The 144,179-nt window shown below is 44.2% G+C and overlaps 3 protein-coding genes across 4 annotated transcripts in view; all 3 read left to right on the top strand.

Moving 5' to 3' along the window:
• IL18RAP (interleukin 18 receptor accessory protein) overlaps window positions 1-5,385 on the top strand; it is a 19,116-nt gene extending 13,731 nt beyond the window's left edge. Inside the window, exons 9-10 of the mRNA XM_074983263.1 lie at window positions 3,278-3,448; window positions 4,931-5,385. Of these exons, the coding sequence (XP_074839364.1) occupies window positions 3,278-3,448; window positions 4,931-5,385 (626 nt within the window). The remainder of the gene's footprint in view (window positions 1-3,277; window positions 3,449-4,930) is intronic.
• Window positions 5,386-22,055: 16,670 nt separating this feature from the next.
• On the top strand, window positions 22,056-65,550 carry SLC9A4 (solute carrier family 9 member A4). The gene is made up of 13 exons (XM_074983262.1): window positions 22,056-22,317; window positions 27,086-27,549; window positions 30,609-30,868; window positions 35,985-36,202; window positions 39,380-39,582; window positions 40,431-40,517; window positions 41,285-41,355; window positions 44,201-44,362; window positions 50,239-50,335; window positions 56,236-56,367; window positions 57,189-57,276; window positions 60,839-61,167; window positions 65,542-65,550. Exons 1-13 carry the CDS (start codon window positions 22,056-22,058, stop codon window positions 65,548-65,550), a joined length of 2,382 nt encoding a protein of 793 aa, XP_074839363.1.
• A 25,504-nt stretch (window positions 65,551-91,054) lies between these two features.
• SLC9A2 (solute carrier family 9 member A2) lies at window positions 91,055-143,718 on the top strand. 2 transcript variants are annotated; one of them, XM_074991390.1, is made up of 14 exons: window positions 91,055-91,471; window positions 102,112-102,575; window positions 105,847-106,097; window positions 118,208-118,425; window positions 121,194-121,396; window positions 122,266-122,355; window positions 125,415-125,485; window positions 125,972-126,133; window positions 127,191-127,287; window positions 128,150-128,281; window positions 131,186-131,276; window positions 137,719-138,031; window positions 141,149-141,191; window positions 143,170-143,265. In XM_074991390.1, exons 1-14 carry the CDS (start codon window positions 91,237-91,239, stop codon window positions 143,227-143,229), a joined length of 2,430 nt encoding a protein of 809 aa, XP_074847491.1. In that variant the 5' UTR covers window positions 91,055-91,236; the 3' UTR covers window positions 143,230-143,265. The 2 variants fall into 2 exon arrangements, with proteins under 2 accessions (XP_074847491.1, XP_074847484.1); XM_074991383.1 differs by lacking the exon at window positions 141,149-141,191 and having other exon boundaries at window positions 143,170-143,718.
• Window positions 143,719-144,179: the final 461 nt, after the last annotated feature.

Here is a 144,179-nt window from a genome sequence, read left to right as displayed (position 1 = left end):
AAAAAGAAGTTCTCACTCAGCCTGTGATTAAAGCCTATGATCAGAGGTGCATGTGCTTGCAGGCAGTTGATTGAGGAAATGGAGACATCCAATCATTTATTTTCCTATTTAATCAACCTGGTTTCTCACCGTTTCCATAGCAATTTCGCCAGGCTGTGTCTCCCAGGTGCTAAATTCTGTACAAATAAATAGGAAGTGGCTACCCCAGCTCCATATTGCTTACAAAACCTGGAGGGGTGGAGCAGTCTAGTGGTTTCTACCTGCAAGATCTTTTTCTGAAACACATCTGGCTCTTGATGCAAGCAGCTATATTCAAAAAGCAATTAACAAATTACTATTAGCGCATCCCACACCTGGCATAAGGAGGTGTTGATTCTTCCCAGAAAGATAAAGCACCATTTATTCATGTGGTTATTGACTGTCTGTTCCAAATGTCTCTCACAATCCCTACCCCCTTCCTTCCCTGCTTTGCAGGCTGTCCTTCCCTCTTCCTGTTCTTACCATCCCTGTGCTTACTGACCCTCCCTTCACTGTCTCCTTTCCTTTCTTTTGTCTCTTATTTAACTAATTCTGGTCTCCACAATGCTTAAAACCGTCCACACGATTGCAGCACTAATGTGATGTTTCCCAGCTGTCAGCCTGGTCACTTTGCTTGTACCTTACATCTCTTCCCATCAACTCTTTGTTCGTCCATTTGGATTGTAAGCGCTCTGACCCAGAGACAGCTTGTAGGGTGCCTCACACAGTGTGACCCTGAGCTCAGTTGCTTCCTTAACAGTACCACCACCAGTAACAGAGAGGAAGCCGTGCTAGTCTATATACTATCAAAACAAAAAGCAGTCAAGTAGCACTTTAAAGACTAGAAAAATGGTTTATTAGGTGAGCTTTCATGGGACAGACCCACTTCTTCAGACCATAGCCAGACCAGAACAGACTCCATATTTAAGGCACAGAGAACCAAAAACAGTAAGCAAGGAGGACAAATCAGAAAAAGATAATCAAGAAGAGCAAATCAGAGAGTGGAGGGGTGGGGGGGAGGTCAAGAATTAGATTGAGTCGTCTGCATACTTGACAATCTAATTCTTGATCTTCCCCCCCACCCCTCCACTCTCTGATTTGCTCTTCTTGATTATCTTTTTCTGATTTGTCCTCCTTGCTTACTGTTTTTGGTTCTCTGTGCCTTAAATATGGAGTCTGTTCTGGTCTGGCTATGGTCTGAAGAAGTGGGTCTGTCCCACGAAAGCTCACCTAATAAACCATTTTTCTAGTCTTTAAAGTGCTACTTGACGGCTTTTTGTTTTGATATCACCAGTAATGATTTTGAGGACTGGTGTTTGTATAATATGGCTACAGTGACCTCCACTGGTAAAATGAGGAAATGCAAACTTCTAGTGCAAAGGATTCTTTAAGATTTATAAAGGGACCATAACTCAGCCTTCAAATCCATGAGTTGAAATGTGCGTGCCTACATTTTTTTTTGGTGCGCACTTTCTGGGACTTAAGTTTCTGAACATGCTACACTTAGAAGTAGTTGCACAAACTGTAATTACATGTACACATAGTTCTTTAGGGGCACTGACTGTGCCTCTCTTAGGACAAATGTAGACAGACAGAATATAATCAGAGATTAGCAATGATAACCTTTCTTACAGGGTAGATAATGCAAGGTGCTAAGCACACTGGCCTTAATTCAGTAAGGCACTTACATGCATGTTTAACTATCAGAATGTGAGTCATTCCACAGACAACAACGAAGCCAGCATCTTGCAGACTTGACCCCCTATACAGTACTTTTGCTCTGTGTACTAGGCAACACTGTTCACAGCTGTCCCAACGTCCATTACTTCCTTGCCCATTTTTAATTATTATCTTGTTCAAACTTTTATACCCTCCTAAGTTTGTTTCTAAATAGAAATACTGGTTACATTTTTATTTTTTAAATAAAAATGCATCTGTGTGTGCATTATAGCCAAAGACACATCCAAACTAGAACCCAGACTTTCTCAAAGCCTGGGAAAATCTGGATCCGGATTTGAAATCCACAGCTCAGGTCTCGCTGCAGTGGGGCAGAAGAACAACTTGGAAGCGGATCACTTCAACGTGTGACATGGTATTTGGATCTTGACCTGAACTTTGCATCCTTCCTGTGTCCATTTACAACAACATCTGCATTTTAATAGTATTATATGAAATAATGCGTGTGATTTTATGGCAACACGGTGTGCAAGAGAGATGGGCTTTTGCTTTCAATGAAATGCACAATATTTCAGAAGCAGCTTGTGCTTTGGGAAGTGCCATAGTTTCTCTTGAGTAGTATCACCGTTTGATGTGATAAGAATGAGACATAAATGTTGACTACTGCACAGAGCAAAATTTTTGACTCCATCACTACAATATGCAGTTTAATTGGAAAGGGACAGATATTCAAGTGGTCACAGAGCAAGAGATGTGACTTGTTTTCTGCATGCTTTTAGAAATTAAGCAAAGGGCCTAATTTGTCATCTCTTTGCATTTCATATGGTCATTTACAGAACAGTAGCATTTTGCCTTTGCATGTCTACAAAATCTGCAAGGCAATGGAGAAGCAGGACTGATCATGAAGTAACTGATTTGATTACATGATTTGACAGCTGTTTTTTCATAATCGAGTATATTCAGTTAAACATTTATATATCCTGAGTATGAGAATTTAGCATTATTCAAGGTGGTAGGCAATGTTTCCACTAAGTTTTTCCATTCATGGGTGGAATAAATTTGTTATTTGCATCGAGGCATGTGCAGATTTGAACCACCAATAAAAACACATGCTGCTGGTTATGGGTGCTCTGCTAATCAGCTGAGCAGTACCTGAATCTCTCCTGGATGGCTGCCCAAGTGCTCAGCTTGCATGGAACACTGGTGATAGGTACCTCAGAAAGAACTTAACTTCTTCAAGGGACAAATGGCCTTCAGCCACCTGAGATTGAGCAATAACAGGTCTGTGATGCCCTTGGATGTCTGGGGCTGCACACATACCTCACTGACTGGCTCAGCTTGTGTCTACCCTACACCGACAGGTGCAGGTAACCCATTGAACCCCATTCATGATGGGGATCGGGGATTGCAATTATTCCCCATGAACAAGGAATTCCCAGTAACTGCGGGTCATAAGCTCGCGTTAATTAAGTCCCTGCCCCTTTGTACACCAACTTCTTAGAGGGGCAAGTGGCATTCAGCCACCCAAGATTGATTAATTAGATTAAATGATCTGCAAAGTTTTAATTTTATTTTCTTTTAGATTGCAAAGAATTTGATGCATTTGTGTCCTATGCAAAACAAGACTCCTTTGGAAGTGATTCCACTTTTCGTAATGAGGAACAATTTGCTCTGGAGATCCTTCTGGAGGTGTTGGAAAACAAACATGGGTACAGATTGTGCCTTCTTGAAAGGGACGTTCTTCCAGGAGGAGGTAAGGTCTCACCTGACTTGTAGAATATATCAGGAGACACCTCTTTCCTGCAGTGGATTTTAATTTTCAAAAGTCTTATAAAAATGCCAAATATGTGATTTACTCATGGAAGTTCTACTCATTTCACTGAGTCGCAGCCCCTCGAGTCTCAGGCTATGTCTACACTGTCACCTGTGTTGGCAGAACTATTTGACCCTCACGTAATTTACACTGGCATAAGTGGTAGTGTGCACAGCACTGTGGCGGCAGGTGAACTTGTCACATCGTCATAGCTTACAGCGCTCATGGAGGGAGAGAGGGGGCTTTTTTGGTGATGGGAGAATTCTCTCCCATTGGCACAGAGAGCCTTCAACCAGAAGTGCTGGAATGATGGAGCTGTATCCGTGCAGTTATGACGCAGCCCTGCACATGTAGACAGGACCTAGTCATATAGAACATCCATGTGGTCACTGGGGACACATCAGGGATGGGGCAAAGGTCTTTTTCAACAGAGGACCACTACTCTTGTATAAGCATTTTTGTGCAAAGAGATTTGCTTGACAGTCAGGCTAAAGCTTGCCATGAATTTTCCAGTGGAATAGTTTGCCACTTGAAAATGCTGAATAGATGAAATCAAAAACTGTTTGATTTTTGTTAGAATTTTCAGTAGGAAATGATTTAACTGTTTCATTTTAGTAAGGTTAAAATAGTGCATTTTGACTTTCTCATTTTAACTTTTCTATATTTATGATATGCAAAAATCAAAATGTGTAGGCTTTTTATATATTATAAAGTATAAATATTACATGTGTTTATTGTTTTGGCCAGCTCCATTTATCTTTCACTCTAAGGAGGGAGTAAACTGTGTTAAAAATATGTGTGTGTCCATTGTCTTTCACTACTGAGTACCTGTGAAGAAGAAAACAGCAAACCAGAAGGCTCAGACCTTCGGTGGGATTCCAGGGACTGTGCAAGCGCAGCTAGGGAGGCCTGTGGAAGATGGTACTAGTTTCAGGGCCTACGTCATTGAATTGCAGGGTCCCCACTGCTGAGAGGGGTTTAGTTGATTGGAGATCTGCACGAGATTCCACGGACTTAGAGACCCAGAGCTAGGAACAGTACCTGAACTCTGCCTGGCATAGCAAACTAAGAGCATGTGGGGTTCAGCACTGACATCTCTGCACTATAAGCTGAGGAGCAACCGGAAGGGATGCTCAACTGTATCTCTGACTGCGGTTGTCAGAAAAAGGAAGATGTTAATCCAGGTGTCATTGCCAAATTAATTAGTACCGACTTTCTAAACACTTCTGTCATTTCAGCTGTGTTTTCTTCTTCTTATGATGTAAGTGCCATTGCTGGGTACTGTTGTTGCATTTTCCTCCAGTGGGGGCTGTATTTACTTGGTAGTTAATAAGATTCTATTTAATTTTTTAAAGTATTTTTGGTGCCTGTGGTTGAAAAACCCAACATGTCAGCTAGCACTAATCACTACTCTTTTTTCAGCTTACACAGATGATGTTGTAACGGCTATTAAAAAAAGCAGGCGAGTTATAATTATCTTGAGCCCTGGATACATCAATGGACCCAGCATCTTTGAACTGCAGGCAGCGGTGAACTGTGCATTGGAAGATAACATGATAAAACTGATTTTAATTAAGTACAGGTCATTCCAAGAGCCTGAGTCTTTACCTCCAATAGTGAAGAAAGCTCTTAAAATTTTGCCAGTGGTTACCTGGAAATCCTCTAACTCTTCCTCACCAAACAACCAATTCTGGAAATACATGCACTATCACATGCCAGTGAAGAATAACAGGAGGTTAGGAAAAAACAGTCTAAAGTTCTTTTCCAAGGGTTGTTTAGCATGGATGTCAATAGCGAAAAAGCCACGTGAAGAAATCAGGAATCTAAGAAAGGACGAGGTGATTGTAATGGACCTTCCAATATCTACTATCACCTGACCACAAATTTCAGGGCTTTTGTCTCATTGACAGCTCGTTCTAACAACAAGTCAAAAAAACCAAAAACAAAAAAACTTCCCATAATGTGACAACTGTAAAGTCTTTAGTAAAAGTAAGTGGGACTGGATGCACCTACGATATGTCTTTTATTGTTATATTTAATATTTATTATTTGCAGCAAAGTTGCAAGAGGGGAACTCAATTAGAATTTGGGCTCCATTGTAGTAGATGGGGTACAAAACTAAGACAAACAAGAACTTCTATTGTAATATATAATTAATAATATATATTATCAATATCATTTCTAAACAGAACACACCATGTACCTAGACTTTCCTGTGTGGAGGAAGTTAAGCATAAAGCAATGCAAATGGGACTTTCATTTGCTTACCTCTGCTGTATTAAGTCATTGATAAAACTCCCACTGATTGCGGCGGAAGCAGAATTATATCAAGGTTGAGCATTCTTGAAATTCCAACCCAGGACTCTTTAGTATGTGTTCTTCTGCCTTGATGCTGAAAGTAACAATTTATCCATTTGAAAGTCTGCGCTGTGTTTTCCTTTGATGTTTCTCTATTTTTCTTGAAAAACTACAATAAAAAATAACTCCAAAGGAATTTTGCAAAGTAACTTTTCCTATACAGCCCAGCAAGGCTATCCATACGGGTGCCAGTACTCCCCACCCAGGGGTGAGTGTGTGTGTGAACCCTGGGGGGGCAGGGCGGCTGATACTGTGGGGAAAGAGATTACCAACTCTCCTGGATTGCAGGAGTTAGCAACCTGAAGCAGGGCTGTCCGGGAGGCATGAGATGGAGGACCAGCAGGGAAAGTGCTGCTTCTCTCCAGCTGTCTGCTGTATGGCTGCCCCCTGCTGAGTCCTCCAGGCCGTGAAGGTTGCTTGCCTCCGCCTGATGAGTGTGGGCTGGGCACTGAGCTGGGGGGTGTGGGAACAGTCAGACTGGAGCAGAGCTGGGCTAGGGGTGGGACAGGCGGTCAGAGCCCATAGGCAGCATGCAATTGCATAGGGTACCATGGAATTAGGGGGAATTTGGAGCCCCAGATTTCATGGTGCCCTATGCAGCTGCATGTTTTGCTATTGATAGGCTAGTAAGGCCACAAACCAACATCCCTTTTATCAGTTACCCACCTACCTGCACCTCGGAACCCTCCTGTTCCATTTGAGCACACCCCCAAGTCAGGTCACAGGCCTCAAGGGGCTACCTTTCTCAAGTGCAATCATGCAGTTCTCTCACTCTCACACAGGGCCATGGACAGTTCTGCTGAAAGGGCCAAAAGAGCCAGCTGCCCTGAGGCCTGGCAATTCAAAAGGACCTGGGGCTCCCAGCCACTGCTACTGCTGGTGCAGCTCTGGGTGGCTCTGAGGGCTGCATGGGGCAGTAGGTGGCATGGCATGCTGTGGGCGGTGCTGAGAGCTGGCTGCCCCCAGCTCTGCCCCTTCTACCCAAAGCCCTGCACCTTCCAGGAGCACAGAGTTGGGCCTTGCACCTTGCCCAGGGGCCCAGTAAATTTGTTGGCCTCCTGTGGGCATCAGTCACCCTAAGGATAGCTATCCCAGCACATCTGCCATGTTTGGTTCTTGCAGTTCTGCTCCTGCTGGGGTAATGACTGTGGTATCCAGTGACCTGACAGCCCTCCCGAAGCAGAGTATTGCTTATTTAGAGCGAAGCATTCAAGAGAAAGCACATCTTAATTTCATAAACAGTCTCTGCACCTGCCGCCTATTCCTGGGAAGGTCCCATCTGCGACAGGCGCAACTATAGGAGGGCCTGTATCCCACAACAGTCTGCTCTCCCCAGAAACAACTCACTTACCACTGCTTCCACAGTAGGGTTGCTAATGTGGGTTGGATGTTTTCCTGGAGATTTCATCACAGGACGTAATGTTCAATTAAAGATTAGTTGCGGGAGAATCCAGGACAATTCAGGAGGGTTGGCAACTGGTGTTTCCGCTAATCTTTTCTATCCATATGTGGAATACACATTAGCTACGTCTACACGTGCACGCTACATCGAAATAGCCTATTTCGATGAGTAACGTCTACACGTCCTCCAGGGCTGGCAACGTCGACGTTCAACGTCGACATTGTGCAGCACCACATCGAAATAGGCGCTGCGATGGAACGTCTACACGCCAAAGTAGCACACATCGAAAGAAGGGTGCCAGGCACAGCTGCAGACAGGGTCACCGGGCGGACTAGCGCTTCCGGGGCAACAGCTAGCCGCTCCCTTAAAGGGCCCCTCCCAGACACACGCAGCCTGCACAGCACGCGGTCTGAAGAGCCATAGGCACGCACACCTCGAGCGACGCAGTCATGATGGACCCCCCAGCAGCAGCAGCAGCAGCAGCCAGAGGTCCAACCAGCCGCCCCTGCAGGAGCGGTGCTTGCCCTGCTCCATGCCATGCAGGAGGCAGCTGAGCACCTCCTCGCCACAGAGGAGGAGCTGCCCACAGGGGAGGAGGACACAACCCCCAACCCTGCAGCACCCTGCCCCGCCCCCCGCCTCATACGCCACCAGCTGTGGAGCTACCCCACGAGCACCGACTGGTGGGAGCGGCTGGTGCTCGGAGAGTGGGACGACGACCACTGGCTCAGGAACTTTCGCATGAGCCGGCAGATATTTCTGGAGCTCTGCCAGTGGCTCACCCCCGCACTCAGGCACCAGGACACCGCCATGTGGCGTGCCCTCAGTGTGGAGAAACGGGTCGGCATCGCTGTCTGGAAGCTGGCCACTCCAGACAGCTACCGATCCGTGGGCCAGCAGTTTGGCATCGGCAAGGCCACCGTCAGGGCTGTCCTCATGGAGGTAAGAGGACCCACGGGGGGGTGGGGGAGGCAGCTCTGGGAGGGCAGGGGAGGGGAGGGGGGCCCTGGCAGGGGAGGGCCACACACACCCTGCTCACCCCTCATTGGTGCTCTCCCATGTGCTTCCCCTGCAGGTCGTCCACGCCATCAACGCCCTGCTCCTCCACAGGCTCGTGAGGCTTGGGGACCCGGATGTCGCCATCACGGGCTTTGCCACCCTGGGCTTCTCCAGTTGCTTCGGGGCTCTGGATGGGACTCACATCCCCATCCGCGCCCCGGAGCACAGTGGAGGACTCTACATAAACAGGAAGGGCTACCACTCAGTGGTCCTCCAGGCCTTGGTGGACAGCCGGGGCCGTTTCCTGGACATTTATGTGGGCTGGCCTGGCAGCACCCACGACGCCTAGGTATTCCGGAACTCGGGCCTGTGCCACCAGCTGGAGGCGGGGACCTACATCCCCCAGCGGGAGATCCCTGGGGGGGACACCACCATGCCCCTCTGCATCATCGCAGATGTGGCATACCCACTCCGGCCCTGGCTCATGCACCCGTACATGGGCCATCTGTCTGCCAGCCAGGAGCGCTTCAACCAGCGCCTGAACCATGTGCGCCAGGTGGTGGAGCGCACATTTGGCTGCCTCAAAGGGCGCTGGAGGTGTCTCCTCACCTGCCTGGATGCGGGCCCCACCAACATCCCCCAGACTGTGGGTGCATGCAGTGCACTACACAACCTGGTGGAGAGCAAGGGGGAGGCCTTCTTTCACGGCTGGGCTGTGGAGGCCGGCAGGGCCGATGTGCAGCCACCCGCTGCCCTCAGTTTCCAGGTGAACCCCGAAGGGACCCAGGTCCGGGAGGTCCTGTGGGCCCAGTTCGATGAGGCCGCAAGGTGAACGCTGGCAGGCCCTCCACTGCCCACCCCCCCCATCCTCCACAACACTCTCTGCCCCTACGCCCACACCACAGAGCACCCAAGAGCACCCACCCCCACACTTTTCTTGTAAAAATAAAAGCAGACAGTTGTTTGTCAAATCAAACATCTTTTGAACTCTTATTATAACGGAAATTCTAACATATATGTATATATTATAAAAACAGGGATAACATGAAAGGGGAAGAGAAGGAAGGGGAGAACTATTTACATGGGGGGGTAAGGATCAGCACTGGAAAACGGGGGTCACAAATACAAACTATTTACAGCAAAAAATAATTTAAAAGTGGGGGGAATATATACAAAGGGGGGGGCATGTCCTGGGCCCCACACCCCTACAGTCCAGCGCTGGGGGTGGGCGGCTGGGATCCCCGCCTCGGCCGCAGCCCTGGCCAGGGCTGGCTGCGGGCCGGGCGGACCAGGAGATACGGCCGGCGAGTGTCATCTGGCCCCAGGTCCCCCTTGGTGGAATGGCCCTCGGTGGTGGGTGGTGGTGCGACGGCGGACGGCGCAGCGGCTGGTGCAGTGGGTGGAGCAGTGGGTGGAGCAGGCAGGGCAGGTGCAGCGGCGGCCGGCGCAGCATGGGGGGCCAGGTAGTCCGCTATGCGGTTGAATGTCTCCATGTAGGCCCCCCATGCCTCCTGGCGCCAGGCCAGCGCCCGCTCTTGCAGGTGGAGGCGGTGTTGCTCCACCCGCAGCCACTGCTTGGCGACCTCCACCTGCCGGTGGTGGAGGGCCAGCAGCTGGGGGTCCGTCGCCAGCGGGTGGTGGTGCTGGGTCCGCCGTCTTGCCCGCCGTGGGGCCGGTCGGTCCTCCGCCGAGGGGCTGGCCTGGAGTGATGGCCCCGGAGGGCTTTCCGGGACCACTGATACCTCGCCGGCGCTCTCCGGTCCTTCCAATGGTGCAGCTGCGGAACACAGGAGCGGGGGAAGAAGAGTGGAGACAGGCGTTAGTGTGGGCCCCGAGCCGTGGCCCTTGTCCCCCCACCCCTCTGCTGCAGGTTCCCCATCCCCGTGCCCGGGAGATGTTGCTGTGATGGGGTTCAGGGGTCCCCCTGCACTGCACCCCGTCTGCTGGCAGGAGTGACTCTCACTTCACTCAGCAGGTACAACAGGAGAGGTTTATTAGGCAACAGATGCCCAGTTTCTCCCAGAAGCGACAGTACAGCAGTCAGACGGTCCTTCCAACCTGTCCTGGGGAGAAGACCCCGAGGGGTGCCCCTCTGGGGTGTAGCTTTCCCCCTCCTCAGGCTGGCTGCCTTCTAGCTCTCCCTTCCCCTAGCCTCTAACTGCCGCCCCCGATTCAAACCCAGCTCGGCTCCTCCCTCCTCTTTGCTCAGGGCAGAGGTGTAACCTGCCAGTTGTAGCCCCAGGATTATCCTTAGCCACTGGGAGCTATTCAGCTTGTTTCTCATATCTAGCCTGAGTCTCACATTTGCACTCCCCCGACTCCATCACATGCTGCTGCTGCTGCTGCTGCTGGGTGTCCCACCCCCCTACCCCCGGGGGACCCTAGAGATTCCGCTCCCCCCAGCCCCGGGGATGGGGCATGGCACTGTCATGATGAGGGGGGCAGGGGCTGATAGACTCTTCTGAGGGACATGCCACTGCTATCCTTGGGGCCATGGTCATCTGGGCATGTGGAGGGCCCTGGTCATATCTATTACCCCCGCCCCTCAACCCCAGGGGTGTGCACCGGGGGGGGTACATTCCTGATGGTCCACTCCCACGCTCAGGGGACACCCGGGGGGCGGACACCCGGCTGGAGCTCTGGGACGGCATCATTAGTTGGAGCCCGATGTCGCTGGAGGAGGAGTCTCCCTCCTCCTCCTCCTCCTGCTCCGGTGCCCCGGGGGTGGGCTCCTGGGGGGTCCCTGGGGTGCGGGGCTTGCCTCCGGGGTGGACTCCGCCTCCGGGGCCTGCTGGGGCTCCTCAGCCGAGGTGTCAAGAGTGGCCAGAGGGGAGGAGGTGTGCCGGGGGCCCACGATGTCCCTGAGCTCCCTGTAAAAGGGGCAAGTGACGGGGGCGGCCCCAGATCGGCTGGCCGCATCCCGGGCCCTGGCGTAACCCTGCCACAGCTCCTTCACTTTACTCCGTACATGATCCGGAGTGCGGGCAGGGTTACCCTGGGTGGCCAGGCCCTTGGCCAGCTGAGCGAACGCATCCGCGTTCCGCCTCTTGCTCCCCATTACCTGGAGCACCTCCTCGCTCCAGAGCCCCAGCAGGTCCTGAAGCTCGGCCTCCATCCAGGAGGGGCCCTGCTGCCGCTTCACTGCCTGGCTCCTGGGCTGGGAGCCCTGGCTCCCCTTGGGGGGGGTCCCCTGAGGGGGCTGGGGGGGCTGCCGGGTGGCCATCGCAGCTGGGTGGGTGTCTCTAGCTGGCTGAGGGACGTGCAGGCTGGCCGCGTGTCTGGGCTGCCGCCTGCACGTTCTCTCAGTTTCCTGCACAGGAAGGGAGGGGGTGGGGAGCTTTACGGGGCCGCTCCACGTGGCCACCATTGAGCTCAGGGGCTGGAGAGAGCTTCTCTCAACCCCTCAGCTGATGGCCACCATGGAGGACCCCGCAATTTCGATGTTGCGGGACGCGCAACGACTACACGTTCCCTACTTCGATGTTGAACGTCGAAGTAGGGCGCTATTCCCATCCCCTCATGGGGTTAGCGGCTTCGACGTCTCGCTGCCTAACGTTGATGTTCACTTCGAAATAGCGCCCAACACGTGTAGCCATGACGGGCGCTATTTCGAAGTTGGTGCCGCTACTTCGAAGTAGCGTGCACGTGTAGACACGGCTATTATGTGCACTGGAGCATGTGCGAATGTGCAAGTCGGAGAAACAAAACTCCTTGCTGTGGGTACTCTGCTAATCAGCAGGGCTGCTTGGAATCTCTCCTGAGCAGCTGCACAATCGCATGGTTTACAGGGAACACTGTTGGCAACTCTACTCCAGAGTTCATCTCTCTCCATAGAGTTTCCTTGTAACTAGCTAGCCACCCTTTGGTAGGCTCCCATTATCTGCTAAACAGCTGTGCAACTTTTTGCTGGAGCCTGGAAGTCCTCTTCCCCACTAGCAGCTCTGCCACTGTCTTGCACAGGCCTCCCTCCCAAGTGTTTGTGGGGAAATGCTGTAGCTTACAAACATATATTTTTGCCTCCTGCTTTTGTTCCCAACAGCCCCCTATTGTGCTAGATGAATATATTCACACAGAAAAGTCAAATAATTCAATATGGGTGTATAGAGTTACTCTACCTAACTGACCAAGTCGCATTCAATGTACACAAAACGGCCATAGTTCTGCATTCTTAGATTATCAGGGTAGTTTTATAGCTGTGACACCTATGACCTAGATGGGCTGTGAGCAGTTCTGCTGCTGTGGAGCCCGATGAATCTCAGTCCTCTGGCAGCTGGTGTTTCCAGCTGAAGTGTGTGTCTAAAATGGGTACCCACAGCATGCCATAATCCAAATCATTCGCCAAAATTACCACAGGCTCCCCAGCAGCGGGAAGCATTACCAAAAGAACTGGGACTCGATGTTTACAGAATATCCCTCTTTCTTTCTCTTCTCTTCTGTACACATTTTCCTTTTCTCTCTTTCTCGTGTTTCCACTTCTCCAGCCCGAGCAGGAGGTAAGTGCTGCAGGCTGTGTTACTGTACTACAGTAAATGTAGTGGAAGCAGTGGTCCCTCCTCACTGTATCTTTGGAAATGACACATCTGCTCTCCCAGGCAGTGAAACTGGTGCTGCCAGCAAAAGGCCAGAAAAGTTGAGTACCAGAGATCCTTGTGCAGTTCATGGGTAGCAGCTTCGGACAGAGCGGCTGATGCTGGCTAGCCTTCCAGTCAGGGATAGCTGTGGGATGTAGGCAGCCATAGAGCAGCCCAGGCAGGACTGCTCACTTTCTGTGTGGAACATGGAAGCTCCCAAGTGCAGGGCCTCATGTTAACTTTTTCCAGCCCTTGAATACTGGGGAGTGGGAGATGACTTTGTCCTTGGTGTCCCTTGGGGAGACCAGTGCAGAAACATCGCAGCTGGTTCTGGTGCTGACAGTTGAAAACGATGTTGAAAAATTGGAGAGGGAGCAGGAAAGAGCCACAGAAGTGATCTGAGGGCTGGAACGAATGCCTTAGCGAGGTCTGAAGAGCTCAGTCTGTTTGTCTTAACAAAGACTGGTCTCAGAAGGGAGCCATGTTAGTCTGTAGCTCCACCAAAAACCCAAGGAGTCCTGTAGCACCGTAAAGACTGACAATTTCATTTATTAGGTAATGAAGAAGTGGTTTGGGAGTGGGCCGGGCTGGGGCAGTGTGGCTGGAGGCTGCAGACAGGCAAGGAGAGCAGGTGGTGGTGGGGAGGATCGAACCAGCCCAACCCTCCCTGCCATTTGCCATTTGTTATTTCTTCTTGCTCACAAAGTTCTCTGAGAGCCCCTAGCAGGGGCAGCAGCAGCAGCGCCAGCAGCCATGGGTACTGGGCAGGCAGTGCAGACCCCCGAGTGTGACAGTGGGTAGTGGACTGAGCAGCTTCTGCCCTCTCATTCTGCCTGAGATGGGGGTCTGGGATACTTGGGTCCCTGGATCATTTTGATTAATCCAAATGGCACATGAACCATGATTTGGTCACCGGCATCCAAGGGAGCATGACTCCTTACGTCACCACAGGGAAGACAACCCTGTCAGAAAATTCCCCACTGTCTTGTGGGTAGGTTTGGGAGAGCCAAACGGTATTGGAGTAAACCCAGACAGAAAATCCAGAGTGGAGACCCTAAGGCGGTTAGCAGGGAGGATTCATCAAACCTGCTTTCCAGCATCTCCTTGCAGTTGCCTCAGTTCCAAACGTACTGACTTCTGTCTCCCCTTTGGATTCAACCGGGGCAACTGAGAGGGGGACAGTGTCACCTGGGCAACGCACTTGTGCTCCAAACACTAGCCCAGGCCATGCAGTGTGTAAGAGGGTGCCAAACGGAGAGGACACTCCATACTTGCTAAGCATGGAAACAACTTGGGAAGTGGCAGTTACAGGTTATAAGCCCTCCTCAGCTGGTGAAAAGGAGGACACCATGGGTCACTTTCATTGGCGGGAGGAGTAATCGCACTCTACTGGTCAGCTACCACCCGCCTCAAGTCGAGCAGGCCCCGGTCAATAAGGTGCTGACCTACCACATCTGCCTTCCTCACTGGGTGCGTGGGGGTAGACCAAAAATCTGAAAGTAGATGTAAATGACGTACCCGCCAAATATGAAATAATAAATAAACTTGCCTCCAACTCAGTAGCTGGAATGTGAATCTGCCCATGACCTTATGAACCCTGACAATATGCAAAAGAGCAGTCACAAATCAACAGCTACACAAACTAAATGTTGACATCACTGCTCTCCAGGAAACCACACTGGCAGCTGCTAGGTCAGTGAAAGAAACCAATTACGCTTTCTTCTGGAAGGGCTTGAGTTCAGAGGAACATCACCTCTAGGGAGCTGAATTTGCTCTTCAGAACTATCTGCTGAAATCTATCAATACACCCACAGATGAATCGGAATGTATTACATCCCTGCAGCTCTGCACAAAGTCAGGATATGTCAACATCATAAATGCTCATGCACCCATGTTGGCATCATGTGCCAAAGACAAGGATCGCTTTTCTTATAATCTTCAGCAAGTTATTGACTCCTTTCCAAATGGCAAACAACTGGACATCCTTGGTGACTTCAGTGCAAGAGTTCAACGCGACTATCAGTCCTGTTCCATCTGCCTCGGTCATCATGGTATGGGGAAAATGAACAAAAATGGTCAAAGACTTCTCAAATTCAGCTCTGCATCAGCAATACTTTCTTTAACTTGAAAGCGTGTCACAAGGCTTCATGGTGCCACCCCAGATCCAGCCACTGGCATCAACTTGACCTTGTACTGGTACACAGGAAACATCTCAACACTGTCAAAATTACATGCCCATATCACAGGGCAGATTTTGCCATTGATCATTCCTTGATCATCAGCAGAGTGAAAATCATCCCAAAGAAACTCTTCATGACAAAGGAATGCAATAAGTCAAAAATCAATATTCTCAATACCACAGATGCGCTGAAATGCTCTGTCTTTGCAGATGATCTCACTCACAAAATGAAACACAAACCTGAGAAACAAACTGTTGAAACATGGTCCACACTCAGAGATGCAATTTATGAATGTGCCAAATCTTCCTTTGGAACATGTAAATTCGCTAACAAAGACTGGAGTGATGAAAATGCTGACATTCTGAGGCCTCTTTTTGAAGAAAAACACAAGGCACATCTGAATAACATACAGAACTCATCTCAAAGCCCAAGAGATCAACTTTGACACACAAGATCTGTTCTTCAGAGAGAATCCAGGCAGCGTGCGAACATGTATTGGGGCTGACCTATGTTCCAATGTACAAAAGACATCTGATTTGGGTGACTTGAAAACCATGTATGATGGACTGAAATCACTCGAACGAAACATCACCAAAGTTGCCCCACTGAAGAATTTAAATGGACAGGTGATCACAGACAAAAAGCTGCAGATGCCCAGATGGGTGGAACAATACTCGAGTCTATTCCCACGAGTGTACTATACAACCTGAACTTGACAACTTCATCCCAACTCTTCCAGAAATGTCTGAGCTAGATGCAGAGACTACGGGGTAGGAACATTCTCAAGCTCTTGATGCTCTCTCCAATGGAAAAGCACCAGGAAGCAACAGAATTCCAGCTGAAGTCCTGAAGGCAAACAAGGCTGGGCTCCTCCCCTTCCTCTATGATTTATTCCTAAAATGTTGGAGAGCAGGTGATGTTCCACATGACATGAAGGATGCAAACATCATCACTCTCTATAAAAACAAAGGCTACCAGGGTGACTGCAACAACTACAGAGGTATCTTGTTACTGAGCATCACATGCAAAGCATTTACCTGTGTCATTTGCAAATGCCTGCAAAAACTCACAGATTGGATCTATCCAGAAACACAATATGGTTTCAGGGCTGGCAGGTCAACAATGGACATGATTTTGTCACTTCAACAACTGCAGGAAAAATGTAGAGAACAAGGAAAGCCGTTTATTCATAGCATTTGTGGACTTAACAAAGGCGTTTGACGCAGTTAGTAGACCAGGACTATGCAGAGTATTAATCAAGATTGGCTGCCTACTGACCCTATCAAGCTGATAACATCCTTTCACAAAAACATGAAAGCAATAGTGCAATATAATGGATCTACATCGGAACCATTTGCAATCAACAATGGATTCAAACAAGGATGTGTTCTTGCCCCTACCCTCTTCGGCATGTTCTTCTCAGTTTTACTAAATTGCGCATTTCAAAACTCACGCAATGTATTTCTCCAAACAAGATTAGATGGCTCTCTCTACAACCTGGCAAGACTCAAGGCCAAAACTAAGGTCAAGAAAGTCATCAACAGGGAACTTCTCTTCACAGATGATGTAGCTGTTGTCGCTCATAATGAAGACACTCTACAGTCACTGATGAATTCTCTGTTCAGAGCCTTCAAGTTGTTTCCCCTTGACATAAGCACGAAGTTGCATTCACTCAACGTATACCTTGGCGACCCCCTGTCTTTCTGGATAACAACTCATTAGATGTGGTTCAACAATTCTGTTACCTTGGATCTACTGTCACCACAAACCTATCCATGGACAAGGAACTGAACATCAGAATTGGGAAGGCAGCTGCAATTTTTGGCAGACTTATGAAATGAGCATGGACCAATCCTAAAATGACAATGAAAACAAAGATACTAATCTACTAGGCAATCTAGTAGGCATGTTTATTAGCATCCTGCTAGATGGTTCTGAGGCATGGACCACCTACTCGAACCAGGAAAAAAAACTGAACAACTTCCATCTTCCCTACCTCTGCAGAATTATGAATGTCAACTGTCAAGATAAAGTTTCAAATGCAGATGTCCTGTCAAGATCTGTCATACCCAGCCTCCTGGCAATCCTCAACAGCAGAAGACTATGATGGCTTGGTCATGTGAGAAGGATGGGGATGACCGTCTTCCCAAAGAAATCCTCTTTGGTGAACTGTCATGTGGGTTGAGGACAAGAAGAAGACTGAAGCTAAGATTCAAGGATACAGGCAACAACACCATGAAAAAGTTCAACATTGATCCAAAATCCTGGGAATCTACATCATCAGATCGAAATACCTGGTGACAATTGCTACGACAGGGCATATCATCCTTCGATAGTATATGTGCAAGCCACGCAAAACAACTTCATCGTAGAAGGAAAAACTAAGAATTCAGAAATAGACTGACCTGTTTTTACTGCAATCAACCACGCAAATCCAATATTGGCCAGATAAGCCATGACAGAAGTTGCAGACTCAAACACTGCCCATAGCTCCTCACCACCACTGCTAACCACTGTCTCTCAAGATGAAAAGGGGATATAAAATTATTTTTTAATATATTTCCCCTTTTATATGAAATAACTATTATAAATATATAAACCTGAGGGGGCACAATTTCATATTGTTGCCTCAGGAGCAAAATTAGTGAGTTATGGCACTCCTCTCTCCCCCTCCCCCCGGTTTTGAATTGCCTTGTGTCACCAAGTCTTTCTGAATTGTCAAAATGGGTCCCTGTCTGGAAAAGGTTGGGAACCACTGGTGTTAGATGCTCCAGGTGTCCTCTGTCAAAAGACAGGGCTTCCAGTTTACCAGGTACCCCTGTTTGCTGAGCTTCCGGTCAGCCATTATGTTGAGAGAGTGGCTGGGCAGTCTGGCCACCCTCTGTCAACTGAGTGGATTGCACTTTCTATCTGCTTTTGTGTGTGGACATGATCCATTGACAGAACTTTTGCCAGAGATCTCTTCCGACAGTAACTTCTGTTGACAGATCGCTGTAGTGTAGACGTAGCCTAAGGTTAGAAGCAATGCATTTACTGAAAAACAAGTGAGGGAGTTTTTGATCCTTTAAACAATATTAAGGTTTCATATAATCTTATGCCAGAGCTTAAGTATCTTACAAATGAACATTTCAGAGTTTTCAGTTTTTGTTTTGGTTGAGATGTGGTGTATTATCTTGTGTTTTTCTTAATAATATCAGCTGAAGAATTTCAGATGACAGATATTGCATTCAAATGGTTTGCTAGTTTAGTTAGTGGCCTTCAGCATACTTTTGTTAAAATTACAGCATCTGACTTATAAACCCATCCATGGCACCCAGGTTACAAGCTTATACTGTTTTAGTCTAGTTCACCAAAGAATATCATATAAGATCTCAAAAAAACCCAACAACTCATATTACATGAGTTATTAACATTGCTGTGAAATGCATGTACAGATATTATGTAAGGAGCTATATATATATGTTGAATATATATTTTTAAAGTATATATTAAGGCAGAAGTGACAAAGAGGTTTCTGCCAGGTAAAGGATATCACCAGTCCCCTTCAGGTAACCTGTAAATTATGCATTGTATGTTCCACAGGTGAAGCCCCCTTACATACAAATTCAGTGGCAGAATGTGAAGTCAACAGAAAGTGAGCTCACCAGAGAATAAACCATGAGGGTGTCTTCCTTTCTCTGGGGACAAAAAATGAGTGCTATAAAGAAAAGGCAAAAGGACATCTTTTTCTCCTACATTTAGGAAGTGAACAGGCAGCTCATTTATATTCATGAAAATATCATCTCAATTTTGCTTGGTTAAAAATGCTGCAGGAGACATTTGAGGTGAAATAAACTCATTTAGATGGGACGATAGCCTGTATATTCTCAATTAAGTGTCTTATCCTTTTGTTTTATACATATCCTGATTTTTCCATTATTCTCATTGACTCTGTCTTGAATTTTGAGCTAGTGGTAAGAAGGCTAATGTTGGTTTTGCTATAAATATATCTAAGTGCTGTGGTATTAACAAGGAGCTGATCCTGAGTTAAATTGTTCAAGATGTAACAGCAACGAAGGGTCCTGTGGCACCTTATAGACTAACAGAAAAGTTTTGAGCATGAGCTTTCGTGAGCACAGACTCACTTCATCAGAACAATATGAAGTGAGTACTTTTTTATTGTTTTTTTTATTGTTCAAGATGGTGAGTACTTTTCCCTTGGAGGCAGCAGACCTGGTATTATGGTAAGTGTTCAACAGAGAAGGGGCTGGAAATGATAGGGGAAAGTGTCCAAGGTGCACAGGGATGGAAGTGGACCTGCTATTAATCTGCAAAGGCAAAGAACCTCTGGCACAACCCACAGTAGAGTGTTTGGATGGCTAACAGATTGCTGATGTCAGGAAGCTGAAAACCTGTTAACCACAAACAGTTTTCCCTCTTGCTGGAGGCAGGAGGTAAAAAGTAACCTTGTTGAGTCCTGGACACTTTGAGAATCGTCTCATGCACTTCTGGGTTCATTGCATTCAGGGACACTGCTGCTTCCCAGCCTGAAATGTTCAGAGAGAAACGTTCTCAACATAGGAAAGTAATGCCAGGAAAACTTGCAAAGAACAGAAGACGGTCAGATCCCCAAAAAGCTTTTACATGCCAAACTTTCAACCCTGTTTTATTAACACAGTTGGATGATAAGCTGTAGAAATACACTGATGTGTAGGAAAGGTTTGCTTTTTGATAGACAAGAAGTTGAAAAGACTTAGCTGCAAAGATCTAAACAGGTCTGCTTGAAACTTAGCAAGCAGCTCTCCTGAGAGCTCTCGGCCAGTCTCTGTCAGTTTTTGTAGATGAATCTTTAAGGATGACTTGAGAACAGATGTGCCCAACAACCTCATTAGATATATTTGCAAGAGGTGATTTCCTGTAGCACAGAAACCAGCACTGTGTATTTTAGGATCTTATCATCTCCTGAGAACATTTAGCCTAGTTACACAGCCAAGCATGATATCAATGGCATTATTCTTCATCCTGTCTCTCCCCTCTGAGTCAGATTTTCTCCCGGGTACCTGAACTCGTTTTGATTTTTCACACCTGTAGAAGGAACAGGCCTTTGTTCAGTCCTGAACACACCTTTGTTAACCTTTCTGTACTGCTGCTACCATGCTGGGATTGGTATCTGTTTATTAATGGGAGAGAGGGGTGGATTCAGGATTTGTGGGGCTCTGGGCCAGAGCAAGAAGAGTGACTTCTCCCTCTGCACCTCTGCCTGAAGTCACCACCCACCACCCCACCAGGGAGTAGGTTCAGGGTGCAGGAGCACTGGGTGAGAAGATGGAGGTGGGGCAAGCCTCTGAGCTCCAACCCTCCTCCCTGCAGGAGCACTGGGTGGGTGGAGCAGATCGTGGCATAGGGGTGCCCATTTTACCAGGGCCACCCTCAACTGGCCAGGGCTCATGGGCACAGGCCCCATTGGGTCAGTGGCTAATCTGCCACTGATGGGAGGCTCCTCAGGCAAGATCCACGCAGGGAGCATTGCAAGTCCTAATGTTTAGGCGCCCTGCCACTTTAGTAGAATCCACAGCCCCAGGTTAGGCACCCAGGCTCCCTATACGATGTATGGGGAGAGCTAGGCGCCAAAGAAGAGACTTCAAAGGCTGTCAAGCTGAGTGGAGCACCACCTAAACTAGCCAATAGGAAATGCTGAGGAGCAGAGTGGGTTCTAAGTGCAGCCCTGCAACAGGATGGAGGGTCCCTAATCTGAACTGAATGAGGGGTCTGCTTGGGGTTGGGATTCATAGCAGAGAATCTTCTGCTATAGCTAGGCACATTGTGAGCCCTCGCCTGCAAAAATTGAGGAGGTGATGGTGCCACCTCCCTTATAACCATAAACTTGGTGGGTAGGCCATCTCCAGGGTGTGGAGACGCAGGTTCAAATGCCCCAGTTCTACCTGACGTGGAGCAGGGCTGTGATGTGAATGCATCTTGTACCTGAGTGCCCTTCCCACGGGGCTATGGGGCATTGTGACTGGGTCTCTCTCCGTCTTTCCTGTTGGAGCAGCTCTGCACATGGAACATTAAAACATCCACTGGGCCAAAGAGCATGCAAGGGTGACTGTATAGGAGCACAGTGTACTAGGATAGGGTAGGATAGTAGTACACTGCATAGGAGAGTGCTCACCTCTGATGGCAGAGACTCGAGTGCGAGTCCCTGCTTCCCTGCACGTTTTGTTCAAGGTGGAACAGCTTCAACAGGAGAGATTCAGAGAGACCCAACTCCAAATATCAGAGATTTACTAGCTGTGTAAGTGCTTGTGCTTAGTGCTAAATCTGTGCCTGTGCACTCACTACCATCTACCGTGTTCGGCTTCGTGTCAATATATTGTATACATTTAAAAAGAAACAGCAAATTCAACTGCACAGTGCGCTACAAATGTAGAGTGCAACTTTGTGGCTGTCCACTAGATGTCACTAACAGAACCTCCGCAGAGTCTCTTTACATATGAACTGCTTTATTACAAGTGAAGTGAGTATATACCATTAATCAGATATTTGAGTTACCAGGTGCCTTGACCACACAGAGTACATGGAGGAGAAAGGGAGGGCAGGGAGATGAGATCTGGAGCTGGTGAGTCCACCTGTTCAGCATGCTGGGATCCGCCCCTTGTGGTTCTTTTTTACACTTGTTATGCTTGTTGAATGAGTTCTGTTCCTTGTTGCCTTGTTTTTTTTTCTCTGTTGTGTTGCAGGGAAAACTACTGAGCCTAGAGCAAGTATAAAAATCTTTAGGGGAAGAGAGATTTTATTCCTGAATAGTGCAACATTGCTGAAAGTTTTTATTTGGATTTCAAAAGCCTGAAATACCTGTGTCTTCATCTGACTCTGGATCCTTCTGTAATTCAGATACAGAAAGACACACTGATCTTGGGACTTTTAAAGTGATAACTTGATAGGTAATTTCCTAAGGCAATCTTCAAGGTTCAGGTCAGTGCAGATTGCAAACATACATACATTCACGCATACGGTCTGTATTACATATAGGATAAAAGAACATTTCTGCCCCAGATATGGGCTGTCTGATATTTATGCGTGGTAATTTTTTGAACTGGTTGCTGTTGCTGCTGATTCTGGAGTGCCCTTCTGCTGCTACTTATTCTGATTTACCCAACCTAAGCAGTAACTCAACAACTCATCATAAGCCTGATCAGCGTAATGCTGAGAGCTCTGCTCAGGACGAAAGAATGGATATTTTTACAGTGGATTATAACTTTGTGCAAATTCCTTATGAAGTTACACTTTGGATACTTCTTGCATCCCTGGCAAAAATAGGTAAGTAGAACATGGCTAGTTGAGATCTTTCTTTCTTCCTTTCTTTTCCTTTCCTTTTTAAAGCTTTGTAGACGAGAAGTTAAAAGCAAGCAATAAAACATGTTGGATAGCTAAACAATTTTACAAATGTATAAGTGCATTTCTAAAGGATTGAGATTATCTTTGTATGGCCTTTGCTGGAAAAACCAAATGTCTCAGTTACCATGAAACCTACTCTGTAGGCACCATTAAAATGTTATAAATGATACCATGTGTACCAAGTAAGGTCTCTGAAACTCTCCTATGATAGCTTTTCCATAGGGTTTCCACAATGTGACAATTTTAAAATTTTACTAAGGTGGGATTTTTCTAGGCTACAAGTCAGTTCTGTCTGTCGTGGGTGAAGCTAGCAGTCACCCCTTTTCAGCTGTTTCTAACTTTAAATGTCACAAGATATCAGGCATATTTGCAGCATTAAGTAGTGTCCTGAACGTCAAACCTGTTTAATCTGAGGGGAGAAATGGGGGAATAGAATGAAATATTTTGCTGGAGAAATTTTGAAATGTTTATCATTTGAACTTGCTCAGATGGAATTTTACAGATTGGCCTGGAAGTGATGGACTGGTGGACAGCATGTAGGCTAGTAGTCAGGGCACAAGATAAAAACACACACACAAATTATTACACAGAGGTAGCCATGTTAGTCTATATCTTCACAAAACAAAAAAGCAGTCTGGTAGCACTTTAAAGACTAACAAAATAGTTTATTAGGTGATGAGCTTTCATGGGACAGACCCACTTCTTCAGATTTGGAATTTCTGAATTCATACAAATCACATTATTTAAACACATGCATATTCTGCAGGTACTTATATGTACAAATAAGAATGAGAGAATTTTATTTGTAGTATTGGGTCCATATTTATAACAATGATGAGTCATCATATATCCTATATATATAAATGTATTAATAATAATTAGCATTTATATATTAGTTTCCACAAGGCACAACAAAATTAGCATCCACTGTGCCAGGTGGTGTACAAGCATATAGTAAATTGCAGCTCCCACCCCAAAAAACTTTCATATAATTTCTGAACATTCCCAGAACGGTTGGTAGGTGAGACTGATTGACTCCTGGAATTTGCTTTGGGATATAGAACGTTTCCTGCCTCAGTCACCCAGCTGAGAGGGAGCACCAATTTTGCATCGTTGGTTGTTCATGGATTCATAGATTCCAAAGCCCTGTGGTCACCTCATCTGCCCTCCTATATAACATAGGCCATAGAATTGCCCTCTAATAATCTCTTGAGCGTAACTTTTAGAAAAACATCCAATCTTGACTTTCTTCCCCAGATCTCAGACAATCTTATGCCAGCCCCCGTGATTCAGTTCAAACCGGTCACAATCCACTTTGGGGTTCCAACCCACAGTTTGAAAACTGCTGGCCCAGCTTCAATTCCAGCCATTGGATCATTCTGTACTTTTCTATACTGGATTGATAAGCTCATTAGTAAATATGTGTTTCCCACACTGGTACTTCTATATTGAAATCAAGTCATCCTTTAGCCATTCCTTGGTTAGACTCAAGGGCTGTTTCTACACGTGCCACTTTCTCTGAAAGTGGCATGCTAATAAACGGTCCGAAGTATGCTAATGAGGCGCATATGTAAATTCCTGGTGCCTCATTAGCATAAGGTCACATGAGCTGGAGTCCAGAAGAGCATCATTAGCATTACATCCATGCCTCATTAGCATATTTGGACCATTTATTAGCATGCCACTTCTGGAGAAAGTGGCATGTGTAGAAACAGCCACAGAGCTCAACCTAGTTAGTTTACCACGTTAAGGAATGTTTACTAATCCTTTAACCCAGGGGTGGGGAACCTTTTCTGGGTTGGAGGCTACTGACCCACAAAAAAATCGGTCAGGGACCTCGCAAAACTGAGAAGCAATCCCTCTCCCCACTAGCAGATTCTGTAGAGCACCCCCTCCCCAAAGCTCTGGTGTAGGGCCCAAGAGGAGAAGTTCAGTGTGGGTGCAGGATCTGGGTGGCAGGGAGGATGCAGCATTGCATTGGAAGCTCCTGTTCAGCTGATTAGTTCGTTATCTCAGCAGCACGTTGGATCAAATGGAGACCAGTTTCTCTGTTCCACATATGTAGGAATTACTGTACTAGACACATAGACCATCTAATCCAATCTCCTGTGTCTGTGGACAGAAGCAGATATTTCACAGGAAGGTGCAAGGAACCCCAGAGTATACAAGATGGGATTATCTGTTCAGAATTCATTAGCTATTATTTCACCTTTATGGTTGTAAATTGTTCACATCAGAAATGGAAAATAGTGAAAAACAGGGTGATTCAAATTGCTATTTTTGTTTTTAAAAAGTTCTCCATGATTTCAAGTTATTTGGACAAACCTTTTCTTCTTCGTCTTCTCACCCTTGCGTCTGGTAGCTCAGTAAGTGTTAAAAGGTCATGAACTGTGAGAGTCATGTTTGAAGCTTAAGGCACAGAAACCTCACCATTTTTTATATAGTAGTTGTTATACACTTCACTCACACCACTTGACCTAGTTGAGGTCAAATAGGAAATAAGAACAATGAAATCAGTGGACTTGCAATGATGTAAAATTAGTGCCAATGAGAGGAGATTTCATACCCCAAGGGTTACTTGATAAAACCAAACATGGTCTTGAAAAGTTACTGGCAAAACAACCTTTGATTTTAGTGGAAGTAGGTCTGAGTCCAGTTTGAATTCTACACTATTCAGTTACGAAGAAAGTGAGTGTTGAACTCCGTCAAAGCTGTGGCATTTTCTCCATTTGCTGATGTTTGCAGGGAGCTGTTTACTTGTGGTTCTATCTGATAATGACATCCCAAAGTCTGTACCGTACCCAGAAACCTTATGTAAGAACAATATCGAAGGGCCTCAGAAACATTCAGTTTGTGGACATTTCTCCATAGAGATTTGCCCTTCTGTGGAAGGGATCAGGGATTCTAACCCTTTTATAGCCACAGCTCACCCAAAATTTGTGCAGTTCTCAAGAGATGGATCGGAAGCAGGGGGGTTTCCTTGTATCTAAGGCTATATCTACACTAGAGCATAATGTCAATTTTAAGGGAGCTAGGTCAATTTTATAACGTACCTGTCTTTACCAGAAATATTATTAGGCTGATTTTAAGGGATCCTAAGGTTGACTTTTCTACTCCAGCTTTGTCACAAGGAGTATCACTAAATTCAAATTTACAAAGTCAACTTAATGCTAGTGTAGGCACAATCTTATTTAATTCCATTTTGTTGGCCTCCAGAAGAATCCCACCATGCCCCCATGTGTCCATTCTGATTATCACTTTCCCTTCCACTGTTCTCCAGGTGAGCAGGAAGTAGGAAACAGGAAGTAGGAATCAGCCCGGGCTCTCTGACTGGCCCCCTGCATCACATGGGCTCCCCTCTACCACGTGGCTGCTGGGTCAAAATGAACTGAATCAAAATACCACTATCAAAACAAAGCATTTCAACAATACCAAAAAACAACTTTTCAATAGCTCCAAATTGAAACTTTTCAGATTTTTACTTCTGCATTTAACATTTCTCAGGTCTGGCCCGCTAGCCTTGTAATGGCGTGGCAGGGGCAGGCTCAAGCAAAGTGGCATGAAAATGCATTTGACAGTTTGTTTTCAATGGGAGCAGGAATCGAGGGCAATGCACCCTGTCATGATGACATCAGACACCCACAACCAGTTGCGGTGCATTTTTTTTTCCCCATAACACATTGGCACAGAAACCTGAAATGCAATGGGGGTGCAGGAACTGTGGGATAAGTACCCACAATGCACTGCTGACACAACTGAACTTAGCAAACGTATGGGGACACACTATGTCAACTTTCTAAACATATGGACACTCACCACCAACTTTATAAAATCTAGTGATATAAAGTTGACTTTAATAAATTAAACTTTACTTCCTAGTATAGACACAGCCTAAGCTGTTGCGTGGTCCCTATGACTTTCTGCAACCTTTGAATAGCATTCAGCCAAAGTCTTCCCTGAAGGTGATTGCCCCCCTAGATCCTCATCTGGAAATTGGTGTCCCATTAAATGGAAAAGGAAACATATGTGTTAATTTGCCTCATGGGTTTGGAAACAACAGAATTTACAGAGTTTGGCCAGAACACCTATCTAGATCCCTTCCCACTCCTGAGAGGCTCCTTCCGCTTCTGCGAATGATGACCTTTGCCCAGCCATCTTAGAAGGGCTACTGCAAGTTCTGAAAGAAGAGAGGAATATCGTACATAGATTACTTTCCCACTTCAGCAGCTACTCCACTCTGACCCAAGACTTAAGTTCCACTATTGGGCACAGATGTGGAGTTTGGTGTAATCAGATTTTACTTGGGTTTCACATCATCTTTTACTGCCATTGAGGATGTAATTTTATGTATTAATTTTCCTTGAGACGGTAGACCAGTTGTTTAAAATTATTTCTCCACGCTGAAGAGGCAGACATACATTAAATCAAAAATCTAAAATGAAGGAAGATAAAATATGTTCTGGGCCAAATTCTCCTCCCAGTTATGCTGATAGAAACCAGAGAAATTTCCTTTGGAAGTGAATGGTACTGCTATGGGTTTAAAGTAGTGTGACTGAGAGTAGAGCTTGGCCTTCTGAATGCAACATACTGCTAGCTGAGGAAAATATTTGTCTGAAGTCAGGGAGAATTGGCAATGTGGTAGCACAAAAAAACTTTTCAACTCAGATCATTTCCCCGTGTTCTATTCAAGGTTTTCACCTCTACCACCAATTGCCACACCTCATGCCAGAAAGCTGCCTTCTGTTAGCTGTTGGAGCACTAGTTGGAGCAATCATTTTTGGCTCTGATCACAAATCCCCACCAGTTATGACGACAAATATTTACTTCCTGTATCTTCTCCCACCCATTGTCTTGGAGGAGGGGTACTTTATGCCCACTCGCCCCTTTTTTGAAAATCTTGGGTCCATTCTGTGGTGGTCTATATTGGGATCCCTCCTGAATTCATTTGGCATTGGACTGTCTCTCTATGGGATCTGCCAGATCGAAGCCTTTGGTCTCACCGATGTCAACCTGCTGCAGAACTTGCTCTTTGGCAGCATGATTTCAGCTGTGGATCCTGTGGCAGCGCTGGCTGTTTTGGAAGAGGCCTCCATTAATGAGCAGCTTTACATGATGATATTTGGAGAGTCTCTGCTAAATGATGGAATAACTGTGGTAAGTTTGCTTTTGCTGTTCAGTTTTTCTGACATTTCAGTGACAGAGTGTCTTGGTCATAGAGGAGAACCAGGAGGAATCCCACTGTTAATGCATTTATTTATTTATGGCTGCTGCTGCTGCTGCTGCTGCTGCTGATAATGTATATATTTCACTGGTGCCTAAGTGCTCCAATCAGGGATCAGCACTCCATAGTGCTGAGAACTGTACACACACATATCACACCTAGATCATAAACACTAAACTAACCAATTAAAAAAACACATTGCTATAACACTGCAGGAAGTGACAAGAGAATCATGTTCCATATTTATTATGCAATAAACTCTGATCCTGCTCCCACTGACGTGAACGGCCATGTTATAATTGCTTCAGTGGTACAGGGTCAGATCCTAAGCATTGAGAAGTGCCTTACTAATGGACAAGTAAATAAAAGAAATGGTTCTGCTGCAAAGCACTCAGGCCATGGTTTCCCATCAAGGCTAGTGCTTTGGAGGAGTTCAGTTTTGTGCGTGTGATAAAGACACACAAAATCAATCTCTGTAGGATCTGTAGTTGACTCCCTGGACTCCTGCTCTTGCGAAGAGTAAGGGAAGTTGGAAGGAGAAACATTCCCGTTGACCTCCCACAGTGAGGGCAGACCTTACAGTTGACTGCAGATATGTCCATTCTAGCTACACAATTGCCGCAGCTAGAATTTGAGACAACTTTAGAAGGGCCTGATTTTCTGAGAGCACTTGTTCACCTTTTCCTGAGAATCAAATCCCTTGAAGTTTGTCAAGCTGACTCCAAAGTGGTGTTGGTAGACAAATAAACAAAACTGCAATTTTTATGACAAAAGGGGTGGTACTTGTGAAATTCTTTTTGGGTTCTCCACCAGTTCTCCCAGAACTTGAGACTCCAACAATCACATGCCACTTTTGAAAGTCGTGGACTTATGCCCTCATCTAGCAAGGCTCTTCTGTACCTGCCTAACTTGAAGCATGCAGGTTGTACCATTGAAATCAATAGGACTGCTTGTGCTAAATTTCAAGTAGGGGCTTATTAAATGCTTTGCTAGGGTGCGTTCTTTATTTAGAATCTAAAACACAGGAGTTCAGAACACAGCAAAAAACAATTCAGACCCTTGTTGAACAGCAAGTGCTATTGGAAATTTCATGGAAGACTCATGGTTGAAAGTCTTCATAGCCCATGTTACTTTTAGGAGTGATTTTTAAAAAGACAGAGATAGAGACTAATTTCATCCCTTGAGACCTAATTGTTATTAAATGATCACAGGCTCCTAATTCCTCAATTAAGTTGCAAAGATTTTAAAGTTAATGATGCATGTAAACATCCTTGCTACTCAAACGTATACATCCATTGCTTAGGTGATAGCTCACTAATGACTGATGTCCCTTTGTTGTGACAGTAGCTTTTTAAAGACATTTATTTTTAACAGGTTGAATGAAGGGAAAGCAGCTAAGACTACTGCTGTGTTTGCATTTTAAACAAGAAATTAATATATTTACTAAAAAAGTACAACTTTAATGGAAAAAAGTCCCTAAAAACTCACAAAATCTGGAATTGGAATAATGGTTTGGAAAAGTGACTTGAGTCCAAATTATGGTTACCTTACCCATTCAAGCTGTGCCATCATGTTCACAAGAACTCTGTGCATGAGAAAGGTAAAGGGGCTCAAAACTTCCTCCAGTCAGCTCTTCTATTGCCTGCTATGAGTTGTGCATTAGCAACATAATGATGCTGACAGTGTGTGTGTAGGGAGGGAGGGATAAAGTCAATGAATATAAATTAGGTATATACCTAAGGTATCACTGTAGGCAAAGATACAATGAATAATATATTTTGAATTCAGAAAAATACAAGTGTCTGCTCAGGCGCAGCCACTGGAACATAAAAATATCACCCTTTCAAGCTATGCCTGTGTCATTGTGTTAACGACAAGTTAGAAAAGTTGGAGAATTGTGTTTTAAAATATGTTAGACACAGAGTATGATTGGGCATTTGTGCTCAGTTCAGATGTTATCGGTCAATTAACTGGTTAAAGATTGTGAAATAATACAAAACCAAGCAAATATTTAAAGCACTAGTTCATTAGAACAGTGACCAAAAAGACTAAGCCTTTATGGGCTCCAAAAGGCTTAACCTAGATATTTAGATCTAATTACAAAACCAAGTTATTCACATGAGTTATTTTAATATAAAGAAGGGCAAAACACAATGAAATAAGATTCTGGAAAGAATGGCACTGTGACACAACCGAACAAGTAGGCTGCCACCTGCACTAGGGTATTGTTGTTGGAATAGTTGACAGTACTGTATTCAGCTGGGTTCAAATAAAAGGAAATCAGCTGATGGGTCAAATTACATTATTTGGTGAGCTGGTTGACTGGCTTGCCAAGTCTAATTTAGGAGCCATTAAGAAAACCTTCCAAAAAGCTGTAGGCTACTTAACATTACACTTAAACTTATAATCACACAATGATGACCACACCATAACATACAACAGTCCTGCGCAGGTAATAAATTAACACGGTTGATAAATTAAAACATGAAATTACTCAGTCAAAACAGTAGAAGTTCTTGAATTTTTTTCCCTAGTTTTAGGACTCAAGCCACATAGATAATTATGGGCCCTTTTAGGGATATGTTCAGATTTAAACTAGAACTTTACCAAAGCCAAGTCTACGTTACATTGAAAAGTAAATTTAAAATATGTAGTTGGACATATTGACACATGGTAGATCAATTTTTCTGGCCCTCCCCAGAGTGGGAGGTCAATGGGAGAAATGTTCATGTCAACCTCCCTTACTCCTCATGACAGTGAGGAGTACAAGGCTTGCTGGCAGAACCCTGATGGTTTGATTTAGTACGTTTCCACTAGGCATGCTTAATCAGACTCTGGAAAATAAACTGTGATTGAATCAATCTTCCAGTAAGTATAGCTTTACCCTAAGCAATAAGAGTATAGTATAATGTTTAGTACAGGCAACTAAAAATATTGGAAAAATATATTTTTGAAAGATTTCTAATTTTCTGGCCATTATTTTTGCATTCAGGTTTTATATAACATATTCATCGTCTTCACCCAGACGCACAGATACGAAGAGATTGACTCTGTTGATGTTCTTGTTGGAGTTGCTCGTTTCTTTGTAGTGGGGCTAGGCGGTATACTCTTTGGCATCGTGTTTGGATTTGTTTCAGCATTCATGACCCGATTTACACAGAACATTTCTGCCATTGAACCACTGCTTGTCTTCATGTTCAGCTATTTGTCCTATTTGTCTGCAGAAACCCTCTACATCTCAGGCATTCTGGCGTGAGTATCAAATAAAAATTTTCAAATGTCTCCCAAGGACAGAATTCCATTCTTGATGAGATGTTTTTCTTGGGATTGGTAGAATGATTATTTTTTCAGTTTTTATTCTTTATGTGCCTAAATGTCCAACCTGGTCTGAAGATACCTCTGTTTGAACATGGCGTATTCTGAAAGCAGACCAACTTATGCTCAGATAGTTATTTCTAGGCATCCCAAAAATGTTATGGGAAGGATGCCATCATATACAACATTGTTAATATCAAAAGAGCAAAAAATAATGGACCTGATCTTGCTCTTAGTTATAGCAACATACAACAATTTTAACTCCATCCATTGCAGTGGAATTACATCTAAATTAATTTTGAAATTTGAACGAAGTGTGGCTTGAATGAAAAAACTCAGAAGCATTAACAAATATATGCACATGCGTGCACAGGTATGCACATGCATATGGATAGAGGGATATGCATATGCATATGGATGCACATAATATGTATCCTAAAGGCCAAGAAAGGGTGACAACCACAAAAGTCTTAACTCTGGCTGGTATGTCATTTGTAGTAACATTGATTAGTAGAAAAGACTGGGTGGCTTGGACAAGTCAAGTAAATGCCAGCTCCCAGGATCCCAAAGAGCATGCTGTACTCTGAAGCTCCTGAAGGGTCTAGAATGGTGGTGAGTAATAAGCAGCTGTGTCGCACAGGCTCAGTACAGTTCACCAGGTTTAGCCTCTGGTGGGCTGCCAGACACTTTGTTTACTTGAGCAACTGCAGGTGTGGCCACTTGCAGCTCTCATGGGTTGCGGTTCGCTGTTCCCAGTCAACTGAACCTGCAGGGAGTGGCTGCCAGACCATCACTTTGTGCAGCTCGCATTGGCAGGGAATGGTGAACTGCAGCCAAATGGGAGCTCCAAGCAGCCATACCTGAGGATGCTGAAGTATGTCAATCAGCTGGTGGCCCTGGTGAATTTTGTCCAGCCAGTGGGGTGCTTATTGCCCATCTGTGGTCCAGAAAGGGAAGTAGACCGCTGCACAGCTTTTGGGACGCTTGCAAAGATGAGCTCGCATCCTTTGAAATAATTTTGGATGACTGGGAAAGAACGCTGCCCTGGTTGATAGAACCAGCTTGCACATGGAGTCAGGCATTGTGAGGTGGTACAGTACGAAGCTTTGTGACGACCAGCATCAGAGGAGGAAATAGTGCTACTCGGGCTCAGACCATCACTAGTGTGTGGGTGTGCCCTCCCTGTGGACAAGACTTGTCCCTTGCGCATCAGATTCAGCAGCCATCTCTAAAGAGCAATGGTGCCATTAACTGAAGGTCAGATCCTTAACTAAAGTAATCTGGGAATAGTTCTATGGCTAAAGACATGGTCCCAAATGTGTTCTTAATGTACAGGTGTGCGAAGAAGAGGGAAGGTCAGAAAGGTCTATAGTTTATGGTAAACACAAAGGAAGTGAGAGGGGGCACTGATGGGAGGATGACAAGGAGGACGGGGATAGGAAAGAAGAGGGAAGGGATGACTGGAGGAATGGAGAGGCGCATGGCAGAGACAGTGAGGTGCAGCAAATGGAATGTGAGGTGAGGGTGTCGGAGGGAGTTGGAGCAAACAGCCAACTGATGAAGGGAAAGAATATAAAAGTAAAAACTGAAGCAGTGGAAAGCTGACGACCTGCTCAGTTCTAAAGATAATTCTACTGGCTGGTGCTGAGCCTAATTTCTGGCTCCTGAGCTAGCCCTTTCCAGGGTCTCTCTTTCTGCCTTGAGCTCACGTGAAGGAGGAGGCATTGGGAGTTCACTGATCCCAGTGCCTTTGAATGACTGAAGGGTGCCTCCAGGGAGGATTTTCACTTAGTGGAGGCAGATGTTTGAATGTGGGCACTCATGATATATTGCACGTGCATCAACAAATGTATTACCGTTATGAATACAAACATTTTACATTAGCTCTCACTGAATATCTCAGAACTGATTCATTTGCAAACACCAGTTTACAGTCTCTGTGCAAAGTTGGGATTGCATGCACCCATACCTTGCAGAATCATCTGAAATGTCTGTCTTTGGAAATTTAACCCAATCATTTAATTAGCTAAATATATAAGGTACTGAGCCTTGTACTCTATGTGTTTATAATACAACATTCAGAGGCTTCTTCTTCCAATCTAATTATTAAAGCATATATAGTTCTAATCTGATTCTTTGCAGTTTTATACCTTGTATAGTTATTTCCATCTTTTTCAAAGTGGCCCAAATCCTGGGCCATATTTTGCCCACTAATATATGGCATATTTGTCATTGGCAAACCTTTCATTGGCTTCTGGATCAGGTCCTATCAGAGCTTACTCTAACTCATTAGTCTTTTATAGATTTAATCAGTCTGCCTTCATTATTTTAAAATATGTAGAACTTTATTTCACATGCTTCTTGTTATTAGTTTATTGAAATAAATAGTAATAAAATAATAGTAATATTATCAGGATTTACTCTTTTTACTGGCCAATTAGATATATTACAGCTTATTTTAGTGATGAGAACTTACATTTGCATCACTGAATTATTCATGAATTCATTCATTTTCCACCTGAGTTATAAAAACTTATTGTGCATATAGCTTGAAAAGTCAACAGTATTAAATATTAACTTCTACTGATCTTGTCTTAGAATGTCCTTGGACCTGCTGAATGTATCTGTTCCTCCAGAACACCCTACAGCTTTGTCTAGGTGGAATGAATGGGAGACTTGAGGGGCACTCAGACTATCCCGAGCACACAGGGTTAGAAATTGACCACCATGTAGAAGGATCATGGGACTAAAATGTTATAGATGGAAAACAGCTAGGTGACATGCTGGTCTGTCAGTTTAGGATTCAACTTTATTTACTTGCATTGTCCTTTAAGCTGTGGAGAGCAGGCAGGAAATAAGGAAACCTTGGGAATGCCTCATTGCTGTTTCTGCAGAGAGCTCAAAGTCTGTCATGCAGTAGGATACCCCTACTCATGTTAGGAAGTACAGTAGAACCTCAGAGTTGCAAACACCTTCAGAATGGAGGTTGTTCATAATGTTTAGCAAAATGTTATGGTGGTTCTTTCAAAAGTTTACAACTGAGCATTGATTAACACAGCTTTGAAACTTTACTATGCAAAAAAATGCTGTTTTGCCCTTAACACAATACTGTACTGTATTTACTTCTTCTTCTTTGTCTTTGCTGTTGCCTGATTGTGTGCTTCTGGTTCCATTTGAGTTATGTGCATGACTAATTAGTTCATAACTCTGGAGTTCATAACTCTGAGGTTCTTCTGTACCTTACTCCATAAGAAGTCTCATTATCTTCAGTCTGAGAAATAGTGTCAGCGCCTGGCCCATGTAATGATACATTTGGGCCAGTTGGGCTACAGCCACACAGCAAAGGTATTTCAAGATAACAACCATTGCTTCAAAACAACTTTGCGAGCATCTACACCACACACATGCTATTTTGAAATAAATTCAAAAGAGCAGGTGGGTTATTTCCAATTTTGTAAGCCTCACTGAAGGAGGAAAAATGTCTATTTTGAAATACTATTTTGAAACAGGCTCTGTTAGGAAGTGGAATAGAGCATTTCAAAAGAACTGATAAGGGTGTCCAATGGTACTATTTTAAAATAGGCGCTATGTGTCTGTACGTGCAATTTCAAAATAGATGGGTGGTATTTTGAGATATAATTCTTGTATGTAGCTGTGTTATTTTGGAACAGCTGTTCTGGAAGGCTGGGTCTACACGTGCCCCTTCCTTTTGAAAGGGGCATGTTAATGAGCAGGTTCAAAATATGCTAATGAGGTGCTGCAATGGCGGGAGATGGGACCTTCCAAAAGGAACCCCCCCCCCAGTTTTTGAAAACCCTTCTTCCTATCTGTGATCAGAAGAAGGGCTTTTGAAAACTGGTGGGGGGTCCTTTCGGAAGGTCCCGTCTCCATGGGCAACACGTGATTCAAAAAGCCGCACTTTCGAATCACCGTGGCTGCCACTATGCTAATGAGGCGCTGCATATTCATTGCAGCATCTCATTAGCATATTTCGAACCCGCTCATTAACATGCCCCTTTCAAAAGGAAGGGGCACGTGTAGACCCAGCAAAATAGATTATTTCAAAGTAACGCTGCTGTGTAGGTGTAGTATTGGTGGCCTGATTTATGCAGCCAGAGGGGTAAGGAGCGGTACAGTGCCCCTTCACTGCCTCATGCAAGTTGGGTCATTATGAAAGGAGAGAGCGGCCCCTGCAAGGCTGCTGGATGCTTGTGGGAAGAGAGGGGGAAGAGTCATTGTAATTAGGTCTCCATCCTCTAATATGCTGGTTAGCCAGTGTTTGCAGGGAGCCCTCTGTGCCAGGTGTAGGGCTGACACAGGGTCTCTCTGTCACACCAGAGTGATGGTGGAATTACTGGGAAGCAGATTGTGGCACTGACTGCTCTGTTCCCAGGGCAGCACAACATTGTGTTGCTCCTTGCTTGGTGTTGGTGACAAAGCCATGATTTCCCCCGTTTTTGGTATTTGTTGTGCTTTCAAAATGAAATGGCCTATGAACCAGACTCCACTTTGAATAAAGATGACAAACTCTGGCTCCTTTTCTTTTCCTTTAAGTGGGATATACACATACAGAGCCAGCTTCTGGTACCCTTCCAGTCAGTATCTAGTTCATTACATAGCCCCTTCCTTCTCAAGTAGTCCCATTGAAATTAAGGGGTCCCTTTGAGAAGGAAGATACTGCATGAAGAAAAGTCTAAGAATCTGGCCCATATAGGGAATGAGCATACAGCGTGGATTCAACTACTGTAGTCTTCAAGCAGGAGAGGGTAGAGGAGTGTTTCTCTTTTAAGACAATAAACACACATTTGTCATAGAAGTGGGAGGGATGTCTGGAGGTCTTTGAGTCCAGTCCCCTGCAGGACCAAGCACCATTCTTTTTAAGGAAGAAAAAAAAAAAACTAATTCCCCCAGATCTCCTTGAGGATTGAGCTCATGACCCTGGGTTTAATAGGCTAATGCTCAAACCATTGAGCTAGTCCTCCCTTTGACAGGTAACTGCTACCAAGATCTTTGTATGGTATTTCTGCTTTGTATGATGTTTCTGAATGAACAGGATAACAGCATGTGCAGTGACTATGAAAAAATATGTGGAGGAGAACGTTTCCCAGAATTCCTACACAACAATAAAATATTTCATGAAGATGCTGAGCAGTGTCAGCGAGACCCTGATTTTCATGTTCATGGGAGTGGCCACGGTTCGAAGGAACCACGACTGGAACTGGGCTTTTGTTTCCTTCACGCTGCTCTTCTGCCTGATTTGGCGGGCACTAAGTAAGAGTCAAATATTGTATTTTAACATAGCAAGCCTGAGTAGATGTGGTGCTTTTGTGTCTTTGAAAGTAGTCAATGAAAAAATAGGCTAGACTATGTCTACACCAGACATAGAAGTCGACTGCCGATATGCAATTTTAGCTAAGCTAATTGTGTAGCTAATATCAACTTATTGGCGGTTGACTTCCATGTCTGTCTACACAGAGGAAGGTTGACAGGAGAAACATGCCTGTCAATCTTTATGCCTTACCTCTTGCGAGGAGTTCTGGAGTCAGCTTTGACCCCTGACACCATCGGTTCATGCACGTGCAAAACGAAACCCTGGAAATTAAACCCATGGGTTGATCTTCCATGGTGGTGTGGCTGTAGCCTAGGCAATGTAGTGTTGATTTATTGCCCATTGCTAGCCTAGGTTCAATTACACTAGGACAGAGTTCTCAGACTCTGTTGTACTGCAATCTCTTTCTGACAACAACAATTACTACACAACCACAGAAGGGGAGAAAGAAGCCTGAGCTCAAGGTTTTTGGGGGGAACCAAAGAGATTCCACCTTGAATAGGGGGTCTGTAATGTGAGCCCCCTCCACTCACAGTTGAAGCCCTTGGACTTTGGCTTTAACCCCAGGTGGTGAGGCTTCAGCAAGTCTAAGACCAGCCCTGGTGACCCCATTAAAATGGGGTTGTGACCCACAGTTTGAGAACTGCTGCTCTGTGGGGATGGTCTGTGTAGTCTGCTGAGAGTTAGGATGTGTGAAAGGCTGGAGCATGCTCAGTGAGGATGAAATCCTAGGAGAATTTAAATGATCTGGATCAGGAGATGGATTGCACCCTCAGCAATTTGCAGAAGACACTAAGCTGGGGGACAAGGTAGATGCACTGGGGGGTAGGGTTAGGTTTTAGAGTGACCTAGTCAAATTGGAGAATAGGTCCAAAAATATGAGGATGCTCAACAAGGACAAGTTCAGAGTCATACACTTAGGATGGAGGAATCCCAAGCACTGCTTATAGGCTGTAGACTGACTGGCGAGGCAGCAGCTGTGCAGGAAAGAACCTGGGGATTACAGTAGATAAGAAGCTGGATATGAGCCAACAGTGTGCTCATGTTGCCAAGAAGGCTAGCAGCATATTGGGCTGTGTTAATAGGAGTATTGTCAGCAGACTGAGGGAAATGATTATTTCCCTCTATCTGGCACTAGTGTGAACATATCTGGGATATTGCATCCAGTTGCGTCCCTCCCCCACATTACAGAAATGATGCGGAAGCATTGTAGAGCGTCCAGCAATGGTCAACAAAAATGATGAGAGGGCTGGAGAACATGACTTATGAGCAGAGGTTGAGGAACTGGATTTATTTAGGCTACAGAAGAGTGGAAAGGGGTGGGGGGATTTGATAACAGCCTTCAATTACCTGAAGTGGGGCTCCAAACAGGATGGAGCCAGGCTATTCTCAGAGATGACAGAATAATAAACAAGGGTCTCAAGTTGCAGTGGGGGAGGTCTAGATTCGATATTAGGAAAAACTATTTCACCAGGAGGATGGTGAAGCACTGGAGTGGATTGTCTAGGGAGGTGGTGGAATCTCCATCCTTAGAGGTTTTTAAGGTGAGGCTTGACAAAGCCCTGGGTGGAATGATTTAGCTGGGGTGGGTCCTGCTTTGAGCAGGGGGTGGGAATACATCACCACCTGATGCCTCTTCCAACCACCGTCTTCTATGCGAGTTTAAGTGGGAAAATGATGAAGTCTCTACTAAGCATATATAAGCCAACATTTTACAGTCTTATAACTTGGGTACATGTGAGCAATTTTTAATGGGGACAGCAAAAGACACACCCATGACACAAAGGCCTTTACCCTATTTAATTTCAAGTCCCTGTTCGAAAGCACAGAAGTTTGTGAGCTTTTCAAATAAAGGTTGCTAATCAGCCTGAGACAGACACCTGGCAGGGGAAAACTTCAGCCCAAAAGGTTAAAATTTGACAAAGCTATAAGCAACTGAAAACAGCATCTCATAATGGGAAATGCCATGCAATCTTCATAACAGGCAGTGCAACCAGGCCCACCTATAAGCATGTATAACAATATCCAATATGCTTCTTATCTGGTTGATTGAGAAATTGTTTTTCCCTTATTATAACTGTTTGTTATTTACATCACTCGTGATGCTAACAAGAAACATAAGACAAAAGGGGCATTTTTCATTAAGATAATAAAGGGCTGGAAAAGGACCAAAGATGGCGACGGGGAAAACAAGCGAACAATTGGATATACTGTAGGCAGAGATGGCAGTCCGCACCCAGCCACCTAGAATCAGAGAACCATAGGGTTAAATGGGACCTCCAGAATCAGTGGGACCAACAGCTTCGGTAGGCATCCCAGCAAGCTGTGTGTGAGGGGCCAGCTCCAGGCCCCTTGAGGGGACGGGCCAGGGCTGCGGGTGGAAGGAGCACAGCCGCGGCAGCTACCGCAGCTGTTTGCTACTGAGCGCCTTTCAAACGGAGTCAGTGATGAGCACTGGAGTGTGACTTGTGCCCAGCTCTGCCCCTGGTCTGCTGGGTGACCTTTGTTTTCCCACCTTTTCCTTACTCAGTCTCCCCTCTGGTGAACTAGGTCTATTGATACTGACCTCTTGCCATTTGTAGAGCACTTTGATATCCAATGTTGAGGAAGCACCATATGAAGATCTAGGTACTATTATTATTATTATTACGTGCAACTGTCCAAAAAGCACTGTTCAGAAACACTGGTCTTCTACTGTGCACGAAAATGGCTGGAGTAGCATAGAAGGGAACCAAAATGTACTGGAGTGCAAGGACAGAAGAAGTGCTTGAAAAAATGGTGTAGGGAGAAAAGCAGGAGCAATGTTTATCTGTGATGTCTTCAGATCACCAAAGTGGCAGGCAGACCTGTCTAAAATACAAACGGGGTGGATAATGTCACTTATGCCATCTTCTAATCCCATTCGGCGAACCTAAAACACAAAACATTTACCAACATACACACTACATTAGAATAGAGTTTTACAGGTTCTCATACAACAAGCCTCACATGAATAATATATTTTAAAACAGCCCCAACATATGACTAGAAAAGAAATTTAAAGTACCCCCCATTGCAAAAGAAAGCTGTTAGTGGCTCAAGACTAAAGATGGATTAACAATGATTTTTCACCCTCCTAGGTGTGTTTGCTCTCTTTTATATCAGCAACAAGTTTCGGACATATCCCTTCACTGTTAAAGACCAGCTCATTATTGCCTACAGTGGCCTTCGAGGAGCAAGTAGTTTCTCTCTTGCATTTTTGCTTCCTATGTATCTCTTCCCTAGAAAGAACATGTTCATTGCGGCTACTCTTGTGGTCATATATTTCACTGTGTTCATCCAGGTAAGCAGTTTCATAATGGGTTCATTCCCTATAAAAGAGATGGCTAAGCTTGCACTGAGATTTATGCTTAAATCAGGAATAAATCCTTCGATTTCACAGTTGCTGGATAGAGTCTTCATGTTTAACACAATAACTCTTCAGTGAATAATTGATTTTTTAAAATCATTTTGATTAAATATTTACTAACTTCATCAGTAGAAATATTTAAAAGCTTGTTCCCTTAAAATTTCTCTGAAAATATTTCAACTTCTACTTCACCTTCACCACTAATACACAAGAATTGTTGCTCCCCTTGTGTGTCATAACTAGAGCTATGTAGAATAAAAATTCTGTTTTGTGAAGGATTTTGTGATTTAAACATTTGTCTTTGTTCTGATTAGGAAAGAACCCCCACAGCTTAGAAATCCTCTGCAAAGAAAATTCTGAAAATTTTGTTTTGATATAATATTTAAAACACTATATTGTACATTTACAAATGAAATCAAAAGTTTTTTAAAACTTTCAAAAATGTCAGAGGGATGCAGAGACATTTTTGAAACTAAATTCATAGATGAAATATGAGCTTTGGTATGAGTGGTTAGAGGGCCAGCTAGTTAACAGAAACTAATACTTAGAGACAGTAAGAAAACGTTGATGAAAAAGTAATTATGATGAAAAAATTGAAAGTTTTTTCAAAAATTGTCCTCCTACTCCTGCCCCATTTTTCAGCCAGCACAGTAGTAACATAAGCCCTGTATTCTATACACAGTTTTCATGGCTGATTGAATAAAAATAGTCACTTCATCCTTCCCTTTTCTCTTCTTGTTTCAAAAGATAATTAACTTTCTCACTCATTGTCCTAAATACAGGGAATCACAATAGGTCCATTGGTCAAGTATCTAGACATTAAAAAGACCAACAAGAAGGAGTCCATCAATGAAGAGATTCATGCACGCGTAAGTTGTCTTTATTGGTGAGCTGCATCCTAGAAAAACAACGAATGGGATTTCCAAATTAGTTGCAGGAAGTTAGACAGGGGCAACTAGTGAGGAGGAACATGGGTGGCTCTTTAAATACCTGGCTTGGATGGGAGAAAAGGTAGTTCAGTCCGGCAGCCTGAGCCAGGGAAGCAGCTGGTGTTGCAAGGCAGGTGAGAGCAATGTGCAATCAACTAACAAGAGCCAGCTGATCTGACTGCTGGCAGGCTTAAACGCAGCCCAGTGAAGCAGGGACCGGGCGATAGTGAGGAGGTGGAGGAGTTTGGAGAGCTATTGTGAAGGAGAAGGGAAAACAGATAAGGAACTGAATGAGTGCTCATAAGGGAGCTGACAGCCCTGGTTGTGACTAGAGGAGGGAAGGAGACTGGCTAAACTGCCAGAGCGGTGGAGGTAGATGTAGCTACCACAAGGGGCAAAGATGGGGACCTGGACCAGACAAAGGGGCACCTTGCCACACAGCCCTATTTCAAAATAGCAATTTTAGAATAGCTTCCCCCCATTGTCCCCACTTGTGGCTTGCAAGGAGTCCTGGGGCTGAGATTGATCCTGGAATGTGCCATTTCACCCATGTGCAAAACAGCACTTTGGAAGATTGAACCTAACACTTGATCTTCTGCGGTGAGTAGAGACCCAGCTTTAGACTCTGATCCTCAATTACCTCAGAATTGTGCGAATGCTGATTTCATGCTATGACTTCATTGATTTGCTGTATTTTTTTTCTCTAGGTGATGGATCACTTGAAGGTTGGAATTGAAGATATATGTGGGCATTGGAGTCATCATCAACTGAGAGACAAGTAAGAATGGCTTATTGCTGCCTGGTGTAATAAAAACAATGTAGCTGTGACACTGATCTTTTCAAAGGTAAACAGAGTAGGAAATCTGCTTGGTGCTCTCAAAAGTGTAGACTAGAACGAAAATGTTTTGGGAATGTGCCAAATCCTATCCTAATATATAACCTGAGGTCTTGTGTAGCCATCATCTTCTGGGGTGCAACATTCACATGTGTCACTGCTGTGCCTCCTCAAAGGTTAGCAGGAGAAATCTTAGAGAGGAAAAGCATGATACGCACACTCATGGGACATGTGGGCAAAAGCCTGCAAACAAGGCCTAATGTAGGCTTAGCATTCTTCAAAGTGATCCTTCAAATACAGGCATAGATGGCAAGCAGCTCGAGGAATGAATCTGTCATTTGATTTGAATGTAAATCACTGTGCAACCATATTAATAAATAATTTCCCAGTCTCTGAATTATACTGCCTCCTGTATCTAGGAGAAAGCGTACAAGGGATGTTTGTCTTAATAAAAGAATGAGATAAGAGCAGCATTAAACCTTCATTAGATAGATTAGACTCTTTGGCCGTGTCTGCACTAGCCAAAAACTTCGAAATGGCCACGCAAATGGCCATTTTGAAGTTTATTAATGAAGTGCTGAAATACATATTCAGCGCCTCATTAGCATGTGGGCAGCTGCAACACTCTCTGAAACTGGCACATCTCATCCAGACAGGGCTCCTTTTTGAAAGGACTCCACCTACTTCGAAGTCCCCTTATTCCCATCTGCTCATAGGAATAAGGGGACTTCGAAGTAGGCGGGGTCCTTTCAAAAAGGAGCCCCGTCTGGACGAGCCGCGCGGCGGTGCGCCGCATCAATTTCAAAGTGCCGCGGCTGCCCGCATGCTAATGAGGTGCTGAATATGTATTTCAGCGCTTCATTAGTAAACTTTGAAATGGCCATTGCATGACCATTTTGAAGTTTTTGGCTAGTGTAGACATAGCCCTTGTGATGTTGACTTGATGTTCTAAATAGCCATTTGGTTTGTGGCCTTTATACTTACAGATTTGATAATGCAGAGACATGAATATGACCCTCTATCTGACCAATACCTTTGCAGAAGGAGGTTGATGTATAGCAGTAACACGAGACTTTGGGTGACACATCTTTTCTGCCTGACAAATGGCCTTCAGTTCAATATATTTATAAAGTATAGAATTCATATGTAACGGGCTAACAATAGCCTTCCAGAGAATTAAGGACAATATTAGTGTGGTACACGGGCTCATGGGTGGCAGGTACTGTAGGCAGGGGCAGGCAAAGCCTTCCCAAACTGCCTCGCTTGGTGTTGCCCATTCTCTGCTGGGGGCTGTACCACAGCACCTGCTGGATCCTGGAACTCTGGGCTGGGTGAGGCTACAGCTATGCCACTCACCAGCTTCCTGGAGCTCCAGGGTCTCGCTATCCCAGACAGGGGGCTAGTGGCCCCACTGTGTAAGGGCATGGGGGCGGGGGATGGGCAGAGGCCACAGTGAGGGGGCAGGGGCTTTGGTGAGGCTAGGAGTGCTTGCCCCCCACTAAGCCCTTGGGTTACTACCGCTCATGCACAGGCTATAAAATTCCATCTGAAGCCACAGACACAACTGAAAACACTGCAACTGAGATACAGTATATTCCTATCATGTTGATCCACCCACTAGATTGGACAGGACAAGTTCAGGCATACTGACACAAATTGTTTCCATCCAGGTAAAAACTAGAGAAATGCACCAGACAAAAATTTGAGTCCACAAAAATAAAAACAAAAGCAGTCAAGTAGCACTTTAAAGAGTACAAAGTTATTAGGTGACGAGCTTTCGTGAGATAGACTCATAACCTGAAGAAGTGGGTCTGTCCCACGAAAGCTCATCACCCAATTATTTTGTTAGTGCTTTTTTGACAGAATACAGACTAACACCGCTATCTCTGTCACTACAAAAATGAAGGTGCTCTGTGCATTAAGATGAGACAATTTATTACCTTAGTTACCTGAGACTCAGTAACTTCCTGTGGACTAGAGAAATCTAAAGAGCAGTCTGTGCGCAGAACAAAGCAGATCAATGTACAGTCTATTGTTAGTGTAAAACATACTTTAAAAAAGTTGCGTAATAAAGAAATAGTCTAAATTCTGTGCTGTTTTTAGTAACACTTAAAGCACACTTTCCTGCCCTAGCAAACTGCCTTATAGGAAAAAAGATAAGAGGAGCTGCTGCTGATTTGTTAAGCTAATGCTTGAAAGCTAACACACACATTCAAATGTGTGCATATGTTACATTAATGGGCAACTGTAATATGCAGCATGCATACACATCTTTTTGTAGTCCATTCAATTTCTCTGGCATTCAGAATATTAGGATATATGTATTTTCCTCTATTGTCAGGGTTCAAAATGATCAGCAACATAATGGGACCTAACTACTGGGCCATTTAGAACATTATTGGTGTCTGGCTGAATAGGCCAGCATTGCTGTAAGTGCAGCTGCTGCTGTTCTACCTTATTAGAATACAACATTTGTACAAAAGCATAAAAGATTGCCACAACTGTATGAAAAGAGAAAAGGAGCAATGCCATGTACTTACACTCACTCGCCCTTCTTTTTGCAATGATTGCCGCTTGTCTGTCTTTTGGAGAGCAGATTTGCTATCTGTTTGGAGCAGTAGGCCACGACCTTTGTCCTCCTTCAGGTTTCTGTTCACTGGTCCTTCAGCAGGTCCACGGGTACCTACAATTTGGCCTCTGTTTCTGACATAATTATACTTGATGGATGTTTGTCAGAGGAAGATGGACTCCTTTTCTTATTACATTGTCTTTCATTCCTAACTCCTAGATTTAAAAAGTTTGACAATAAATATCTAAAGAAAATCCTGCTTCGGAAGAACCAGCCCAAATCCAGCATTCTGTCTCTGTACAAGAAGCTGGAAATCAAACAGGCCGTTGAGATGGCGGAGAGTGGGATGATACATTCATCTGCATCCACCACTTCTCTCCAGTGAGTATCTGCTTCATTACAGCTTACCACAACTGGGGAGAGGGGGAAGGGAAACAGGAAGGAAGGGGCAGGGAATACGAAGAATGAGGCAGGGGAGGCCTTTCAAAGAAATGTGACAAGAACAAGGTAAGGGGAGTGAGAAATAACAATTAAGGGCCGGGACCTTTGTGTTACATAGGAAGTAAAATGTTCTGCTGGGATGGGTCTGTGCTCACAGAGAAGGAAAAGACTGTCTCTTTACCCATGGTTTTTCAGTGGCACTGAACCAGGCTGAAAAGGCCTGGAGATAGGGTCTAAAATCAGGGGTGTGCGCTGGTTGCATCACACTGCTCCAGTGATGCAAAGCAGCCATATGCTTCATTTTACTGGCTAGTAAATTCTAGCTCAGGGTTGCTTTGTGCTGAAAGAGCAACTCCAAGGAACGGAGCACACTAGTTTGCCTGGTCCACAGCTCAGGTGAGGAACCAGAATTCTGGGATCTGAAACTTTTTGGGTTTAGCTCTTATGAGACCAGACTCTCTGGTCTGATTTGTGAGCAGACTGGGCCAGAAATGCCGTAAGGACAGTGTTTCCTGTAGTGTTCTGGTGTCTTGGCCAGAACTCGGGTGGTGAGAAACCAGAAAAAACAAGGACTCATGCTTTTGGCATCTTTGGAAATGTTTGGTTTGACAGACTGGGAAGAGGTGGGGACGGGGTTAGTCATGTACTTTACACAATCGCCCATCTCTAGTTTTCTTAGTTAATGCGGGCTAAATAGTGCCAATTAACAAAAGCCTTTGATTAATGAATGTTCAAGGGGGGGCCCTCCCTGCTGTTGATGTGGGTTATTCGCTTCTTATGCTGGGGTGGTGAAGTTTGCTTCCCCCCAGCATGCTGAACCAGCCACCAGAGAAGCATGGAAGGTTTGAGTGCACTCCCCATACTAAACATGGGAGGCAATTTAAAGCAATGGAAAGCTATGTGAAACAGACTTGATGAAATACAACCATAGTCCCTATAGAAACCAATGGGGCAAAATACCTGCAGTACAAAACAATTGCTTTGAGATATTAGAACTGGATTCTGTGTGTAAAGCCTTAAAATATAAAGAGCTGGGTCATGGAAACCTTCACTCCAGTATGCGTCTTTATCACATGGCAACCTGCTGACCTCAGCATGACTGCTCACTGGTAAGTATGTGCATGCAAGTGTTTGAGAGCTCACTGAAGAAAGAGAATATACCATACTGCACCACTTTTCAAACTGTTTCTTGATTATGTAAATGTTTGGATTGAATTCTTGTGTAATTTAATATTAAGAGAAAGCTGTGCTAGTCTATATACTATCGAAACAAAAAAGCAGTTCACTAGCACTTTAAAGACTAACAAAATAATTTGTTAGGTGATGAGCTTTTTTGGGACCCACAAGCTCATCACCTATACATTATTTTGTTAGTCTTTAAAGTGCTAGTGAACTGCTTTTTTGTTTTGATAGTGAACTGTGCTTTTGTGTAATTTAAGAGTTGGTCTTCCTATTTTTTTTGTGAGAGGATAATACAAATAGAAGCATATGGTCATGACTTTCTTTTTACTTTGTCAGAAATGAGTTGCATGGAAGAATACATATAGCAAGTTTGAAAGAAACACTATGACAAACATTTCTTTTCTTAGAAGGAAAAAGCCAAACCAGTTCCATGGAGCTTCATAAATTACTCCCAGGTTGAGTTTGTGGGATGAAAAATATCATTCTAAAATAAATACCTTACTGAGGTGGGACTGGAGGTTACTCTGGACCAGACTTGGATATTTTTTTACTCCAGTCACTTACTACTGGTAGTTGACGAGAGTACTTAAGGAGAATGGGGAGCCTGAACTGAAGGATTTCAGAATTAATTGATTTCAGTGAGACAGCTTGCAATATATGGCACTATTCAGTAGGAGCGAGAGTGGCAAAATCTGACCTAAATTAATAGTCCTGGAAATCGTTGAGTTCAGCATGAAATTCTGATGCATTTAATATAGAGCCACATTTTTGTTAATCACAATACGTTTCTCACCAGCCCTATTGATTGCTACCTGGGGTTCTCACACTTCAGAGACAAGGGGAACAAATGTTCTCTGGCGATCAGGGAAGATCTGTGATGATCCTCCTGGATTCACTCTGTACTCAGAACTTCCATTCATATCACTGGAATTTCTACAGTTGAACTGTGCAACAGAGGGTTTACATTTGAGATAAAATATAGCACTTAGCTGTAGTGGCTTGGAGAACAAGGCTCTGGGAGGGAAAAATAACCATTCTTAGACATGGGCATTTCAAAGGGCAAAGCACATCCAAGCAGGTGCTCTACATACCACATTTGCATGGCTGTTTTTAAACAATACACTTATACAAAAGATAGGATGGGCGTGTTTCTGAGTTCACTTTTGCTGTATCTGAGCTTCATTTTCTTTATGCCTATTTGGATTTCACAGGAGTTAGACTTGATATATGCTTGTGTAAGCAGGATCAGTAACAGTGTTTTAATTGCTAGTAATACACAAGAGCTATCCCACTAGAATGCTACAGTAGTACCTTCTTCTGAGTTGAACTGGATGTAAAGTATAGAAAATTCAAAAGTAACAAAGAATGGATGAAGACTTTGTGAAATTTTTCATTTTTAAATTGGCTCTATTTTTAAGAACAAATATGGAGAATATATTGGGTACACTTATGATCAGAGTAGGTGGTTTGTGCCAACAGAGGCCAATAGCCAATTGGTCTTTCACCACAAATGATGATGTCAGTAATGTTAATAAATAAAACACACAGACTGGGCTCTGCAGGTAAAATGCAGGAAGTCATTGCAATGGAGATTATTTTGTGGGTGGGAACAAGTCAAACTTGTTAGCTGCAAGCATGTTTTTGAAACATAGAGCTACATTATGAAATATGAATAAAGGGTGATAATTAAACTGAAAATATAAGCTTCTCTCCATTCCCCCCAGGGGTGGCTCTCTGTTATCAGCATGTCAGGTTAATGGGTAATCCTGTGCAAAGATTATACTCTTTATTCATGCTTTAGAATGATATAGATAATCATGTTTGTTCTGTTGCTATTTCAGTTCAGCTGAAACTGGTATTTTATTTGAGTCCCCTAAAGAGCAAAATGATAAAAAGCACAGTTATAAATTAAGACCTGCTGTTCCCTCTACATCTTCATGCAGAGGGGAGCCAGACTGGGTCGATCAGGCGTGGGGAAAGTAGCAGGATGAAGTGATCATTGCGTACCATTTTCCTCTATACTCTCCCTTATACCACCCAGTTGGGAAAAGGATAAATTTCACTCTGCAAGGGCACCATAGCCTTCTGGTTCCTTAAGCCTAGCAGGGGCAAGCCTGGACAAGATGGGTGCTAGAAAGCTACTCTTTGGGGCATCAGCCACAAGGGATTCTACTGCATAAGACTTCAGCAGTCAAACTACATTCCATGGACCACTTGTCTGGTGGGCAGAGGTTAAAAACACCCACTTCAAAAACGTTAGCAATTAAAATAGTCATTGGAACAAAAACCCCACTATTTAGAGCTCTTGTGCATGCTTTTGTAAGTCCCTAGACAGGGATCTGCCTGTGTCCTATTTATTTAACTAGACTGTTTAAATGATTAATTTTTAAATTTTTTTCTGTAAATGTCACATTTGCATATGGCTGAATTGTTCCTTTTCTAGCTTGCCATTTTTCTCCTGCAATATATATTTTGATCAGAGTACTTAGTTTACTCTAGACACAGCTGCTTTAGATATTAAAGCCTGCATTCTTCCCACCCCCATGTAAGGGAAGCTGAAAGCACAATCCTTTCAGAATATAATTAGAGGAATCTCTCTCCTTTTTTTAATCAACCCATTTGCCACAATTACCCCAATGAGTGAAAAGAGGGACAAATGCATATGAAAGAAATAAAGACAAAACAAGTGGGAAACAATGAAGTGAACTTCGACTGTTTCACCTGGGATAGTGATGCTCCTTTATTCTCTATCCCTTCTCCCCTTGGCATCTGTCTAAGCTCTCAGAGGTTGACCTGGCAAATCCCATTAGCATTTCAGATCAGTCAGGTTCTATAGTGTTAACAAGAGGCACACATAGTTAAAAATTACTGTAACAACCCCTATAAATTGGAAGAATTATTGCCTTTGGCGTCTTCAGCTCAAGATGAGCCAGGGTGCACTCCATAACGACCTTAAGCTTGCTATGAAGCTGTAAAGCTATAGAGTGACTGTTATATTAGCTGTAATGTACCGAAGTGAAACATGAGCACCAAGGAAGGCTGAAGAGCACTGGATTGCTGGTTTTGATTTGTCCAGCTGTTCCATATCAAATGGTAGGTTGTGGTCGGCTGAACTCAACAACCCTCTGCATCAGCACTGGGTTTGGTTTTGGCAGCTTTTTTTGGGTAAGGAGGTAATATCAGAATCGAAGACTAACCATTCTGAGGGGTGTCTACCAAGGAAGGTGTCTAATCAGCCATGATCACGAGTGTCAAACTTTGGTGGCACAGTAAGATTGCCCATGATGAACATAAACTGAACACCAGCCTCATCACCTTACATATCTACCCAGAGAGAGAGCACTACCTGGGTCAATGTCCAAGGAGGCTACCTCCCGTTGCAATTAGTCATGGTGGTGATACCCTCAGGTACAAGACAACGGTAAAAATTCTTTGGACCTGCCAGCCAAGTTTCTGCAGATGTGAGATTCCCCTTGGCACATCCTGAATTTTCTCCAGTTATATGGGATGGTCCTTTTTCTCTTAATTTCTTTTTGAATAAGAGCATGATGCTCCCCTCCCGCTTGCATTGGCACAAAGGTGGTAAAGCCAGTACTGTACTGGCACACGGATAAAAATGATGAGTTAAATCAGAGGCTGGGGACTATAGGGCATAGGCAAAAAAGGGACTTAGAGACTGGAAGATATTTGTGTTGTGAAGAAAAAAAAAACAGGTTGAACGTCTCTCAATCCAGCACCCTTGGAACCTGAATGGTGCTGGATGAGAGAATTTGCCAGACCACAGGAGGTCAATATTGTCTAGCAGCATTACCAACACTTCCACTGATTGCTGGGCTCTTAGAAGTCATTTAGAGGTAAATTGCAGCTAAATGACAGCAGAGAGCACTGAGCCAGGACTGGTGGCTGTCAACAAACTTTATGGGACCACAGGAAACTTGGCCACTCCCATGGTAAGTCGTTATCTGGTTAATGACAACCATGTCAGATTACAGATATTGCTAGATGAGATTAGAGAGGTTCAACCTGTATAACAGAACCTCTGTCCAAAACATTCTCTAAATATATGGACTTTTTTTGCCCATGTCCCACTCCACCCCAGTCTCTAACACTTTTTCTTCTGAGACCCTACTGTGTGAATCATCTTTCCTTGTTAACTCTAAAAAGAAAAAAATTGGCTTTCATTGTAAATTGAATAGAAGCTTATTGTGTCTTCCTGATACGTTAATAGCTCTTTTTTTTTTTTTTCTTCAAATGATGGATGCAAAGTGCAACCTCCCCACCCCAAAACTAAAATACCTATGTCACAGAACTGGAAGGGACCTTCAGAGGTCAAGTCCAGTCTCTTGCACTCACAGCAAGACCAATCAACATCCCTGTTTAATTTTTTTTATTTGATCAGTAAATGGGCCCCTCAAGCATTGAGCTCATAACCCTGGATTTAGGAGGCCAACACACAAATCACTGGAAGTGTCTCTCTTAGGTTTTGTTGATAGCTTATTATCTCTGCTCAGAAAAGCGCCTTCCCATCTGTAGTGTTCAAGAAATAACAAGATGACAATTTTATAGGAAGGGGTCATTCCTGTGTGATTTGTACAAATTAGTATGATTTGTCTAACTTTTCTTTCTATTTACAGGAGCTCTAGAAAGCTGAGAATGCATAGGCTTTCTCCCGCAGAAGCAGAGTCCATGCGGGATATGCTGGTACATAACCTGTATCGCATACGGCAAAGGGTGTGTAAGCAACTCTTGTAACACAATTCTGTACTTCTAAACCAAAAGATTGGATTTGCCCTCCTCACCATCACAGACACAGCCAGTGGTTGTTGCAGAGACAGTATTGCTCATGTCAGCTGAACCATGAAACGATGTTTATGGGAAAGACAGATTCTCAGCTCTTGTCGACTGAATGTCAGTGGAGATACTCTGATTTACACCAGCTGAGAATCTGGCGAATTATGCTCATATCACACAGTACAACAAGTAAAAAGGAGTTTAACTTCTAGCTTTTTCACTCTGGCTGATCTGCAGTACAACAGGCTAATAAAATGCAGAAACCAGCTCTAGGAGTCAGACTTCCCTAGTTGTAAAGATCTTGGTGACTCAGTTTTCCTCCTTTCTGATATTGCAGAACACTTAGTTTACCTTCACTTTCCAAGCCCTCTCTCGCTAATCACACACAAACTGTGGCAGCAGCAGATGTGTAGGGTATTCCCAGGGAAACTGAGGAGATGGATCTGATGTGGCATTAGGGATGGGGTATTTACCTGAACATGTGCAGCAGTTACTTTTTTTTAAAGCAAGCCACCTGCAAAGTAGGTCTCAGACAGGTGGTATTCTAATCTTATATATGTCTACACAGCAGAAGTATTTTAGATTAAGCTATTCTGGAAGAGATGTTTCCAGAATAGCTTATTTTGAAATACTGTCTATACACAATATGCATATCAAAATAGCATTGAGCTATTTTGAAATAGAGCATCCATACTGATTGGATGCTGAATTGCATTTAAGGCACCCTGGGTAGGCCCCTTATTTCAAAATAGTCCCTATTCTATACAACCCCTATTCCAAAATAGGTGCTATTCTTCCTAGAATGAGGTTTACAGAAATATAAATAAGCCATTTGCTATTTTGAAATGTTGTGTAGACAGTGGCACAGTAATTTCAGAATAGGGGCTGTTCTGAAATAACTTTGCTGCGTAGACACACACTTGTTGACCTTCCTTGTGAAGGAGGAACAGGGACATTGGGGCCAGAGCTATTAAGGAGGTGTAAGACATGTGGAAACTTGCCAGGTTTAGAGGGGCAGGTCTCATGGCTTTTTCTGCAGGAGGCAAACCCTACCCTCACAATATGATGAGTGGGGAAGAATTCTCTCTCTCCCCCCCAGCCCTCCCAGTTGCCTCTTCTTTTAACATTTTTCCAGGAACTGGGGCTGATCCTGGGTCTCACCAAGGATTTGATTTGAAAAAAATGGATATCAAAGTCATGTCCTGTAACAAGGCAGTGCACGGCTAGTGCAAAGTGCAACATCAGTGTAATCAAGTCCAGTGCAGCAGCACCCCAGCACAATACAGAGCACTATCACATGCCCTTGTGGCAAAGTGTGCTACCAGATACAGCTGGGTAACCTTGGGATTGTGTTGATCAACTGTAATGTAGGCAGGGCTGCAGAAAGATCATTTTATAGCTTGCCATTCTTGTTACAGTCTTTAAAATGATCTGAATTGGGCTGACTGTGAAAGGTATTTCTTATCCTACTAGCCAGTGCCATATGCATCTGTCCTGTGCATGACTGAGGTGAACTGTCACCTTTTGCACTATAGCATGTTTTGTGGTATTGAAAACTATCTCTTTGCTTGGAAATGAAAGATTTGAATACCAGCATTTCCCTCTCCTCTTGAACTTTGAGGACCTGACTATGCTCTGGGTTGCATCAGTATGGAACCACTATAAATGGGATAGGTGATCAGGCCCTAAGTCTTCAAACTACTTCTAAAATATCAGTTAATTTACCCTCATGAGGCCCCTATGAGATGGATAACTGTTGTTCTCGTTTCATAGGTTGAGGGCTATTTCCCAGTAAGCTGAGCATTGGAGTGGCCGCCCCAGAGCTATTCGGCCACCACCCAAGTGACCACCCCTGGCCATTAGCATGTGTTTCTATTGGTGGTGCACATCCACACCTGCCTTGGTGCCCATAACAACATTTTTTCTACACAGGATATTAAAATTAGAAGGCACATGTGTTGAGGGTCTGACTTTCTGACTATAGCCTTGAACCCTGTGTAGCTGTTTACACCAGTGCACATGAGTATAAATCTCTCAGAATAGAATGTAAGGGCCTGATTCTCATTTATACTACAGCCACTTTACCCTTCTTTGGCATTGTTAAAGGGCCTTAAAACAGGTGTAGACTAAACCACTTCTAAGCTCTTTCACACTGTGGTGGCATATGAGGAGCAAATAAGCTGTGCTCCAAGTCCTAAATAAGGGTGGAGGTGAGTGGAGTGTTGAACTGGGGGAAAAAGGAGGGCGGCTTCTTGGTGATGACCTGCACCACTGAGATTGATTCGGCTATTATCAAACTGGTGCAGTTATAGCTGTGGCTTACACCACGTTATTAACAGGAGGAATAGGATTATGCCCAAAAGAAAGAGAAGCCCCTCCCTGGGGTTTTTCTAACTCCCAGTAGTTCTCTAAAACAGCCCACGGGTTGGTGGAATTCATTGGCTGTTATCCATCCCAATTTCTAAGAGCTGTTATCTATCCCCGAGGAGTGTGAGTTTTGAGTTTCAGGGGATGGGACTACTTAAGGGTTAATGGGGCGGAGAGTATGATGTACAAACACAAACGACACTGTCCTGTAGAACATGGAGGCTCAGCGGACCACGCTTCCCAGCTGAGGCAGCTTTGCTTTCAGAACTTCCCAGTCATTGGGTCAAAGCCCTTTTGGGGGTTCTGGGGCATCTTTGCCTCAGCCTTACACATGACCCTTACAGGCTCATGAAACTAAAACATAAATGCATTAACATATAGGCAGACTTGCCACAGCACAGGATGCAAACAGACAGAATACAAATAGAGTTAATAAAAGCATTTACTGAGAGCATATACTTACATAGTTAAGCAGATACAGGAATAAGATGCACTGTTGCATCATATTACTTCAGCTAGCTATACTACTAATACAGATTTTTGTGGTACCGTAAGGTATTCAGACCCTACTCTATCCAACTCGTGAGCAGGCAGGAGGAGCAGCAAAGGGTGATCAGGCCTTGTCGCAGACAGCACCCGGTCTCTTCAGGAGTTCCTCCTCCTCCTTATGTTGTAGCCCCCCTTTATAATCCTGCCATGTGCTGGCTCCACCCGAGGATTGACACATCACAGCCTGATTGCTTCTGCTTCTCTTTGCTTGCAGCCCCCCTCAGTCCCCCTCCCCATTTTACACAACTATATATCTCATGCTTATTTTTTCCCTTTTTAAGGTACACAGCTGGCTTCTCTGGGCTGGTGGGTCAGAGGCTATGATCTTTCCTGTTTTTCAGTTTGGGCTGAGAGGATGCAGATGCCGCTGAAGTTACGTACTGCTGTTAATGCAGGCTGTATGCAGTCCAGTAAATCCCAGGGCTAACTGGTTTAGACTGGCCCAATTTACTCAGTTCCTCAGTTCTTGTCCTGGGGTTAATATTTTAGCTATTTTGAGCTGAGGCATATTTCCTTATAGTATTTTAAAAGGGTCTCTGGACCCTGCCTCCATCCCACGTACCTCGCCGCGTTGTTCAAGTGCCCATGCAATTCACCCTAACAGGCCTGAGCATGGCTGGTCGCATAGGGGTCACCAGGTTATTTTGCACAGCATAAAGCAACCTCAGGGTATCTGAGAATTAATACCAAACAGTGGGGCCAACAGCCACTGTGGACCTGGGGTATGGGCGGGGGCCCAGCTCCAGGTCCCGAGAAGGGTCAGCACCTTGGATGGAAGGGGTGGTGTCATGGGCAGTCAGCCCTTAACGCCTGCTGGAGCGTGGCACTGGGCCTTCAACCCCAGCCCTCAGAAGCCATGCAGAGCAGCACAGTGATGCCCCTGCAGTGTTTCAAAGAGGCCTGGAGCTCTTGGCCCCTTGGAAATGCTGGGCCCCTACGCAGTTGCTCCCCTCCTCGCACTCCAGTGGCTGGCCCAGTCTCAAGGAGTTTAACATCAATGCTGAATTCACTTTGGACAGGTGTAAATGGGTTCTCAGTATGAAAGGCAATAGAGAATCAGGCCCAGTGACTAAACTTTTACCGAGCAGGTCACCGCTGCAGGTAATATAGTATTGTGACCCTATAGATTGTACCAGTATGGACACGTGCGGCTACACTGTCATGTCAGCAAAAGCATTGATCTGGCAGAGGATGGGTGCTGCGCAGAGATGGGGAACACTGCTGGCAAATATGGAAACTTTTGTTGATTGGACACGCAATGCCAGGCTGTGCTGCCTCTTTGGAGCAGTCCAGACCTACAAATCAGAGAGTTCAGCCTGTGGGTCTGACTGAGATCTATATGATGCACCCCAGTCCCCTGCCCAAGGTTACAGACTGCACTCAGCACCCCCAAACTCCCTCCCAGAGCCCAAACCCCCACTGCCCTGCAATCAAACTCCCTCCCAGAGCCTGCACTCCCCATCGTACCCCAATCCCCTTCACCAGCCCAGAGCCTGACCAAGAACCCACAGTCCCTCCCCGACAGCTCACACCGCTCCTTGACTCAACCTCTCCCTCCACCCAGAGCCTCAGGCAGTTGGGCAGGTGGGGGAGGAATGCAGGCTCTGGTTGTTCTTGGCCCCACCAAAATTTTTACTTACCTGCTGCCTCTGTCTCCTCCCACTTATGTAATCCTTTCATTCCAGGCCTGGCCACAACTCTATGGGATGTATAGAGTTGCCAGGTTTGTATCGGCCCAAAACTGAACACCCTTCCCTGTCCCCACCCCTCATCCTTGTCCCAAGGCCCCATGCCTGACCACTCCATGCCCACCTCCTTCATTACTGGCTCTCTCCCACCTGACTCACTGATTTTCACCAGGCTGGTGCAGGGGGTTGCAGTGTAGGAGGGGAAGAGTTTCTGCTGTTGGTACACCTGCTGGGGTGGGGCTGATGGTACAGGAGGTGGCTTGGGGGTTCCCCAACAGGCTCCAGGGTGGGCAAAAGGGGTTTGGAGTGTGGGAGGGGCTACAGGCTCTGGGCAGGCCCAGCCTTAGGGCAAGGTGAGCATGGCAGTTACCTTGGGCCCTGCACATTCAGAGCCCCATGATCCAGTTGAACTTAGCATTCACTACCTGCCAGCTGGATCCCTCTCTTAGCAAGCCGCCTTGGGCCCCACCCACTAGATGGGCCCCACTGGGTTGGCTGTGGCTCTGGCTCTGGCTCTGGCTCTGGGAGGGCATTTGGGTGCAAGAGCAGGTTCTGAGCTGGGGTAGGGACCTGGGTAGGGGTGCGGGCTCTAGGCAGTGCTTGCCTCAGGCAGTTCCTGGGAAGTGGCTGCCACGTCCCTCTGTATCTTATGCAGCTCCCAGAGGCCATGGTTTCCAGTCAATGGGAGCTGCTGAATCAGTGCATGAGGTAGTGGCAGTATGTGGAACCCCCCGGGCTGCCCTTGTGCCTCAGAGCCAGAGGGACCTGTCATCCATTCCTGGGAGCTGTGCAGAAATGGGCAGGGAACCTGCCAGTCCCATGCCAGCTGGGCTTTTAGTGGCCTGGTCAGTGGTGCCAACTGCAGCCACCTATCTATCCCCCTTTTTGACTGGGTGTTCTGGATACCTGGTAACTCTATGGAGGCAGCATGTGACTAAGGCTAGCATAGCTCTGGCTGTCCACTACCTGGGGTTTTCACCACTGTGGGACATCCACAGTGCACAACTAGGGCAGGACTGGATTGATACAAGGAGGCCATACTGAAAGCCTGGCTCTGTCCTAGAATAGTTGAGAAATGTGTGCAAGACGTCATTGGGAGTCTGTGGCAGAGCCAAAAACAGAACCCAAGAGAAGTTACTTGCTCCCAGTTGTCTACTTTACTGGACTGCATGACTTCTGCCAGCACAGCAAGTATGAACTGGGAAAAGACTCAAATAAATGTACTTCCTTTTTCAGGCACCTTCATATAATCGGCACAACCTGCCAACAGAAACAAGTGAGAAACAGGTCAAAGAAATTCTCATCCATCGCCACAACAGCCTGAGGCAGAGTGTCCGGAAAGGGAACAGCTTACCTGGGGCAAAAGTGGTAACTGTTACGCAAGTAATTCATGTGATCGGGGTACAGAAATGCCTGCATGTCTGTGGACATACGAAACCTAGCCAGTTTTGGATGGCTTATGCAATAATGAAAGCAAATATTTCACACACAGCAATGGAAGAGGAAAGCATCTGGAAACAAAAGGCCATATTCAGCAATGATGTGAACAAGTAATGTCAGTGATATGTCACCTATAACTTCCACGTTGGTCAGAACACAGTGAGGGTAACTGGTTGTAAATGGCAAAGCACTGTATGTTGCATTAACTTGCCATTCACTGTGTGTACAAGTGAAGCATAGGTACTTAGAGACTGAGACAAAGCCACTCTAAATCAAAGGTAGCCTTTCCATTGACTTTAGCTGGTTTTGGCTCATACCCTAAGGACCAGCTTCTGATCTTGTTTGCACAGTTGTAAATCCAATGTAAATGGGTCAGACCGAGGCACTGAGGATGCGGAAGGAAGATAGGTGTAGCCCAAAAACAGCATGGCAAAACCACTACCCCTTATTTGCCATTTTGTTGCTAGTTGCAATTTTTGTAATAATCTGGATTTCCAGCCCAATGCGGTGTAGATTACTTTGATTTGGCCCATCATTGAATGCCAAAACATTGCCTCTATAATCTTTGACTTTAATTCAGTGGGTTCCTTGGGAACTTGCTCCCATTTACTTCAAACTGAATTTGGCTTGTATAGGTTAAACAGGGGAAAGGCACATCTTGGAATGTCCTGCATCTTGAACTGGTTCTGCTTCAGAATCCACGCTGGCACAATGAAATTTACTGTATGCTCATCTGTCTTTGCAAACAGGCTAGCACCACAAACATGCATTTCCTCTCTTTACCGTATGGAACTCGTCCTCCAGCTAGACAAAAAGCCAGGCATGATGCTTCTACAGGTAACACACAATCACTTTACTCTGCATAGAGCTCCAAAATCACACTGGAAAACCAAGAATTTGCTCCATGAATTTTATATCTCCAAAGAAATCCCAAGTTTCTTTAAAAGAGTCATATCTCTTTCACCTATCCATCTCGCCATGGTATTTATTTACATGGCACCAACTCTGGTTATCTGCTCAGGACACCGAGAACCATAAGCCCCTGTGTTACCCCTTAGCCTCAGCAAGGGAAGGATTTGCTGGAGTCTAGACTGTGGGTTAGTTCCTTGCTACTACAGTCTGTTCAGCAAACTCCTCCAGACTCTGTCAGTCTGAACCTTGCCTTGAAAGGTAACAATTAGTGAAGTCCAGGTCCTGAGTTCCCCGGACACACGTCTGTAGTATCTAGTCCCCCCCGAATGGACGCTCACAGGAATTATTAAATTCTGTGTGTGCAAAGAGGTAAGTGTACACACAGCAGCCTGCTGGCTTGTTCTCTATTTCGATATACTAGCTCTGAGATTGTTTATAGTAAGGCTAAGAATAAGTGTATTAAATGAACAACAACAATTTAAATGACACTGAGCAGGAGAAAGAGAGACAGGTGAGGTGCAAAACAAAATATAACACACTTTTTAGTGCAGTGGTGGGCTAAACATGCGACCTATCAGGGTTCTACATGAAGCCCACCATTTTGTGTATTGTTGCGCGAGTGTAGGGTTGCCAGATTCTGTTGGTTTCTGACTGGGTCAGGTTTTTTTTCCCCACCAGTATTACTAAAGTGACACTCACATCAAGTAAGATTTTGTGAAGTGAAGTGTGTGCTGACTGCCCACATCATTGACTGCGAGAGCCACGTGCTCCCTCATCATTCATTCAATCAAAACACTGCTATGGTTCAATCTGCATACCCCACAGATTCAAGGCATGCAACTAAAGTTACAAAACTACCATATCCAAAGAGCCCATCTTGATTACAACAATCATGCAGCCCACTGAGATGGAAGGCTTCTCATGTGGCTCGTTCACTAGCCTCCATTTGCCCGTCACTGTTTTAGTGACTAAAACTGAATTTTAGCGAGTTACAATTTTATTTAAACAGTTTTCTCACATACATCACATTACCAACATCAAAAGACCTCTGGGCCAGAGACTCCAACTTTCAGAAACTCAGAGGGTGCTGACATTTTGTTCCCTAAATGATGAAAAATTAGCCTGTCTTTTGGCTTCCCTTATATTTCCCAGAGTCCATTGTTTTTGCCTCAAAAGCCAGGAGGACTTCTGGGGAATCAGACACCATCTGTCCCAAATGTCTGTTGTCTCTTCTCTCATCTCCACTGTGATACACACTTTCTTTTTCTCCTTCTCCTCCAGTCCTGTTGTCCTTTGTACTCCACATGTGCATAGTAAGTGCAGCCTTACTCTAAACAGCTTGCAACCTAAGCAGACGGGACAGAGACTGAGTGGGGGGAGAAACAGAAGTTCAGGGCAGTGATGTGACTTGTCAGGGTCACACAGCAGGCCAGTGGCAGATGTTTAGGCTGTTGAAGATGACTATTCTTTTTTTTTTTTGTGAAATCAAAAAATTTGCAGTGAAGGCCACTGTATTTTTAATTATCGTTGTAGACAAATGGTGAAAAGGCAAAGGTTGTGTTTCTTGCATGTGCAAAATGATTTACTTTGTTGCATTTCTTTTTTCCCTGCTGATCCCAAAGAGCTTATCTGAGCTTTGTGAGCAAACTACCCACTTCAGGTTGTGCATATATTAGGTACATAACACAATAGGGAACATTTGATAGGAACTCAGCCAAAACCCTGAAAGTCATTCATTTTCAAAGCGATTCCGGACTACAGATATGGAACAACATGTGGCAGCTAACAGGATTTATTGTTTAAGGAATATTAGTCCTGCTAAAAAGCTATTCACTATTTCAGCACAAAACAGCATACCATGCAAAGATTAGTCACAATCCTTTTCTCAGGGCCTAATCCATCCCTTACTGCTGCCATTAGCAAATCTACTGTTTTTTTTTTTTTTTCTATTGGAGGACTGAGGATATAGCCCAGGAAGCAACTAAAGCTGGGCTGAGAATCCAGCCCAGGGCATATAGTTTTAAAGGTACAATCAGTGAATCTATACAAGGAGTTTACAATAATTAGAAGCTTTGTACTACTTACTGGCAATAATCAGGGAAGGCAAAATAAGCTTCAGCAGAGCACAGTGGGTCAGTGAGATGCAAAGAATATTAGCTACTTCGGCACAGCCAATGAGACTTTAGGCATCTAAATATATGTGAGGATCTGGGGCTTTGGTTGCTTGAGTGTTCAATGAAGCATGGGTTAAACAAAGTTACCTATTTGCAAAATATTTGTCATTATTCTCATCCTTCACACAAATAAATATTTTCCTGACCAGTACATCTGATATTACATAGCACAGATTACCCCCACGTGGCTAGTTATAAGCCACTTCTTCTTGTCTCCACTCTTCTTTCATATCTGAAAAAAAAATCTTTATATTGTTCATTTTCTTTGAGACAACTATATGCATGTGTTTAATTGCAATGAGATATAATCTGTTTTATAATACTTTGTACATTTTTGGCTTTTTTGGAGGTTACTATATTTTGTGAGTAATTATGTAATAGTATAGCTAATTTATTTTTACATTTTCAGATTTCAGATGGCCTGTATGTAATGAAAGGGCAGAGATTTGCTTAGTTAACTAAATAGAATAAGTGGGCTAGTTCCCTCTTGATGTAGATGTAGGTAGGCGAATGTTTTACATCAGAGACTACGGAAGTACCCTGGGTGCTAAAGGGTGTATTTCTAACAAGATTAGGGAAGTTTCAGATCAGGCAAAGGCCCATCCTCAGACACACCCAGGTTAATCAAAGGGCTCTGAAGGCAAACCTTCAAGTGCAACTGGTTCATTTTGTCTTGTGAATTGCAGGTGACCAGTAAGCCATCCTGTTTTCTTGATGAAACCCCCTCATTAATCACATTCAGTTCTATGTGGTGGATTTGTAATCCTTCAGAGCTATGTGTTTGGTTTTTTGCTTGACTACTTTGCAGAACACTTAAACTTACAAGAATGAGTCTCCTGAGCCGGAGATAATATGACAATAGCAGCACAGAGAGCTATTAAGATAAAACAAGTATCAGAGAGGTAGCTGTGTTAGCCTGCATCTTCGAGAACAACAAGAAGTCCTGTGGCACCTTAAAGACTAACAGATATTTTGGAGCATAAGCTTTCATGGTCAGAGACCCACTTCATCAGATGTGTAAGATAGAACAGAATATCTCATGTATTAAGGGTACAGCAAAGCCCAATAAAGGGTGTGTTATTTGCCAAAAAGTCACTGTCTTCCCACGACTTAAGAAATATAGTTTTTTTAAATTGTCCCTCATAATAAAACATACATTATTTTGCAACAAGTGCTGCAAATGCTCCAGCTTCGATGTAACAGGTCTGACCTCAGAATAATACTTTATCATGTTATGCATTTTTGTTTAATAGTGCTTAACAAAATACTCTGTCTCTCTTAATAAAACCAATGCCTTTTGTGTTAATACCCAGGTGATTATAGCAGCAGTTCTCAATCAGTGGTCTCCATAATGTTCAGTCCACAGCTGCGATCAGACTCCCTTGGAGCAAACCCTCGGCAGCAGGAGATGGTGCCAATGGAACGGATACGTAAAAGAGAGAAACTGTCAGATTTTGCAGGCCAGAGGGGAAGCCTTGCCAAGCAGGATCAAACTGCTAAAATAAGACAACCAGCTTTAATGCCAAAGCGCCAGTTTGATGCAGTGTTTGAAGAAGAAACACAAGGATATGAATCAGAAGAGGAGGAAGGGCCAGTCACAGAATCAAGGCCATCCATCAAACGGCCAGCAGAGAAAAGAAAAGTAAGACATTTTCACAAAGCCTCAAGCCCCCTATTCCAGAGAAAATAGCAAAGTGCTTTTATGAACCCTGATTAAAAAGTTCACCTTGGAATCTCTGAACTAATTCAGATCCCAGTTCTGAGCATGGCACAAAGGTTCTTAGAAATTCTGTGAAGAATCAAGTGAACACTCAGATGAAGATTGTTTGCTAGGCATCCTGAATGGCACCAGGGTAAATAACTGCAGTGTTTGCTGGAAGAGGGTTGTATGTTAACATAACTTACTGTAAATATCCAGGCACATGTCGTCTCACTGATGGTATCACATAATTTTATATTCTGTACCAGAGCTACGAACCAACCAAGCACTTAAGCATGTACTTAAGTTGCTCTCATGAAGAATCTCATTGACTTCAGTAAGCTCCCTCACATGGTTAAAATTAAGCACATTGTGACATTCTTTTCTGGATCAGGGCCTATATGTCATTGCGCCACATCTCTTACAATGTAGTTCTGATTTGGTCCAACAAGCATCTGATCCAAAAAAATGGCAAGCACCACTGGAAAAAAAAATCCCCTTTTCTTTTTGCTCACAATTTGAAATAGTATTCAAAAGTTTAGAAGGAACCCTATCATTTATGCTAAGTGCATGCCAATATTTGGTGAAACTTAAGTCCTATTTGTATTTTTCCCTATATGCATAGAAAGTATTCATCTTCCTTGAATAGTACAAAGGCAATAGCACAACTATTAGCAGAAGAATGGATTTTGCCTTTTGTGCTAACACTAAATAAACAACAAATAACACTTCTAAAAAGCCAAAAACTAAATCCCATTTTATTGTATGAAAAAGTTGGACAATTTCACATAATAATGTGGGATGGACTTAAACTAAATCCCAAAATCAGATAATCCCCAAACTTTGGAAGAGTTTGTGTCTTGATCCAAAGTGTAGGATTGACCCTATCTCAGTTGGAGGTTAAACTCAAGTAACCTCAAATTTGTGAAAATTCAGATTTGAACATAGTGGGTCACATCCATTTCTAATCACAACTAAACACCATGCTGAGTATAAAACAAGAGTTCTGGCTTTCTTAGTTAAGCAGTTAGTCTAAAGCAGATCTGGAAAATTTTTGGAAATTCACCACATCTAGCATCAGGGTGGCAAGCCACATCTGATCTGCTCTTGCCTACCCATGACAGTGGAAAACTGTAGGGTGTCTTTAAGATTGTGTTGATATTTTATTGGCTTGAATTATATTTGTGTGTTATCCAATTGAAATAAAAACATTATTTTAAAACCTTGCTTTGCACATCCACCTGGTATTTTCTTAATGAGCAGTGCAAGCTATCTAATTACCACTTCATACCTCTTTTTGAATGAAATCCACCCCACCTCACAGAGACCACAAAAGGTCCCACAGCAATGGAACTATTACAGTTTCGTAGAGCAGCTTAGATGCATAGAAGCCATCTGCAAAGTGGGTAGACGAGAGGACTATGCACTCCATGAATTCCAGAGTCAGGAAGGAGGGTGATTTCAAGAGGACCAGCTGATCCATTCGTGTTGCAAGATGGAGAGGCTCCTTGGGGACTCAGATGGAGGTGGTGGAGAGAGGAACATTGTGGAGGAGCTGAGAGAAGAGCTGGGGTGAGGGAAGGTGATATGCAAATGGAATGAAATCTCTGTACTGAATCAGTGTTTCCATTGGAGAATTCTGTGAGAGATTCTCGGTGAAGAGAAAATTAAAGAAGAAAGTTTGAGAAGAGATTCACTATAAAACCATAATGAATTGTGAATGCAGCCTATTTCAGCTCTCACAAGATGTCACAAAGGGCTTTCTATGGGGATTGCTGTGCCAGGCCATCTCAAGGACGGGTGTGGAGTAATCACTGTTACATATGGAGCAGCTGGAGAAGGCATATCATCTGGCCACTGGTGCCATGGGGGTTAACTGGGAAAAAAGGATCCAGTGGAACCAAGGGTAGAATCAGGTGGAATTTTTGAGTGTGCTTAAAATGTACTCTTTAATTTTCTGTACAACCTTTCCTGAGTGTAGCATGTTTAAAGACCAATCAAATGTGAACAAAGTACAAGCAAATTTTAAAATTTCGTGCAAGTGGACATTTATTGTATCTGATTTTTTGCAAGTCTTTTAAGAATACAAATAAAATCAATGGGGAGCCCACAACTAGTCTTCTCATATTTGCTTATTTGTAAGCTTGTAGTTTTTTTAGAAATCAATGGGCCAGATCCTCATCTGTTGAATATCAGCCCAGAATGGTTGAAGTCAATGAGGTTACATCCTTTTCCTTCAGCTGCAGATCTGGCCCTAATCCTGCAAAATGTATTTGTGGTTTGTTTTTCTAGCAATTAGAAAATACCACTGGAGAAATTTTTTCTACACCATTAGTTGCTGTTAATGGTTTAGTTGGCCATTAACCAAGAAGCAATCCTGCAGATGTCCTCATAAAATACTTGCCATTAACTGTAAAGTTACATTACTGTTTATTTATCAAGGGGGCAAATAATACACTATGTGCTTATGAAAAGTCAAACCATACTGAACACAGATGAGCTGTAAGAATTGAAATGACAGTAATAGTGGCTTTGACAATTTTTTCAGGGAGCTCCTTCCATGCCTAAGGTATAAAAAGAAGTTAGATGTTAGAAAAATTTACAAATGGGCAGTTAAGACTGGTAACAGAGAGATAGTTGTGTTAGTCTATATTCTATCAAAACAAAAAAGCAGTTCAGTAGCACTTTAAAGACTAACAAAACAATTTATTAGCTGATGAGCTTTCATTGGACAGACCCACTTCTTCAGACCATAGCCAGAACAGAACAGATTCAATATTAAAGGCACAGAGAACCAAAAATAGTTATCAAAGTTGACACATCAGAAAAATTGTAATCAAGGTAGGCAAATCAGAGAGCAGAGGGATGGTAGGGAGGGGGGCAGTCAAGAGACTCTTTTACATACTTTGAGAAGTAAGAGTTAAGTGTGGCCTGGATGTGTGGGCCTAGAGAGAAGGCCAAGTGAAAGACTGAGAGCTGTTCATGGTGACTGCAAACAGTGGAAGGAGGAGTGTTTGGAGGGGAAGAGAATGAGCTTTGTTTTGTTCATGGGGAGCTTAAGCTGAAGACTGGACAGCCACAGAGAACTGTCAGAAAGGCTGAAATATGAGTTGGGACAGTGGCAGGGAGATCAGAAGATCATAGATCAGACATCTATGTCTTCAGCACAGAGACAATAATTGGGGTCCTATCTGGATCAGTGGTGTCAAAAAGTGCTAACAGATTACATCAATATAGGAAGTCCAGCATCCATCTCTTTTCTATTTTTCAACTCTGGGCTTAAGATCTCCACAGCAGCTGCGCTCTTGCATACCTAAGTTTGGTTTTCTTATGCCTGAAAATCATAATGACCAGAGGCTCATGAAGTCTGCATCACAACGAGACCAAGTTCTGTGGTAGCACTCCTTAAATTCTGTAAATTCTTCGATAACAAAAGAGAAACCCAACTATTTCTACTTGCCTGGGGTTTCAGAAGAACTCTCATTGATGAAATAAGAGCACAGCTCTTTTGCAAAGCTGGTCTTTGGACTATCCCTGAATTGAGTTCAGGTTTTAATATTCCTTAATGAGCAACTCTAGGGGTTGCATGTAATAGGAATATATAAGACCTGGCACGAGGGGCTTTTTGCAGAATTCTTCTTTTTCCCCATTTATAGGAAAAGTTAAGGCTGAAATAGCAAGTTTGAGTGATTTGCATCAACCTTCGCTACCTGCTTCACTTTCTGCTGTCAACTAGTGTTCAAACTTTCCCCACTTACTTCTGACTGGAAAGGTGTGATAGCCTTACCCTAATTCAAGTAAAAGTCACATAATGGTGTTTTTCCCTGACTTTTGCCAGAATCTGCCCCAAAAGACTGATGCATAGGGCATGATCAGAGAGGAAGACCTCAATTTAAGGTCCCCAAGTCACTTGGGCTATTTTTGGAAATTCTAAAGAATTGGAGCTTACTTTAGCATCTGTATTTAAGCACTATGAGGTAAAATGGATATAAGAAACCCTTGCTGCATGTGGCAAGTGTGCAGTACGGAACTCGTACCCAAGGTGTGCCTAGCACCTTGTCTGAGCACCTCTGTCTCTCTATTTGGTTCTGCTAGCTCTATTCATAGAACAACCTTTGTTTTCTATTCTTTGACTTTGTATTCCACCCACTGCAATAACACCTTCTTCACTGATCGAAGTGAGCAGGCCTCAGCTTTTGGCAGTTCAGAGGAGTCTGTGAGTAGTGTACCCTGTTTTAATCTTTAAAATTTTAAGTCAGATTGGCGAGCCTTGCCAAATCCATAATTCCCATGAAATTCCCTGCGGTTAACAGCCAGCATAGGTAGAAATGGTGTCCTTAGCCTCTGTTTTTCAGAGACTGGAAATGGATGACAGGAGATGGATCACTTGATGATTACCAGTTTGGTTCACTCCCATTGGCCACTGTCAGAAGACAGGATACTGGGCTAGATGGACCTTTGGTCTGATCCAGTATGGCCATTCTCATGTTCTTACGTACTTGCATAGCCCTCTTAAAATAATGGTTTAAAAAGGCTTGTTGTGGCTTGTGTTGCTCCCAGGATATTAAAGCGACAGGTGGGGAAGGTAATACCATTTATTGGACCCATTTCCATTGGTGAGAGAGACAAGCTTTAGAGCTTGCATGGAGATTTTAAGAGGAACTCAAAACCATTTCTTTTCTAACAGCAGAAGTTGGTTTAATAAAATGTATTGCCTCTCTCATCTTGTCACAGTTAAAAATGGATAATTTATCTTCCTGGATATGTGTGTATGGGTATTTCCCTTAGTGCCCAGTAGGACAAATGATGCTGGCATTATGAGTTGCAAAGCATACTGTAATCAAAAATGTTGATGTCAAAGACAGCAGGAAATATGAGGGATAGGCTGGCCCAGTAAAAACCGCTAGAAACGTATGGTCCTAAATTGGAATTATTTATTTATTTTCTTATGAGACTCCTTCCTCAATCTTGATTACAAATGAAACTCGTAGGTTTGGTTTCACAGGTGTAAAATTTCAAGAGTCAGTATTACTTCCTGTTGGCTGTAGTCTATTCCTTCTGCTTGAGCAATTTAATTTCCATTACCTTTTTCATTCTTTAAAAAGAGAGTGAGAGTGAGAGTGAGAGACAGTTTGAAAAAAAAGTAAATTGAGGCACGGATTTTCAGCAGTGCCATTTTGAACCAGTAATAACTGTGCCCATAGTTTTGTGCTGACAGTGAACTGCAGATACGAACAGTAACCTGAGATCTAACTGTATGCAGCCAAAAAATAAATACCTTGATATCTAGTTGCTATTTTTCCATCAACACATTACTCTATTGAATATGACACTATCCTATAATATTTAACATATTATTATATTAATAACATTAGTGAATCTGCTGAATCGCTATCATTGTGTCACTGGTGTATCACTTCTTCTAGCTACCAATTCCAGGGCAGTAGGTGACGTTATACCAAGTATTTGATCTTAGTTTTAAAGTATTATCAGCAATGATAAGAAATAATGACCAACAGCAGTTATTCATCATTGGTGAAGTAAATGGGTTCTTATTTTTTAAATCCTCTTGCAATAAAAACAACTACCCTAGAGCCAGTTCACTTTGTTTTTACCCCAGTCTAAATTTACCATCACAAAAGGCTTTCATTGGGTGATCCACCACCACAAGTGAATAGAAGTGGAGATTGTGTACACAAAATTTCTGCTTGCTGAAAGCTGACTTACCTATTTCACCTTAGATCCACCAATATATAAAGTGTGAGTAATACACAATCAGCAAATAATTGGACTTTGAACTTTCTTGGCACCTTTCAGACAAAGACCTCATCATATTTTGCAAGACTGACTAATTGAGAGTCACAGAACCTGTGAGTTAACTTTGCTCTCCTCATCTGAAAGATGAAGATACTTGAACAAAGAGACAATGTGACCACAAATCTCTACCTTTCCATGCCTTAGGCATTCAGGTGACTGAAACTTTCTCTGTCAGATGACTAAAACTTCTTCTGACAAAGAAAACAATGGACTGAAACTGTCCCTCTTATTCTCAGCACAGTTTTGCAAGAACTTGAATGGAAAGGATGTTGTCTGTTAACTACCTGGGGTTAGTGAAGAGCACCTGCTGCTAAAGAACATAGAATCTCCTAGGCTACGTCTACATTATGAGATAAATTTGAATTTATTAACATCAATTTTGTAATATAACAGAGAGAAAGCTGTGCAAGTCTATATACTATCAAAAGAAAAAAACAGTAAAGTAGCACTTTAAATACCAACAAAATAATTTATTAAGTAAGCGTCCATGGGACAGACCCACTTCTTCAGACCATAGCCATACCAGAACAGACTCAATATTTAAGGCATAGGGAACCAAAAATAGTAATCAAGGTTGACAAATCAGAAAAAAAAATGATCAAGGTGAGCAAATCAGAGAGGCCGGGGGGAGTCGAATTTTCTGGGTCATTGTAGAGGCTCTTTTGCATACTTGGCTTAATCTAATTCTTGACTCCTCCCCACCCACCTAATTCCTGTCACCTAATTCCTGTCACCTAATTCCTGTGCATCTGGAGAGCAGCAGCCAGAGCGGAGCACTGAGGGGTATTGTAGATTAGATATGGGACATCGCTGGAGACTAATAAATTTGATTTTAAGAAGTCGCACTTCCACACTGGCCTTTATTTGAACTTTTGAATTTGAACTTAATGCTATACACAGCAGGTACCACTCCCCTGCAGGTTATGAGAGCTGTCAACGACATGCTGGTGTGGCAGCTGGTGTGCATTGGGGGATCTGGATGTGCTGATCAAGGGCTTCGCAGAGCTTGGGTTCCCCCAGTGCTTCAGGGCAATCGACAGGATGCATGTCCTCATCAGGGCCCTGTACCACAGTGGCAGCTGCTACGTGAACTTCAAGGGGTACCACTCCATAGTGCTCCAGTGGTGGACGTGCAGGGGAGGTTTACAGATATTTATATGGGCGGGCTGGGGCAGAGCTTACCTCTAGAATAACAGCCCCAATGGTGGAAGTGCCCACCCCGAACTGCTGCCCGATGGACCAGTAGCTGTCCAGGGTGGACAGTTTCCATATGGTGATGGCCATGCGCTTCTCCACGGAGAGGGCCAATCTCATCCAGGTGTCCTGGCTTTGGAGCATGGGGCTGAGCCAGCTGCAGACCTCCAGGAAGGTCGTCTTCTTCATCTGTCGATTCTGCAGTCTGGTCATTGTCCCACTCCCCCATGATGACCCTGTCCTACCAGTCTGTGCTGGTGGCGTGGGTCCAGATGCACTGGACAGCCTGGGGGTAGCTCGGAAGGGGTGCTGTGGGGTTGGAATCCACAGGCCTGAGTCTCTGTCACCACAGGAGGCCACGGGGTTGGCCAGAAGGACAGCCAGCCTGCAGGTCAGGGCAACCCTGTTGGCCTGTGGCTGCTGGGGGTCCATGCGTGCTGGTTGGGGAAGTCAGGACAGGGACCTGGGTCTGCCTTGCGACAAGCAGCATGACAGACCTTGGCAGCTTGTGCAGGGAAGGGCTGTTGGGGAGGGGCCCTTTAAAGAGCCACTTGGCCGGCGGCCCAGGAACGGCTGTCTGGCCATGCTACCCTCTCCACACCATTTCCTTCCCTGTTCTTCTGAAAGAGCACCTGTGCATGTGTGGACGTGCGCTCCCAGAAGAAAGGGTGGCTCTTTCGGACCTCAGTTCATGTGCAGATGTGCTCTTCTGGAAGACGATCCTACAGAAGACAGTTTCCAGCAGATTGTCTGCCAGAAGATCATGCATGTGTAGAAGCGGCCAAGATGCATATACAGCCAAAACCAGAAGCACACACTCGCTCAGTCTTTGCATGACTCTTTTCATTTTTTAAAAGCTGATCAGTGAGTCACCATGAACAGCCTTGTTACTAATATGCTTTTCCACTCATACCTTAAGTGTCTTTCTGTTCCAATCTTCAAAGTGTAATTGAAGTTAGAGCTGAGTCAGCTTTCAGCAAAGAGCAAAAGAGCTGCAGTGACCTCTGTTGGTGCAAATCAAGCAATGCACTCACAAAATGGTTTGGTTTCGACTGTGGAGAAAAGGCTCATGTTCAATTTCTCCAAATGGGCCTAAATAGGAACAATTGTGACTTCACAATAGGAACAATACTGCATTTCACGTCCTCTTCTTCATCAGTGGCAGGGTGGATATTTTTTATTTCCTGGTTTCTCACCCATCCTGAGTTGGATTTAAAAAAGAAATGCAGGGTAGATGCTGAGGAAAGGTATAGGGCAGGGAGGCGGAAAAGCTTATATTACTGCATGTAACACACTAGGAAAGATTTTTTTCTCCAAGGTGTTCTACTGTAGGCCAACAGGCTAAGTTACTTACCGTTATATTATGTGTTTCTGCTTTGGTAGATGGCATGATGTGGCCAGCGTTCTCCCTAGTGGGGTGCAGGGTCTGGGCCACCCCCCACTCCACCAGTGCCTCAGGCATGACTCCTGCGGCAACTCCCCCACTGCAGGCCCTGCTCCCACCCCACTTCTGCTTCACCCCCCATGACACTCCCATTCAACCCCTTCTCCAAGCCTCGCCCCTTCCTGCCCATGCCCTGCCCCCTTGCCAGAAGACCACCCCCTGGAGCAATCTGAGCCAGAGGTTTACTGGGGGGCCTGGTGCTCAGTGGGAGCAGGGGTCACTCTGCCCCCCTCACCCCAGCATGCACCACGGTGGCAGGAGCCACAGTGACCCAGCAGCCTGCTCCACTCTGGCTTACCCCATCACCCTCTCCCAGCCCAGTGCTCTCCACTTCTCTGTGGTGGTAGGAAGTGGAACCCTGGCGCCCGGGTGCTCTGCTTCTTGCTGTGGTAATGTGACTCCAGCCCTGTCACCATGGTGACAAGGGGGGGGGGTGACCCCTGCTGCCACCTCACACCAGGCCCCTTCCCCCAGGTAATCACCCAAGCCACCTTGGGACCCTTCCATAGGACAGTTCAGCTGCCTGGTGTGGGGCTCTCCAGAGGGCAGGGCCTGAGGCAGCCACCCCAAACTGCCCTCTGGATGGAATGGCAACTTGATGAGGCTTGATGAGACCACATCTGAGCTGTTTTGAAGAGCAGAAACTTTTCATGAGGCTGCCTGCCTATTGGCCAGTCAGGTATCTAGGCAGTATTGTGCCATTATGACTGAGACTCCAGGAAAACGTAATGCTTAACTGCACACATGAGAGTAGTCCCACTGGCTATCGGGGCTGACGGAAGCGGGCACTGTACAAGGGGTAATGTGCAACCCAAGGCAGGAGGGGCCAGCCGGCAGCTGGTGAGGGGATTAGAGAGGCTGGAGGGCGAGTGCTGGCAGCAGGGGTTCATATCCTCTCCCCACCCCTGCATTCGTCAGCAGCAGGGAGACTGGAAGCACAGCAAGGAGGCTCCAGCTCACTCTGCTCTCCAGTTCTGCTAAGCCAGGGAATGGGATGGGATCAGCTCAGCACCCCCCACCCTGCTGCAGGTGAGTGCAGGTGGGAGAACACAAATCCTTGCGGCTAGCGCTGGCCCTCTGGCCTTGGTTGTCCCCCATGCCACCTCGGCTGGGGGAAGAGTTGGAGTGGAGTGAGGGCAGGGCAGAGCAAGGGTGGGGCAGGAAGAGGTGAGGCTTGTGGTGGAGGAGGGATGTTTTGCCCCTTCCCTGAGCTGGGGAGAGGAACATGGCTGGTGCTCCCCTCTTCCTTCTCCCCAGGAGTCCCTCTCACCAGTCGTTTCTGCGGGCTATCTACACTTTTACTGGATTAACAAAACTGTTGCTCATGAGTGCTTAAACCTAAACCACACTAAGTTTTGCCACAGCAAGTGCGCATATGAATGCTGCTGCGTTGGCAGGAGACTCTCTTGCCAACAAAGCGAAAGCAACTCATTGGAGCAGAGGGCAGAAGCAGTTTATTGGCAAAAAATACTGACAAACAGGTTTCCCGTGTGCTGGATTCTAGTGACAGGGCTTTGACAACACAGTCTTGTCGTTAAACGCAGCGTAGAGTAGACAAACTTAAAACATCTAGGGACAGATCAGGCACCATTTAGGTTAATGGTAGTTTTACTGTTGATTTCAGTAGGAGCAGCATCAAGATCTGTGTATCTTACTGAATCTGGGCCTTAGGCACTAATCTTGCAAAGAGTTATGCAGGTGCTGAATGTCACACAAATGGGGAGATCAAATCACAACAGCCACATTTCTCACCATATTCTTCACTGAACAAATAAGCGGTCCTGTAGCATTTTAAAGACTAACAAAATAACTTATTAGGTGATCAGCTCTCTTGGGGCAGACCCACTTCTTCAGATCTTGGAAATACAGACTAACACAGCTACCTCTCTGTGACCATAGTCTTTAGGAAATGGTAAATCTACCTTGTCTCCTGCTCTGAAGATTCTGCATAATAATAGTGGGTGGAGGGAACACCCAATTCTTCAATGTTGCTGCAATTTTACATAGCATATAACCCATGAACTGATTGACATTGTAATTGCACATCTGCAATATTACGCATAAGATTCTGGCCTTCATTTTACTTGCTTATTTAGAAAAAAAAATAAGGAAAAGAAGAGACTAAAAGCTTCCCCAGGATTCTCTGGGGTTCACTTGAGACTCGACCTGCGTGCGTTCAAATTCTTTCTACATAAAATTTGTCCAGCCATATCCAGAGGTAAAGCCCAACCCCTCTCTGTGAGGCCAATTTTTATCTGAACCTAGACAGTTATGCTTGTTTTCAACAGACGCCTCTGGACCTTGCATTCATAGGGCCATATTTATTTTTGTTGGTGCAATTTACACATTTTTTAATGTTCCTGATCTGCTGCATCTCAGGCGGGACAGAGCTATGTGAGGGAAAATGTATTACTAATGGGTTCTGCCACAGAATAGAAGTTTTGCTAGAAGCTCCAGTAGACATCCCATCTGATAAGGTGACCACCTTACCAATGTGCTGAAATGGTATATCCCCTCTTAGCCCTTACCAGATATAATCTCCCACTGGCACTTTTCATTTTTGGGCTGTGCTGTCCTGCTGGGCATTTGTCAATGGTGGGCAGGTTTGGGGCACTACTGCAAAGCTACTCGTAAGGGTGGCTAAAATTTAAACACCATCAAAACCTCAGATGATGGCAGTGGGTCAAGGTGTGGTGGAAGAGGGCTGATGCAATCCTGTGCTCATTGTTTGAAAAAAAGGAAACTAGAGAATGAATGCATAAAACCTGTTCCTCTTTAGTTCATAGTGTCTTCATGAATTTCCATCACTGTCAAATTTCAGCAGGCCCCATTTTTGTGTTTACTAAGAGGTGGGTGTTACCAGAACTCTACCCAAATGTTCTCATTAAGTGCCTTCCCTAATGTAAAATGAAAACTTGCAATATTAATCTTTTCCTTCTAAACTTGAAGCAGTTTGAAGCATTAAATGGTTTACCTACTACAGCAAAAACCAATTCAGAATAATTGCTTTTGCACCTCACTTTGGTTTTCACAGATGACTAGTTTTTGCAATTCATATGCTTAAAGCTATTGTCCTGGCTTGTCCTGAGAGTGATACAGACTCTCCTGATTAACCAAGATCACATTGAAGCTGCTTATCCGACAAAACCTGGAACTTAGCCCCAGGAAGAGATAGCTATGTCCATTAAAGGCTGAAACCTACCTCAGGGTATGAAACACCTGGAAAAAGCTGGTGTAGGGTAGAAACGAGAATCAGTGTTATCACATTAACCTTCCACTGGCATTTTCCAGACTACCTGAAAAATGAATATGGGATCCATTTATCTGTCTATCTATCTATATATATATAGCACACGTCTATAAAGTCTTTCCTTCTGCGCAGCAACATGATGAATGGTAGGTACTGACCATGACTGCACTTCATACAGCCCATCTCTGAAGTTTGGTGGTAAAAGAGACATAAGGGCATAATCATTGATTCCATGAGTGCTCCAGGGCTCAAACACCCACTAGAAGGGAAAATAACAAACAACAAAAAAAAAAAACCAGAGTGAGCTCAGCACCCGCAGGGCTGGATTAATCTTTTGCAGGCCTGGGTTCCTGGACTTTGGCACCATCCCCAGCTCTGCTTGTGCTCTGCCCTGAGGCCCTGGCCTCCCACTCTGCCTCTTCCCTCTGGGCTCCCACACCTACTAAAGGGGTAAAGAGTGGGCCTTGCCCACAGGTGAAAACAAAGGTCAGCACCTGTGTGTGCAGGTGCTAATTTCTCCACCTCTCTTCTCTTCTTCCATCACCCAAATGCTCCTGAGAACATCCTCCATACCTGAAAAATTCTGTCTGACGACCTCTATGACCCCAACAAAATACACACAAACCTTTCTAGACCACAACAAAATAGTTTCCCTTGTCCTAAGAATCCACATTCATTCACTTGTTTGTGAAGTACATTCTTTCCTACGGAGGTAAGGGATGCAATGCTGTTAGGGCTGGGTTTGCAAAAATAATGACAATTACAGCTAATGACCATACTCCCCCCGATCCTTTTTCCATGATATCATGTGCTGTGAAAGACAGTTGTGTAAGAAAGTAACAGGGGGAAATCTAAATATGAGGCAATATATCTAATCTTCCTGCTTCTGTAATACTATACTGGCATGGCTTCCACTGAGTCCAATCAGGATGTTCTATTTGCCAAAGGGCATATTTCTACTTTTCCTAGCTTCCTTGATCACTAACTAGAAAAATCAATTGAGATTGAGATTTTCACAGCAGCAGGTGGGAGTTAGCCAGACAATGTCCCTTAACTCTTGGACAACCTGGTAGCTTGAGACCAAAAAACAAGCAATGAATTTATTTGTTTTCCATAAAAAATTAATACAGATTGAACCTCTCTAATCCCAAACTCTCTCGTCTGGCAATATCCATAATTGGGCATGATTTTAGTTAGTTATCGTGGGTGTGGCCAAGTTTCCCAAGGTCCCATAAAGTTTGTTTACAGCCACCAGTCCTGGCTCTCAGTGTTCTGTGTTCTTATTTAGCTTTAATTTACCCTGAATTATTTTCTAAGAGCCCAGTAAGCAGTGGAAGTCTTGGTAATGTGTTAGACAATGTTGATCCCCCATGGTCTGGCAAATTCTCTTGTTAAGGCACCAGTCAGGTCCCAAGGGTGCCAGACTAGAAAGGTTCAGTCTTAGACTATAACAGCAACCAGTGCTTTCTGGGTAGGTACTTGTGTTACTGTCTAATATTGCAATCTCTAGGGCTTTGTCTACACTACAACAATAACTTTGAAGTTGCTTACTTCGAAGTAACAGATTTCGACGCTGAGCAACTACACACACCCTACTTTGAAGTTAAACTTCGAAGTAGGGCACTACTCCTTTCCCAGGAATGGAGTAAGGACTTTGAAATTGGGCTCCCTGACTTCGAAGTTAACTTCAAAGAAAGGGAAAAACGGGTGTAGACTCTCTGCCGGCCACTTCAAAGCAGTGCCTAACTTCAATGTTAACTTTGAAGTTAGTTCCTAGTGTAGATACACCCTAGGATGAGTATGGAAGATGCTCAGACTGCATCCATGTATTTTCCTTGGTGGGAAGAAAGAAGGGAAGCATTAGCACAACTTGTTCCATATATTTTGTTCACTTAACTTTGCTGTTGCTTGCTTCTCCCATTATTGGCCACATTTGTACACAAGTTCCACTCCAGCCTAGCATTTCAGTGGGAAACATTTACACCTGCAAAAAGTATATCTGTTAGTCCCAGCACTTAGTTGTGGGCTCAAAGCCTGCTACCACCTCTATAATATCTTTTAAATGCTTGACAGGGTGATTAAATTAGGAACTTTGCCATCTAAATTGGAGGCTTTGGACCTGTACTAAATTGTGTATTTTCTGAGTAATACCCACATAAACATACACCTACTCACCCACAGAAAATAGATTGCACCCTTTAACAACTTGACAGTGTATAAGCATGCCAATTACAAGTAATTACAAAAAACTTCACAACCATTTGCAAAATTCATGGCTAGTTGTTCATACAAACAAATGGTATATCCTGTATATATAAAATACATTGGAATAACCAAAACTAATGTATCAGTAGCATCAAACTCTTTGTACAAACATTAGACAGATGGATTAGAGTGACTAGCAACCTCCAAAAAGGTTACAGTGATGTTACTGTGACAAATCATAAGTGACCTTCCCCCCAAAAAAGATTTGCCAGATCAGCTAGGTAATATAACCCAGCCAAACTTGGGTGCCCAGAGCTGCATCCAAAGCCCATTGAGGTCAATGGGAATCTTTCAATTGACTTCAGAAACCTTTAGACCATGTCCACATGTTGTAAACATTATCACTTTGTCCTCATATCACTTTCTTTGTGATGTCACTATCTCCAGTTTGCTTCTATGGTAGTAATTAATCTTTATCTCTTTTGCACAACTTTCTGCTTTTTCATTCACTGTAGAGGTGCCTACGGCATAGTTTGTGTGTGCCTGGAAGCCTTTGCCCCCTCTTCCATATAAATGTAATATTAAAAGCTATTTTGTCCCTCCGACAGAATTTGCCACACTCTTATGCTAAGTGTTTGCTCTGCTTACTGCCTTTACTCTTTGGAGAAGTCTATTAACAATTAAGAAGCTTTTCCATGACTTTATTTTAAACAGCTGTGTCAGGTAGACTAAGGAGGTAGGTCTCAACACAGCTCCCACTGAGATCAATGGCCAAGTTCTTATTGCTATTCTCTGGAAGCAGATTCAGGCCCTAGTCTGCAGTGGATGGCTGTAACAAACTACTTGACTCAAAACTCTAATTTGTGTATTTGTTTTTGTTAATTGCTGGAGGTCCCATTGTACTAGGCACCAAACAAACAAATAGGAAGAAACAGCTTCTGTCCTGAAGACGTTTTAGGCAAGGCAAAGATGACTCCCCGCCTCAAAAAAAAAAAAAAAAAAAAAAAAAAAAAAAAGAGATAAGACTGACAAAAAATAAATAAAAAGGAGAAATTAAGTATTATCCCCATTTTACAGATGGGAAAGTGAAATACCAAGAACCTTAGTAACTTACCAAAGATCACACTGTTATTCAGGAGTAGAATTGGAAAGAAAATCCAGAATTTCTGAGTTGCAGGAAGTGCTTTAAATAGAAGAGCAACTCTTCTATCTTGGATCCCATTCAGCAAAGCATTGAAAGATGTGCTTGAACTTACACTTGTGCTAGCTAATTGTGTCCTTAGATATTTTCCTGAAAAGGAAGGTGTTTATAAATGCGATCATTCTATTTTTCTTAAAATTGTTTTGCTTTACATAGAATTACATGTAATGGACTGATTATATTAATAGAAAAATTAAATAGCAATATAGAACAATGGCTTCTGTGTATTGGGTTGAATTCTCTTGAATTTAGTTGCTTTTGACTCTAATTAATTTATTGTAATTTGGCCCTTTTAATTTTTGTGTACAAATAAAATATTAATGTCAAATAATGACTTTTATATAATATTCTGGAACTGTGATTTTTGTGGGAGTAAATTGAGAGCTATAAAATGAGAGAGAAGATAATGGCCACAACATTTATTAAATTAAATCTTTATTAGTATTTGACATGGGAATGGCTTCTATCTATCCAGAAAAAAAAACCATACAGACACATTAAAGGTCTGATTTAGCCTTGCAAAATCAATGACATATTTGATAGAGCTTTGTAACCTTTTAAAAAAGGTACTCTGGCATTATTCTTGGTACACTCCAATGGGCTATAAAAATCCAAAATAAAAAGGTAATATCAATGCATAGCAGTGTAAAATCTGATTCATCTCTCCCATTGATATCAGTGGGTGCTGTATCAGACCCAGGAGCAATAACCTGCAAAATCCTGATGCTTTTTCACTTAGGCAATGTAGCCAGACAGCCAGCCCCCTCTCAGACCAGCATTGCTGGGAACACAAGGGAGCCAAAACAACAGGGCACTTAACATAAATTCCAGCACAGCCTTTGAAGCTGTGAGAAGCACAGGTGTGCTGCTGCAATGTGCCTCTGGGAACATATACAACGATTAGGCTCACAGCAGACAGAGAAGCTGTGACAGACATGGCTCTTAGCCCCTACTAAATAACGTGATGCACACACACCCACATCCTAGGTGGGAAAATATTTACCCTAATAAAAGAATGTCCAGTAGTCGAAACTTATTGTTTCTCTCCCTTGCAAGTGTAAACTACTCTTGCGAGAGCTGGCGTCACCCAGACAGACCAGCCCCAATTTGGCATAAGAAAGGAGAAAGAGAATAAAGGAGTACAGAGGTATAAGTATGGGACCTACAGCACCAAGATTTTTGAGTGCTTTTCACTATCTATCTGCTGGTCAGATAAGTGACAGCCTCCCAAGGCTTCTGCAGCTAAGAGGGTCCCTGAGCCTTGTCCCTTATTCGTCTTTCCGCGGAATTGAGTGACCGATCCTGGCTTGGCACCGCTGGAATCGAGAGATGCAAGGAGGGTAAGAAGCACCCACACCTGATCTCCTATCTTTAGTGTACACATATTTTGACATAGAGCTCTATACTTTGTTTTCTTTCTTTGGGATTGTGGCTTCAGCTTTGTAATTTGTTTGTGTGTATGTAACATCTATACATTTAAATAAGTAGGCACTAGCAATTTTGTAACCACATGATTAGAATCTAGTTTAATAAATTTTGGTAACCATTTGTGCATAAGCCTGACTTGTTTCTCTGGTGTACTGTAAAGCAGCCAACACAATTAAAGAACCTCAGCCGTTTTGGCTATAAAGCCTGGCCATTAGGTGAGAGTACTAAGAGCCTAGCGTTGAGTTGTGCCGCCTCCACGGGGCAAACTCTTGGGGCGCCTGTCAGTCAATCCTGACTGCCCACTGCGAAGGAGCTCTGAGCTCTAGCAGTTAAAGTCACGGGTGTGGAAAGGCTCTTAGTGCTGCCATTGGGGCACCCGTCAGTCAGCGTTGACTGCCCACTGCGAAGGAGCTCTGAGCTCTAGCAGTTAAAGTCACGGGTGGTTAGGACCTTGGGGCATCCGTCAGCCTAGCCCGGGCTGCCCGCCGCGAAGGGACAGTGCGTCCTAGCGGTTAAAGTCACGGATGGTATAAAACGGGCATAGCTGGCACCTCACCAAACATCCTTGGCCATCGGCTAACAGGCAGTCTGCTACCGAATTCCATTAGTGAGGTTTGAGCACACATAAGGACCTTTGTTTGTCATTTTGCTTACAAATATACAATTCTGTGTTATTTAAAACCAAACAAGAAGATTAATATTCATCACGAAAGTGAACTGCATCATTTGCCATGGTATGCGGTGCTGCACATCCCTCTTGCTCATCATAAGCACTTCTTGTTCTGGCCACGTATAAAGGATCCAACTCTATCATCAGTTATATTGATGCACATGGATGAAAGGCTATAGCAAGTAGAATCAGGTCTTCGATTTAGTTTAATAATGTAAAATTTTTATTAAAATTGGTATGTTTACACTCTCGATCTGTTTCTGTAGCAGAGCTAGATCCAAATTTAGACTATGCACCTACACAAGGGAGAAAACAGACTATCCCTTCTCAGTCCCTTTTTGAGCTCTATCTGATCTTGTGTCTACACATATAGAAGAAAGCCAGGTTACTGCCTGCTCACTTCCTCCCTAAAGCTGGTGGATGGGGAGCGGTTTGGAAGGAAGATGGAATTAGCGGGGAAGGGAATGGGAATGCATGAAGAGTTGGCTCCACCCTCCCTTGAGGGTCATCATAACTGAGCTGGCACAGGCCTGGCTGGGATTAGACTGATAATAGATCTGATTAAATAATTTAAAAAAAACCCTCAAACTTTTTAAAAGGTTTCTTGGATTTTTTTCATAAAATAGAGTTCATCAAAGTTTTAAAATGTTTTGCACACTATACTTACTGGTTAAAAAACCTACAACATTGTTTTTAGATTTTTTTTTTTTGTAATGGAAGAGAAAAATCTGTCAAACTTTTAACAAAGAACAATTTCTCAACCAGCTCTTGCTATCATTTACCATTCTGCCAATATGAAGGGGGTTCAGATTGGGAACTGTTAATTAGTGGGGTTTAACACTGTCTGCCAAGGTTAATCCTAGGGTGAGGTGGTTCCATACTATCCCTGGCCTAAGAGCAGAATCTGGTCCCATATCTTTTAGACACTGCCATGGATGAAAGAGGGAGCAGAAAATATCCTTGTCATGGTAAGCTCTTGCAAACCTAGTGGATATGACCGAAGATTAACTGAAAGAGAAATACATTATGGAAACCAGCATTTCTGTTTTTTCTGTAGTGATTGGATGCATACTGATGAGATGTGACAATGGTTTTGAGACTTAGGTTGGGAAATCCATATTAGAGATCAAGAGATCAATAACAATCCTAGCACAAGCCATCAAAGAGGAATTTTGCTATTTAAACATTAAACATTTTGTTTAAATATTAAGTAGGGAGGCACTTTTGATAGCTAAAACATCATAAAGCAGAATAGAGGCCAGTGTGTTGTTGCCAATTTTGGGTCCGTATGGAATGTTACCAACAATGTAATTTCTGGTGGTACAGTGATCTAACTGTGGAGCAAGTACTTAAGGACTAATGATTGGGAAAATCCACAGCAAACCTTCTCCCAACCTTGTCAGTGTTGCTATGAGCAGCATGAGCACACTTTTCCTTCAATAAATGGACAATGTGCATTTACTTATTGTACCACTGTCACTAAAATGATCATGTGATATTTGAAACTTTCCTTGAGCAGTTACTACCCTTCTCGTGAAATAGTTTTCCCTAATATCCAACCTACTTCTCTCCTTCTGTAAGTTCAGACCATTATTCCTTGTTCTGTTGTTGGTCTCTACTGAGAACTGTTTCTCTCCATCCTTTTTAAAGCACCCCTTCATGAAGCTGAAGGCTGTTATTAAATCATCCCTAAGTCTTCTCTTCTGTAAACTAAATAAGCCCAAATCCCTCAGCCTAACCTCATAGGTCTTGTGCTCCAGCCACTTAACCATTTTTGTTGCGCTCCGCTGAACCTGCTCCAGCACATCTGCATCCTTTCTATACTGGGGGGCCCAAAACTGGACACAATACTCCAGACGTGGCCTTACTAGTACTGAATAGAGGGAAACAACAACCTCTCTAGATCGGCTCAAAATGCTCCTTCTAATGCACCCCAATAGGCCATTGGCCTGCTTGGCTACAAGGGCACACTGTTTACTTATATCCAGCCTTTCATCCACTATAATCCCTATGTCCCTTTCCACTGTACTACTGCTTAGACAGTCAGTCCCCAGCCTATAATAATGCTTGGATTCTTCCATCCCAGGTGCAGGACTCTTTACTTCTCCTTGTTGAACCTCATCAGATTTCTTGTGGCCCAATCCTCCAATTTATCCAGGTCACTCTGGATCCTATCTCTACCCTCCAACATATCTACCTCTCCCCCTAGCTTGATGTCATCTGCAAACTTGCTGAGGGTGCAATCCAGTCCCTCATCCAAGTCATTAATAAAGATGTTGAACAACACCAACCCCAGAACCGAGCCTTGGGGCACTCCACTTGAAACCGACCGCCATCCACGTACTGAGCCATTGACCATGACCCCTCGGGCCCCAGTGTCAGGCCAGCTCTTTATCCTTCTTATAGTCCATGGATCCAATCCATACTTCCTTAACTTACGGGCAAGAATGTTGTGGGAGTCTGTATCAAAAGCTTTGCTGAAGTCAAGGTATATCACATTCACTGATGTTCCCAAGTCCCCAGAGCCAGTTACCTCATCAAAGAAGCTGATCAGATTGGTCAGGCAGGACTTGCTCTTGGTGAATTGATGTTGCTACTTTTGATCACTTTCTCCTCTTCCAATTGCTCAAAAATGGATTCCTTGAGGATCCTTTCCATTACTTTCCCAGGTACAGAGGTAAGGCTGACCAGTCTATAGTTCCCTGGATTGTCCTCCTTTCCTTTTTTAAAGATGGGCACTACATTTGCCTTTTTCCAGTCATCCATAATCTCTCCCGATCTCCAAGAGTCTTCAGAGATCATGGCCAAAGGCTTGGCAATAACTGCCAATTCCTTCAGCATCCTTGGGTGCATTAAATCCAGACCCATGGATTTGTGTACATCTAGCTTTTCTAAGTAGCTCTTAATTCATTCCTTCCCCACTGAGGGCTGCCCTCCACCTTCCCGTACTGCATTGTCTAGCACCGTAGTGTAGGACCTGTCCTTGCCCATGAAGGCTGAGACAAAAAAAACATTGAGTACGTCTGCTTTTCTTACATCATCTAGCACTAGGTTACCTCTCTCACCCAGTTACAGCCCAACACCTTCCCTGATAACCCTCTTATTATTAACATGCCTGTAGAAACACTTCTTGTTATCCTTCACATCCCTTGCCAGCTGCAGTTCCAATTGTGCCTTTGCTGTCCTGATTTCTGCCTGGCGTTTTCCAGCCGTGTATTTATACTCCTTCTTAGTCATCTGTCCAAGTTTCCACTTCTTATATGCATCGTTTTTGAATTTAAGGTGACCAAGGATTTCCCTGTTAAGCCAAGCTGGTTGCCTACCATATTTGCGTTTCTTACTATGCAGCAGGATTGTTTGTTCCTGTGCCTTCAATGAGACTTCTTTAAAATATTGCCAGTTCTCTCGAACTCTTTTCCCTTTCATCTTTGTTTCCCAGGGGATTCTGCCCATTAGTACACTCAGGAAGTCAAAGCCTGCTCTTTCGAAATGAAGGGTCTGTATATTACTGCTTACCTTTCTTCCTTTTGTAAGGATCCCGAAATCTACCATCTCGTGATCACTGCACCCCAGGTTGCCACCCACTTCTACTTCTCCTACTGGTTCTTCTCTGTTTGTGAGCATGAAGTCAAGTTGTGCACGGCTTCTGGTCAGTTCCACCAGCACTTGTACCAGGAAGTTATCCCCAACATTCTCCAAAAACCTCCTGGATTGTCTGTGTGTTTCTGTATTGGTCTCCCAACAAATGTCTGGATAATTAAAGCCTCCCATGAGAACCAGGCCTGTGATTTGGAAGCTTTACTTAGCTGTCTGAAGAAATCCTCATCTACCTCATCTCCCTGATCTGGCAGACACCCACTACAACATCACCTCTGTTGCTTCCGCCTCTAAGCTTAACCCAAAAATACTCATCTGGCTTTTCTCCCTCCTTATATTGGAGCTTTGAGCAATCATAATGCTCCCTCACATAGAACGCAACTCCTCCTTTTCTCCCCTGCTTGTCCTTCTTAAACAGTTTATACCCTTCCATGACCATGCTACAGCTATACGAGTCATCCCAGCAAGTCTCCATTATTCCAATCACTTCATACTTAGACTGTGCCAGGGCCTCTAGTTCCTCCTGTTTGTTTCGCGGGCTTCTTGCATTTGTGTACAAACATCTTACAGAAGTGGCTGACTGGCCCACTTTCTCCTCTTCACCTAGGAGTCCTACTTTGTTGTACCCTACTCCTTCCCCACTTACCTCAGGGCTTGTGTCACCATCCCCCAGCAAACCTAGTTTAAAGCCCTCCTCACTAGGTTTGCAAGCCTGCCTGCAAGGATGCTCTTTGCTCTCTTTGTTAGGTGGATCCCATCTCTTCCTGGAAATCCTTGTTCATGAAACAGCATGCCACGGTCAAAGAAACCAAATCCTTCTCTGCTACATCACCTATGCAACCAGGCATTTAACTTGGTGATTCGACAATCCCTACCTGGATCCCTTCCTTCCACAGGGAGGATGGATGAGAACACCACTTGTGCTCCATATTCTTTGATCTTTCTTCCTAGGGTTACGTAATCTGCAGTGATCTCATCAAGGTCACTCTTGGCTGTCATTAGTTCCTACATGGAGAAGTAGGAAGGGGTAATAGTCTGTGGGTTTGATGATTTTTGGAAGAGATTCTGTAACATCCTGGATTCTAGCTCCCAGCAAGCAGCAAACTTGCCATCATTTTAGGTCTGGACAGCAGATGGATGACTCTGTCCCCTTCAAGAGGGAGTCCCCGGTCATCACCACCCGTCCTCTTCTCTTAGGGGTGGTGGTCATAGATCCCCCACCCCTAGGACTGTGCATCCCAAGCTGTACAATCTTTTGTGATCCTCTTCTAGGAGAAATTCATCCATGGCAACCCAGAGCCTTCCAAGGCCCTCTGGGTCACTAATGGCAGTGGAATGGAGTGGTTTCCCAGGGTTAACTACACAAGACAGCAGAAATGGCCTCTGTACCAGCCCAGCATGATGTGAAAAATTGTATGGGGGAAGGCCATTGGTGTTGGGTCAGTGTTTACCTACATACAGCTCCCACCCAAACCCCATTCAACTATTCTCCAGGAGATGGGGCTGCCCATAATTTGGAATTACAGTCATCATTGTGGGAGTGGCTGCTTAGCAACAGCATTTGTGGGGGAGAGATAGCTCAGTGGTTTGAGCATTGGCTTGCTAAACATAGGACAATGAGCTCAGTCCTTGAGGGGGCCACTTAGGGATCTGGGGCAAATATGTTTAAAAAAATCTGTCAGGGATGGTGATAAGTCCTGCTGTGAGTGCAGGGGACTGGACTCAATGACCTTTGAAGGTCCCTTCCAGTTCTATTATATTTACAAACCTGGGAAAAGAATGTACATCTAAAATTATTGTAGCTGCTCTCATTTCACACTTTAACTGGTCCATTATGCAGTCTTTGGACAATCAATGGAACTGCTTATAGGTGAAGATGCAAGATGAAGACCATAGAAGTATAAACCTGGTAAAAGAAATCTATAACAGAATAACAGAAAGGACACGTGAACCATACCATCAAGGTGAATTATGATAGAACAAAAGGTAAATGAATCTAAACCTTTCCTATGAAGAAGTTATTTTTGCCTCTTCTGAAAACCCACATCAGCTTTCAATGTCAATTATTCTTTATCTTACTGGACATCTCAGTTGCACATACCACAAGCACGTGTTTCCCCAGAACTATGATCACTTCCTCTTGCCTGCTGTTGAGAGTGAAATAAGAACTTGAGGAGATTGCCCTCTTTACCCATGTTGACCTGAATGCTTTTGTATTGTGCTCTAATGTAGAAACTATTTTTTATTATATTTTATCTTAGCAGTGTGTTATTATCAGAAACAAAACTTTGATTTTAAGAGTCTTGTGATTGTTTACAAAAGCTGTGAGACAAAGGTTGGTGCTGTAGCTGTAAATTTATTGCTAGACATTATCTTGATAGCCGTCATCTTTAACAATTCCTAAGTTCTGGTTGCAAAACAGGTTCAATCACATAACACTTTTTTTCAAATGCTGATAACTTTCAGAATTATTTACTTGCTTGGCTGAAATGTTCCATGTGTTGTTTCTGTTTAGCTGTGATTTTCCTTTAGAAATTTTGAGCAAAGCCTTTTAAAGTTATGGATAAAAGAGGGACAAAACTTTTACTTTTAGTAAGAACAACTGTATGCAATTAAAGTCATCTTTGAGTATAACTGATCAGAAAATTTTCCTGAGAACAAATCTAGTTTGAGACATAGAGGGACACAAGAAAACATTCTACAAGTATATTAGAAGCAAGAGGAAGGCCAAGGACAGAGTAGGGCCATTGCTCAGTGACAAGGGAGAAACAATAATAGAAAATGTGGAAGTGACAGAGGTACTTACAACATGACCAGAGGGCTCTGGGCACAGCTGAGGGAATAAACCCGAGGTAATTTGCTTAAAACCAGGCCTCTTACAGCTCAGGGTGTGATTTCCTTCTCACTAAGGCAAACTGAACGAGCCATAAAAGTACCTCTGCCAGACCCACTGGCCAGCCAGAAGCCACACAGCAAACCCACAGATTCTCCAGCTACTCCTAAAACCCAAACTAGCAGCCCTCTTTACTCAGGTGAAAGGTAATTAAACCTATTGCACCAAATCCACACAGATTCTTCCACCTTCAAAGGGATGAGCCACATTCCCAGGCCAATATATACTTATATCTTACCCAAAACAGCACGCTGTCTAACTCTTTAGAATCTAAAACCTAAAGTTTTATTAATAGAAAGAAAGAGCAGGGTGGGAGAGAATATTGTTATAGTTGTACGTTACTTATATCACTTAAAACTATTGATGTAGGCCAGTGGTGTTATATGGTGATTTCTCCAAAGTTTCTGAAAGCGCTCCGCATGAGTCACTGAGTTCACCAGCAAGCCTCATTCCATTTACACAGTATGTGGAATCAGTGTTTAGGCCTTTGTTGTTTAGTCCATCATCCTGGCTGGGAAGGTGACCACACTTTCTATAGTGTCCCCGTAGTGCTAAAGCATTTTAACATAGCTATAAAGCCAATATCTATAACTTCAAAAACAAACAAGTAACACTAACAGTTTCAGGGCATTACCAGCTCTCATTAGACATCTTACTTGGCTCACCTGGCACAATATTTGGTGCCACTATATACAATGGTGACAAAAAAGGGCTTTCATATTTAATTTAAAAATCCAGTAATGTCACAGTATTTAAAGATTTCTTTGTTTCACTCTTTGCCAAAAAGGTTGATGGAGACTGGATGCCTAACATAGTGAATGCTAGTAGTAATGGGGTAGGTCAAGAAGTTAAAATAGGAAAAGAAAAAGTTAAAAATTCCTTAGAAAACTTAGATGTGTTCAACTCACCAGGACCTAATGAATTGCATCTTAGAGTACTCAAGGAGCTGATAGAGAGGTACCTGAGCCACTTGGTATCATCTTTGAAATGTCATGGAAGTCAGGAGACATTCCAGAAGACTGGAAAAGGGCAAATACAGTGCTCATCTATAAAAAGGGAAATAAGGACAACCCAGGAAATTACAGACTGGTCAGCTTAACTTCAGTGCCAGGAAAGATGATGAACAAATAATTAAGGAATACATGCACAAGCATTCGGAAGATTATAAGGGGATGGGTAACCATCAGCATGGATTTGTCCAGAACAAATTGTGTAAAACCAACCTGACCATTTTCTTTGATAGGATAACAAGCCTTGTGGATAAAGGGGAAGTGGTGGATGTGGTATAACTGGACTTTAGTAAGGCATTTGATACTGTATTGCATGATTTTCTTAGCAACAAACGAGGAAAACGCAACCTATATGGAGTTACTAACAGGCAGGTGTGTGACAGGTTGGATAACTGCTCGGAGAGTAGTTATTAATGGTCACAGTGATTCTGGAAGGAAATAACAAGTGAGTTTCCACAACGGTCAGTTTAGGGGCCAGTTCTGTTCAGTATGGTCATCGTTGATTTAGATAATGGCATAGGGTACACCTATCAGGTTTGCAGGTGACACCCCGCTGGGAGGGGTTGCAAGTGCTTTGGAGGACGGGGTCAGAATTCAAAGTGATCTAGACAAACTGGAGAAATATTCTGAGGAAAACAGGATGAAGTTCAATAAGGACAAGTGCAAAGTACTTCACTTAGGGAGGAACAATCATTTTCACTCATACAAAATGGAAAGTGACTCCCTAGGATGCAGTACTGTAGGAAGGGATCAAGGGGTCATAGTGGACCACAGGCTAAGTATGAGTCAACAGTGTGACACTATTGGAAAAAAAACCCCATGATTCTGGGATGTATCATGAGAAGTAATTCTTCCAATCTACTCTGTACTGATTAGGCCTCCATGGGTGTATTATGTCCAGTTCTGGGCACCACATGTTAGGAAAGACATGGAGAAATTGGAGAGGGTCCAGAGAAGAGCAACTAAAATGATTAACAGCAACGAAGGGTCCTGTGGCACCTTATAGACTAACAGAAAAGTTTTGAGCATGAGCTTTCGTGAGCACAGACTCACTTCATCAGATGCATCTGATGAAGTGAGTCTGTGCTCACGAAAGCTCATGCTCAAAACTTTTCTGTTAGTTTATAAGGTGCCATAGGACCCTTCGTTGCTGTTACAGATCCAGACTAACATGGCTACCCTTCCGATACTTAAAATGATTAACAGTCTAGATTAACAGTCTGTGAGAGAAGATTAAAAGAAATGGATTCATTTAATTTGGAAAAGAGAAGACTGAGAGGGGACATGATAGCTGCTTGCGAGTACCTAAAAGGATGTTAAAAGAAGGAGGGACAAAAATTATTCTCCTTCGTCTCTGATGATAGGACAAGAAGCAATGGGCTTAAACTGCAATAAGGAAGGTTAGGTTGGACATTAGGAAAAAATTCCTATTGGTTAGGGTGGTTAAACACTGAAATAAATCTCCTAAGGTGGTTGTGGAATCTGCATCACTGGAGATATTTAAGAAAACGTTGGATAAATATCTAACAGGATAGGTGGTGTTTGGTTCTGCCACGAGGACAGGGAACTACACTTAATGACCTCTTGAGGTCCCATCCAGTTCTAGTATTCTTTGATTCTATGAAATATTTGTATCTCGACTTCAATGTAACAGTGAATGTAAGCAGACACTTTCCCCTTATTTCCCTTGTTGCCAGCTGTGATTTCAGCATCTTTCCCCTTTTCTTGTATTTGGCTTGTAGCAGTATGTTTCTCCATCACTTCCTTTCTTATCTGCCAGGTACATCACTGGTCTCAGGATTTATGACAACAAATTTCCCTCCACCCACTGTCTTCCTCTCTCCCTATACCCATTTTCATTCTCAAGTTCACCTTATTATTCATGTTAACCCAATATTAAGCCTTTGGGTCCTACTCACCTGCCTATTTCTGAGTAACAGTATAACTTACAAGACCACCCTTTTATAAGGAGAACTCTACCACAGTCAGGTAGTTGGATCAGTGGTACACACTTGTAGACATTCATAATCTCCTCTCCATATTTTCTTGTCTGTGTTGTAGCACATGAAAACATGGCTATTTTTCAAGACTTTGAAGAAAAGGAAATATCAACTCAGCAGATAACATACAACTGTGGCCACAGTTGAAAAACCAGCTCTGCTCGTTTCTAAAAGAATGGTCCGGTATTCAGGGTGCTACTATGGTTCTCAGAAGAAGAGAGTTTCTTCTTTGCCATATTTGACCTTGGGAAAGTAGTTTAGTTTATCTGTTGCTCCCTTCCAGTGATAGTAACTGTGCTGTCACCCAGGAGTGCACTGAGAATACATTAAAAACTGAAAGGCCTCCAAGAAGCTATGTGAATGTGACTAACATTGATGGATAGGTATGGACACCATCTCCTTACTCCAGCTTTTGTCAGGGAAATTTGTTCAGACATCACCCCATCTGATGTCCTGACACCAAAGAAACATAGATCCACCTGGGTTAGTTGTGTCAGCTTAGCTGTGCCTTTCTTACTACAAATGGTCAATGGACAGATGTCTTTCCTGGCATTACACATTTTCTTTCTGTGTCTGTGGCTCCTTCCAGGGAGAGTTTCTTTGTATTAACAGTACAGTACTTAGCATTCCCCCCCTTAGTTCAGGGAATCTAAAATACTGGAAACAAAGGGAACATTAAAGGCTTCTTGCAGAAGGTCACCAAACCTGACAGATAGTCACTTGGAAGATTTGGCTAAAATTTCACACATATTTTTCATTAAATTTGATTTTCTAGTTGTTCCATGGTTTTCTTTTAAAAAAATTGGTTTTGATACACAACGGCATGTCCTGGTGACATGCTCTTATTGACATAGGTGCGGACAGCAGGAGTGTCAGGAGCGGGGGAGGGGAGGAAGTGGGAAAGATGTTGCAGCTCCCCCGGCTTGAAGGGGTTTCCATTATACACAGGATTTACAATTTGGTTCAGTGACTGCCAGAACTTCCACTATAAAAGCTGCTTCAGCCCCTCTGGATATTGACATCAAGGAGAGCAGCAAGGGTTCAGTTTTGCTTTTTATTTGGGAGTTTCATGCCATCTTCCCCAGCGATTATGGAAAACAAAGTCTTTCAACCTGGCAAAAGTAATTTCTCCCATCACTGTCAGGAAGAAAGAAGCTGTTACTGCTCTTTTCAGTGGTATTTGCATTAAACTACTATTAAGAGGGAGAGAGACTGCCTGATTGTACACTGTGATGTTTTTATTGACCTCAGTTTTGGAATATTGCATTATTCATTAGTTGGGAAGCCAGGAGATAGTCATGCTGATTATCCCAAAAAGCCTAAGTACAAAATCCATTCCATAACATTGGGGAAAATCATGACATTTTTGAACTCCATGGAAAAGCCTTCAGTGGGGACCAAGATTTCACCTGTTGAGTTCTGCACATGCAATATGTATTTTAAAATCTTTTTCAGGATTGTAGTGACTTAGAAAAACACATTGCAATTATTTTTGTAACTATCAAGCCCAATGGTCTTAGCAAATTGTATCTTTAAACACACCAATAATTAAAGTAATTAAACACACATACCTGAGACCCAGTTATCATGAGACAGTATAGGACTCAGAGATAGCGATGCAAAGAGCCTCAGGCAGCTTGTTTTTCACTCATAAGACATGAATGTCACTGAAGCAGCTTCCCCTCCCTTGGTGCTCACACTTCGAGATCAACTGCTGGTAGTAAGCCTCACCCTTGCTGACTGAGCTAACCTTGTTATCCCCACCCTTGCTCTGGCTTATTTATACCTGGCCCTGCAGATTTCCAAGACCAGCATCTGATGAAGTGAGTCTGTGCTCACAAAAGCTCATGCTCAAAACTTTTCTGTTAGTCTATAAGGTGCCACAGGACCCTTTGTTGCTGTCTTAAGATCTGTTACTTTGGGACTTTCCAGAGCTAGGGTCAAATGGCAGGTGCACTACTAGACAGAGTATCAGAGAGGTAGCCAAGTTAGTCTGTGTCTTCAAAAACAAGAAGAAGCCCTGGGGCACTTAGTCCATAGGGTGTCCCAGGACTTCTTGTTGTTATAGAAATCTCTCCTTTCAAGGATTATTGAGGTTAGGAGACATCGCCAAGGGCCAATAACTAAATATATTCTGTCCTGGGCCTTGGAGATAGACACTCACACAGCTGTAAAGGACCTCAGGAGGTCATTGAATCCAGTCCCCTGCCCCCCTGGCAGGCCCAAGCACCATCCCTGACTATTTTTTTAATATATTTGCCCCAGACTCCTAAATGGCCCCCTCAATGGCTGAATGCACAACCCTGGGTTTAGCAGGCCGATGCTCAAACGACTGAGCTATTCCTCCCTGAGCTGAGCTATCCTGTTTTTGGAGGAGTCCTGTAGCACCTCAAAGAGGCATAATGGTATTTATTAGGTGAGTGGGACTTACCTACAAAAGCTCGTGGCCTAATAAATAAAATCATTCCCCTGTAAGGTGCTAGTTTGTTTGCTTTGTTATCCATTGGGGTGTGGGGCTTCTCCTGGCGTCTGGGCCCTGGCCCCAGTGGGAGGGCTGGGAGCAGCTGGCCATGTTGGTGTAGCAGGGGAAGGGGTGTGTGTGTGTGTGTGTATCAGGAAAGGGGCGTGTGTGTGTAGCAGGGAAGGGGCATGTGTGTAGCAGGGGCATGTGTCTGTGTGTGTGTAGCAGGGACAGTGGCGTGTGTGTGTAGCAGGGACAGTGGCGTGTGTGTGTAGCAGGGGAAGGGGAGGGTGTGTGTGTGTGTAGCAGGGAAGCGGTGTGCATGTGTGTGTGTAGCAGGGACAGTGGCGTGTGTGTGTAGCAGGGGAAGGGGAGGGGGTGTGTGTGTGTGTAGCAGGGAAGGAGCATGTGTGTGTAGCAGGGGAAGGGGAGGGTGTGTGTGTGTGTAGCAGGGAAGCAGTGTGCATGTGTGTGTGTAGCAGGGAAGGGGCGTGTGTGTGTGGAGCCGAGCTGCTGCCAGGAAGACGAGCCAGTGGCAGGCTCCCGAGGCAGGTGCCCTCAGGGCAGCGGCTGGGGAGGGGCCCTGCCCTGGGGCCCGCGCAGATCCGGCTGACCTACACCCCCCCGCGTCCCAGGAGCTTTTCAGCGCCTCCCTCTGCTGCCCGGCAGGATCCGGAGAGCCGGGGCCGGCTGGCAGCGCCTGTCCCCGGGGCGGGGGCCGAGGGGCGTTGCCGGGCTGGCGGCGGCCGGGGCGGGCGCCAGGTGCGCCGGCGGGGCAGAGGCGCGTCCCGCTGGCTGCAGGCGGGATCGTGCCGGCGGAGCGGCCGCGGGAAGGAGCCGCCATGGGCTGCGGCTGCCCCCGGCTCCCCGCCGGGCCTCTTCTCCTGGCCGGGCTCCTGGCGCCCGGCGCCGTCCGTGCCTTCTCGCAAGCCGCCGGCAGCCCGGGCACCCTGCAGCCGCCCAGCGGGGCCCCGGCGGAGGAGACCCAGCTCCACGTCTTCACCCTGGACTACCCCCACGTGCAGGTCCCCTTCGAGATCACCCTCTGGATCCTGCTGGCCTCCCTGGCCAAGATCGGTGAGCGGGGCCGGGCGCCGGGCGGGGTGAGCAGCCCGGGCAGAGCGCCCAGGGCGGAGCCTGGTTCCGCGGCCGGGAGCGGCAAGGCGCCGCCGGCTGTTCCTGCTGCGAGGAGCGGGGCTCCGGAGCCCTGCGCAGCGGGCTGCCCGGCTGGGGTCCAGGCATAGCGTTCGCCAGAGATCAGGGAAGGCAGCTGGTGGGGGATTGGTGGTGGGCGATCCCCTGTGAATTGAGCACTTCTGTTCAGTCCTTGGTTTGTAGTCTCCAGCGAAGTTGTGAGTTAAGCTCCCAGGCTCATCTGTTGACGTTATGGTGCGGTGGTTTCCTTTGAGAAGGAGGACTCGGGTAGATACGGAATGGCAGTTGGCTTTAAGTGTTACTGGCAGCTTATCAGTAGCCACATTTTCTTCTGTTGCTTTCAGGCGGTAATTTGAAACCTTTGGCGTGATTTGTCTGACAAAGGTGTTTTGCTTCTTCCAGTGAAACAGTGTGACTGAGAATATTAGAGTGAATTACCATTAGAAAATATTCCTCCTAAGAGTCCTAAACAAACATAAAGCTGAAAACATTTGGTTGTAAAATATTAATAATGTATCACCAAAAAACCCTTAAGTTTCATTCATTCTATGTATACTTGAAACATTCAGTGAACTCTAGATACATATTTGCAGGTACCGTGCAGTTTATTAACACTGTATTCTTTTCCATAAAACATGCCCTACATAATGGTAGGTGATTACATAATTTGTGTTTAATATATAATTGCCTCTAAAGGAAATTGATGACAAGAAATTGATGGAAAGCAAACAAAAATGTTAATCAGTGTGGATTAAGCCTCACCTTACTATTATTTTATCACTCAGTTATGTCCTATGAATAGTTCCTGAAAGATGAGAAGCATTCATGAATTAAAAAGGTCATTCATTCTCTCATGTGGGAAAAATATGTCTTACATAGTTTCACAGCATTATGTTTGATTATTAAGGAAACAGATTTTTTGTTTTTAAAGTAACTGTTTTACATCATGTGACAATAAAAGTCTGTACTTAAACTAATAACAATGATCTGGAAGACAAAGGATTTTAGGAGCTCTATAAAAATAAGTCAGACCATGGACAAAGGATGAAATTCATCTTAACTAGGTCTCTTTAAAGCAGTCCTTAAGAACATTAACCTCAACGGGCCTGCTTTAAGGAATGAAGGGGAAAACCATACCATTATCATGTCTCTCTTACTTCAAGTGCCTTTATTTGTATCACACATTTCACTGAAAACTCATGCGGATAATTCTTACTGAGACAAACCAGTTATCATTTACTGCCGTAACTCTGGCCTGCTACGTGTGAGCCTGCTACATATGAAACTTACCTATACGGGGCAGGGCGGCCCAAAACCAGGGCAAAGGTGAACCGTTGCCCAGGGGCCCAGTGATCTAAGCAGTGGCGGTGGCATGGAGCCCTGGGCCCTTTAAGTTGCTGCTGGAGCTCCATGTGGTGCAGTCTGGGTGATGCTGAGGGCTGAGTGTGAGAAGAGCGGCAGCGCCTGGGTAATGCTAGGGTCTGGCTGAACCATGTTCCATCTCTACCATGGATCCAGGGAAATGCAGGACCACTGACGGGGGGAGGGGGCTAGGGAGGAGAGGGCAAAGTGGGAAGATGCCTTGGTGCCTGGTGTTTCAAAGGGGCCTGGAGCTCCAGCTGCTGCTTTGGCAGTGGCAGTGGCTAAGCTCCTGGCTCCTTTGAACTGCTGTGGTAGTGCTGCTCTCGTTGTGCGTGGCTATGAGGGAAGTGGGGTGGGGGCAATGCCATAGTCTTGGTGGCGCTGAGTGCTGAATGCCCTTGGCTCCGCTCCGTCCTCCCTTCTTCCCACCCTTCTGGGGGTGCAGAGCTGGGCCCCCTCCCACCTTGCTCCGGAGTCTGTGGCAGCTGTCAGTGCTGCTGGAGGTGAGCTCCCCCCCGCAACATTGCCCAGGGCCAGGCAAAGTCTGTCACCAGTCCTGATACAGAGTCACATTCTGCTTAGTGTCACCATGGCTTTGCTTCTGCAAACACTTGCACGTGTGCTTAGCTTCAAGCGCGGTCTTCATAGAGTCACAGAATCTTCAAGAAAGCTACCACAATTTACGCTAATTGAGGTTCTGCCCAGTTGGACCACTTACACGCTAAAACTCAAACCTGTACAGAAATATTTACAGGTTCAGGGATCACAGGTTCACCAGTGCATTACAACTAATCACTTGGTACACGTCATTCATTTTATATCCATCTCATCTAATTTAAGACTACTGTAAAGTTGATTGAGGCCAAAATTTAGGTTTTGTAATCAAAGGTCTTGCAGAAGTTAAGGTAATGGAAATATGCCTGTGATTTTTAAAAATGCCAATGATATTTTAAAAACATAAATTTTCTAGTGGACTGTTCACACTCCAAATATTGCAGCACATTGCCAACACTTTTCATCTACATCTATGTTCGAGAGTTTTGTCGACAAAACTCCACGCTAAAAATGCATTCTGTTGACGGTAAATTGATGGAACACGGCACTTTTATTAGCAGCCTTCTGCCTCTCCTCCATGAGGCAGAATGCCTTTCTTGACAGAATCTGTCAACAAAAAAGTCATGTGAATGCTCCGACAGGACCTTAGCTCGACAGAAAGGGCTTCTGGGTCAACGGGCACCCCTGTCTGCTGTGCTTCCGGTTGGCTGCTCTGTCAAGAGAGCGGCCAGGCAATCTGACTGCTCTCTGTCAACAGAAGAGATCGACAGAGTGATCAGCTTTTGTGCATGGCTGTGATCTTTCGACAGAAGTTTTGTCGGAGTGACTTCTGTCGGCAGTTCGCTGTGGGGTAGATGTAGCTTTTGTGATTGGGTGAAAAAGAATAGTTTAATGTTATTTTTTCTAAGATGAATGCAATTCAAGAAGTAAATAGCATAAATCAGTGGTGGTCAAACTGCAGCCTGTCCTCCATGAGCCTCTTGTGCAATGGGGCAACAGAGCCCTGCACTTGCTATCCCAGCACTTTTAAAGTACCTGCAAATTAACATTCCAGCTCTGGGAGGCAGGGGAAGGAGTGGGGGTGGAGCATGAATCAGACTATTTGCGTGCTCTGAAAGTGCTGGGTGGGAGGGGAAGGAGCATGTAAGTGCAGAGCTCTGGTGGCCTGGTGTGCAAGGGAGGCACGGGAGGTGTGGGAGGAGACCGACAGGAGGACTTCAGGGCTACAAGTGGAACACCCATGTACTACAGGCTGCTGTGACCCACTGAGGCGAAGGAGGGCAGTTCAGGTGGCCCACCCACTATTTGCGGTTTCCCATCCCTGTCATAAGCTGCGTCTACACGTGCACGCTACTTCGAAGTAGCGGCACTAACTTTGAAATAGCGCCCGTCGCGGCTACACGCGTCGGGCGCTATTTCGAAGTTAACTTCGACGTTAGGCGGCGAGACGTCGAAGTCGCTAACCTCATGAGGGGATCGGAATAGCACCCTACTTCGACGTTCAACGTCGAAGTAGGGACCGTGTAGACGATCCGCGTCCCGCAACGTCGAAATTGTGGGGTCCTCCATGGCGGCCATCAGCTGGGGGGTTGAGAGACGCTGTCTCTCCAGCCCGTGCGGGGCTCTATGGTCACCGTGTGCAGCAGCCCTTAGCCCAGGGCTTCTGGCTGCTGCTGCTGCAGCGGGGGATCCATGCTGCATGCACAGGGTCTGCAACTCGTTGTCGGCTCTGTGGATCTTGTGGTGTTTAGTGCAAGTGTGTCTGGGAGGGGCCCTTTAAGGGAGCAGCTGGCTGTTGAGTCCGCCGTGTGACCCTGTCTGCAGCTGTGCCTGGCACCCTTATTTCGATGTGTGCTACTGTGGCGTGTAGACGTTCCCTCGCTGCGCCTATTTCGATGTGGTGCTGCGCAACGTCGATGTTGAACATCGACGTTGCCAGCCCTGGAGGACGTGTAGACGTTATTCATCGAAATAGACTATTTCGATGTCGCCACATCGAAATAGGCTACTTCGATGTAGGCTTCACGTGTAGACGTAGCCATAAAGTGTGAGAAGTAAGTAACAAACTTCCAGTTATAAAAATCTGAAGTGTTATCAGTAATACAGAGCATTTGTATGCTAAAATTGCTTTTAAACAGTCATCCTGTTTCTAAAATTACTCATGCTTATAGGTTAAGATCAGATATTATAATTTCTCATTGTTCATAACCAGAACTTCTGAACACGAAGGCCCAGTATATTTAAATATGATGTTATTACTAGAGTCGGTCAGAATATTTTTGACTAAACATAGTGTTGTCAAAATATGCAGTTTTGTTGAAACCAAAATATGACACAGAGAACTTGTTGCTCTTAGCAGTGTTTTCATCTGGAAGGCTTCAAAGTTTCTGAGTGGCTTCTAGTCACTGCAGATCAGAGAGAGTAAGAGTCTAAAACCTGCGTTTTCTGAGTGAAAAAATGCACATTTTGACACAAAGATGATCCGTGATTGCTTTTGTGTTTGCTACAATGCAGAATGAAAACAGTGGCCTATTTTTTTTAAAAAAAACTATTTTGCCAAAATGATTGTTTGTATGAACAATTCCATGTCTAAAAGAAACAGATTGATAAAAAATAAAAAAGTTATCAAAATGATTTTTATAAATTTTCATTCAGAGAGCATGTGTCAGTAAAGCCATTTGAGGATTTTTCTGATAAATATTTTGAACAATTCCTGAAGAAAACTCATGGCACATTGAAAAACGAAACAAAGTGAAAAATATACACACATAGAATTCCCAGCCATGAAAACAATGACATTTGATTTTTTAAGTGAAATTAGCTTTTTATTTCCTACCAGGTTTATTTTGTATTAATAATAGCTACACGGTTGGACTCGAGAGAGAACATTTCCTGCAGTGGGCCAGAGAAAGTGTGAGAGTGACTCTGTAGCCTAGAGCTCAGTGCATTCACCTGGGAAAGCAGGTTCCAGCCCCAAGCCAATGAATATTTAAATATTTTATACAAAGTGGGTCTTTCGTGCGAGTGCCCCAAGCCCTGGCCAGTGCAGTCATTTTCACTCTCTGTGGCCCAAAGAATGTTAAATTACACCCAGTGGAACAGCTCCCATAAGATTGAGGGAGTCCTACCCTGGAACAGCCCACTGGTGAAGGCATTCCTGGGGGGGATCTAGATTCAGCTCTCCCCTTCAGCTGAGCAGGTGTAGGGATTTGAACGCCCCTATCATGCATAAGTGTTCCAATGAGTAGGAGAGCAGCACCACAGTCTCCTTTTTGATGTCTTTTGTGTGGTAGTGCTGTGCTCTGGGAATGCCTGCTGGACTGGGTCCCACAGGCAGGGGCAGACAGGGGAATGGTTTGCTTGAGAATCTGCCAGAGCTTAGGTGCTGAACAGATTTGCAGTTTCGGGACTGGCTTTGTGTATTTCCACAAATACTATAGAAACTTAGGTGCCTATAGAATTAAGTACCTGAATAGGAGTTCTGATGATCTAACATTCATACTTGGGCATCTAAAATGGCAGTTAGGCATCTCAGACCCCTTTGGATCTAGCTTATCCTGTTTGAAAATGGCTCATAAACTGCCAAGTCACTTGGGTGCTTCTGTAAATGGTATTTCAAATCTCATTTAACCAGCTTTCAGCATTGTCAGCAGTAGTAACAGCAGTATGAGACTTGGAATTTCATTAAAGTCTTTCTTTGCGGTACAAGGACCTTGCTGACTCATGGAGGTGCAGTTTCCATTGTTGTCTGCTAATTTCAGTTAATCTTGCCCAAGGTCTTTGTATACACAGTACAATATATTTCCATTTACCATGCCAGCCTGTGAAAATAAAGATTCACAATAAAAGATAGTTCATGAAAGCTAGGTGCTTCCGGCTCTCCACCCTGCTGCTATAAAAGGTGTAGTTAGGGTTTTATATTACTAGTGCAGAGCCCAGGTGTTAGAAGGAAACCTTTCTGATTCAGCTGATCACAAAAGGAACACAGAGCTATAACTAGCAGGGAAAATTGGACTCCTTCTGAGAGGAGCAAGCCCCGGAAACTTGTGAAAGCTGACTCCAGGAGTCAGAACAAAAAAGCAGTCAAGTAGCACTTTAAAGACTAACAAAATAATGTATTAGGTGATGAGCTTTCGTGGGACAGACCCACTTCTGCAGACCATAGCCAGACTAGAACAGACTCAATATTTAAGGCACAGAGAACCAAAAACATTTATATTCAAATTTGGCACATTAACACATGGTTTAAATCGTGATGGGAACTTTCTGAGTCACTATAGGGGCTCGTCTGCATACTTGGCTCAATCTAATTCTTGATCTTCCCCCCCACCCCTCCACTCTCTGATTTGCTCACCTTGATTATCTTTTTCTGATTTGTCCTCCTTGCTTACTGTTTTTGGTTCTCTGTGCCTTAAATATTGAGTCTGTTCTGGTCTGGCTATGGTCTGAAGAAGTGGGTCTGTCCCATGAAAGCTCACCTAATAAACTATTTTGCTAGTCTTTAAAGTGCTACTTGACTGCTTTTTGTTTTGATAGTGTATAGACTAGCACGGCTCCCTCTCTGTTACTATAGAACCAAAACCAGTAATCAAAGTAGACAAATCAGAAAAAGTTATCAAGGTGAGCAAATCAGAGAGCAGGGGTGGGGGGTGGGGGGGTGGTGTCAAGAATTAGATTAAGCCAAGTATGCCAAAGAGCCCCTATAATGTCCCAGAAAATTTGCATCCTGGTTCAAACCACGTGTTAATGTGTCGAATTGGAATATGAAAGAGAGACATTAACATGTGGTTTGAACTGGGATGCAAATTTTCTGGGACATTATAGGGACTCTTTGGCATACTTGGCTTAATCTAATTCTTGACTTCCCACCCCCACCGCCCCTCTGCTCTCTGATTTGCTCACCTTGATAATTTTTTTCTGATTTGTCTACTTTGATTACTGTTTTTAGTTCCCTGTGCCTCAAATATGAGTCTGTTCTGGTCTGGCTATGGTCTGAAGAAGTGGGTCTGTCCCATGAAAGCTCACCTAATAAATTATTTTGTTAGTCTTTAAAGTGCTACTTGACTGCTTTTGTGTTTTGATAGTATATAGACTAGCACGGCTCCCTCTCTGTTACTATCCAGGAGTCAGGTGAGACTTCACTTCAGTCTCTTGACTGGAAAGTTTGGTGTTCTGTAATAGCAGAAACCAATATGAAGCATGACCATTTAATGTGGAATTGGTTGGAAGGTGCAGAGGGTGCCACCTCTGGTTCCCAGTGACTGATTCTCAAGTCCCTGAAAGCCCTCACCTGTTGTGACCAGGCAGCAAATTGGAGTGCTACTGCAGATTGTACTGAGTGGCCACATCTACACTACAGCGATCTGTCGACAGAAGTTACTGTCGGAAGAGATCTTCCAGCAAAATGTCTGTGGACAGATTACATCCACACACAAAAGCGGATAGAAAGAGCAATCCACTCTGTCAATAGAAAGTGGCCAGGCTGACCGGCCACACTCTCGACAGAACAGCCAACTGAAGCTCAGCCAACAGGGCTAACTGGTGAACCCGAAGCCTTGTCTCTCAACAAAGAGCCCCCGGAGTGTCTACTCTGCATTTATGTCCACAGAAACCATGAACAAAGGCATTCTTCCTTATCAGAGAGAGGCAGAATGCTGTCTGCAGAAGTGTGGAGTCTTGTTAACAAATCCCATTTTGTGTGTAGATGCTCCACGGGTTTTGTCGACAAAACTCTCATGTACACATAGCCAGTGAGTTTTGCAGCTCTGCTACATTCACTCGGGTTTTTGTTCTTTTTTTAAAAAAAAATCTGAAATTACGGGAGCTAGAAATATTTTGGTTGGCGAACTTTCTATATTTGTGTCCCATAACAGAAAGAATAATTACGCTTGTGCACTTTTAGCTTTTCTTCCTGTTTTTGTTTACAGGTTTTTTCTGTTTGCTTTTTACATGAGATATTCACACTTTGGGCTTATCTATACACAAAGTTAATGTTGTTTGAAATGGGAGCAAATCAAAGTTCACTAGGGAACTCAAGGTGCCCAGTACCCAAATCCACACAGTTAGGGTATGTCTATACTTCCAGGAAGATGACCTGTGGAGTAAGGGAGGTCAACGGGAGAAACAACCCCATCGACCTTCTTTAATTAGGACAGTTAGGTAAGTTGACTTCCAGTACGTCAGCTTAGATAGCATCTTCGCTGAACTTGCTAGACAAGTGTAGATGAGCCCTTATACTGATACAGCTATGCCCAGGTTAAGCCCCTTTGTCTTGTATAACTATGTAGCAGTTGATGCCAGGGGTTCGTCCCCTATGGGGCAGGAAAGGTCATGGCACCCAGCTAAAGTCTCAGCTGTCAGGGAGCTCAGTGCCTTCCAGCAGGGCAGAATCACCATATATAAGCCCTAACCCTGGGGCAGGGAGGGGCAGCTGCCAATTTAGGGAGGCTCAGCGCCTTGTTTTAGGGCTGAGCAGGTACGAACAGTATATGAGGCCTGGCCCTGGGGCAGGGTGGGGCAGTAGTTTACAAGGCCCAGTTTCGGTTTAGTAGGGCTGAGCAGTCCAACAATAGCAGTGGTTTGCCCTGCCACAGGGCGGAGTAGCAGGCATACAACTAGGCAGTGTGGGTCAGGAGAGGCAAGGGGCTATCTCTTTGGGTTGGGGGGGAGGCGCAGGCCCACCCACTCCACTGTGCCCCAGCCTGGGGCCCTAACAGCAGCTCATGCCAACAGCCAGTCAGGGGGATCCAGGCCAAAACACACTGACATGGGCTCTGATGGACTGTTCCCTGGGCCTCTTCCTCCACTGGTGCAGGGTCCCACGCCATGTCCTTTGGGAGACTGAGGAGGTTGAAGTCCTTTGGGTACATAGCCCTGGCCAGGTCTGGCCAGTTGGGCATGTCCATGTCATTGGGATAGAGGACTGTAGGCATGGGCAGGTCCTGGGCCTCTGAGTCTGGGGCTTGCTGTGAGCCAGAGGGCCCTGGTAGATCTGGGTAGTCCAGGTAGTGAGCCAGGGGCGGTTCTGGGGTTCAGTTCACCTGGCTGGCTGGCTGATCTGGCCAGTCTGGAGTGGGCTCTTCAGCTCATGCTTGCAGGATGCTGGCAGCAGCCTCTGCTCAGCTTGGAGGCCACCCTTGTAATGAGACCCAGGCCTTGTCTCTGGCACTTCCTCACGCACGTGTCACTCACTGCAGAGTGGGGCACAGGTATCTGGGCCTACCCACGAAGGCTTCTGGGAGGGTTCCTCTGCCTCTGAGTCAGGGCGAGGTGACTGTACCTCGCTACAAACTATAACCAAAGTAGGAGACTGTGCTGGTTTAACTCTACCAGTATAGTGAAACTGGTACAAGTTGAGAGTGTAGACAGTTCTGAGGGGCATCAGACTGTTTAAAATTGTGTGCATGATAACAGCCATTTAATTTTAGTGCTTAAAGAACATTTACAAGATGTATCAAAACAAAAAGCAGTCAAGTAGCACTTTAAAGACTAGCAAAATAGTTTATTAGGTGAGCTTTCGTGGGACAGACCCACTTCTCCAGACCATAGCCAGACCAGAACAGACTCAAATATTGAGTCTGGTCTGGTCTGGAGAAGTGGGTCTGTCCCACGAAAGCTCACCTAATAAACTATTTTGCTAGTCTTTAAAGTGCTACTTGACTGCTTTTTGTTTTGATAGTGTATAGACTAGCATGGCTTCCTCTCTGTTACTATTTACAAGATGTGTTTGTTAAAGGTTTAACATCTCTGTCCCTTGAGTTACCAATGAGAGGGGCTACAGAAAGATCCCTGAGTCCCCACAGATACTTCAGTGAAGCAAAATCTGATCAGACTTGGCATTCCTGATATTTCTAAGGAAAAATGAAACAAACAAACAGTGCCCCTCCCCCCCCCGCACCAGAACTTGCATAGGGAAAAGCCTTTTCATTTTCTAAATAGAGTGAGTTCACCCATTTTAATGCAAGTTGTCAGAGGCTCATTAAATTTCTGATCTGGAGCTCACTGAAGTGACTAGAACCGCTTCCTTTAATTTCAATGCATTCTGGTTGGGACCTGAGTCAGGTTATGTTAATATATCTAAGTATAAGGAGTCAGATGATGTTTGCTATTTTCTGAAATAGGTGTGGAACTTAGGGTCACTACTGAAAATCTCTTCCGATATTGTTTGTTCAGCAGATGACACACTGGGTGTTCACTACAGTTAGGAAATGAAGCACAAGGAGGCGAAGATGTTAAAAATTGAATGAAAAATGTCAACTGTCCTCTTGCCTAATTAGGGTCCACCACTACCACAACTGTGCGCACTGCCTTAGTAAACCTGTGGGCAAATGTCAAATTAGACCTCTTACCGCTCATTTTGCAAGTGTATGTACTGCTATTTTATGGCCTCGATTTACCTGGGGAATGGGTGAGTAGGGAGATGACTATCAAACCTACATGTCTGTCAAGCAGGACTACTAGTTTACCTCTTGCCACACAATGAGATTATGTGTGTTTGTTTTCTGCTTCACTGAACTTGTCTTTGAAGTGAAAATAGGGTTAGCATGTGACTACTTCTTTAGTATAAAGAATAAAATAACATGATTTGCTTTAGATTCTGGAGACATAACTACTTTACTTTCTTGTGGTTTGAACTCACTTTGAAGGCTTTCATCTCTACTACAAGTTGCCCTCAGTTGTACCAGAGAGCTGCCTCCTTATTCTGGTCGGATTACTACTGGGTGGAATTATTTTTGGAGCTCAGGAAAAGTCTCCACCTGTAATGAAAAGCGATGTCTTTTTCCTGTATCTCCTTCCTCCGATCGTACTTGATGCTGGATATTTCATGCCAACTCGTCTTTTCTTCGAGAACTTTGGCACTATATTCTGGTATGCAGTAGTGGGCACACTCTGGAATTCTGTTGGCATTGGAATTTCCCTGTTTGGAATTTGCCAGATCGAAATATTTGGCTTGACTGATATCACTTTGCTGCAGTGCCTGCTCTTTGGCAGCTTAATTTCAGCGGTGGATCCTGTGGCTGTGCTGGCTGTTTTTGAAAATATTCATGTCAACGAACAGCTCTACATCCTAGTGTTTGGAGAGTCTCTGCTAAATGATGCCATTACCGTGGTAAGTTACTATACAAACAGTGTTGGCGCTACTTGATTGCATGGCACCATCCCTACCATGTAACTTCCTGTCTAGTTGCCCCTGTCTACCAGGAGCCAAACCTAGTTTATCCAATTCTTTCTTTGCACTAGAACTACAGGCTAATGTTTAAGGGAGGCATATAAATATTTCATAGATTTTAGTGTCTGAAGTCTTCAGATATTAATCATTGAAATCTATCACATTTTTAATAAACATTCAGATGTTTTCCCCAGATGCGGATATGTCTGTGGGGGAGGGGAGGAGAGAAGAAATGTTCAGCATGGATTCCCGTGGCTATACACCAAAAGAGTACAAATCACATGGAGACTACAAGCACAGCTTCCAATTAGTGCTAATTTGATGTGGGCACCTGCCCAGTTGTAGTTGCATTGACATCACCAAGTTATTTCCCAGAGGACACCAAGCAACCATTAGATATTTAATCATTAACTAGCTGAGCTGGATTTCTGATACTGGCCTAGAGATGAAAGTCTGAGGAGCCCATTAGCTTTTGCCTCCCTGCAGAGCCATCCATTTCCCCATGTGTAAATCTGTTGTCACCGTGGCTCGGATATTGCTGGCATTTATTCTTACCTGGCTTTACCTCCTTACCCGTGTATGATTAATCTCCTGTTATCATCCCTGTAATATTCTGTTTTATGATCAATGTAAATCTGGTTTTCCACCTGTCAAGCAGAAACACCTCTCTTTTTTTCTCCCTCACTGGCTTTCTATTCAACGCCTAAGTCAATGAAAGAATTGTCGTCTTGATTTTTAAGCTTGTAAAGAGGTGTCTCCAGTCTATCCAACTGATCTCATAACCCCCACCCACTCTTAACATTGGTCATTTTTCTTTCCCGTCCCAGGATCCTCCACAGTTGGGATATTGTTTTTCCACTTACATTTCCTACTTTTCTTGATGGTACCTCCCTCCAGACTACTGAGTCACATCTTCTATTTAACGTTTGTCTTAAAGCCTGATTTTTCTTGTTAGCTTATACCTGAAGCTCTCTATTATCATGCCTGTCATGGTGCTTGGTATTAGGGATGATCAAATACAGTACTGCAGAAACAACACAGGTAACTCCAATCCCAAATGGCTGTTGGTTCAGACAAAACAATCATTCATGCAAAGGCATTTCTGTTTGCATGCATAGTTGGAAAATGGCTCTTCTTTGTATTTATAAGGAGCCTTCTCATTGTGCAATTGTTTTCAACAAAAGCAACAACAAAATATCACTTTTCAGAAAGAACAGCATTTAACCTAAAAACAAATGAGCACGCTTCCCTAAAAAGCCTACTGTTTTTGAGGCTTGAAATACATTTGCCGTGATCCAAATGACACTGACTCCCACCCATCATTCTGTACATACACTGCAATGGTGGTGCTGTAACTGTGCTGCAGATCGTTGCTACATCTTCATGCTTTCCTACCCGCTCCCAAAGGGTGCGTCTACACTAGGGACTAACTTCGAAGTTAACATCAAAGTTAACTTCGAAGTTAGGGGTTACTTCGAAGTAGCCAGCAGAGACTCGACACGCATTTTTCCCTTATTTCGAAGTTAGGGACCCCAACTTCTAAGTCCTTACTCCATTCCTGGGAATGGAATAGTGCTCTACTTCAAAGTTTAACTTCAAAGTAGGGTGTAAGCAACTTTGAAGTTATTTTTTAGTGTAGACATGGCCAAAGAGAGTCATTTATCACCAAGATCTTGATTCTCTTGGTGTCAGCTACAGAGGACACAATTTATGGATCTACTGAATAAGGCCAACAGGTCTGATTCAGCAGATGAGCTGACCATGTTCACAGTTTCCCCTTTTGAAGTCTTTTGCTGAACTTTTTAGAAATTGGTTGAGCTTATATTTTATCCAGAAATGTTCCAGAGTCATAATACTGCAAATAAATGGGAGTTTATAGTCAATTCAGTTCCACATCAGAGGTGGTGTTTAAAGATATCTAAGCACGGGTTAAAAGGCCCAGTATCTTGGCATTGGGCCTATTTATGGCTTCTGGTTATGATTTTGCACAGATCTAATCAGTTGATTATGTTTGAACTATACTCCAGTTGATCACATCGCACAGTGTTCTGAGCAACACCTGGCAGGAATGAGAAGAGGGATTGTGGGTTACATCTGTCACAGTTCAGCTCAGAAGATATGTTTTCAGAACAGTTGTCCCACAGCAGCAAAGGGCTAATAAAATCACTTGATTTTACTAGTGATAAAACAAATAGTTCTTTTCCTTGGGGTCTGAAAAATCTGGCCTCAGGCAGGGAAAGTGTGAAGTTAGGAAGTCTGAAAATGGTTGGCAGCATGGATGGGACACAGGAATCTGCATTAATGAGGAAAGCTTTGTTTTATTCTTGGCAGTGCTGCTGACTTGCAGTGACTTGGATTGAGTTAGTTTGCCTTTTTGCACCTCAGTATCTAAAACTCCATCTGCAAAACAAGAATGTTGATATTTACCACCCTGTGTAAAGTATTTTGAGAGATATGGATGAAAATTAATATAAATATATATATTACAGCAGATTATTAAGTGTTCAGTGTATAGTAAAAAGTTGTGTTACCCAGAACTTGGATAACTGGCACAATCTATTAACTGGCATTCGGGCCAGCTGCCCCAGGGCTGGCTGCTCTGCTGTGACCAGCTGCCATGGAGCTGCCCCCTTGCCTGGAGCCAGCTGAGCAGGGCCAACTTCCCAGCTGGGCCCAGCTGCCACAGGGCGGCTCGTCCAGCTGGGGCCAGCTGAGCAGGGCTAGCTGCGCTGCTGGGGTTGGTGGCAGTGGGGTGGCCCTCGCAGCCCTCAGCATCAGTGTGTCCAACACCCCCCTCCCCAAGGTCAGCCAAGGGGAGCAGCTCAACTAACCAACAAATTTTATTATCCAGCAATCCCTGTTCCCTAGGGATGCCAAGTAATCAAGCTTTTACTGTATTTTTAAACAACTTCAAGATTAAGACAAAAATGCAGAGCCCTCCTTTACACTGCAGTGGGAGGAGCACTGATCTTGTAAACCCAGGGTTATGAGCTCAAGCCTTGAGAGGGCCTTTCAAGGGTCTTGGGCAGGTTAGACATATATATATATTTCAGGGATGGTGATGGGTCCTGCTGTGAGTGCAGGGACTGGACTTGATGACCTCTCAAGGTCCCTTTCAGCTCTATGAGCTCTATAGCTCCATGTTTTTACCATGATGCTGAGAGGAATTAGGAGGGCTTCTGAAAAGTAATATGCTTTCTTTTCTCTATAGGTCCTGTACAATTTGTTCAAGACTTTCTGCCAGATGCACACAATTGAGACCATTGATGTATTCGCTGGAATCGCTAAATTCTTTGTAGTGGGAATTGGTGGAGTGTTGATTGGAATCATTTTGGGATTTGTGGCAGCATTTACCACCCGTTTCACCCACAAAATCCGAGTGATTGAGCCACTTTTTGTCTTCCTCTACAGTTACTTGTCATACGTAACAGCGGAAATGTTTCACCTCTCAGGCATTATGGCGTAAGTACATAAAAAAGAGACTTTGGTAGTAGCTCCAAGTGGCAATGCAAACCCAGACCTCCAAGAGGGCTAGATTCTGCAGCGTGTACGTCTACAATGAGTAGAACTTAGTCGTTTGAGTAAGTACCGTTCAGTGGAGATAATGTTGTTCCTTTAATGCTAAACGAAAGAAAGAAAACTCCCATTTACTAAATTGGGAGTAAGATTAGGACCCATGGGAATAAGAATTTCAGCATCTTGCCCTAAATCGATGTTAAAATAACTCTTAATCTTTGCTTGGGGGGGGGTTGTGAAGAAAAAACACGATTCGTTGACTCTGAAGGAATGTCTGTTTTCCTGTGTCAGCTAACATGGGTTTGTGCAGCTCTGGCTGTGGGGCTATAAAATTGCAGTGTAGGAGTTCAGGCTCTGAGATACTCGCTCCTTGGTCTTCAGCTGAGCCCAAATGTCTACACCGCTGATTTGAAGCATGTCAGTGTGAGCACCACAAGCCTAAATCAGCTGACTAGAACCAGCCGTGAGCATGATGTGGGACTTTTATTGCAGCAGAGGTGTGCCTTGAGCATCCATGTTCCTATTTTTAGGTGCCTAGAAAACCGCTGGAATTCACCAAGCTGGAGTCTGGTGGCTAAGCTCCCAGTACAACAAATGGATAAGTACCTCAAAGTGATCTTCACTAAAGCCAGGCCACAGGTGGCAACTCACCTAAATTAGTTGCTGGGAGATGCCAAGCTAAGGGGGTGTATTAAGGTCCTGTCAGGGGTAGGAGACTGGACTTGATGACCTCTCGAGGTCTCTTCAGTTCCAGTGTTTTCTGATTCTATGATATTAAGCCCTTCCCTGGAGATAGGACTGCACTTCCCCCTCTGTTGTAAACCTTCTCTTGGTATGAAACGCCTACGCTGCTTTCGTCATAAAATACAATAAAGTGGGATGACCTCCCTCATGACTTTTAGCCCAGTGGTTAGGATACTCATCTGTGATATGGTAGAGCCTCATTCAAATTCCCCTCCTTGCCTAAAGGGGAGAAGGGGTTTGTACAAGGATCTCTGATGAGGGCCCTAACTTCTTGGCTCTAGGGTTGTCCCCTGTGGGGCTGCCTCAGTTGGTCCTGTTGAAGCTGTTCCACCATGACTGACCCATTCAAAACACACCTGGAGCAAGGGAACTAGCCCCGGCTCTCCCATCTGCTGGGTGAATCCTACTGCTACTGTGAGGGCCATTTTGAAGCCTGTTCTTTCCCTCTTTGGCTCTGCGACTTTTAAATGGTTATTCACAATGGAACAGCATCGGCCAGAGAGACAAAGGACCCCTCGCACCTCAGAATAGCCCAAAGTTGTGAGGCTAAAGCATCCACCTGAGAGGTGACAGAACTGTCAGGTAGAATGAGAACCTGCACCAGGGGTCTGACTCATCCAGGGCTTGTGTCCTGACTGCTGGCTAAAATTAGTTATGAGAGACGAGGTCATCCTGCACCTCCTCTCCCCAACCACTGCCTTGTGTAAGTTTGTCTATAGGTGCCCAGTCTGGTGGGAGAACTCTGAGCATAATCACTGAATATGGTAACGTGTGTGAGTCAGGCAGAGGATTGCCTTTCTTTCTCTAGCTCATGAATTTCTCTGTAGCTTAAGTGTCCCAATACCTGGCATGTGGCTCCAGTGCACATACAGAAATATGCACACCCAGGGAACTTTTATAGCAAACAACCAGTGAGCTTTTAAAAATGCCTGCCGGCTTTGTACATAACTGAGCAGGGGCTTTGTGAACCTCAGAAGGGTTGTTTCTGGGATTTAGGCACCTTTATTGTCAGGCTTCTAACTCATATTGTGAATCTAGCCTTTGGTGTGTGTGCATGTGTGTCTGTGTGTAATTACATATAAAATAATAATTTTTTCTGTTATTTCTGAGATAAAAGTATATTTTGGCTCCACTAAAGCGCTTCAGTAAGAAGTACTAAATCATCCTTTCTGTACTTCGTGGAATGACCTGTAATTACCTTAGTTTTAGAAAAGACTATCATGATATCGAATAAATTAAAACAGTTTATTGTGATTCCAAGCAAAAGAGTATAAACAGCAATCTTCTTTACCTTAAGTATTCCATTATTCTGGTGGCAAATGTGAGGCAGCGAGGTTTTAGAAGCAATAACAGTTCATAAAGCTTAAAAATTACTACTTAGTGTCTCTAACACTTGGTGAAACTTTTGTTTTTAGAACCTTTTCTACTCTCTGACTAAGGACAAGTTTGTTTATTATATATCGCTGTTGTGCCAGTTGACATATTTCAAAGGCTAAGAAGCATTTAAATGGGGGAAAACAACTCAAATTATTTAAGTACTACAGACAACTCTTTCATATCTGGCAGTGTTGGGACCAGGAGGTTACCAGGTAGTCAAATATTCTGGATAATAGAGAAGTATACCTAGCAGTACATAACGCTAAGGAAAAACAAGATTAGATATTAAGAAACAAACAAAAATGTATGCAAAGTACTTTATTTACTAACAGCAGTAGTATTGTACTCTGTAAACTTGTACTGTATTTGCTGTATTTATTTGTATTAACTTTCACTATCCTGTACTTATGGAAAACATAACATTTACTTATGGTTAAAATGCCAGTTATTTGAGAGTTCTGGATAATGGAATGCTGGATATGAAAGAGTTTACAGGATAATCTTACAAATATTTGCCCCACCCCCAAAAAGAAGAAGGGAAAGAAATGGGAGGTATGCTAGTGAAAGTACAGACCTGAAAAGTACATGTTTCTTTCTCAGATAAGAACCTAAATAAAGTAACATATAAATCTAATTTGACCCAGTTCTGAAATGACCCATCTCTTCCCATGGTTGCTATTCATAGCATTTGTGTGGTTTCCAATTTCCTCCCTGTCTTAGTCAAATGTCATTGGCAGCATATAATCATGTACTTAAAGGGCATCCAAATAAAAACAGGGGAGTATGAAGCATTATATAGAAAAGTCATAGTATTTGCATGAATATCCTAAACTGGATGTAGTGCACCTTATATGAAATGAATCGCACTGCATGTCTGCTAGTGCACAAATTGAGACAAGCACATGGCCGCCAAATAATACTGAAAGTATATAGCTCTGTGGGTGAACACACTCATCCCTTGTTTAATAAGTATTTTACTAACAAGTACTTGCTAAAAAGAGGAACATATATACCTACCTTTATTCACTAAATGAGTGAACTTCCCCTGCTTATATGAGCGGCGTCCCTGGCTGGGGGGTGGGGAGACCTCAAGCCCCACGGCTGGCTCCGCTCCAGCTGCAGGGTCCCTGGCCAGGGGGCAGGGAAACCCATGGACAGGTGGCTGGCCGTGTTCCAGCCGTGGGGTCCCGGGCTGGAAGGTGGGGAGATCCACAGCCCTGTGGCTGGAGTGGAGCCAGCCATGGAGTCCCAGGTGGGGTGTCGGGGCGTGGGGAGAACTGCAGCTGCACGTATGGAGCCTTCTCCCTCCCCTCAGACAGGCAGCTGTCTGACAGCCCTGCGGCTGGGGGAGGAGAGGGAGAAGGCTCTTAGCCTGGTTCCACCCTTGCACTGGTGGGAACGTGAAACTGACCAGCCATGAGCCACTCTAGGAGCCAGGAAACTGACCAGCCTTGGTGGTTCTTGGCTCCCCTCCTCTTGCAGGAAAATTCGAGTTATGCAGGGGTTGCAGGAACAACCCCTGGGTAACTCCAGGGTTTACTGTATTAGTTCCCCCGCCTGCCCCGTGGACCTCACCCTTGGCCAGGTTTTAACTGCCCCCAAGGTCCCAAACTGCCTCCAGCCTTAAACACCCGCCCCCCTGTCCCACAGCTGCCCCAAACCACCTCCAGCCTTAGACTCCTCTAACAGCCTCAAACTGCTCCCAGGCTCACACCCCGCTAGCAGCTACAAACTGCCCCAAGCTTTACACCCTCCAGCATCCCCAAACTGCCCCAGCCTTAAAACCCCTCTTGTAGCTGCCCCAAACTTACCCCAGTTTTAGACCCCCGCCATCCCTCAACAGCTCCAGCCTTAGACACTCCTCCTTCTCCTGGAGCCTCTTCTCCAGAGTTGCTAGGCTGGGTGGCTTCCCCAGCCCTCTTGCTCCCAGCAGTTTACTCAAGTGTTAAGGTTTCAGCACCTAGGCATAAGGTAATTGCTATTCCTAACGATAGAGAGAGCTGCCATCTCCAGCATCTATCTCTATTGATAGATAACTGCCTGAGGCAGCAGTGTTACAAAACTGCAAATGGCTTCTTTAACAGCCACATGCAACTGGGAACTGCCCAGCTGGCGACCTTTAACAAATTTAATGGGACCTGTGTTTGGGTCCCGACCAATAGGTTGGGAATCCCTGCTCTACATACATACACTACATCCTATTTCTGGTGCCAAACTATTGAAATACATCAGAAAAGTACCTAAACTCACCTGGTTTATGTCAAGAATGAATTGGAGACTTTTACGTGTATTTTAGTGGGAATTTAGTGTCACTCTTATGAGTTTTCGCCTAGGAGCAGATATTTGGGAACCAGTTGTGCTTGTATAGCGAGGAATGAGTGTTGTACTCATTACTATGACAGCTTTAGTGTCAACGGCCATGTCTACACTAGCCCAAAACTTCGAAATGGTCATGTAAATGGCCATTTTGAAGATTACTAATGAAGCTTTGAAATACATATTCAGCACCTCATTAGCATGCAGGCGGCTGTGGCTCTTTGAAATTGCCACTTTCCCCTGCTGCACGGCTCGTCCAGATGGGGGTCCTTTTCAAAGGGACCCAGGGAACTTCAAAATCCCCTTATTCCTATCTGCTGATAGGAATAAGTGGATTTCGAAGTTGGTGGGTTCCTTTAGAAAAGGACCCCTGTCTGGACGAGCCACGCAGCGGCTAGCCGTGGCAATTTTGAAGTGCCGCAGCCGCCCGCATGCTAATGAGGTGCTGAATATGTATTTCAGCACTTCATTAGTAATCTTCGAAATGGCCATTTGCATGGCCATTTCGAAGTTTTGGGCTAGTGTAGACGTAGCCAACATGTGATTCGACTCTGCGTGGGTATGAAAGGTGGAGGTAGTGCAACTGGGAAATTGATTGCAGCTAGAGGACAGGAGGTAAAAATGGAGTTAATGACTTTTCCTTTTAACCAAAATATCCCATGCAACATACTTGTCATGAGGACAAGTGATTCTTGAAACAGCCATTTAGAAATCCTGGACAGATGACTCATCAAAAAGAGTTGGTTAGAATGGACTGATCACCTCCTAGATAATCCCTGTTAGAGTGTTCTCTTTGGAAGGATAGGAAATGCATTAGGCTGTAATTAGAGTTGGGACTGAATCAAAGCCAATTTGAACAAGTAGCAGTGAAGCTAAACTTTTCAGTTTAATCCTACCTTGATTTATAGTACTACATTTTCTGTTTGTAATTTTTAAAAGGGTTGTGAAACAGCAGAACAATTAATACACATTTCTTCTTTTTTGCAAGAATGAATGAACTGTTGAAAAGTAACATGCATTGCAACTACAAGTTTAGTAGGTTAGAGAAACTTGAGGACTGAATCCAGAGCTCTAGTTTATTACAGCTGCAACAGAAACTGCAGTTTGTGCAAGTGAACTTGCATAACGCACGGGGACACAAAATACAGTTTGATTGTAATCATCCCTTTATTCTTTTCCTAATTTTAACATGGTACAATCAACAATCTGAGAGCAAAGCATGCAAAAATACATGGAAAATGCAGGTGAAAAGGAAGTACAAAAAAATACCTAGTTTTTTCCACTCACAGATTAAGTTGGCAATATTAACCTCCCCTGGAAAGAAAATATTAAAATAATATTTGTACTTAGCATCTTTTAGAAGCTTGGTAGCTATCTTGTAATTTCATTTTCCAAACAAAGAAACTAACATAGGGCATTTTTGTTCAAATACAAGTAACAACTGTAAAGCAATATCAAATGCAAAACTGCACATTGACTGTTAGTAGCATATTCATTCTTTGAAGATTTATAGCAGTCCACCGCCTTGGTATGTTAATGAATTAATTTGGTTACTGAGATTCACTAAGTGAAAGTAATATTGTATTGAAAAAAAATGAGGATGCTGTCCCTTTAAATTTTAGTGGCTAAAAATATGAGATATTTTAAGTTACAGGTTGCAGAGGGACAAATTAATCTACTGACAAGTTCTTATTAGCCATCCACATACAGATTCTCCATTAGCTCAGGAGCTAAAAACAAACTGCTCCCAGAATTGGTTGATTCTTAGCAGAGTAGGAGAGTTTATCTGCATGTGGTTTGAGCATTAGCCTGCTAAACCCAGGGATGTGAGCTCAATCATTGAGGAGGCCATTTAGGAGACTAGGGCAAACAAATTAAAAAAAAAAATCCGTCAGGTATGGCAGTTGGTCTTGCTGAGAGGGCAGGGGACTGTACTCAGTGACCTCCTGAGGTCCCTTCTAGCTCTAGGGTGTGTGTATGTGTATCTCCATGTATGTGATCATGATATGAATTAAGTGTAAGAGTGGAATAGAACCTAACATTTCATTTCCTATTTAGTTTTTACATGGTGGAGTTCAGGCCTCCCAATAAATTAGAAAAGTTAAATGGTGTATTGGTTAGACCCCCTTTTTCATGCAGCCTTCTCAGATTGGTCTCAGGCTACCTTGATGCTTCCTGACAAAAGACAAGGGCTACATCGTCATGGACAAATACATTCAGGCTGAACAAAAGATGTTGAAGGACAACAACAGGCTCTCCACCCATTCTTGTTTGACAGATCCCAGAGAGTCACACTGAGCTCCTCTTCCCAAAGAGCTCACTCCTGTAGGGACTATTTTCAGTTTTACTTAACATCTGCATAAAAGCACTGGAGAGGCAAGGAGATATTGAGCACAGTTCCCACCAATATCAAACTCATGCTCAGCAAAGATGAGAGGCATGGGATACAAAGTTAGCTATTTACCAATCATAATCCACCATCCTAAATTTGCCCCGGGACAGAGCCAGACCTCAAAGCACACTCGAGGAGCCAAACGGCTGCTCTGGAGTGAACTGACTAGACTGGTCTGTGTTCCATCAGTAATAAGGGAGATGGCCGGTGAAGAAGCACTGTAGGAAAGAGATCACTGTTATGCATGCAGGGGCCAGTAGCACAGTGAGTATCTGCTGAGGGAGTGGTAAGGGCCTAGCCCCACCCAGCTTGCGTTTCTGAGCACCTGTTACTACACTAAAATTATTCCTTCTTGAAACTTAACCCTCTTTTCCCAGTTTCACCCATCATACCGCACTCTCCCAGGGACCATTCTACTAGCCAGGGATCAGCAGAGCACACTGTGCCCCAGTTCCACTCCACTCATTTCGATTGTGCCAGCCAGAGAGGGAGGGAGGAGATGGGGTTTCTTTTCATTCGGGTAAGATCCATCAGCCACTTAGGGCTCTGGGTAAAGGATCCTGGAAGAGTCAAACATGTCTCTTGGCATTGGAGAAGGATCAGAAAAGGGCAACAAAAATGATAAGTGGCTTGGAATGGGTCCCATGTGGAGAGAGATTAAAAAGACTGGGGCTTTTCAGTTTAGAAAAGAAGAGACTAGGCTGGGTGAGTGGGTGGGAGCTATGGTAGAAGTCTATAAAATCATGACAGGTATGGAGAAAGTGAATAAGGAAAAGTTATTTGTTCCCATAAAGCAAGAACTAGCAGTCACCAAATGAAATTTAATGGGTGGCAGATTGAAAATAAACAAAAGGAAGTATTTCTGCGTGCAGCACACAGCCAGCCTGTGGAACTCCTTGCCAGACGGTATTGGGAAGACCAGGACTTTAACAGGGTTGAAAAAATAGCTAGATATATTCATGGAGGATAAAGCCATCAGTACTTATTAACTAGGATGGAGAGCAGTGGTGTCACTAGTCTCTGTCAGAGGCTGGAAAAGGGCGATGGGGAGGAATCACTTGATGATTACCTCTTCTGTTAACTCCATCTGGGGCATCTGGCATTGGCCACTGTTGGAAGACAGGATACTGGGCTAGATGGACCTTTGGTCTGACTCAGTGTAGCCAATCATATGTTCTTAGTATATTCAGCTATTAGAATCTCACATCCAGAGCAGACAGCATTGCCTCCCCATATGTGAAGGAAATTCGAACCTGGACAAAAGATGAAGCTAAATCAGGGAATGACAGAAGCAGTTCCAGGAGGAGATGGTAACATTTTGAGAAACTTAGCAACTGCAACACCAACTTCCCCTGTTGTCAGCTTCCCACAGCAGCTCAAGGTAGTGAATTATTTCGAAGTCATTTTGGATTCACTGCTGCTTGTGGACACACAACATATTGTTTATCACCAGAAATACCTAGATCAGTGGTTCCCCAACTTTTCGGCATCGGGCCCCCCCTTTTGATTTTTGAAAAACCCTCAAACCCTCCCTCCTCTTCTTTACTGTCACCCAACCCCCCTTTTAACAAAAAATTCAATTCATAATTTAAAATAAACACAAGACATTGATATAAAAATTTTTAAAATTAAAAATAAGCACACATAGTTTTCCTTGGCCCAAAAATTTAACAAAAAATGTAATGTAACATCAGAAACAAGTGAATTTAATGTGAAAGATGCTGCTGCATTTTCTTCACAAGTTGGGAAATCCTAGGAGATGGACTATGGCCATCCAAGCTAATGGCACAGGCCCCACCTTGTGGGTGCCTGGCTCAGCCCAAGTTGGCCAGCTGCCTGAACCCTGTGTTACTGGGGCCACCTGCCTAAGCCCCACACTGCTGGAGATGCCTGCCTGAGCCCCACACTGCCGGGGATGCCTGCTCGAGCTGTGGACCAGCTGCTCAAGCCCCCACACTACTGGGGCCAAATGGCCACCTGAGCCCCCGTGCTGCTGGGGCCAGCCGCCCAAGCTGTCTGCCCAAGCCCCTGCGCTGCTGGGGCCAGCTCCTCGCCCTCCCACCAGGTGCCCAACCCACCCACCAGCCAGCCATGGGCTGCTCGCCTGAGACCCCTGCACTCCTGAGGCCAGCCATTTGCCCCAGTAGCCCGTGAGCCACCCACCTGAGCCCCTCCAATCCCCCAAAGCCAGTCACTGCCAGCCCTCCATCTAACCCCTCCTCCCCCTCACCCCCAACCCACATTCATTCACCTTTGCAGGGGGCAGCTAGCTCCACGTGGGCCTTTGCCAGGTGCCTGCTTTTAATAGCAGCTGCACCAGGCTGCCCACGTGAAATGGCAGGGGCTGAGAGCTGGAAGCAAGGGCCAGCTCTTTTTTGGGGTTGGGACAATGGGGGAGGCTGGGTTGCCTTGTGCTTCCCCTGGAATTTCTTCACACTCCCCCCCCCCCCCACGGGGGCATATCCCCCAGTTTGGGAAACCATTCTCTAGATGATACGCTTAGTCATGGTTATCAATAGTGCCACCTTCAGACTGGACTGCTGCAGCATACTGTGCTGGAACTAGGAAGGACAGCCCATTCAGAAAGTGAAATTGGTTTATCTTCCAGCAGCCCAACACCCACCCAAATAAAGAGAGCACGTGCTGCCTCATTGTGCTCTGTAGCTTGCGCTGGCTGGCCATTCGATTTTGGGTGTGTATAAAAATGCTGATTCGTATCTCTAAAGCCTTCCACGGGTTAGTCTGACTGTGCTTTGTGAGTGCTATTCCTTTGGTGCCCCTGCAGGGAGTTTATGACTGACAGGGATGATTAGGCCTTCTGCAGGATGTGACTCTGTGACTCGGGGCTGAATTTTCTCGTATGAGGGTCCTCCGCCCTGCAAGTTTCTCCAGATGCTTCAGAATCTATTTTTGCTTTCTCCTACAGACAGACAAGAGACACCATCCTACTGGAAACCACAAAGCAATGCCCTAGATGCCAGATTTAAGAAATGTGTGGGTCCAAGTTTGGCCAGAGTTTTTTGTGATTCTTTGTTTTATAACATGTATTTGAGTTGTACAAGGAAGTAAATTGTGCTCACATGCTGGTGGAACCCACAAACCTCCTGGGTGTGGTGTACTGTCCCATCTAGTGGCACTGAGACCACGTGGGCTATGTCTACACAGCAGCTTTATTTCAAAATAAGACATTCGGGAACAGCTATTCTGAAATAGCTTATTTTGAAATAACACAGCTACCTACGGGCTACGTCTACACTGCATTCCCCTTTTGGAGGCGAAATACACACGAGGGAGATAGAAAATGTAAATGAAGCGCTGATTTACAAATCTCATGCTTTGTTTGCATAATCTTGAGCTATCGTGTTTCTGGAAGAGACCTTTCCGAAGACAGAAACTGCTGTGTGGATGGGGTTCCTTCAGAAAAACCCCGTTTTCGAAAGAGCCCTTCTTTCTGAAACAAAATAGGAAGAAGGGTTCTTTTTGAAAGAACTTGCTAGTATAGAAACAGCCCCCTAATGCATTTCAAAATTGCACCCATCTCTTTCAAAACAGCATGTCCAGACACATAGTTTATTTTGAAACAGTGCCATTGGATGCCCTAAATAATGCTATTCCATGTCTTAACAGCAGCTATTTTGAAATAGGAATTATTCCTCCTGCAGTGAGGTTTACAAAAGTTGAAATAATGCTCTTTCTATTTCAAATTTATTTCAAAATACCACGTGCGTAGTGTAGACGCTAGCAAAGTTATTTCGAAGTAACTGCTATTATTTTGGAATAACTTTTGCTGTGTAGCTGTAGCCTTACAGAAGGACTAAAGTGTTTACTCTACAGCCTTAGCTAAGCCTTGCCTTTTGGCCCCTGTTGTAGAGGTTTGTAAGCTGAGCTCCAGAGATTCCAGGTTTGATTTCACCAGCTGGGATCTGTTGGCATTACAAGTTGGGACTTGTCTGGGATTTACACAGGGAAGTCTCTGGTGCTTGGGATGCACTCCCTCAGCAAGGGGAAGTCTATAACCCACACACCTCCAGGGTGTGGTCTCCTGTCCCATCTTTCAGAGAGAACAATGAGTCTACTGTACTGCACTACCTAGTAGATGGCTGGTTTTTAGCTCATGCAGTACAGAATCATGCACTAAGCTTCAGAAGTCCCAGGTCCGATTATGCCCACAGATGACTGTGGTCTGTTGGCATTACACAGGGACGTGCAGCTTTAGTGCAGGCTTTTTTTCAGGAGTCACATGCAGAAAGGCAAAATGGGCCCAGGTCTTCCCACCTCTATTTTGCAAATGACTGGACTCCATGTGGTGTGACCAAAAACTTATGTGTACTTATACTTATCCAGGTTGTAATTGCAAAATCAGCAAAGAGCTGTACTGGCGGTGGCATACCCCTTTAACTGCAGGCACATGGGATCAAGGGGGACAGTTGTTTGAGTATCTCAGCTATGGATTATGCTCTTAGCACCAGTGTCCCTTCTAATTTTTTCCATCTTTGTGCACCATCCCTAGAAACACATGCTGCCGGCTGCAGGCGGCTGTGGATGCTCTGCTAATCAGCTGGGCAGCCCCTGAATCTCTTCCGGGGGTGGGGGGCGGCTCAAGTGCTTCTGAGTGCCTGAGTTACTTTTGAAAATGGAAGTTAAGTGCCTAAATCCCTAAGACCTGTTTTGAGAATTTGATCCAAGACTTCTGTTACCACTTTCCCACTCAGAGTCGGTCTCTGAACAGAAATAGAGCATGTTATGACTACTGTGGTGAAGAACATAGAAATATTTATTACCAAGGCATATAGCGGAAGAAGAATTATGGATGTTCTTTAACAGAGATAAACTTCTAGGTCCTTGGCCCTTGCTGTCTGTGTATGTCTTAATAAGTCTTGGTTTTTTGCTCATCTGCTGGAGTGACAGGTAGTGTCTTGCTTTGTGTTTCTTTGAAGGGGTTGTTCCCTAAGCCTAACTCGTGAAAGACCCTGAAGAAGGCCTTTTATTTTGTCTGTGTGGGGCATGTCCATGATGGTACTAACTTGCTGCTGTGCGGGAGGGGGAATCCCCTCTATAAGTACATTATGCAGATAGATTTTAAAATAGGTCATTGATAGGATGAATTATGCTCCCAAGTGGTGGCCGGTATCGAAGGGAGTACTTCATCACTGAATATTTCAATGGTGTTCTCTTTTGATGAGCCAATTTTAAAAAATAAACTAAATGCTAATGCTTAACATTGCAGGATAACGGCTTGTGCCATGACCATGAATAAATATGTGGAGGAGAACATTTCCCAGAAGTCCTACACAACCATAAAGTATTTCATGAAGATGCTGAGCAGTGTCAGTGAGACCCTGATCTTTATTTTCATGGGGGTGTCCACGGTTGGAAAAAACCATGAATGGAACTGGGCCTTTGTTAGCTTCACCCTCCTCTTCTGTTTGATCTGGCGTGCGCTGGGTAAGAAAGTCTTGACATCCAGCTGTGCACCTGAGCATTCTTCACAAGTGGATGCTTTTTGTGACACAGGCCTTCACATGCAATGATGACTGATCTGTATCGGATAAGGGAAAGCTTATAGCTGCTTATGCTGGATTTTGGAGACTTACAGCTTCTTTCCTCACTATTGGCAGGTGATTGTAAACCTAAGCTTTAGGGATCGATAAAGCTGAGTTTCAATATTTCACATAATGGTCTCCCTGGCTGTGTCTACACTACAAAAATAACTTCGAAGTTGCTTACTGTGAAGTACAACTTTGAAGTAAGCAACTTTGAAGCAGAGCATCTATACACACCTACTTCGAAGTTAAACTTCAAAGTAGGGCACTATTCCATTCCTGGGAATGGAGTAAGGACTTCGAAGTTGGGCTCCCTACATCGAAGTTAACTTGGAAGTCAGGGAAAATGTGTGTAGACTCTCTGCTGGCTACTTAGATGTCGTGTCTAACTTCAAAGTTAACTTCTAAGTTAGCTCCTAGTGTAGATGTACCCCCTGTGTTTAGGTGTCCTTTATTACAAAGAGATCAGTTTGCTTTCCAAAGATCGCTTAGTATCAATCCTGTGCCTTTGAAGTCAGTGGGAGTCCAAACATTACTGAAACTAAAACATCATAATTGTCATAAACATTTTATTTGAAAGTACACATTGGTTTAAAAATAAATAAAATATAAAAGAAAACTCCCATAAGTTATGCAGGTCCACAAAAGAAAACAAGACTTACCTAATATTTCTTATGTTTATTCAAGTCAGTCATTGTCAGAGATATCTAATAGCATTAAAATGGTGAATACCATAATTAAATTTCTGTTTGCTGTATTGTATGGTTCTTAAGCCAGAAAAGAAGACTGTGTCTGCAGTATGTTGAGAAGAAACAAATGCTCTAAAGAATCTTTTTGACCTCTCCTATCCTGGCAGTCCAAGCTTGTTATCTTTCCTTCCAGGACGCGGTCCTGCAAAGATTTAAGCACATGCATAACTTTATTCACATGAATAACCCCATTGACTGAATCATTCATGCAAGTTAAACATGTGACTAAGTGTTTCCAGGATTTTAACTTGCATGTGTTGAAGATGTGTCATATGTTGTAAGACCCCGTTCTAAAGGCCAGGCTTATAAAAATATTTAGATACCTAATGATGCAGCTCAGTGCTTAGTGAGTCAGTTATTTAGTCACAAAGGGAGTTGGGTACCCAGCTGTGACTTTAGGTGCCTACATCTCAGAATTGGGCCTCAATGGGAGTGAAGTCGTCCCCTCTCTGCGGCCACCAAACCCTGTAGGTGTCAGACTAGCCCGGTGCTCAGGGTTTCTTCATTAAAAATTCTGTCAATACTTATGTTTTCCACCTCTGCACACGAACGGTTCAGCCTCACTTTACAATGTGTGGATGCATGTGCACAAACCCGAAAAGAATAGGCCACCCTCCACCTAACTCACCTGCAGGTGCAGTCTGGTAGGTGCACTCAGAGTCTGCTTACTGGATCAGGCTTCTTAGAAAATGGGGAGGCCAGTGTTTAGAGTGCTCATCCTAGAGGTTGGGGATGCCCAGTTTAAGTCCCCTCAGTCTTTGAGAGGGAAAGGTATTTGAAAGGTGATCTGCTGCCTCTGGGGTAAGTGCTCTAACCACTGCCTATGGGGTATTCTGACATGGGGCTTAATTTCTCTTGTTGGAGCTGGTCCGTGGTGGATAAATAATTAGAGGTGATTGGGGCAGAGAAGGCAAAAGTGCGTGAGCTGAGAATGACCAAGGAGCATCTTTCTGGCTTGCAAAAAAGAGCACGGGCCGGATTTCAAGTGATTTCACAGCTGAGAATTCTAAGGTGCCTTCATGCAACATGGGTGCTGAACTCCTTGAACTTCAGCAAGGTGGGGCTTGGGACAGACCTTTTTCCTCAGCATCACCTGCTGCCTGAGTGCTTGTGATTTCCAGCTGCCTATCGGTCTGGTCTGGTCACACCCAGCACGACTCTGCTTAAGTTCCTTTGTAAATCTAGCCTTTAGGAGACTAACTCCCGTAGACTTTCAGTGGGAATTAGGTACCTTACCTCTTGCAATGCATATATAAATTTCCTTGGGTGCTTTTTTGCACTTATCGGCACCTAATACCTTTGTAAACCAAGCCGCTAGAATCAAAGTCCATCGTTTTGAAAGCAGGACTTGAGCTCCTAAGTCACACAGGCACTTTTGAAAAGTGTTACCTAATATTTTAAATTAAAAAATCTGTCACTCTGGTAAATGGATCTTTCCTTTCTTACAAGCCCCAAAACCAAAGCAAAGAAAAACAGACACACTCTGGCTGTCTCTACACTTGCATTCCTCTTTTGAAAGAGGCATGCAAATGAGGAAATCAAAAATGCAAATGAGGTGCAGATTTACATATCTGGTGCCTCATTTGCATATTCTTCTTTTGAAAGAAGAAAAGCAGCGTAAACATATTTGAGAGAGCCCTTCTCCCCCACCCCCCTAAATGGGAAGAAGGGTTCTTTCGAAGATGGAGTTTACTTTTGAAAGAGCTATGTCTACACTGCTTTTCTTTCAAAAGAAGCTCTTTTGAAAGAACATGCAAATGAGGCACCAGATATGTAAATCTGAACCTCATTTGCATGTCTGTTTCAAAAGAGGAATGCAAGTGTAGACACAGCCTCTGTCTCATAAAAATGAGCATAAGCAATGATGATTGTATTGTCACGTCAATTTTCCCTTTGATGATTGTCTTCATCCTTTCTTCAGGTGTTTTTGTTTTGACACAGATCATTAATGTATTCCGGACAATTCCTCTAACTTTTAAGGACCAATTCATTATTGCCTATGGAGGTCTCCGGGGAGCCATCTGTTTTTCTTTAGTATTTCTGCTTCCTGTAGCTGTGATCCCCAGAAAGAAGTTGTTCATTACTGCTACTGTTGTGGTGATATTCTTTACTGTTTTCATTCAGGTGAGAACCTTCCTCCTTTCAGGTTTTGTTTCCCAGTTTTTTTGTAAAGAAACATTTGAGGAAAAAAATCAAAACATCTAATCAAAAAAATCAAAAAAATCAAAACATCTAATCTAACCCTTGTTAGAGGGTTTCGTCATAGGAACACACACACCTACAAATAAAATGTAGTCAGGAGCCAGGAAGCAAAGGGGTATCATGTATTTATTAGGAACTTAGACTAATATCTCAGTAGCATTAAAATAAAACGAAGACATTTTCTTCAGAAATAAATATTTTTTGCTGTTTTCTATTTAAAGGCAGCATAGCATGTTGGGCAAAACAGAAGTTTCTGCCTTCTTTTAAAATAATCAATAGAGGCTAATAACTGACCAGAATTCCACTGTCTCCTACTCCTACATACTAATTTCCATATTATTATTTAGTCAGCCCCGAATTTTAATTTCTAAAACAATAGCAGCCAGAAAATCTAGCAAATACATGTTTGAATTATGGAAGATTTGCTTCCAGTTTCATAAGCTTATTGTTTTGTTTTGTTTTATTATGGAATTCCTGAACACCTTTTTTACTGGGGAAAAAATGGTTGCCATTAGTAAGTGGAATGTCACTAATGGGATTTGTCAGATGAATGCATCCTCTTTTAATGGTTACCAATCGTTTGCAGGAGATTTCCTAGTGAGACTGTGTTATGGGAGGGAGTACATTGCCAACTAAAGACGACGCTTGCTAATTATGGGGGTAAATTCATAATTGAAAATATAATTGTCACAGTTTTGACAGAGAGGAAAGAAGGCTGTTTTCTAAAATGTATTTTTATTTTCCATTATATCTATGAGTAAATGAGGACTTTTTTGCTGTTTCCTATAAAGGGAATAACAATTCGTCCACTGGTGGAGTTTCTGGATGTTAAACGATCAAATAAAAAGGAGCCAGCTGTCAGTGAAGAAATATACAATCGGGTAAGATATCATCATGGGGTGAACTCCTGGCTCTGTTAAGCTGGGTCTACACGTGCACGCTACTTCGAAGTAGCGGCACCAACTTCGAAATAGCGCCCGTCGCGTCTACACGCGTCGGGTGCTATTTCGAAGTTAACTTCGACGTTAGGCGGCGAGACGTCGAAGTCGCTAACCTCATGAGGAGATAGGAATAGCGCCCTACTTCGACGTTCAACGTCGAAGTAGGGACCGTGTAGACGATCCGCGTCCTGCAACGTCGAAATTGCTGGGTCCTCCATGGCGGCCATCAGCTGGGGGGTTGAGAGATGCTCTCTCTCCATCCCCTGCGGGGCTCTATGGTCACCGTGGGCAGCAGCCCTTAGCCCAGGGCTTCTGGCTGCTTCTGCGGCAGCTGGGGATCTATGCTGCAGGCACAGGGTCTGCAACCAGTTCTCAGCTCTGTGTATCTTGTGTTGTTTAGTGCAACTGTGTCTGGGAGGGGCCCTTTAAGGGAGCGGCTGGCTGTTGAGTCCGCCCTGTGACCCTGTCTGCAGCTGTGCCTGGCATCCCTATTTCGATGTGTGCTACTTTGACGTGTAGACGTTCCCTCGCTGCGCCTATTTCGATGTTGGGCTGAGCAACGTCGAAGTTGAACATCGACGTTGCCGGCCCTGGAGGACGTGTAGACGTTATTCATCGAAATAGACTATTTCGATGTCGAAACATCGAAATAAGCTATTTCGATGTTGGCTGCACGTGTAGACGTAGCCTTAATGGCAATGGCAAAACTCCAGTTAGTTTCAGTATGGCCAGATTTTACCTGAAATTGACAGAAGGAGATTTATCAGTTTGGATTTAATTCTATAACCTTTCTTTTTAATGTATATACTTGCTTTTGGATTGTTCATTGTTGATCTGCTGTGATAAAATTAATTTCCATTGTTCTTTGTAGGTTGCTGCAGTTTTAAGACTTGCCTGCGCTAAAATATTGTCACTTATTTAACTAAATTGATTTTAAATTCAGCTAGTCAAATTATTGCAAACCCTAATGTACACACATTTAAACCTTACATCAAATTTTCTCTGTACCTAAGAGACATATTCCCCTGGTTAAATGCCTAAATACATTTGTAAATCTCACCTTGGGTGCATCACAATTTGTAATTCATTTACTCACAGGACACCTCTGAGACAAAGGGAAGTGTTGTTATCCCTGTTTTACAGATGGGGAAATTGGGGTACAGAGTGATGAAGGCTCAGATTCTACAAGGTTTTCAGGCACCTAACTCCAGTTGAGTTTAGTGGCGTTTAGGATCTTAAATACATTTGAGGGTCTAAGCCTGATGCTATGTCTCCACTGCATCTGGGAATGAGCCTCCAAGCCCACATCCATAGACCTCCGTTAGGCTGTGGCCACACTTGACCAAAACTTCGAAATGGCCATGCTAATGGCCAAACTGAAGAATACTAATGAGGCGCTGAATTGACTATTCAGTGCCTCATTAGCATTAGGACTCTTCTAGCTGCAGCGCTTCGAAAGCGCTGCTTTCGAATGCGCACGGCTTGGCTACACGGAGGTCCTTTTTCGAAATGACCCCACACATTTCGAAATCCCCTTATTCCTCCTCAGCTGAGAGGAATATGGGGATTTTGAAAAGTATGGGGTCCTTTCAAAAAGGACCCCCATGTAGCTGTGCAGCAGCTGGAAGTGTCCTAATGCTAATGTGGCGCTGAATATTCAATTCAGCGCCTCATTAGTATTCTTCAATTTGGCTATTACCATGGCCATTTCGAAGTTTTGGCTAAGTGTGGCCACAGCCTTAGTGGGGCTCATATTATTACAGGTTGAACCTATCTAGTCTAGCGCTCTCTGGTCCAGCAACATCTGTGGTTCGTCATGATTTTAGGTAGCCAGATGACCAAGTTTCCCACAGTTCCATAAAGTTTGTTTACAGCCACCTGTCCTGGCTCTCAGTGTTCTGTGCTGCTATTTAGCTGTAATTTACCCCGAAATGTCTTCTAAGAGCCCAGTAAGCAGTGGAAGTGTTGGTTATGCTGCTAGACAGTATTGACAATTGACCTCCCCTGGTTTGGCAAATTCTCTGGTGTGGCACCAGTCAGGTCCCAAGGATGCTGGAGTAGAGAGGTTCAACGAAAAATAACTGTTTAAATGTTGCTTCTCAGGCTCTTAATTCCCTTCTACTCCCCTGTTTGAGATCCCAAGTTACATCAAACCATGTGTACACAGATATATTTATGCACACTAGCATGAGCCTTGCTAACACAAATTTGTGCACTTGGGCTGTGAGGCTTGCTGCTAGATGAAGTGTAGCCATACCCTAAAAGGTTTGCCCTAACATCACACAGGAAGTCTGTGATGCATTAGAGATTGGAGTAAGGTCTCCTGGCTCCTTGCCACAATCAGTAGCACAATCTAAAGCAATATAAACACGGATTAAACTGGCTTAAGTGCATGATGTTGACCCTTCTAACCTGTGGTTATAGGATTCAACTTTACATTGGCTCCACTCAATTGACATTTCAACTGAGTTTAACTGGTGCAACTTTTCTATTACAGACTAGACCTTAGTGACTTAACTAAGCTATAAAGCCACGGTATCCAATACTCTTCCTGTTCGCCACATGTGGTGAGCTGGACATTGGGGTGTGCTGAAATGTGGCTCCTTAGAGCTGCACATATGGCGTGCCCTCTGCCCACTCCATGCATGCGCCCCACCACTTGGTGGGACAAGCATGTGGTGGCAGTGGCGGCAGTGGCTTCTGCAGCTCTTGCCTGGAGCCGCGGGCTACTGTGGCCCCGGCAGCTGCATCCCGCTGCACCCCAGGTGTGTCTTGCATGGGAGCGGCTCCAGTGGTGGTGCAGCTCCAAAGGCAGTTTGCACAGGGTGGGAGGGGGAGTTCCTGATGTGGGGGGTGGGGGGGTGCCTTGGTCAGAGATGGGAGGAGGGCTGTGGCGATCCTTGCATTTCTATTGGACACCACTGCAAAGTGTCATATCTAATACCAAGCTAAATGATGCTCATAAGAAATTCATAACAAATTTGTATTTTTGCCTTTAGTTCTTCGATCATGTGAAGACTGGAATTGAAGACGTGTGTGGACACTGGGGTCACAACTTTTGGAAAGATAAGTAAGAATGTTATTTAAATTTTTTTCCTATAGACGGGAGACTAAATTGGCTGAGTGGATGAGCTGGCTCAGCAATAGCAAAAGGAGCCAGTTGGGCAGCAGATTTATGCCTCGGGGTTTTACTCTTGAGAGTGTTTTGGTTTTAGCATGCCTGGGTTACAGAGCGAGACACTAGTACAGTGGTATTCACTGCTCCCTTTGTTAATTAGGCAAAAGGCTCATTAAAAATGATAAATAAATGAATGTAATTAAAAGCTAAAGGTTACTGTTAGGTGTGTGCATGAATGTACGTGACCCAGAAGCCCAGCAGAAAAGAAGATTTACTTTATCCTGGAGCATCTCATTCAATGATATTTGATTTGTGTGGCCCGAAATCCATCCCACAGGAAGTAACCTTCTTCTCCCTCACTGCAGTCATGGACTGTTTGCTTTCCTGAACTATTTATGACACAAACTAACTGGTCTGGTTGGTTTGCTTCACGCACAGATTTAAAAAATTTGACAATAAGTTTCTGCGGAGGCTTGTAATCCGGGAGAACCAGCCCAAATCTAGCATTGTTTCCCTGTACAAGAAGCTGGAAATCAAACTTGCCATTGAGATGGCAGAAAGTGGGATGATAAGTACAGCTCCTTCCTCAGCTTCTCTCAAGTAAGTAAAGCTGGTGTGGCTGAACCACCACGTAGGTGTGTGGGATTATTGTATTACAGCAGGTGTGTACAGGGATATGATCTCCCTTAAAACTTGCAGCCTCATGTTGCCTGACACTGACTGTGCATTTACCATTTCCTCCACAACGGGACTGAATTTAACGCCATCAGAGAGTGTGGTGGCTGTATCTTTGGGGCTGCTTGGGCACTGCCCCAGTAAGAGAAGTGAGGGGACTCCTTGTTGCTTAGGATTTGCCTACACTTATGGGAGTGGGTCGACAGGCTGTGATCGATCTTTCAATGATTAATTTTGCAGTGTGTGTGAAAACACGGCAAAATCGATCTCTCTGGGCTCAGCCATCGACCCTGGAGTAAGGGACGTCAGCGTGAGCCCGAAGATCCCTGATCTACACCAGGGAAGAAAGTTGATCCTGATACATTGATTCTAGCTATGCTAATGGCATGGCTAGAATTGCCTGTCTTAGTGCAGACCAAGCCTTAGATTCACCTTCAGCCCACCGATACCAAAGGTGACCTTTGCTCTTCCAAATTGGAGAGCCTGAAGGGTACATTTGGCACAAAGTGCCAGGCATTCCCACTGAGACTGAGACAGTGCCTACTCTTCTGAGAGCAGCTGCGACAGCCGGGACCAGATTTAGGGACGGGTGACTGTGTGGGATGCCTAGCTTGGGGTGCTGGGCTTAGGGTGATGTAAGTTATTCAAAAGTTTAACAAATGGAGGGGGACACAGAAGACATCCTTGGTCTAGGGCCAGCTCTGGGTACAGCAGCTCAGCAGCTAGAGGGGAGGCCTCAGGGGCACTTGGATGAGCATGTCCATCAAATCTGTAGTTTAATGGGTGTAGAAGTCTGTGAGAGAGTGTGGCATTTTGGTGTGTTTTAAGCTTTACCGTTGACTTCAGTGGAGTCTGGATTTCCCCCTTCACCCTGTAAAGAATTTTCCCCGTCTAAACCATTATTTTCTCTCTAAGGCAATAAATGAGTAACTTTAATTTGTATGGTCATGTAGTAAACATTTCTCTTTCTCCTTTGCAACAGTGACTATCTGGAAAATAAAGTAAGGCCGCTATCCTCTGAGGAAATGGATAATATGCGAGAAATCTTAACGAAGAATCTCTATCAAATACGACATCGAGTAAGGATGGAGTTAATATCTAATAGAATGTCCACATCAGTTGTGACCATAAAGATTATCTGTAAAATCCGTTCTCGTGCCAGAGTCTTAACTGGTGAAAATTAGTGTAGCTGCGGGTCTGCCCTTTTCATGTTTGCTGTTTCCATAAGGGCTGCACTGGCTTTTATACAGGTGGTAAAAGTTATTGTTATATTACATCCAGCTTTTGAAGGCTCATGTGCCCACAGCCCCATGAAACCAAACCCTAGTTTTGTTCCAGTTCAGTCATGCTAGCATTTTGGTCGGCTCTCGACGTGAGATTGGTCTTCTCATTTCTAGTGATTGTGAGGTTGTTTGTGTTGAGTGTGCATGTTGATGAGCTGGGAAAGTGGTGAAATAAAAGCAAAAATGACACTGCACTTACATCCTCCGGTGGCTAAAATGGTTGGTGTGTCTGTGTTTTTGGACAGTGTTCAGATGAGGAGCTGGCTTCAGCTCACTGGAGTTGAAAATATTTTCTCCCTTTGGTGACGGATCTTATCATCTTCAAATGAATGTCTTCTATGGACTCATTGAATGAACTAGCATGAGTCTGGTGTGAACAGTACATTGTCATTTTTTTCCAATTCTTTTTCACGATAAATATTGGCAGGTTTAACAAAGGCCGGTGCCGAACAGAACACCCGTGATAGAAATGACTAAACAAACGTTGACCTAATCACTCAGATTACCCTTAATCAATTTTTAATGTGAATGGGTTTGCAAGAGATTTGTGAAGCTTAAGAAAATGTAAGAGCAAAGCATGCGTTTAGTGCCATTTGGGAATCATCAATGCATTAGCCACTGTGCTTTTGAAAATGTTACCACTGTCTTTGTTTTTCAGACGCTGTCATATAACCGACATAGCCTGGCTGCAGATGCAAATCAAAAACAAGCCAAAGAAATTCTTATCCGCCGACGACACAGCCTGAGGGAGAGTGTAAAGAAAACCTGCAGCCTGTCTAGGGACAGACCGGTATTTGCACTTTAGCTTGTTTGTAGAAAAGAACTTGTCATAGTCAGGATCCCCTCTAAGTTGTGCCATCCATGGGCAGAATACGTTTTGTTACATGCACCAAGGCATTTGCAGATGTGCAGCGCCAGCAGAAACACATGCTGGTAGCTATGGGTGCTCTGCAAATCAGCTGAGTGGCACCTGAATCTCTCCTGGGTGGCTGCCCAAGCGCTCAACTTACAGGGAACGCTGATCATAGCTAAATGTCCTAGAAAAGCTTCCCTGAAACACAGGAAAACTGGAATGTGCTAGGGAACACACAAAAATCAGACATTTGCCATATTTGACACATAGACTCTGATCTTGCATCTTGTTCTGTGTATGAGTGCCTGAGTTTGTGAGAAACCCCATTTACCTCCCTAAAGCTCCATGCGGTTGCATCTGTGTGGAACATGTTGTGGGATCAAAGTCTTCTACTGCAGCGGTCATCACAAAGTGTCCCCAAAGAACTTCACAAACTCCATACATGCAGAACTACAGACCCACAATGAGAAGGTGCTGTTGCGTTAATGGAGCCTGTCTGGCTGAGGTAGTGCACGAGGACAGAACGTCTGTCCAGAGGATGCTCTGCAATACTGCAAAAAGGGGAAACGTTAACCAATCTCACCAAGCCAACCCTCTCATTTCAAAAGTGCCAGGCGTTCTGTAAGATTCACAGGCGGCACACAAGATCTCCAGCTTTGAGGTAGCGTATGAAAGATCCTTACCTTCCTCCACCCCAACAAGTAAATTTCAAGGCATGCAGTTTATTCTCGCTTCAAATACTGTCATGTGAAGAGCTAAGACAACCTGTAATGCAGTAATCAGAACCTTCAGGTCATTTCTGAAAGAGGGGGAAACGATCTTCCAGCAGAGGCCATATTTACAGTGGCTTTGAAATCCACCAGTCTGCCCACACTAGGAGAATGCAAAATTAACTGTTCTTTGAATATTTATTTTCACATTCCAAGTTTACTTGCTAATTACTGTATTCATTGTAACAGCTGAGGTCAGAGTGACACCTGCAAGAATCACTGTAGCTCATTATCATCATGAAGGAGGCTATCATAGCACTCATTGTAACACTGGAACTTGTTCTGGAAGTACTTTCAACTGTCAATGCAATACTTTTCTAACACGGCAGCCATAACTACACAGTGCCATGGTCATGCTAATAACTGATTTACTAGCCAGGGAAAGCAGAGACACATAGGGCAAAGAAATGTTAAGGGTGGAGAAAAAAATCCAGATGTCTAAGTCAGATTGTCAGAATACATGGACTGTAATTTTTTTAAAATAACGTCTTAATGTTGCAGTGTTTTTTTCTTTTTTCTTATTTTTTTTTTAAATACTTAACCAATATGCCTTCAGCTCAGTGCTCACAGGTAGCTACAGTATCCAGAGAACAAATTTCAGATAAGAAATTGATTTCTGTTTCAAGTTTCTTTTGGGAACAAAATGAGTGGGATGGGAACATGGGGAAAAATGGCAGATTTTTGGAAGCTACAGTAAACTCTTTCATATTCGACATTCTGTCATCCAGCGCTCTCCAGTAACCGGCATTTTAATCCTGAGTAAATTTTAATTACATTTTCCATAAGTACAGTATAGTGAAAGTAAATACAAATAAATACAGCAAATACAACATAAGTTTACAGTGTACGGTACTATTGTTGTTAGTAAATAGAGTACTCTGCATACATTTTTGTTTGTTAAGATCTAATCTTGTTTTTCTTTAGTGTTAGACATTGCTAGATATACCTATCTATTATCTGTTATTAGAATATTTGAATATCCAGCAACCTCCCAGTCCCGGGGCTGCCAGATATGAAATAGATATATCTCTTTATGGTGCCCCTTTAACGGCTACAGACTGGATGTATTTGAGAAATTTTAGATAAAAAATTAAGAGCTATATACTGCAAGGTACTTACCACTTTCTGGGAATTGCTACTGTCTTTGACTCTAAGGCTGTTTCTACACATGCCACTAATAAATGGCCTGAAATATGCTAATGAGGCATGTATGTAAATTCCTGGTGCCTCATTAGCATAAGGTCATATGATTTGGAGCCTGGAAGACCTTCCGGAAGACCACCCCCCTCCTCCAGGGGCCACGCTTCTATGGGCCATTTTGGAGTCCAGAAGAGCATCTAGTGGACTCCAAATCATGTGACCTTATGCTAATGAGGTGCTGGGAATTTACATATGTGCCTCATTAGCATATTTCAGCGTGTTTATTAGCATGCCACTTTCCTCCAAAAGTGCACATGTAGAAACAGCCTAAATGATTTTGATGGCGCATTACCTTGCAGTAGTTAGGCCAATAGGCCCTTATCTTGCAAACACGTGCTTACATTTATGAAATGAGTTGCCTCATGACCTCATTGGGATTACTCACATGTGCCAAGTTTCTCAGATGTATAAGTGATTACAGGATCAAGGCCTAGATTTGTTCCTGTGTGGACAGTTTGTAAGCTAATGTTCATACTCGACCTAATTTTAATAACGGTGATAAAGTTCTACAAAGGGATTGTGTAAAGCAAAATAAAGTGGTCAAGGAGAGGTTGGGGTTAAGAACATGTAATTAAGTCTGATCTATCGAAACTTTTTCTCTAGTGTAGAGACATGCTAACTTTAGTTTAGTTTAGTTTAGCCATTGGCTGAGGCAGGCCTTAGCCAGCAAACTGTTAAAAAAGGTTAATGCTGGTCTGTTCTAGGGAAAAGAGCATGATGTATGTTTATGTGTTTGCTAACCTCAGCCTAACCTTCAGTCCTTTTCCAAAGGTAGACAAACCAGTTCAGACTTCTCTCTTGCATTCTTGGTATTCATTATATGATATTTCATGCTACTATAACTTAACACTTTGTGCATTTATTTATACAGGCTACCACCAACGCAGCACGATTTCTGTCATTGCCTAAAGACGCTAAACTGCCAGAGAAATTACAAATAAGGCATAAAACACCTTTTAGAGGTAATGCAAAGTGTTCTGATGCCAGCAGCAGCATGGTTTACTCTACTGTACGTATGGGTTGCCCAGAGTCCCTAGGTCATAATTCTTAGGCATGCCAGCAATTTCATTCACACCAATATGCTCACTCACCTGAGGAAGGACTGTTGCTTGGTGAGTGTTAGCAGGGTTGTATACATATCCTGAACGATAGATGCAGTAACCTCGTCCGTTGTTTTTAGGACCTTGGGCGCTATTTGGCTGAAAAGCAGCTGTTGTGCGTTTTTGGTTTTTTTTTGTAATGTCGTCTTAGAGCAATGGTGCCCAGGCTTTTCCTGCTATGCTCCCCCCCAGTCTCCTCCTGTCAGTGATGGACTTTGTTTGGACCGGTCCTCCATTACTGCACATTGGGCTCAGCAGAGGAGCTGGAGCTGGGACTGGGAGCTGAACTCGGGCAGCGGGAGGAGCTGGCCTGGGAGTAAGGAGGGAACGAGGGCGAAGCTGCTGCTAGAAGTAGAGGTGGGCTATTTTAAGAGTGGAGCTGCAGCTGGGGCCAGAGCTGGGCTGCGGGTGGTGAATGCTGCGTATGGGGCAGGAGTTGTGTTGAGAGCAAAGTGGGGCTGGATGGCACTTCCTCCCTGCCCCCAGGGGCAGGTGGCACAGGCCCTGCTGCTTGCTGCCTGAATGTTCTTCTACCCCCCTTAGGTGGCCCAGGCCCCACACGACCACCTTAGATAATACTGTGTTACTTTGCCATTACAAAGTCGCTGTTACAAACTATTAGCAGAATTAAATAGAAGTGGCATTTTTGCACCATTAAAGTGTGGTGGTGACAGAATATATTTAATCTGGGATGAGATGAGGGACTGGAGAGAACCAGAGCCTGGACTCAAGGGTGAAATCCTAGCACCGTTGAAGCCATGAGTCTTCTGCCTTTGATTGCAATGAGGTCAGGATTGCCCTGTCAATATTTCTGTGGATAGGAGTAAGACAAAAATGGACACATCATTTGGAAAGGGAGTTAGAACAACATAAATATGTAAGTCATGGCAACATATCTGGAAAGCAAAATATTTAGTCTTTCATTAACATATCTTTAAAATACGAACACATTGACCCCATTTTCTCTTGACACCAGACGTTATGTGCAGCTAGGACCTGACCCTGCAAACCATAACTTATAGTCCTTGTTCACATAAATACCTCCATCAGGCCCCTCAACAGGAGGGGGAGGAAGGGAGAGGGAAACTGCTCTGGGGCCCAGTGATTCAGAAGGGCCCAGGTCTTCTGACTGCTGCTATAGGCCCTTTAAGTCACCACTGGAGCCCCAAACAGCATACTGCAAGGGATGCTGAAGAGCTGTTGAGGTGAGGCTAGCCCCAGCCTCACCTCTTTCTGCTGAGGCCCTGCTTCTTCTAGGAGCATGGAGCCAGCTTTCTCGCCTGCCTGGCTCTGGGGCCCAGCAGTTCCGTCAGCCCCTCTGACTTCCATATAAGTCAAGGAGATTTCTGGTGGCAGCTGTTCTGCACCACTGATGTCAATGAGAGATTATGATTTAGTTGGTGTGAACACGCCCGTATGAGTCAAGTTTACTTATTTGGGTGAGGGTTTGCAGGACAGGTCTCCACATGTAGTTCAGTGACCTTGACTTTCTGTGCTTATCTGTTCACGATAGGGATTACCTCCTTTAGAGCACCCTTAAAAATTGCCGTGTGGCAAGATGCTAACCTCTTGCTGCCTTCTCCCTTCACCTGAAAGCATGATGCTAAAAATGGAGCGTCTTCTCTGAATTCCCACCCACACATAGCAGAGAAGAGGCTTTGTTCCAGGAGTTAGAAAGAATGAACTCTTAGAACCACAGAGTATTGTCCCAACAGGCTGCCTGATCCAAACCAGGTAAACAGTAGCCATTGAACATCTGGTAGGATGTTCTGCATTCTACTCCCAGCTCTGCCACTCACCTTGGGCACACGACTTTATGTGCATCCATGTCTCACTCTTTACCTGCTTTTGCAAAGTGCTTTTTGTGCTATAAATGAAGCCCTATCAGTGTGCTCCAAGGACCCTGAGGCAGCTCACCCAGCATGTTGGTCCATGGATGAATTTCTTTCTCTGTCGGTGATGTGTCTTTCTGGACATTGTAGTATATTTCATGCCCCAAATAACTCAGTGTTTGAGAAAGGGTGTTTAGGTATTTGGTTTTTCATGATTTTTAAACATTTTTTCTGTGGAAATAAGATGGCCTTTGTGAAGAATTTCATTTAGCTCAAAACTGAATTTTCTGAAGAAAAATGGTGTCAATGGAACATAAGAACGGCCATACTGGGTCAGACCTAAGGTCCATCCAGCCCAGTAGCCTGTCTGCTGACAGTGGCCAGTGCCAGGTGCCCCAAAGGGGGTGGACCAAAGACAATGATCAAGCAATTTGTCTCCTGCCATGCATCTCCAGCCTCTGACAATCAGAGGCCAAGGACACCATTCCTACCCTTGGCTAATAGCCTTTTATGGACCTAACCTCCATGAATTTATCTAGCTCTTTCTTAAATTCTGCTATCGTCCTAGCCTTCACAGTCTCCTCTGGCAAGGAGTTCCACAGATTAACTATGCACTGAGTAAAGAAGAACTTTCTTGCATTAGTTTTAAACCTGCTACCCATTAATTTCATTTGGTGTCCTCTAGTTCTTGTATTATGGGCACAAGTAAATAACTTCTCCTTATTCACCCTCTCCACACCTGTCATAATTTTATATACCTCTATCATGTCCCCTCTGTCTCCTCTTTTCTAAACTGAAAAGTCCCAATCTTTTTACCCTCTCCTCATACGGGACCTTTTCCAAGCCCCTAATCATTTTAGTTGCCATCTTTGGTGTGCTCTCTATATTATTTTTATTATAATTTATAATTAGACAGAACCTGCTCCATTTGATTCTTTTCCATGTAAAGCGACAATCAAGAGCTGCCACTGGGCAGGTGCAATGCATTTACATTCGGTAAAACTTCTAGATCATGCTGCTCACCATAATTAGTGACATATGACCCCCGTGCAAACTTAGCCATGGACTATGTCCTTGCAAGCTGGTAATTATGTCTTTGCTCTATTAGAATGTAATGATGCCTTTTATTGTGTAACTCTGTCTACAGAGGTCACCCACTGTCACCTAGAACTAAACATTGAAAAGGAAATGTGCCTCAAGATAATTCTATTGTCAAAAATACATAAGTTGACACAATTAGGGAAAAAAAAAAAGAAATAAGCCTGCCACCAGAGATAGAAGAAGGTATTCTTCATGTGAAAATATGTGGATGAATGGGCAATAATACGAAGATATTTTGTTGATCTCTTCCTCCTTTGTGCAAGAGATATGTCAAGTGTACTACTGAGAACTGCTCCTATGATAGTCCCACAATGCACTGCTTTTAAATATTATTAAAATAGATATAAAGCAGCAAAACTGACCTAAATATAGGGAAAAACCCCACAATTCATTTGTAAATATGAAATGCTATAAAATTTGGAAGTATTAAAATTATGGCAAACAAGCAAATATTGATGGAAATTTTAAGAAATTTAAAGGAGTGATGATAAAGGGCAAACATTTGAATTATATCTCGCTATCTTCATGGATATTATCAACTTAAACTACCAGCCAATGACCATTTAAGAATATTTGTTGATAGATTAACAGTTTTCACTGAGACAATTTGTACTCTTCCCTGTGGGGAGACCAAAAACAAAGGATTTGAGGGATCAGGAATTCCATGAGACTTCCTGCCTGATGTTTTCATGACGTTGGCCTTGTTGGGGGCTTAGTGAGATTGGAGACATGGCATCCTTCCTTATTCTTCCTCAGAGAGGATCCTTTGTTTGGTGGAGTGCTGGTCACTTCATGCTACTTCTTAGAACTGCCTCTCCCCTGCTCCATGCAGCTACTGCAGGCAGAAGTGTGCATGCACAGAGATTAATAATGCGTGGTCTACACTTGGAAGAGAAGCAAGAAAGAAGCTAACATACTCTGCAGCAATCAGGGATCTGTGATGCAATGGAAAACATATGGGCCTTCTGAGCTCTGGTGCTTGGTGTGCTCATGGCTAGCCATTCCAATGTTGTTGGTTCAAATCCCACCAGGGTCACTGATTCTCTTATGGTCATTTATGCATCTCTTGACCCTGATCAGCTGTTGAGCCTGGATAGTTTTAATACCTGAGGGCTGATGGTGAATTGGGTAATTAGTGAGATCAATAAGGATTTGAACCCTAGTATATGGGGCAATATCTGAGCCCTCCTTCATGCTCCCATAGGGATTTGGAATATTTTGTAGAATGTTTTAATTACCCCATTTGACCATATATTTTAGCTTCATTTAGAAAGTGGATGAAACTTATAAATGTAATGCACAACATTAAGGCTATAAATAAGAGTGGTTTGTAAAATGCATAGTAAATTCCCTCAGCTCCATAACATAGCTTGCCACTACCCCAAGAATGAGCCCAAGAAGGTGGTCGCTCCTGAAATGGGCCATGCCTATTTTGACATGTGGGCTAATTTTCCATACAAAATCAATTCTTGTAGTTTGGGGAAGGCTCGCAGGGAAAAGGCAACCCATTTACACTGATTTGTGGTAGGTTGTTAGAGAACTAACTGGGAGCAGAAATGTCCACTTTTTTGGCCTCATACTTGGGGCTTGAGGCAAGTGAAGCTATGGTAATGATGGATTATTAAAGCTCCTTGGAACTAAGAAAGGAAAAAAAATTAGGAAAATTTGTGTAGGCTTGTGTTGTGCACCACTACTGACAGGATAGCCATGGTCAGTGAAATACAGTGATCCCGGAACTCCATTCCGAGTATTCTATTGTATTTATATAATACATTTTACCGTTGTTTTGTTTTGTTTTTTTTAAAAAAAGCCTGGATTATGGGTTCTTAATACCTCTAGACTGATGGCTACATTTTTCACCTGCCCTTTCATATATGAAGGTTTAAAATAATAAACACTTAATCATTTGGATTGTTACTATTATATTTTAAATCATGATCTTTTCTTTTATTGGACATGACTGCAGACTGGCTGGAAAGGGAAGGGGCAGGCTGTCACAGCTGTGCAGATAAGAAGCCACATGGTAACACCTGCTGCACTGAGAGAGCAGTGTATCCTCCTTTCTTGCCTATACAAACCCTAGCAAAGCAGTATCTGTGGGGCATTCCTAGGGCACGTTCTTCAGGGCTGGGGAGGGAGTATGTGCAGTAGACCTGACACTGCTACACTTTGAGGTTGAGCTGTACATTCCAGCTTGAGGAGACATACTCCTCAAACTAGCTACTGTGCTAAAAAGTGAAGTGTCGCCATGGTGAAGTGAGCGGTGGGTGGGACTAGCTGCCCCAGTGCTTGCCTAGCATTTCAGATGGGCAGGTATTGACATAGCTCGCCCACCCTGCTGCTCACACCATGGTGGCTGTGTTGTTTTTAGTGCATTAGCTCATTCAGAGCGACAGCGGGTATGTCTCCCTGAGCTGGGAATTATGCTTCCATTCAAACTGCAGATGTAGCATATGGGTGAATCTTCTAAACTACAATAAAAATCCTAGGTCACTGAATCTCAGTTGGGCTCTGACGCCCATCCCCACTACAGCTTTCAGAGCCTGGGCTGCTATCTGAGCATGAACACCTACACTGAAATGTTTTGCCCTGTGGGCCAAGCACTGCAGCTCAAGTCAGCTAATCTGGGCCAGTCAGAGCCATGCCAAGTGCCCTCAGAGCCCCATTGACATGGTTGTATTCCCTGGTCCCTTATGTAAGTGGAAGAGAGCAGATATACCATTGCCTAGAACAACTGGAAGGCTATGTTTACACTACAGAGATCTGTCATCAGACATTACTGTTGGAAGAGATCTTCCAGCAAAGCTTCTGTCGACAGATCGCATCCACGCACACATGCAGATCAAAAGAGCGATCCACTCTGTTGACAGAGTGGCCAGACTTCCTTGCTGCTCTCTCGATAGAACGGCCAACCAGAAGCACACCAAACATGGGTGTCTGATTAACTGGAAGCCCTGTCTGCTGACAGAGGACTTGCCAGAGTGTCCACTTGGGTTTTTTGTTGACAGATTCTTTCGAGAACGGCGTTCTGCCTCATGCAGGAGAGGCAGAAGGCTGTTGACAATAGTGCCAAATTCTTTTGGCAGAACGCATTTTTAGTATGGGCGTTCTGTGAGTTTTATTGACAAAACACTCTAGCGTAGACGTAGCTGAAATATATAAGGAAATGTCACAAATGTTTGTGAAAACATTCAATAGACTGTGCACAAGTGCAAAAATCTGTCTGAAATTTTCTGGGAAAACAGGCAAAATGGCTGGGACTTTTTATTTCTTGTGGTTGATACTGTGCATTGCTCATTGGTTTTGTTTTACAGCACTGTATAGGCAACAACACTCTTCAACTAACATTTTATTTTGTTTTAAATTAACAGTAGGAGATGACAGCAGTGACTCTGAATTGGACATTCCTACCACCGTGCTCAATTTAAAACCCAGAGCACAAAACATTTTGCGAGGTCAGAGGGTGCAGCCGCCGCGGCAGCAATTTAGAATGGATTGGAGGAATGAAGTTAATGGAGACCGTGAAGCAAGGGTAGATCACAGAGAAGCAGCCAACGAATCTCAAACACTCAGAGGGTTCAGACAACCATTGTTGTCGAGACCAAGGTTTGGAACGCTGAGTGAAGAAAATTTGACTGAACATGTTAGCTCAGCAAAACCAGTTCCACCACCACGAATACTCAGGTGGGCATCAGACACTGAAGGGCATAAAAACAAATCTGAGAATCAGCCATACTGATGCGTGCTGAAGTAGAACTATCAATAATAAACTACAGATTTAATTTAGTATTCCAAATTATGTGACTGAAGGATGGGATCTATTTTAAAAACTTTGTATGGCTCTTTTCGGATGTATGCCCCGATCATTAACCAACTGGATGAAATACTAGAACAAATACCAAAGCCAACACACAAAAGAAAATGGCTTTTATGAATAACTTTAAGTAGTTCTCTGACAATTGTGTTCTTTTTAATACCACCTTTCATCACATCATCTGCACTGGAACCTAATAACCCAAAGTTTGCTATTTAATTATCTATCTAAGAATATTTTAAATTCTCATACAATGAAGAGAACCTTTAAAAATACTCTATTACATTTATAATTTTATTTATGATCAAACTTTGCTTGTCTAGATCAGATTTTTGATGTGATTTGCACTGAAAATTGCACTATGCCGCTTTCCCACAGAACTTACAAGAGAAAAAAATATATTGCTGCAGACTATTAGAATGGCCAGTATAGTAGATGCGGTTGGGGGTTGTGAAGGCCAGAACAGGGTCATAAGTGGAAGACCTGGCTGCAGAAGCAGATTCTGAAATCTGATTCATGGGGAATGGGCTATAAAATCAGGTGAAGGACACTAGCTGCAGAGTAATATTGATTCATATGATCAGCATTTTTTCCAAGGCGCATAACCAATGAAAGGTGCTGAGTGCCTTGAATGCAGTGATGAATGACTTCCATTCACGTCACTGGGAGGAGTTAGCACTCAGCACTTACCAGGAGTAGGCGCTTAGAGGAGTTGCAGAGACTCCAGAAGGGTCTGATTGAAGAACTGCCTCCTGTGCTTCAGTGTGTGGCTGCTGTGGAAATGCAGCAGAATTGTTGCAATGCTCGTCGTAGGCTGAGGATGGGAGGTCTCACGGTTAGGCATGGAGCAGAAGTCAGGAAATCTGGGTCCAGTTCTCAGTTCTGCTTGTGTAGCTTATTTGGTCTCTCTTGTGTCCCCCTCAGTAAAAAGAGGATAATAGTCCTTCTTTTCTCTGTTTTGTCTGGCTAGAGCAGGGGTCAGCAACCTTTCCGAGGCGGAGTGATGAAATTTGACCTTTTGTCCTCTGTGTATGTTCCGAGCGCCGGTGATACATTTTCAAAGCCACTAAATGTCCTACTTAAAACAGCTTCATTCATAAATACCATGAAGATGCAGAGCTTTGCTGTTTAGGTGGTGTTTAGTAGCATTAGCTGGTCTTTTGTTAATCCACAGGCAGCCTGGCTTTGAGAAAGCTCCCACTACATGGGGGAGGAGGGGCAGGGCTGAGCTCCTGCCTCATGTGCCAATGAAAATCGGCTCATGTGTCACTCTTGGCACCCATGCCAGGGGTTCCTGACCCTGGTCTGGATTGTAAGTTGTGTGCGATAGGGGCTGTCTCTTATTGTTTGTTTGTATGGCATATTGCACAAGGGAGCCTCAATCTCAGTTGGAGGCACAAGACACTATCATAAAATAAATAAATAAATACATAAATAAATAAAATCCTGCCAAGGTGTGTGTCTTTTTAATCTTGGTTTAGCTGTCTGTTAGTTTTATTTATGTGAGAGGTTATTTTTCCCCTCGATGTCTCAAACTTTTCTAAATTCTACTGTTCAGGTTATGTGGCCTTCTGCCAAATGCAAATACTGAATTGTATGCAGCTGGAAACATGATCTTTTAAAAGTCTTACTTAAGGGCTCCTGTCAAGATAATTTCTCAAGTGCGGGGGGGGGGGGGGGGGTCTCAAAAATCTACCTTAGGACCAGTGCTGGCCCTCAGATTCTCCTAGTGAGCCACAGGTGCCGCTCTCTGGATGGGATCCATGCATCTCCCAGCCCAAAGGGCTGGCCCATGTGCCCTCTCTCTTCCCATACATCTCCCAGACCCACTCTGCCCCTGGAAGATTTAACCCCCTCCTCCAGGGTCCCCAGCAACACCACTGGTAGCACAGCAGGGTTAGAGTGGCTTGTGGTTGCTAGCTCAGTGCCACTGCCAGCATGTCTCAGGGGGCTGGGGTGAGGTGAGGTCAGCGCCATTTCAGCCATAGGATGATTTGGCATGGCTGTCCTGGGTCTCTGCTTTGGTGGGGCTCCACGGTGGCTGGCCCAGCTCTGGAAGGGGTGGTCCTCCGTACTCAGGTTAGTTTGCAGGTCCCTGGGTGGGCTGGCCAGCAGCAGGGATTCCCCTCCACTGCTTGCACTCACTATGGCATTAGAAGCCATGGGAAAGCAGAGCTATATGGGAGCCTGCTTCACTTCATCACCATCTCCCAAGCCAGCCCACGCTGGGGCAGGGGCGCTGTGCTTCCTGCTGCTGCAGTGAAGCTGAGTGACGGCTGGCTTGAGAGCAGAGGCTTCTGTGTTCCTCTGCTTACCCAGTGCTCCCAATGCCGCAGTGAGTTCAGGAGAATCTGAGCTCTGCTGCTGCTTTTAGGTAGGCTCCCCCATAATCTCCAAGCCCATGTTCCTTACGGCATTTAAAATTAAAGGTCATGGTTAGAAAGTTGGGTCTTACTATGTCGGTACTTCAATTACTTAATTTAGAAAAGAGTATAATGCTTAATTTTAAATGCATTTTGAGATTTATGAATGAAAATCAGTAAGTATACATACAGCATCATAAAGAACGGTTTCTATGACCTTTTTCGCTACACAAACTTTTAAATTAGCACGCTCAGCTACGGCATGCAATGTGAATTTTGTTTTTTGTTACCCTATGTCTAGCAGTTGAAAACGTACCCACAACGTTACTTGAGTAAAAGTACAGCTGCTGGGGCCGGGGGGGAGGGACGGGGGACAGGGGATGTACTTAAGAACAAGTCACTGCTGTCCCTCTGGAAACTACTTTTGTAAAAGTGCACACTCTATCTGTATTGTACTCAAGTATCCAGAAGTGAAATCAGCTTTTTGGCTGCGTCTACACTATGAGATAAATTTGAATTTCACAGTTTTAGCTCGATATTAAAAACATGACCGTCTTCATATGTAATACTGTTAACTTTGATATATTGAGACATAATCCCAATTACAAACTATCTGTATTACAGGACAGTTATAGCGTCTATCTTGAATTTAAAATCTCAAATCAAGGTTAGTGTGGAAGCGTCAAGTCCTTAATTTGAATTTGTTCCCCCCCCCAGAAGTGTCTCATACGTATCTCACGAAGCTACCCAGTGACCCTCCAAGTATGGCTACTTCATTGTGCACTGCTGTCAGGGGTGCAGGAAGATCAAAGTAAATCTGCAAAGTTTGGATTGAATTTGAATTTGAATTAAATTGGAATTGGAATTTAGCAGCCTAGCCCTGCAAATAAAAAGGGCGCCTATTATGAAAAGAATCCCTTTGCCCAGAGTGTCGCACCACATCGGTAGCCATCACTGCATCAGTAGCAATTAGTGGTAGCCCTGTACTGCAATCAGGAGCACTCAGTGTAGTGATCTGAGTAGCATTTCTCCGGCTTGCAAGAGAGCCCCAGCTTGGACCCACCAGGAGATTCTGGATCACACTGCCATTTGAGGAGAACAATCGGTGAAGAGACTTTGGGTGGCCAAAAGAAAAGTGGCAGTCTATGATGAGATGGGGTATGAGATGACCGCCCGAAGTTACTCCTGGGCCTCTATGCAGTGCTGGGTGAAGGTTAAAGAACTCTGGCAGGCCTATCAAAAAGTCTGGGAAGCCAACCACTGGTCAGGGGTGGCTCCACAGACCTGCTGTTATTATCAAGAGCTCCATGTGCTTATGGGGAGCGACCCCACCACAGAGCCCAAACTTAATTATGATACTTGTGGAGGCCCTGGTATTGATTCTGGGGTGAGCACGGAGGAGCAGTGTGGGCCAGAGGAAGCGGGCAATGGAGAGAAGGAAAGGAGCAATGAGCAGGGGACAGAGGAAATTGTTCTGAACATCCCTGAGCTCTTAAGCATAGACCTGGAACTGGTCCTCTCCATGGTGGGTCCCTCCCTAGCAGTCGCCTCCACGCCAATCCCTGAGCCCTCTGGAGCAAGCGGTTCGGGTGAGTCTTTATTCTGCATGCTAGAAGTGGGTTTGGGGTGTGGATAGCTATAGGGTTTTGCATAGGTACAGGTTTGCTAGCTGTGCTTCTGTGCCCCTCAGAACAGCATCTTAATGTTTCTCAGGCTGGAGCACTTCTCCTTTTCGGAGATCTCCTCGAAGGCCTCATCCAGGCACTCTTGTATTTTTTTCACGAGCTTCTTGGGCAGGCATCACCTGTTGCGGCTTCTATGGTAACACACCTTGCCACGTCAGGGAACCAGCTAGCGCTCTGGTGTCATGGCACCGCACAGCATTTTAGCAAATTTTCCAGGCTTTTGGTCACACAGCAGCAGGTGTTCCCTCTCCATTACTGTTAGTTTTATGAGGGTGATGTCTTCTTTGGCAACTTGCAGAAGCATGGCAATTTGCATCTGTTTTTTTTTTTTTTTTTAACATGCTTCCTCTCCCTTTACATTTCGCTGCAGCAGCTGGTGGGCGCTCCTTTCCCCACCCCACAATGCAGTTTTCAATCAGCATTTCTTCTCATTTTTCATGCCTCCCCTCCCCACTCCTGCCACGCTGTTATTGGGCTCTGTTGGGTGTTTCCCCTCCCATGTCCTTTTCCAGGCACCATTTGGTTTCAGTTCTCAGGAATCCCCATGCGTCACATGGGGGATTCCTCTGCTGTGCTTTTCCTCTCCCATGCCCCTTTTCATCCAGCCTTTCTTTGGATATTTTTTTCTTTACATTATATTTATTGTGCATCGAAGCCCCACCCACCCATATGCAGCCATCCATTTGTCACTGTCAGGACACCTGGCGGCTGCCCCTGCTTTGCAGACCTTCCCATTTCCATCAAAAGAGGGCAATTGCTTATAACTTACCATATTCAAAAAGCAGTGTGCTGGAGAAGCGATGGCAAGTGAGGTATTGTGAAATGCACACTTACTGTCCCATCCTTAATAACCTGTGTCCTTCAAAAGTATACTTCCAGTGATAGTACACAGAAAGACCCATTCATTGCACTTCAAAGCACATTGTCAATTGTATCCTAATTTTGACCTTCTTTTTCCAGACCCAGTGCCCACTGTTGCAGAGAAAACCAGGAGACGCAGGAAATGCAAACAAGATATGATCCTGCAGCACATGCAAGACACTCAGGCACAGCAGAACTTGACAAAGGACGCTGCTCAGTGGCAGCACAGTACAGCTGAGTGGCCTCAGAGTCAAGTTAACTTTAACGAGAGAATGCTTGACCTACAGCACCAGCAACTGTCAAAGATGAATGAGGCTGCAGGAAAGCACACTGAGGTTGCGGCAACGCTGACCAAGGTCGCCGTAAAGCTCCTAATGGCCGCTACCGAGCAGACAGAAATCCTGCATTCCTTGCTTCAGTTGCAAACCAAACCATCAGGGCATCACCTGATGGCTGGAGTCTCCCAAGGAGAGGGCACCCACCCCGTGACTGTGACGAGTCCCCTGGGGAGAGGTCGCCCATCCCTCATCGTTGGGGTCTCTGCAAGCTGGAAGGGAGGGCAAGGCTATCCTGCCGCTCTAGCCTGAAGGGTCACTGCAAAGGCTATTCATGCCCTTTTGAGAAAGCTTCTTTTCCCAGCCACTTAAACCTTTCCTACCCCCAAAATAAAATCATTCCTTTGAGCTCGGTGTGATTTCTCGTCCTGCAAGAGTGTGTGTGGGGGGAAAACAAATCAAAACGGGCGGGTGGGGAGAGGGTGAGTGCTGCTGAAGGCACAGCTGGGCAGTGAAACTCTTTTGTCTTCAGTAGATGCGCGGCTGAGGGAACCGGGCAGTTGGGGTAGGGTGAGTGCTGCTGAAAGCACAGCAGCCCAGTGATACTCCCTAGTCTGCAGCAGATGCGCAGCTGAGGGAACCATGTATGTGTGTGGGGGCGGGGGCGGTACTGAAGGCACAGCACATTCTATTTATTAACTTAACCCCTCCCACGAAAGAAGATCATTCATTCATTCATTATGGTGTGGTTGATTTATGGGCATAATGGCAGACACATACATAGGTACCATGTGCATTACAGATCATTCATAAAGCTGTTTTTTAAAGCATCCC

This window comes from Carettochelys insculpta, chromosome 1 (assembly GCF_033958435.1).
Source record: "Carettochelys insculpta isolate YL-2023 chromosome 1, ASM3395843v1, whole genome shotgun sequence".
NCBI lineage: Eukaryota > Metazoa > Chordata > Testudines > Carettochelyidae > Carettochelys > Carettochelys insculpta.
This window is presented reverse-complemented; position numbering and strand designations above follow the sequence as displayed.

Bases quoted from the DNA above. Each gene is read 5' to 3' on its own strand.
- SLC9A4 (XM_074983262.1), top strand. From the start codon at position 22,056: ATGGGCTGTCTGATATTTATGCGTGGTAATTTTTTGAACTGGTTGCTG. The intron at 40,518-41,284 runs GTAAGTTGTCTT...TTTTTTCTCTAG, and splicing joins ATGAAGAGATTCATGCACGC to GTGATGGATCACTTGAAGGT. The intron at 41,356-44,200 runs GTAAGAATGGCT...CCTAACTCCTAG, and splicing joins CATCATCAACTGAGAGACAA to ATTTAAAAAGTTTGACAATA.
- SLC9A2 (XM_074991383.1), top strand. From the start codon at position 91,237: ATGGGCTGCGGCTGCCCCCGGCTCCCCGCCGGGCCTCTTCTCCTGGCC. The intron at 91,472-102,111 runs GTGAGCGGGGCC...CTCACTTTGAAG, and splicing joins GGCCTCCCTGGCCAAGATCG to GCTTTCATCTCTACTACAAG. The intron at 121,397-122,265 runs GTGAGAACCTTC...TTTCCTATAAAG, and splicing joins TCTTTACTGTTTTCATTCAG to GGAATAACAATTCGTCCACT.